This window comes from Corvus hawaiiensis, chromosome 3 (genome assembly GCF_020740725.1).
Source record: "Corvus hawaiiensis isolate bCorHaw1 chromosome 3, bCorHaw1.pri.cur, whole genome shotgun sequence".
NCBI classification, from domain to species: domain Eukaryota; kingdom Metazoa; phylum Chordata; class Aves; order Passeriformes; family Corvidae; genus Corvus; species Corvus hawaiiensis.
The window spans coordinates 72497531-72603410 of record NC_063215.1 but is presented as its reverse complement, the minus strand read 5'-3'; the positions used below and the strand labels follow the sequence as shown (position 1 = coordinate 72603410).

At 40.8% G+C, this 105880-nt stretch overlaps 1 protein-coding gene and 1 long non-coding RNA gene across 2 annotated transcripts; both read right to left on the bottom strand.

Annotated features, from left to right (window-relative positions):
- Positions 1–38509: 38509 nt before the first annotated feature.
- NID1 (nidogen 1) lies at positions 38510–82338 on the bottom strand. The gene is made up of 20 exons (XM_048297878.1): positions 82106–82338; positions 75390–75689; positions 74099–74328; positions 73016–73443; positions 71974–72123; positions 70472–70723; positions 69151–69351; positions 67090–67335; positions 66021–66164; positions 64801–64929; positions 61830–61973; positions 60967–61089; positions 52984–53208; positions 52187–52359; positions 50073–50199; positions 45541–45712; positions 44627–44784; positions 43191–43314; positions 41866–41978; positions 38510–40384 (listed from the first exon to the last, which is right to left on the bottom strand). The coding sequence occupies exons 1-20, from the start codon at positions 82310–82312 to the stop codon at positions 40263–40265; spliced, it is 3768 nt and encodes a 1255-aa protein (XP_048153835.1). The 5' UTR covers positions 82313–82338; the 3' UTR covers positions 38510–40262.
- Positions 82339–84401: 2063 nt separating this feature from the next.
- Positions 84402–99379, bottom strand: LOC125323923. Its single transcript, XR_007202707.1, has 4 exons — positions 99270–99379; positions 98461–98647; positions 95849–95902; positions 84402–84494 (listed from the first exon to the last, which is right to left on the bottom strand). It is a non-coding gene; the product is annotated as an uncharacterized LOC125323923 (long non-coding RNA).
- Between the last annotated feature and the right edge of the window lie 6501 nt (positions 99380–105880).

Sequence of the window (105880 nt, the reverse complement as noted above, 5' to 3'; positions counted from 1 at the left end):
AAAGATGCATAAGAAGAGACATGCAGAGTGAGAGAAAGCAGCAAGATATTTTCTGGGAAAAGCTAAGTCTGTTTCATGGGTACTCCTGCATCTGTAGACATAATCTGAATTTTACTCAGCCCTCTAATCAAAGGGCACTGCCAACTATGACCAGTGAGCTAACAAATGTTGGCTTGTTTGGAGGGAAGAGCTGCATCACTACAATTATTTCTAATGGCACTCTTTGCCTAGAAGGTACGTGCCTTAAAAAGACTCCTTGGCATGTACATGGAAATGAGGAAGAGCTTGACTCACGGCCCTTGTCTGGAGGACCCACCTCATCAAGAATCTGCATTCTGTCTTGCTTAAGGGTGTATTTGGGGAGACTGTTTTGAGAAAAAAACTGTGACAACTTCCTCTCTGAGGAGGAACACAACACATGCTTTCATATTTCATTATCATCCAGATGCATTTCCCAAGTCTTCAAAAAATGTTCTTCTCTATTGTCTGGCAATGTGAAAGACTCATGGACTAACCACCCAGGGAGGGGAAAAGTGAAACTTTGGGAGAAGCTACATGCCTTATGGCTTTGGCACTTGCTGATCTTAGAACCATCAAAAGGGCATGGTATCTTCTTCCTTTCCCCAGCCTTCTTCTCATTCCTCCTCTTCCAGCCCCACACTGCCATCAGGGCTGCCCCAGCTCCCTGACTGGTCACACAAGTAGCAGAGGGCAGAATGGAGAACTGGGGACTGGGCGGTGGGAGGGGCGTGGAGAGGAAGGAAGACCTTCTGCTGTTGTAAAAGCTCCGTCACCATATGCAGCTCTGGGTGCTGAGAAATGTGCAAACACTTTGGTAAACATTGGTATGAAACAAATTGTTGGGGTCACAGGGAAATCACTTCTCTCTCTAACTACCTTCAGTTGCCAAAGTAGCATACCAATTGTTGTGAAAGAACGTTGACTTTCAAGTTGCAGGCTATGTTTCAAGTCCGAGAAGATAAATCTCCATAAATGTACTTATAATTTGCCTTCAAGAGAGGAGGATGTTCTGCCACCAAGAGACTGGACCACATATGCTTCTTGACCCTGTCTCTCTCTCAGAGGGAAAGCAGGTGCCTTTTTCATACAGTATGTGTTCCTAGCCATAAAACAGATGAGGCATCTGTCATTCAGAAAAGAATAAAGAAGCTTAAAGGCAAAAAAAGAAAATCCAAGTCACAAAGATCTATTTTACATCTAGAAGATGCAGGCAATAAAGTTGTGAGTCACCCATAACAAATTTGTCTGCTATTTTGTGACTAATGCATTAAATTATATAATTCACAAATGTCCAGCCCTTTAGGATTTTACTAAAAGCTGTTTTCTGATTCAGAGATAGAGATAGCAAAATGAAGTGAAAAAGCAGGGCCTTTTGGAGAAAGGGAAGCAATCAGCATTAATGAATTTATTGTGCAAAAGCCCACGTGGCTGAAGAACTACGCACGTACACACACATCTGGCTGCTTCAGCTGTCAGTAGTCGTGAATGCAGCTTGCTGATGCCAAGCAGAAATCTGTATCAATACAATAAGTTATTTGTTCATTTCTATATTTGTTATAGCCACAACTGTAGCAACAGAAAACAAACAGCTATGTTTTCCAAGAGAAAGTTAAATTTGAACAAAGTTAATCAAAGTCCATGCTGAACAACTCAGCTAATAGGTTGGCAGAGCTCACCTACTGAGTCACAGAGGCACTGCTCCAATATTTGCAATGATGACAGCTGGGATATCACTGTCAGAAGAGAGAAAAAGCTCATTCCCTTTCTGATCCACATCTCTGGCCCCTGAATATAGGTCAGAAGCATGTGTACCTGTGTTATTGCATAGACTCAGCACATTGCAACGCCAACAGTGTATTTCCAGAAAACGTAACCTCAGAGTTAGAGACACATAAGAACTAAATCTTTATCTTAAAAAAACAATAAAAAGTAAAGTTGTGAGGAGGGCACACATGGTAAATAGGTAGAAATCATCAAATAGACTCACCTTAGGTAAATAAGCTAAATCTCTGCCCAGCCATATAGACAAGTGCATGTAAAAAACCCTTTGTCTGGTGCCTGCAAGGAAAAGGAACAATTAAGCTGAACTCTGGATGCAAGTCCCTGGCTGTTGGGATGCAATGCCAGGGCTCATAATTATTTATCTTCCCTTCACTCTGTTCATTAGCACCCAGTACTTTTCATGCTCTAGGGCTATTGTCTCAGCCATGTCAATTTGGATGGGTTTGCCCCTGGTTTCATAATATTTAATTATCTTTCATAAAAGCCCAGCTCTTGCATTTATGTGGTCAGTGAAGAAACTCCACTTCCTCTTTAAAAGCTACTCATATCCTCAGAGCTGGAGATCAAAACACAGAAAATAAAAGTGCTAAAGTCTCAGAAAACAGAAGCCTAAAAAATAAATTAATATTCAGTATTTTCAGAAACATCATGAATTTTTAAGCAAATATTATTTTTTATGGGAAGATTGATTTGTGGCTTTTGGGCCTCTGGTATGATACGCATAAGTTTACATAGCCTTCTTCCCATGGCAGTGAAGAGGAGCTAAATAACTCTCAGTATTTTAAGGTTGGTTAATATCACACGCAACACAGAAGAATTTTACACCAGAGAGATAGCTGATGACACATGTCTATTTTATAAAAAAAATTAGAGTTTACCATAAATATATTATTCCTTAAAAATTCCATACTGAAGATTTTAACCTTTGGTTACTGATTCTAAAATATAACACTCTATCTTTAAAAATCACACTCTTAAAAGAAAATGAAGTTCTGGGAAAGCTCTTCAAAAAAATCAGTATGTTTCAAAAGTTAATGTTAAGAAGGCATCCTGTTTAGCAGTTATTAAAAGTAGTGATTTCCAACTAATTTTTAAAATTCCTTGCAGATTGCATTGTTATTTCCTGCTTACGATCATACTATGAATAAACCAGGAAATGCTACAGAAAAAAAAAAGAGTAATACGTTTCAATTGTAATGGGGAAATTGTATTTTCATTGGATTATTTGCAAGGAATGGATTAAATAGATTAGAAACCTGTTTTGAAAGGACAAGTGAGATCATTTTACACATTTCGTTTTCTTCTAAGTAGAGGCACTCTGTGGAGGCATGTCTTGCAAGCGTGCAGCGTCTGGTTCTGATAACAACTCTGGGCACCCACAGAATCTGCCATTTTTAGATCAGTGTGGTACATTTAACACAACAGGACACATCAAATGAAGAGCAGGATATATTCATCTCAGCACAGAGTGGGTAGGTTGAGATGAGTTAAATGAAGCTCTGATTCTATACATGGTACATTTTAATTGCGTGTTGTACTTTGAATATAAAAGAAAACCTGGTTTACCCAACTTTTATGTAACATTTTTCCTCATTAAGAATTTATTAACAGTTTCATCAACACTGTAATCACAAGAAGGAGAGGCACAAAAACCACTGAAGTCCATTTAAAACCATTAATTAGCTGGGCAATCTAATTGTTCATTCACAACAGCTGTTGCCTCCGCGGGATTTCAGTGATCAGCTGTGGAAACAAACGCACACTGGAACATATTAAAATCAGAGAAAGTTGTGGGGGGGGTTTTTTGTTGTTTTTTGTTGGTTTGGTTTTTATTTTTGCTGAAGGAAACAATCCCAAACAATCCTCAAAGGTGGAAAAATTTCATGAAGGCATCAAGTACATAAACCTGCACAGTCAAAATTGCTTTTCGTTTTCCTGAGGCGCACTTAGAACACTGAAAATGTCTCCTGCTGCTACATGATTTACTTCCCTAACAAAGCACACTTTGCTTTTCTGAATCACAGCCATGTGGGGCTTTACTGTATACTGCAACTCTTTGTTTGATTCATAATTATCCGATAAGATTTGCAGCTTTGCACTCTGTTCTCCCTGAAAGCAATGGGAGCCATGTTATTGATTTCAAGGACACGCAAATGTCAGCAGCTTTTCCATCCACAGCAGCTACATACATGCAACCACCCCACTTCAGGCTCCAGTTACTTAGTTCAAAGTCAACTGTAGAAGAAAATAGTGCATCTTTATCTAGTCCTTACTTCCTGCTGCCAGTGAAGACAGGCAGTGACAATGCTGACTGCAATTTCCCTTTTTGTCTTAAGACACCGGGTCTTACACTGTTTCTACCTCTACAGAGAACCAGGTGCTGTTATAGGCCCTGTGCTACTGCCTAGGTTGAGAGGACTTTTGAACGAAGAAGGTTTCAAATATGAAGTCCTTTGAAGGATAATGACCTACATTTTCCTTTGAACAGAGGCTGACTCATTCAATTTTTTGCACACTGTGACTGAGGAATAGTGGTAATTTCAGCCAAAAAACACTAGCCAGCTAGTGTAAATCACACAATGTCAATGATGTATCTTGCTTTTAATGTAATTTTAAGAGTGGTCTGCTCATGCAATCCTAGCATTCTCGTCTTAGCTGGTGCAGGATGTATCGATGAGGATAGATTTTTTCATGTCTGTTCCAGAGGGAGCATGAATCACTACAATAAAATCCAAGACTTCCCTCCCTGCAGATGATCACAATTCCAGCAAATCCTTTTTGTGTCATGCCTTAGTAGTAACTGGAGATCAACCTCTGAAAACCTCTGAAATCTCATCTCTTCAGGCAAGACCATATAGCTGGCAAGTCACATTTTCTTCAAGTACCTCTAACGAGCAGGTTTAGAATACAGTCAACATATTTGAAAATAAAATACCTTCCAAAATCACAACCCTAACTCGCCTAACTTCCGTGACAACTTCCACAGGGAAAATGTGTTCACTTGCTCCTGCTTCACCATGGAGTAGACAGAAAGAACTGTTTCAGCCTTCAAAGGACCAATGTTTTGTCCCAAAGTTATGAGCTCCAGCTTCTACAAGCAAGCTTGTGAAAGAGTCTGATGTTTGCTGATATTGCCTAATTTGTTATATACTAACATCAGAGGCTTAGACAGCTTGTCAATCAGTGGCTTTCACGAACACTTAGTTTTAAATTTTCCATCATCCTACAGGCTGAAAAATTTTCAAGCAGCAATTTTTAATATAAAAAATGTTCCTAATTATTTTGGGAGTTAAAGTATTAGAGCTGAGTATACAATTTGCTTTCTTTGTAAACAGAGAACAGAAATACCCATGAGCATGATTATACATTCTGTTCCTGATCCCTGTCTAATAATGCAAATTTGGCTTTGATCTCTTCTAGCTTCTATAGGTAGCTCTGTAGGTGAGAATGTTGGGGTTTTTTAACAATGTATTTTTATTCTGTATGAATATATAGATATTCTGTATGAATATCATTCTGTATGAAATCTGTGAGCTTGCTTTTCCAAAACAGAAAGCAGCTAATATGATTTTGCTGCCTTTCATATTTGCTTGAGTTTTCAATTCTGAGATTTCAAATTTACTTGGAACCAAACACCTTGTGATACACCTATTCTGTGCAAGGAAAACCCACCACCTCCCTGTAGATCCCTGTCCTGATTCTGGGACTGTCTAGAAAAACTGCCTCATCTCTAGTCCCATTGTTTTTCAATATTATGAAAAGGAAGGAGACCTGCTTTTTACTCAAAAGGGAAATTAATCTCAAATGCATAATAAACTGTTGCTATTCTGTTGTGAAGAACTGGAGGTTATTACAGTTTTTTCACAGGCTCTGATAGAAGAGCTTACATTGCTACCATGATTCTGTTACACACTCAGCAGATTTTAGGGTTTGTTTTACAAATACATTTGCTTCCAGTTCCCAGCCTGATCCCTGAAATAGGATATTCTACAAGTGCAAGCTACAAAGAAAGCAAGGAAAGACAGCATTTTACTCTCAAGCAAACAAATAATGTTAGGCATTAAGTGGTGTGAGAAATTTTATCTTTGAGAAAACATTCAATTAAAAAAGTTAAAAGTAAAAAAGAATAACATCTATTCACAAGAGGGGCTAAAATTCTTTGGGATATTGAAGAGAAGGAACTAGACATATTTTTCCAAGAATATTGGCTCCTGTGTGCCCAGTAACTTCTTGCCAGTGAAGGTGGCTTAGGAGTGTTAAATGTACATGCACAGGCAGGTGCATTGACAAGTCATGCTGTGCCTTAATATTTGAACTTTCACTGTTTATCTGTTTAATAATATGCAAACCCTGCCTGGGTCATCTGAGGCAATGGTAGCCAATGAGACCACAGAAGTTGCTCAGGCAGGCATTTAATCTTGTTATCCTGTCAAAACCCCCAAAGGTTTGAATCCAGACCTGGCCAACAACAGTGGCTTGGAGTGAACTCCTAAACTGAGGTCTTTAGGAGGAAGAATAAAGCAGAACTGAAGACAAAGACCCTGCTAAGATACTGAGAGGAAACCTGGTCAGTAGAAGAGACAATGTGTGAACTTTTCTGTTCCTTAAACACTACAGTGAATATTTTAATATATCCCCTAGCAGGGATAAATACAACCCATAATATTTTAGTGGACAGGGGAAAAAAGACAACCACAGAACAGTTTTCAATGAATGAGGCAAAAAATAAACACCTACTCCAGGTATACAAGCCTGTAATGGTGCAATCTCCCACCAAGATTGCTGCTAACTGGATAGAGGGAAAAAGAAAACAAGGAGGAAAGAGTGAACACAAGATTTTATCAACCAGGTTTTCTAGAAAATTCTTGATGAGATAGGAAGATCTGACTGTGAAATGTGTCTTTAAGCCCAGCATGTGCATAATTCTGCTCTCCTGTACACCAGCTAAACAGAAAGTCACTCCATTTCACTTGACTGATTTCGACAGCCTCTGTAGAGAGCAGGAGTTGATCAAGTGTGAGTCAGTGTGTTTGCCTGCTGCCATCAGCCCCAGAGGAAAAGTCTCATAGCTGCTGAACTTCCTGAACCTTCTGAAGAGCCAAGGTTGGTAAAAAATGGTGATGAATGCAAGATGACTTATTCTGGGATTTCACAAAAGACAGTGGAAGAGAGGGAGTACAGTCCAGAGGGGCTAGTGGTAATCAGACATACAGATATGCTTGGAATGATCTTCTGACTGGTACAGGAACAGCCCAACAGCACAGAGTATAGCAGCTCATCTTGCAACTATCTATGAGTTCCCAGGCTTGACCTAGCAGGCAGTGGTCAAATACTACTCCATCATGAAAAGATCTAGGTGAAGCATTTTCCCGCACCCAGAGAGTCATCCTTTCCTCTCCTGTACAAGGTGATGCTGTCACCAGTACAGGTTCTCTCAGACACAGTTCAGAGTCCAGTCACACAGCCCATTGAATCAGCTGCAGCAGGGAGAGAGAGAGGAATATTTTAAGGCAGATTTGTCATCACATGTTTGTAACATGAGGGTACAAACTTAGCTACTCTGCAGTGCAAATCCTTGCAGCTCTGGAGACTTACTGTGTTGACACTCACACTTGACAAGCTAACCCAAGATGAGTTCTCTTGGATAGCTTTATTTGGATTAGTACTGCGATGGAAGCAAGCACTGCAGCGCTCTCACTGAACTGTCATTCTTGAGCATGAAGTACATTGTGGGGAGAACACCTGTTTTATTAAAGCATAAGATTTCTTCTTTCTCTTCCTATATTCAGTGAAAAGTATTTGCTTTATCCACTGGCTTTGGACTCCATTTTTATTTACTTCAGGTTTTACACACTGCACAACAGATGATCCTATTAAATGTGTTATGCCTAAGAGCCTGAGCACTGTTAAATGAAATTATGAAGGCCTCAGACAAAAAAATAATAGTTAAATACACATGGTAGGTAATGCTATTAAACTATTGGACATGAACTGATCACTACAAACGGAGTTACACAGAACATTTAAGCAAGCAGAATAATAACCTGATTCTGCTAATCAGTCAATTTCTGTAATGTATGAAGAGGCTGCAGCTTTATATACCTGCTTTATAAAAGAATCACTTTGCAAGATATACTGAAACTAAAAATGTCATACATATTGATGCAAAAGAGGAAAGTATAATGATATATGACCCATGGCACCATGTATAACCTGACATGCCTTAGGAAAATGTGGTCTGCATCTAAAATGAATAGCTTCTATGCATGACTCCTGCGAATAGCACTTGAAATCATGACACAGACTGACTCAATATACATGAAATTCACCACCAGATCCTAAGAGCTGCCTTCTGTCTCTTTTCAACCAGTCAAATGTTGGGCCATTAGGAATCAGTGGTTTTGTCTTCTGGTGGAAGCACACAGAGACTGTGGCTCACACGAAAGGGAAAGCTTCTTCAAGCTCTCAACCATACACTATAACATGGACAGAAAAAAAAATTCAAATGCTGAAAAAATATAAACAAAGCCTTGAAATGCTCAGAAGACTTTGCTTTCACAGGTGTGACAGGTTATACCTATAAACATAACCACCAGTACTTAGCCAGACTTCTGTGAGACGGTGCAGTGACACTGGAGAGGAAGTCTGATGGCTCTAGGCAGGTCACAGGGGCTAAAGAGACCATTATTTATCTGGTCTTAGGGGTGTCCAAACTGAGAAGTAGTAAGCTAGTTCTGTTTAATCCAATTATTGCATCTAAATTACTGCTTAGATGTTGAATCAATCCTTCCCAGCAAAGAAAATATTACTTTTTTGTGGTTTTTTTTCATATAGAGCAACAAGTTCGCTCCAGCTCAGTGGAGTTTACCGTATAATTTTCTTCTGGCCATGATGTTCCTGTGGTGTGCACAGCTGCATGCTGACCATGAACTCGTTTTGTGTCATTGAACAGCAAGAAGAGGGTAACAGCCCTCTCCTTTTTCACTTTTTATCTCTAGTAATGGGCACACAGAGTTGGACTATCTGTGAGCCAGCTTGTTTTCAGCCACAAGAGGAAGCAGAAGGAATGGACTAATAGTCTAAAGCAGGAACAGAGAACATATAGGCAGCCAACTTCTACCACCCACTATAGGCAATTTGTGCCTTGGATACAAGAGCATGTTGCTGAAGAAACCCCCAAGGCCACTTTTTTATTTAAAAACATGTGACTTCACAAATTGTAACTCTTCTCCCTCTGTTTGTTTGCCCCATAATTGTGTATACCACCACTGACTTCTCCTCACTATCTGCAAGTAGATTTGCATGAACCTTTTAAATTGAGGTTTCAGATTAATATAATAGGAAATGTAAAAATTTTTAGATCTGAAGAAATAAACCGGATTTGAGGCAATGTATGAAAAATCCTAAAACTTCAGCTACTGGGAAAACATGGTACTACTTAAGAAGGAAGTTTATCCGTAAGGTACTGAGCCAAATTTGTAGTGACACACATAGATGAAGGAAAGAACCCTATGATTCAAAACATCATTATTACCTGTATATCTGACAGCATATATGCAGACAGACAGGTTACATATATTGCTCAAAACCCATGTTTTCTATGCAATATCATTGTTTTCTCTAAGAAAAATGAACTCTAAAATATGTGATCCCTTTCACAAACTCAAATTACGAATAATTTTAGTTAGCAAAAGTCATCCAAAGCCAATAAAAACCATTAACAGTTTTCCTCCCTAAAGATAATAAGCATTCTATTAAGATTTGGGACAGTACAAGGTAAATGTTATCTGTTTTCTTTTAAATATTAGAAGGATATCCGAATCTCTGAAGATTTCTCTTTTAAAGACAGTGGTGACTTCGCTCCTGAACTTTTTTCATCACTTCTCAGAGTTCATTAGAGACAGGCATAGTTTCCACTCTCTTCTCATCAGCAGCAGACAGTGAGCAGCAACATGAACAATTCACACCCCTAGCTGCAGTGCAGCAGATTGTAAACAGAGGAAGCTGTTGGCAGTGGCTGACCTGACCTGAGGAAAAAACTTATGAGTCATGGAGCCTTTGTTGTTTTGAAGATTAAGTTTGTACTCTCCATGAGAAGGATTCTCCCCCATCCTTTCCCTCAGGAGGAAAATTGAAACATGAGCCTGTTGGAGCATGAGCAGTGAGAGAGGTCCTCGTGCAAATGGTTGCTTTAAGAAGAAAGGAAACCATGTGAAAGCAGTTGATTGCAACATTTTGTTCATCTAGGAATTGCTTTTTAGTGCTCAGTTTGACACCTCCATTCATTTTTTGAAACAGAGATTTAAATTTTCAGTCTTGCATTCTATGTCTTGATCAATAGCTGCTTGGCTATTCTGTACTGGAACTTCCCCAGTTTCATTCTCACTGAAAATTAAAAGCTCAATAAATTATCTAAACCACCACTGAAGTTCAGAAAGCAGAACAGAAGAGCTTTCTGATCCCTCCCAGCTTGCAGGAATTTTTTTCTTCCTGAGAATTTGCTATCATGTTGGCCTGGGGGATCACGCTCTGACAAAACCAGAACAAGGAAAATGCTCAATTACCCAGACTAAAAAGTGGTTAAATTTTTATGCTTTCCAGAATTTTACTGTGAAATAAAACACATTTAGAGTAAGACAGCAAAAAGGAAGTGATCATTCCAAGTCCCTTCAAAGATAGTCAGAGATTGTAGCCTGCCTAGAGATAGTCTTTACAGCATGTATCCTTCCCACAGGCTTCAGGAGTACAAGAGAGTGCTGTGTGATTTACCTTCTGTCAGCTCTTACGATGGGAACCTAGTAACAGGAGTGATTTTGTTTCTGTACAGACAGCAAATACCTGGTGATACTTCCACAACAGTTAAAGGTTTCCCAGTACCCCAAAGCATACATTTTTGGTTGCTTCCCTCTGTCACTGGATGATGTCAGAAAGGTTGTGTCATGGGTTAACAGATTTTTACCATACTACCTTTGAAGTCAATGTTAGCATTTCCATTTTTCTCTGTAAAAATGACAGATAGCAAATTTCTGGTAAAGCATTTCATCCCCTCTGAGTTGAATTTTGCAAAAATAAACACTAAAAGGTGAAAAGGTCAAAACCCACCCCCCATGTTTAGGGAACTAAGCCAGTCCCAGTTCCTAATTCCCAGTTCAAGAGAGAAGACTGTAATAGAAATGAGTTACCCACATCTATCTATTGTTGCTCCCCACTGTCAGGGATGGAACAATGGAAAAAAGGGGCAACAGGACTGCACTCAGTATGGCAATGCTTAGGAGAGGCTTTGCATGTGTGTGAATTATGTTTCACTAACAACTGATGTAAATCAGTGTCAGTGACATCATACAGCCCTAAACGATGTCCATCAGGCTGCCTGCTTTCCTGCAGACACACCATCTGTTTCAGCCGAGGGTGCTAGAGGCTCGAGTCAAAGCCTATTGAAGTTACTGGAAAGATTCCCATGAATCTTTGCCTCTGTGACTCATCTGGAGCTTATACAATGCACAAAATGTCAGGCTCACAAACTGCACTGTGCAAACACAACAGCTAAAGCCTAAACAAAACACAGAGCAGCAGTCAGCTCTCTCACACCAACGTATGCCAGGATTTGGTCTGCTAAAAACATGGCAGCTGCAGCTGTGTAGAGCAGGAGTACACAAGAGGAGGATAAAGCTCAGAGCTGCTGCCTTTTACTGAGAAGACTTTAGGGGGCAAGAGGACTCTCTTAGAGCCAGAGGAACCAGTTCTGCATCTTGAGTGATACTGCCATCAGCGGGGATGATGTGCCTAAAAGGAAAAACATGGGTCACAGTGCCTGAGTAAATCAAACACCACAGGAGAGGTGGGAGGAAAGAATCTCTGAAAGAGCAATAAGGCTAAGGAGAATTCAGTGGCAGTGAGTAAAATGGGAGGATGACACAAAAACAGTCAGCTGTATCTATAGATTTAACTTGTCTTCTCTAAGTAGAGATGACAGTGTTTTTCTTTCTCAAGATTATATAAAGGCACCCGGTTCCCTGCATGGAGCTTCCACTGAAGTCAGTGTGAGTCATTTGTGCAGACTGCTGGGAAATACATTCCCAGGAGACCTAATTATTGCATATATCATAACGAGCTTGCAGAAGAGGCTTTATAAACATCTGCCACTGTTTCATTATCTCCAGTTGAGGAAACAGAACAACTGTCAGCCTAAACGACACAGTTTGGTATTTTCCACAAATTCTAAAAATAAAGCAGTGAAGGGCAAGTCCTGATCCCACATTCAGTTTTCACGTTACTGTCAGGTAAAATGTGTATTTTAAAAAGCATGCTAATTTTATCTCCAGTCCCCCATTGGAACAGGCAGTTGTTAGGACCTCTTCTCTCACTTTAGGTACAAGAGACTACAAAAAGGCCTCCCAAGCCCTGATTTACTCTTGGGCTTGCATAAAACAGAACACTCGACCAGTGCTAATTGTTCAGCAGAACCCAATGAGGTGAGAAACATAAAATTTGAACGTATAAGTCCAGCAAAACAGAAATGAGGTTTTATTAAAGACAATGCTTATGTGCTGCTCTCCATAGATTAAAAAGTCTATTGGCCTAAAATTTATGGCCTAAAAATTTATGACTAGAACTTTTCCTGTGTGCAAAGACTTACCTATATTATATTTATAAATCTTTAGAGCATGAGTTGCTTGTGATTTAGTCAAGACCTTTAAGTGATCAAACTCTTTATTGATCAAGTACTGAACAAGAGCCTTATGTATGACAATGGAGATGTCTATCCCAGCACTAGCAGCAGCAGAGGCTCTATGGCAATCCTAATCATTTAGCTCATAGAATAGATACAAAGTTTGTTCTTACTTTCTCATTCCAGGAGGAAGAATGAGAGGCTACAGGCAGGAAAAAGGAAAAGGACTTCAGAAATCAGCAAGATGGAAAATGAGGGCAAAACCTCAAGCAGAACACCTAATCCTGAAACTAAAATCCGGGATTTGCATCAGAATATTTCTGGATTAGTGGTTCTTTATATGCCTCATACTCAAGAAATTGCTTCTCCTGAGGGACTTTTCTTGGTGGATGAGGAAAGCAGTTTCACACGACACTTTCTCCATATGATTTGCAACATACTGAGGGAATAACATCTCTCACTGGGTACAGCCTACTGAAAAATAGAGTTGTGATAAAAGCTTGCACTCATCTTTATTATCTTGCACCAGACAGTGAGGGTGAAATAAAAATTATAATTCATAATAAATATTTAGCAAAAAACAAGAAAGGGAATAGAGATTATGTGATTTTTCTCAGGCTGACAGTGCTTCTCTTAGTTGATCAGTTGTCCTATGAAGGCCTTCCTTGTACACACTTTCCCGATAATTTGTCAGAGGAAGACGCAGCTACACACCTGTCCTCTGTACAGCTTGCCTTTTAGGCAGTGTAGCCTCACACAAGCAAAGTAGTCCTTATTCATCAGAGCAAGGCAGCAGAACAGATTGACTGGCTCAATAGCTATTTAAAAAAAATAATCAAGCTGATCTATGTAGCTGTCATGAGCTTCAGCATCTGGACAGTTTTTTATCTTTTTAAAACTTCGTTGTCTTTTACACAGTAACAAGACAATGCAGCAAATCTGAAACATGTTACATAAATAGAACAGAAAATAGACTCAAGGACTAAAATGGCTCCAGATGCCATCTTTTACTGATGGTTGCTTTGGACTGAGCCACATTACCTTGGAAAAACATGGAACTGAACAAAATATACTATTTGGTTTTTGTTTTGTACAAATGCTCTCTGGAGTCCTTTCCATACCCGTGTATTCTGACCATGAACCAGTGTAAGTGAGAAGTTACTCCAAAGAAATTAACTGATATTAACTGGAATAGGAAAAATGATATTTAAGTTCAACAAAACAGTAGCTGTATCTACCTCTAGGGCATCTCTAACACAAGAACTTACGTTATCTTCTCAAACACTGTTCATGGGTGAGAACTCCACTCTACTTCCATTTTGTCGCAAACTGAGAATGCAGCAAATACAGAAAGGCATTTTCCCAGTTCCAGGAAGGTTGCTAGGTTAGAGCAGGTTTGGGCACAACTCAGATCTGGCTTTCTCCTTTAAATAACATTAGTAGGCCTAAAATATTCTAATTTTAAAAAATCTGTAACAAAAGTATCATTCTGCACTGTGTAGCAGGTATCTGGGACCCTTTGTTATATTTTTTTACTGATTACCAATCCACGTACCTCAAAATTACGTGGGAAAACACTGGCATCAGACATTATCTGGCCAAACTGGAGTATTACTGTCTCAGTCTGGCTCTGTGGCTCACACGCATGCACGCACAAACGCACGGCTAGCTTCAGTACAAAGTCGCTGGCAAAAGAGGCAGGAAGGGTCTTTGTTTATGTTCCAACAGGAGCATTTCTTGCTTCTGCACTGTTGAAGGTCACCGAGACAAAGAGGAGAACAATGCTGAACTCAGAGGTTTTATCCAGGGGCAGGGAAAAGGCGGGACTAGGGAACGGGGACCGATGGGGAACCCCTGGGGGAGTGGTGATGGGCAAGGGCCAACAGCCAACCACGAACACAGAACTGGGCTGTATTACGAAAACAGAACATGGCACTCTGGGAGAGGTTTCTTTCCCTCACCATGACAGCTAAGTCTCTGGCACCAGAGACTCTTACCAAGAGCTCTTTCTGTCCCTTGTGCCACGAGCTAGCCAGCCACCACACTGGAAGAACTCCAAGTTCTATCAAATATATAGCACAGGCTGCACCTAGTATTTTACCACTGTATTTATAGAACTGGGATATGGAAAGATTTAACCAGGGGAAAAAGCCACACTCTTATGTTGGGGTTTTAGTTTAGTCTTAGGTTTTCCTGTTAAAGGAATTTTCTCCCATATGCATGTTGCTAGGGGACAAATAGCTGTACTTAAGAAAGACAAAAAGGGGAGTGGGGCGGGCCTGGCTACTCTTTTGTCTACACCTGGGTGTGGGGACAGTTCGCTCTGAGCGTCCGGAGAGAGAAGCTGCAGAGAAAGGAGCTGCTGCTGCTTTCTTTTTGGCCGTTCTTTCTTCCTGCTGGAAGCAACGCCGGGACCCCAAAAGCCGCTTTCCCTGCCCTGCTGGAGACCGAGCTGTGGCTGCCCTGCTCCGCTGCTGCTTCGAGCTTTCGCTACGCTGTAGCCCTGCTCGCCCTGCCTGCCTGGGCCTCCGTTTTCCCATCTGGATACATCTCGCCTGCCACCCGGGATTTGCGTTCGTCCCTGCCATTCCAGCCTGCTGTTCCTGAGAGCCCGGGATCAGCTGCCCAGCGGTTTGTGAAGCCTTTGTTCCATCCCTTCCCGGGATCCCAGGGCACCAGAGCCGCGGGTTTCCCGAGCTCGCTCCGGAGCGCCCCCTGCAGCCGCGGGGGAACCATCGCACCTGCCCTGCTCACCGGGAGCCGCCAGCGCCCCTGCCGGCTGCGAGCGGAACTGCACCCGAGGGGAAAGGGCCTGACAGCCGAGAAGGCTGGGACTGGGTTTGTGATTGCTGTTACTGCCAGAGTTGTTGTTGTTTTGTTTGACTGGTTATATACATATATATATATATAGTAAAGAACTGTTATTCCTATTTCCCACATCCTTGCCTAAAGGCCCTTGATTTCAAAATATAATAACTTGGAGGGAAAAGGGGTTATATCTGCCACTTCAAGGGGGGCCTCTGCCTTCCTTAGCAGACACCTGTCTTTCAAAACCGAGACAGATCTTGGCGCCCAACGTGGGGCCTGAGGGCATTAAGAGATAGAGGTGAAAAAGGAATAACAGTTCCTCGATAACTTTATTTTGTGTGCTGGATATTGGAACCTTGTTAGGCAGCACTATGTGGTCTAGTTTACCCTGGTTTGGGTGGCATGTAGCCGTGGCTATATTCTTCCCCTTTGCAGCTCCTTACTTGAATATGGGTCCTCTGACTAAGGCTACTATTGCTGTTATCCAGCTTGCGTTATGGGTCGAGAAGGTGAGGAATTCATGGGTTTTTAACTTCCTCCGGAATGTGGGCACATGGATAAACAGCTATCACACACTGAGCACATGTTTTTGGGGTTATGTTAACAATGGTACCTTCTGTGAGGAAATGACACCAGGGGAAGTTTTCTCCCAACCCCTCAACCAGTTCTTTGGGCCCACCCCATCAATTTTCGAAGGGTTTAAATTCCCTCTGAATACTAACCATCTGCTGCTGATAGGCCTACTCTATTTAGCATTCAAGGATAAGTTGAGATTGGCTTGGATATCTACCCGGACACCAGCCCCAGAGACTAGAGATCCTGCCCCAGAACCTGACATGGCCCCAGAGAGTAGAGTTCCTACCCCAGAGCCTGATCCTGCCCCAGAGCCTGACACGGCCCCAGACACTAGAGATCCTACCCCAGAGCCAGAGCCTGCCACAGCCCCAGACACTAGAGATCCCGCCCCACAGACTGATACTGCCCAACAGTCCACCTCAGAAATGGACTACCCAAACTGGGTGGGGGTACTGGCAAAAGGGATGCAGGAGATGTGCCAAGAGATGGGTCAGGTGCGCCAGGGGATATGCCAGGAGATGGGTCAGGTGCGCCAGGAGATATGCCAGGAGATGGGCCAGGTGCGCAAGGAGATGTGCCAGGAGATGGGCCAGGTGCGCCAGGAGATATGCCAATTGCTAAGGGAATACACCTCCTCAGCTAGTGAAAAACCCTCTCCCTGCCCCAAAGAGGGTGAGTCCGATGGTGCAGCAGTGGAACCCACGGATGTTACAACCGTCCAGGCTTCAGCTGAACCACAAAGACAACCACAGCCAGCAGCAGTCGCCCCTGTGCAAAGGAGGAAGTATAAGACCAAATCAGTACGACCAGTTAATGATGATGGGCAACCAGGGCCCTCACAACCAGCAGGAGAGCCAGAGCCAGAAGTCATCACTGAGTCCCTGTCGCACGACAGTCTCCGTGCTATGCGAAACGACATTGTGCGAAGGGGGCGTGAGCCTTATACCACCTGGCTGCTTCGGGTTTGGGACCTTATGGGCACAAGTGTGCAACTGGATAGTGGTGAGGCAAGGTATCTGGGATCGTTGACCCAGGACCCAGGTGTGGACCAGATATTTGTGAGGGAGCCAGGGCCTCTCTCTCTCTGGGAGCGGCTCTTAATGAGTGTGAGAGAAAGGTTCATTCACAAAGAAAGAATGCAGGAGTATCATCATAGAATGCAGTGGAAGACACTCGAGCAAGGGATCCAACAGCTAAGAGAGGTGGCAATATTAGAGGTACTCTTTGGGAAGGATGGACAGCATGATAATGACCCCGATAAGGTCAGGTGCACAGGACAGATGATGTGGAACCTGGCAAGGCTAGGGCCATCGCAATACACCACCTTCATTGCAACGATTGATGCTGACAATACCCGAGAAACAGTGGGCTCTGTTGCCAACAGGCTCAGGCATTATGACAGCATGATCAATGGCCCGCTGAAAGCTCATGTCTCTGCTGTGGTCCAGGACCTCAAAGAGGACATGAAGGAGATGAGGAAGGAAATGAGGGAGGAGATGAGGGAGGAGATGAGGGAGGAGATGAGGAGGGTCAGTGTGGCACCAGTGCGAGTCACAGGCCCCCAAGTCAGAGCCCGTCGTCCCCCTGCTAGAGAGAGAGGGTACACCCCACGAGCTGAGCTGTGGTTTTTCCTGTGTGAGCATGGGGAAGACATGAGAAGGTGGGATGGGAAACCCACCTCTGCCCTGGCAGCGCGGGTGCGTGAACTCAAGGAGGGAGGCACTAACCGAGGGGGTTCCGCTAAGGTGAAGGTAGCCTCAGCCTCCCGTGACCGAGCTGCCAGGTATTACAGAAGGGAGGATGATATGTCGGATCCCCTTGAAGGTACCTCGAGCATGTACGCCCAGGGAAAGAATGATAACCAGGGCTAGAGGGGCCCTGCCTCTAGCCAGGAAGAGGCACGGGAGAACCGAGTTTTCTGGACGGTGTGGATCCGATGGCCTGGCACATCAGAGCCACAAAAATATGATGCATTGGTTGATACTGGGGCACAGTGTACTTTAATGCCATTGGGACATGTGGGGGCAGAACCTGTATCCATCGCTGGGGTGACCGGAGGATCACAGCAGTTGACCCTTTTGGAAGCTGAGGTGAGCCTGACTGGGAAGGAGTGGCAAAAGCATCCGATTGTGACCGGCCCAGAGGCCCCGTGTATTCTGGGCATAGACTTCCTCCGGAATGGCTACTACAAAGACCCAAAAGGACTCAGGTGGGCATTTGGGATTGCTGCTGTGGAGGCAGAGGGCATTAGGCAATTGAACACCCTGCCTGGACTATCTGAGAATCTTTCTGCAGTTGGGCTCCTGAAAGTGGAAGAGCAACGAGTGCCAATTGCCACCTCGACAGTGCACCGCCGGCAGTATCGGACAAATCGAGATGCTGTGATCCCCATCCACAAGATGATCCGCGAGCTGGAGAGTCAAGGGGTGGTCAGCAAGACCCACTCACCCTTCAACAGCCCCATCTGGCCTGTGCGCAAGTCTGACGGGGAATGGAGATTGACTGTGGACTATCGTGCCCTGAATGAAGTGACTCCACCATTGAGCGCTGCCGTGCCAGACATGTTGGAGCTCCAGTACGAGCTGGAGTCCAAAGCAGCAAAGTGGTACGCCACTATTGACATTGCCAATGCATTCTTCTCCATTCCTCTGGCAGCAGAGTGCAGGCCTCAGTTTGCCTTCACCTGGAGGGGCGTGCAGTACACCTGGAACCGACTGCCCCAGGGGTGGAAGCACAGTCCCACCATCTGTCATGGACTGATCCAGACTGCACTAGAAAAGAGTGAGGCTCTAGAACATCTGCAGTACATTGATGACATCATTGTGTGGGGGAACACTGCAACCGAAGTGTTTGAGAAAGGAGAGAGAATAATTCAAATTCTCCTGCAAGCTGGTTTTGCCATCAAGAAGAGCAAGGTCAAGGGACCTGCCCGAGAGATCCAGTTCCTGGGAGTAAAGTGGCAAGATGGACGACGTCAGATTCCCACTGAGGTCATCAATAAGATCACAGCAATGTCTCCGCCGACCAACAAGAAGGAAACACAAGCTTTCCTAGGTGCTATAGGTTTCTGGAGGATGCACATTCCCGAGTACAGCCAGATCGTGAGTCCTCTCTACCTGGTTACCCGCAAGAAGAATGATTTCCACTGGGGCCCTGAACAGCAGCAAGCCTTCGCCCAGATCAAACAGGAAATTGCTCACGCCGTAGCCCTTGGCCCAGTCAGGACAGGACCAGAGGTGAAGAACGTGCTCTACTCTGCAGCCGGGAACAATGGTCTGTCCTGGAGCCTCTGGCAGAAGGTGCCTGGTGAGACTCGGGGCCGACCACTGGGATTCTGGAGCCGAAGCTACAGAAGGTCTGAAGCCAACTACACTCCCACCGAGAAGGAAATCCTGGCAGCTTATGAAGGAGTCCAGGCTGCCTCAGAAGTAATCGGCACAGAGGCACAACTCCTCCTGGCACCCCGACTACCGGTGCTGGGGTGGATGTTCAAAGGAAAGGTTCCCTCCACACATCACGCCACCGACGCTACTTGGAGCAAATGGATTGCCCTCATCACGCAGCGCGCCCGAATTGGAAACCCAAGTCGCCCTGGGATCTTGGAAATAATTACAAACTGGCCAGAAGGTGAGACTTTTGGGTTCTCTTCTGAAGAAGAAGAGGAGCAGGTGACACGTGCCGAAGAAGCCCCACCATATAACGAGCTACCAGAGAGTGAAAGACAATACGCCCTCTTCACTGATGGTTCCTGCCGAATTGTAGGCGCTAGCCGGAAATGGAAAGCCGCTGTATGGAGCCCCACACGACAAGTTGCACAGGCCACTGAAGGAGAAGGTGGATCGAGCCAATTTGCTGAGCTCAAAGCTGTCCAATTAGCTCTGGACATAGCTGAAAGAGAGAAGTGGCCAAAGCTCTACCTCTACACTGATTCATGGATGGTAGCCAATGCTCTGTGGGGTTGGCTGGAAAGGTGGAAGAAGGCAAACTGGCAGCACAGAGGAAAACCAATCTGGGCTGCTGAAGAGTGGAAAGACATTGCCACTCGGGTAGAGAAGCTATCCGTGAAGGTCCGTCATGTAGATGCTCACATCCCCAAGAGCCGGGCTAATGAAGAACATCGTAACAACAAACAGGTAGATCAGGCTGCGAAAATAGAGGTGTCCCAGATAGACTTGGATTGGCAACATAAAGGAGAACTGTTCCTAGCTCGATGGGCCCATGATGCCTCAGGCCATCAGGGCAGAGATGCCACCTATAAGTGGGCACGAGACCGAGGGGTGGATCTAACCATGGACGGTATCTCCCAGGTTATCCATGACTGTGAGACATGCGCTGCGATCAAGCAGGCCAAGCGGGTGAAGCCTCTGTGGTATGGTGGGCGATGGTCCAAATACAAGTATGGGGAGGCCTGGCAGATTGATTACATCACACTGCCTCAAACCCGCCAAGGCAAGCGCTATGTGCTCACAATGGTAGAAGCCACCACTGGGTGGCTGGAGACCTACCCTGTGCCTCATGCTACTGCCCGGAACACCATCCTGGGCCTGGAAAAGCAAGTCCTTTGGAGGCATGGCACCCCTGAGAGAATCGAGTCTGACAATGGGACTCATTTCAAGAACAGCCTTATAAACACCTGGGCTAGAGAACATGGCATAGAGTGGGTGTACCACATCCCTTACCATGCACCAGCAGCTGGGAAGGTTGAGCGGTGTAATGGACTGCTTAAAACCACCTTGAAGGCACTGGGTGGGGGGACTTTCAAAAACTGGGAGGTGCATTTAGCAAGAGCCACCTGGTTAGTTAACACTCGAGGTTCCACCAGCCGAGCAGGCCCTGCCCAATCCGAACCCCTACAAACAACAGATGGAGATAAGGTTCCAGTGGTGCACATGAGAGGTATGCTTGGAAAAACTGTTTGGGTAAAGTCTGCCTTGAGCAAAGACAAACCCATCCGTGGGGTTGTTTTTGCTCAGGGACCAGGTTGCACCTGGTGGGTGATGCAAAAGGATGGAGAGACCCGATGCTTACCTCAAGAGGACCTTGTTTTAGGGTGAACTACCCATGGCTCTGTACTTGTATCAATATCAGCATGTATATTTGTATATAATTTGGGTAATGCATAGATTTATATGGTTAAAAAAAAAAAAAAAAGTTAAGTTTCATGTAACATGTTAGTATGGGAAAAATTCGGGGTGGATAATGTTGGGGTTTTAGTTTAGTCTTAGGTTTTCCTGTTAAAGGAATTTTCTCCCATATGCATGTTGCTAGGGGACAAATAGCTGTACTTAAGAAAGACAAAAAGGGGAGTGGGGCGGGCCTGGCTACTCTTTTGTCTACACCTGGGTGTGGGGACAGTTCGCTCTGAGCGTCCGGAGAGAGAAGCTGCAGAGAAAGGAGCTGCTGCTGCTTTCTTTTTGGCCGTTCTTTCTTCCTGCTGGAAGCAACGCCGGGACCCCAAAAGCCGCTTTCCCTGCCCTGCTGGAGACCGAGCTGTGGCTGCCCTGCTCCGCTGCTGCTTCGAGCTTTCGCTACGCTGTAGCCCTGCTCGCCCTGCCTGCCTGGGCCTCCGTTTTCCCATCTGGATACATCTCGCCTGCCACCCGGGATTTGCGTTCGTCCCTGCCATTCCAGCCTGCTGTTCCTGAGAGCCCGGGATCAGCTGCCCAGCGGTTTGTGAAGCCTTTGTTCCATCCCTTCCCGGGATCCCAGGGCACCAGAGCCGCGGGTTTCCCGAGCTCGCTCCGGAGCGCCCCCTGCAGCCGCGGGGGAACCATCGCACCTGCCCTGCTCACCGGGAGCCGCCAGCGCCCCTGCCGGCTGCGAGCGGAACTGCACCCGAGGGGAAAGGGCCTGACAGCCGAGAAGGCTGGCACTGGGTTTGTGATTGCTGTTACTGCCATAGTTGTTGTTGTTTTGTTTGACTGGTTATATACATATATATATATATAGTAAAGAACTGTTATTCCTATTTCCCACATCTTTGCCTAAAGGCCCTTGATTTCAAAATATAATAACTTGGAGGGAAAAGGGGTTATATCTGCCACTTCAAGGGGGGCCTCTGCCTTCCTTAGCAGACACCTGTCTTTCAAAACCGAGACATCTTATTATGGCTTGAACAATTCAGAAATTACAAAGTCTATACCCACACTGCTCAAAGGATTGTCTGATGTGTCCTGTTTAAGGGAAGATGCCTGAAGCTGAATTTCCCTTCTTGTCCCAGTTCTTTTAAATTTTTTAATTTTTTTTCCCCCTGCAGTTTGCTTTCTCAGCAGAAAGAATGTAAAGACATAGGAGACTCAGCTGAGCTGGGCATGCCTGTGATGATGGATGATGGGACTAGGTGCCAAAAGCTTGTACGCAGTGCTGCACTCTTACAGAAAGCCCTGTGTGTGAGTGCCATGCTGTGAGGCAGTGCCTGGACGAGGCTTTTTCAGGACAAAGCAGAGCATCGTGGGTCCCCGTGTTTGGAAAAAACCTAATTCATGTTGGAAGGAATGCAGAAAAGGATGCTGGGGATCTAAAACTAGCTTATAAGAGGAAACTAAAACAGCCAAGCTTGTTTCATTAAAAAAAGTCTGTGAGGGCATATGATAGCTTTTTGTAAAAGCACTGGAAAGGGACACAAAGACTGGGAAAGAAAGGCTTAAACAATGCCATAACATTGGCACAAGAACATGTGGTTGTGAACCAGCCACATACAAACTTAGGCTGGAGTTTGGGGATTATTTCTACACATCAATAAAGTGATGCCCTGGAGCAGACTTCCAGTCAGGAACAGTGACTTAAAAAGGCCTAATGAGTTTTAAGAGGAAGCTTGATAAATCCTTTAAAAGGATAATAGGACAAGGCTGTCTACAACAGATAACTGTATTCAGTTTTAGAAGATTTCTCCAAATACTAAGCTCCCAGAAAATTGCTAAATGCTGTATCAAATTTGCCAAACTTTCTGCAATATTTAGCCTAGAAATGTGTACTTAATTCAGTTCTTGGCTTAAAAATATCGCTATTTCAAAGTGTCATATAAAAAACCCATTTTGCGTAGAGAAGGAAATTTAATGGCACAATAGTGTTGACACAGAATTATTTGTATCATCCCTTATTTCCAAATACTTAGATGATCCTATTATTGTAGTTAAGCCTTCCATCATTATTTTGCAAGGTACTAGTAACTACCCTCATTATTTTGTGGCTATAAGACAAAACACCAAGCAGTCAATTAATTCATTCATTAATAAAGCATGCTGTAATGCCCAGAACTACTCCATGGGAAAGATCTTTTAAATCACTACATGCAGAATTTGAAACCTCCCCCTGAAACACTGGAGTGGAAAAACAGCTAGGCCAGCTACCTCAGACTTATTCAAATCCTGGCTCAAGGATCTGTGACAACCGTCCAGAAGAAGGAGATATTTTCAAATATTTTGGGTTTTTTTAACAACATTGCCATTCAGTTGGCTCAGCTACATCAGTACCCTTATGATCCCTGCTTGATAAAGGAAGGTGGATGAAAATCTTGGGATATTTGAAAGGTGAAGGTGCTCTAAAGGTGGGACAATGTTTATTACAACAGCTTCCTGATAAGCACAGTGGTCAGTCCTAAAAAGACACCACAATTCCTTTGCTAAGGAAGATTTTAGATTTTTTTTTTTTACCCCATGACTGGAACAAACAATAGGAGGATAAACATGTGAAAAATATGTTTTGCAAAGATTCAATATCAGATGAGTCACAGATCTAAAACTTCCCCCACAGTCCATTCCAATGGCTCCATTGTGGTCTGGCTGGCCAGTGGGCAGGTACTCCATGCTCTACCAAGGCTGTGGGACATGTTGGTAACCCAGGACACTGATGGCCTGACACGGCAGCTGGTCCCAGTGGGCTGCCAGGCAGATGGACTGGCTGACATGCAGGAGAGTGTGCTAGGAGAAAAATCAACATTTTGGGGTTTGTTGTGCATTTACTGGAATTAACATTTTCCCAACAGGTTGCTTTGTTGGAACTTTGTTTCCATAGGGAGCTAGTTAATGAGAGGATCACTAACTAGTCCCAATATTACTGCTGGCAGTTGCTGCTACAGAGCAGAACAAAGGTTTTTTCACAGGCTTGAGCTCCTCTCTGCCTGAGTCTCTCAGACTACCAATGTTAAGGTTCATTCATAATGTCTTCTTTTAAGAAAACTAACAGCAATTTCTGCAATATATATTACTGATAGAAATGAACTAAACTCTATTTGAGTTCAGCTTTTCAGGAGATTTGTTGTGAAGCACAGCCCTGTCCAGGGACCCATAAACTAAAGATTGCACAGAGCCTAGATGCCTTAATGCAGAGTCATATCAGTAGCATGATAGCTGCTGAGAGCTCTAAGACAGATTAATAAAATGATAGCAGCTTCCTCAGAACAGCTGTTTCTCAGTCATTCACAAAGTCTGTTTGGGACAGTGCCATCCACAGGGGGACCTCATCAGCATCTTTGGCCAGATTATGGCTCATCTCTGTTTGTTCTGCTGCTCTTTTATTGGTAATGGGAAGAAAAGGATTCTACTTCCAGAGATGGTTGTTCATCTTTTTTTTGTTCTGTATTCTACTAACATTTTACTTTCTGAACACTCTGTACTTCCTGATGTTACCGCTCAAATTCACAATCACCACAGGTCCTGCAGGGAACGTGCAAAGTTACATTCCTTTGTAGTCAAGGAATCACAGCAGAAATTCGGCGGGTCCAAACCCTGCCCAGCTTCTCCCTGCTCCCAGCTCACCCTGGCTGCCCCTGCCACAGGCTTGTCAAGCTCCCAGCTGTGGAAAAGGCATTCTGTGTCCATACGCTACCACCTAGTGGTACCTACTGCTCCGGCACAGGCTGCCGTGGGACAAATTCCCTACAGCTTGCTGGGTTCTCAGGCTCCCAAACTTTATCTCACGGTTTCTGGGTGAAGTCTGGAGAAATGGCATTGCTCGTGCTCTAGCCAGGCACGGCTTCTGCAGCACCTTCGGGCTGCTCCCTTCTTGCTGATAGTGGTGTTTCCCCACGCCGCTATGAACAGCAGCATCGATTCTCAGCATTGCTTTTTTTCCCAGATTGGCTGTCTGTCCCACGGAGAACTCTGCCCAAACCATCCTGCAGCAGACAGGACTAAATCTGAGTCTGAGCACCTTGAAGGACTGCCTCAGTAGAACGTGTTGCTGTCTGGAGCTCAGCTCCCCCTTCCCAGGGTTAAGTAGCCAGCTGGACTGTCGATCTGCAAGACAGATCCAACTTTTCAAAGTGACTCCGGTCCTTTTGGGCAAACTACAACTGTGGCCACCAGCTTCCTAGGCAGACACCCCGTGCCTGCCCTCAGGAGCAGGACCCTTCAGCCACTGGCTACAAAACCAACTCAACCCAAGTTGGAGAAAGGAAAGAAGAAGGAAAAAGCAGACTCTAGGGAACGCCTTCAGCTGAAGAAGGGCTCTTTATTTAACGCAGCACTGTCAGAGAAGTTCTACCTCTACTCTTATTTTCAGGCCCTGCACTAGAAGGTGTGGAAAACATATTAAGATAAAGACACTGCAACATTTTGACCATTACACATTTGTGAACATTTGAAAATGCTATGTTTTACTCTGAGGCTATGCTGGCCCTGAGAAACCAGACAACAGCAGGTACTTAAAAACACTCCCCAAAATACAGAGACGAAGACCATCCCACAAAAAACAAGTGTTGCAGTAGGACAAAATGTTAGATCAGATTCTGCTCCCTGATTTATCAGTGTGAATATGCCATTGCAGAGCACTCATATTTGATGCTGAGATAAGGCATGTGAGTACTGACCTTAGATATTTCCTCTCTGACTAAAATTCACCCTCTTTGCTTTTTGTTTGCTTGGTAGCAGATATTAGAGTTGAAAGTACAAAAGAAATGTTAATTATCACACCAGCTAAAATATGTGGTGCAAACATGCAATAGTGCAGAACTCTAACCTCAACATCCTTTGGAAGAAAAGTAGACAATTCTTTACAAAAGCTCTTGACATTTTGTTTCAGCTGATTTTGCAACTCAGCAGTTTTTCATCAACCAAGGATCACAGCCCACTAGTTGGGGATTGTAGTGAAGTATGGATGATTATTGTTTAGCAGTTCTTCATGTAATGTATTTCTAAAACTTCCTGTTGTCTCTACTATGTATTTCTTGTCCTTTCTTCAAAAACTTTCACAGACTAGTTCTATCCTAGCAAAAGGCTGATTTTCTACTTCTCTTCCTGTACTTTCACGCTGCCTCCCATGTTACCTCAGAAAAACCTTCCTCTTGCAAGTCGCTAAACCCACCACTGGTACACTTTAAAAGTGTGCTATTCCCTGGTGCATCCTGGTAACTCCAACCCAGTAACAGAGGTAAGCACTGAAGGCAATGGACACAATTTTTAGCTGGTTTCTGTTCATCTGGCCCAGCTCCTGCCTGCTGCTTAGGCTCATCTATCTATCACACATCTTGTTTAAGCCTGTAACCCTCCACAGATGGTGCTGTAATTTTTCTGATGTATTTATGTCACATGCATATACACATGGGTTAGAATTTAAATCAAACCACATCAGACAAAGCTCCTCATTGCCTTAAGTTTGATAACTTTTTTCTAGGCAGCAAAGGTATGCTGACAAAGCCTTTTCCCATTCATTAGTTTAGAGAAGGGTTGTGAAGAGTTCCATTTGTTTAAAATGCACAAGGGCCCAAAAATTTCCCATCACCTGCTCCTCCATCTTCATGAATCTGGACTTAGCCCCACAACCTGTGTGAGAGCATGTTCATTCAGGAGTCTCTTGTGTCTAAGTGAGGAACAGACAGACTTACTGAGCAGGCAGCAGAGCTATGGCTTGTGACTGTCATTGCCAGTGGAGCAGACATCGTGGGCAGACCTATGCAGCCTTTCTCCTCCTCCACCTCCTCACATTAGACCAAGGCTGCATCTGCCCTTGTTCTGACAAACAGCAATTCTGTAACCCTTCTCATACTCACGGTTTAAAGTTGATCCTGGCAGCAAACCCAGGGGGTGAGAAGCTATTATTTTCTCAACTTCAGAGCAAAATAAATGAGCAAGTCACACTGTCCAAAGAAAAGGTTTGAATGAGAGCTTTGTGTTCAAGCTTCAAACATGGAATGCTCAGCACTCTCTTCCACATTTGACTTGCATAAAAACTAAGACACATAATATTTCTGAAACTACCAATTATTTCTTCTCAGGCCTGCAGAAGTTTTACCATACACAGCTTGCAATTCTGCACAACTTTCAAGCAGAAAATGCATCCACAGGAGACCGCAGAGCAAAGCAGAGGAATCAGACAAATCCTTATCCAACCCACAACAAATGCTACAAAACTTTAACCCACGTGGTGACCCCCTGACCTCTCACTCTAACAGACACTAACCACCACACCTTTCCTCTCTCTAACACCTTCTGCTCAGTAGGTGCTAAATACTCTTAAATTCAAAGCGGCTACTTTTAATCCGTAATTGAAGTATCTTGTACTTCACACCTGTGCCTTAAAACTGTTTCCCCAGAGCTGTTTGCTCTAATAAATCACAGCTTCCCACAAATCCGAGTTCTTTCAGATAGCAGGGATTGCCAGCGATTTAATCTCTGTATCAGATCAGTCTGCTCATTGAGCTTCTCAGCCAAAAGCAACATCAAAGACAACTTGCTAGAGCGGCACAAACCCAGGCAGCTGCCAGCAAGATTTTGAAGGGAGGATGGGTTTGGGACAAGCTTCCTGATGTTGGGCTGCAAAGACAGAGAGATGGTGGTTGCTGGGTGTGTGAAAACTTGCAGCTGTGTAAGACTGCTGGTGTATTGATACTTCCTAAGAATGTAGAAAAGGTCATTCAAAGTGCTGGCAGCAAGTCTGGGTGCAGCGCTGATGTGGCCCCTGGGTGGTCCCGCAAGGACTGGCTGAGGGTGGGCTTTCACAGGTGCCTCTCAGGAAAAAGTGAGGGAGCAGAGTAGCAGCATTGGGATGTTTAATACTTGATGCTGCAGCTATTTTGTTGCGAGTGCTAATGGAACTGATCAAACCATTTGTGTTTCCTGTATAAAGGAATGCAGAAGATAAATTTTAAGGCTTGGGTTTTTAAAAATAAAGTTATGCTTGAGCTATACTAAATAAAGGTTTTAAATTTACTTGACTAGTTACATGGATCTCAACTTTACATATGGTTCATTAGAGACCCTGGATAAAGCAGGACTGCATCTACTGGGATTTCTCATATATGATTGTTCATTTCTTCTGCTTTTATGTGCATAACCTGCCTAAAACATTTACTTCAAGACAGAGGTTAATGTCTCAAGTTTTCTGTGCGTAGCCTAAAGCTCTGGTAAAAGATAAGGGTCTTTTCATAAAAGAGAATTAGATCCAGCTGTGAAGTTTCAAATTTCAGCCCCTCTTCAAACATGGAATTTTGACTGGAGTTCACAGTTCCTAAATTGCACTTCCCTGTTTGGATGCTGTAAATTAGCTGATCTGTTCTTTGGGACAGCTCTTTTTTGTTCTCAGCAGCTCCGCTATTAAATGCCAATTTATTTGGACTTCCAAGCAGTGACCTTGCCTTTCACTTAGGTCTTGAAGAGTAAAAGATTGTCATAAAATGAAGTAAAATAATTGAAATACATTGCTAATAGGTGACATCTATTTGTGTTGGGAGACAGGCCCAATGAGAAAGGCACAGACTTTGCATCAGCTCCCTGTGCTTGCAAGAAATATGTATTTTAGAGAGGAAAGGGATGAGTTTCAATTTTTCTATTCTTCAGTTTTACCATATTTTGACAAATATTCATCCCTGAGACCTTGCAGACCTCAAGAAAAGAAAATACCGAGTACTGCTCTCAGCTTTAGTAACTACTAGCAATACATAACAACTCTGAATAATGAAGGATGAGATTTGTTCTTTAGTTTTAAATTACACTTTATTATGCTAAGAGACCCAGACAAGGAATCTACACTATTAGCCAAGAACCTCTACAACTCCTCCATCATGCTGTACTAGCCAGCAGAAAATGAGTGACTCAATATCTTATTTGCAGTGTACAAGCAAATTAAAAAAAAAAAAAAGGAATATCTTGTTTATAAAAAATGGGCAAATGGCACTAAAGCCTTAACAAATGTTTGTCTGCATAAACCACATCCAAAGCAAACATTAAATTATCTTTTACTTGTTTAAGACCCTGCACTCTCCAATAACCTCAGAACAACTAATATACATATACTGTGTTACAAATACTAAGCAGTACTTTCCTTGCCAAGTTGTTCTAAATACTGCACTCAAATAGTTCATGCTTTTAAATCAGAGCAGACAAAAGAAAAAATGACAAAACCCCACACCAAAACCAAACCCCAACTCACAACCCAAACAAAAATCCCATGCACACTTAGGAGCCAACTGGTTTTAAATGCATTACTGAATTCTACACACTGGACTACTCCTAATCAAGATACTGATTGATCACATGCATTAGGAAATAATTTCAAATTGTAAATACAAATTACAAAGGCCTGCAAATTACTAATAGATTATTTGAAAAGAAGCTGACATTCCGTTTCCTGAGTTTGTGAGTCAGTACAACAAGTAAATTTTTTGTCTTCAGTTAAGAACCTGAGCACCGTGAGCATTTGAATAATCCCCAGAGAAGGGATCAACATGATTGTAATCAGGTTATTTTTGATCTTCTGCCACTAGATGGTGTCCGGTTACCTGAGCTGCGACCACAGCTGCATTAATCAAAAACCAACCTTCAGACTTGCTGAATTCTGTCTCTTAAAGATTTTGCTGATGTTTTGGGTAAGCTATTTTCAAGGGAGATTTGGCTTTTCAAGTCTTACTTTTGATCTCTGTATGGTCTTTTAAATGCGAAAAGATGAAGTCTTTGATGAGGATTCTTACATAAATAGAAACAACGAACTACAGAGCACCTTAACTGCAACCAAGGAAATGTGATCCAGGCTTGAAGCAATGCAAAATATATTTTCTAAAAGGAAGGGGGAGAACAAAAAGGAGAGTAATGCAAAGTCCAGAAGGCAAAACCCAGCACCACTGTCCAATTTAGCAAGCATCAAAGGATCATAAAAGTCAGTCTGAAGAAAAATGAAGCCCTTCCTGTGTGCGTTGTGCAGCTTGGTATTGTGGTTTTTACCCCTCATTTGAGAGCTACTGCAGAGCCATATCGTGGAAAGGAAAGCTGCAAGGAAAAGAAATGGTATGAGAGCGCTGAAGAAATGTGAGGTCCAGGCTTGAATGTGTAGTGGCAAAGAGCATTATCTCTTTTACCCGTATAATTAAACACAAGGACAAACGGAAAACTGCAATGCCTCGCTCTGTCCCCAGATCTGCTAATAAATGAGGCACCAGGGGGCCTCAGTCATTCATTAGCAAGAAAACCACGGCACATTAACTCTTTACTTGCTGAATTAATGCACTTCAAAGACTCCATTTAAGCAAGAGAGGCAAAAGAGAGAAGCAATAGAAAAGGAGCATTAAAATTCAGCTATGTAGAAAATTACTAGAAAATGCGACTCGAACTCAGTTGTACTGTTTGCATGGCAAGTCTCAAAGTATGGTTTCATGGTGGAAAAATAACAAATCCCCGTTACTACTGTCGAAATGGGGGATGGAATGATCTAAAGTTGATTTTCTAAAAAGAGCGTTTGAGACCCTCTGATCAGCTCTGGTGTTGAGAGGTGTTTAGAGCTACCTATGCTGTGTGTGAAGGAAGTCAAGTCAGAGATGAAACTCAAGAGTTTATGTTTAGCTGTAATTTAAGACAGCCCTCTTTGAGCTTTTCCTCAGTGATACTGCATGTACAAGCACAAAGCAGACTCTTATTCTGTAGGAGTATTACAAATCAGTGCACCCACCACAAGTTGTTTTCACTGATGTCAGTCAGGTTGCATGTAGTCTCTCCTACACATCTGGAGCTTGTAACTTAGCACACTTGAAACCATTCAACAGCTGCCTGGCAATAAGATTAGTTCGAAGGAACATTTTCCACAGTATAACTTCAATTTTACTTTCTTTTTCTTCTCTAAAACACTAGAATTACAGCCATTTGAGCGCTGTAAGGAGACTGCACAGCAAAGTAATAGAGTTGTGGGATCCAATTACAAGCATCCCAAAAAACCCCCAAATCCTCTCTGATGTCCAATCTATTTTTCATTTGAGGCAGCTGCAGCTGGATGCATCTTGGGAGTTCAAGGCAGCGCACACTGATCCAAGATACAAAGAATAAAACATTGTTCTCTTGCACAACTCTGGGAAGCTTCTCAAATCATGAAAACAAACAGAGAAAACTGTACTTGAAGACTCTCTCTTTGAAATTAGTAACTTGCCTAACCACCTGAAATGCTGAATCAGAAATTACTATAATTTAAGTGATACTGGGCAGTTTTGCATTAAGAAAATTATACCTGAGCCATGCACAATATTACGGCTAGCCTGAGGGTGATAAACTGCAGTTAGATGGCTGTTTAACTGATTACACTAATATAGTACTTAAAGTTTAAAATATTGTTTGTGTTTTGCGACTTGATGGTATAGATTGGCAGTAAGGAATAAATTCTGAGACTTGCCTGAAGGTATACTGTGCTCAGAAGTATTTTGCTGCTGAATGTTTTGGTATCTCATGGCTGGACTGACTGTCTTTTAAACATTCCATGAGACCAATGGCAACCCAGAGTAGAACAAATGCAGAATCCAAAATACAGAGAGATACAGAATATAAGAGATCTTATATCCACCATAGCCTTCTGTGATACAGCAGTAGTTCTTCATTTTCCAAACCCATGATTATATTTCAGAATGCTATATTCAAATCATTATTTTGTTCATATTATGCCTTGCTAGTAATTGAAATGACAGAATCTTTAATTTAAACATGTTTCATAAGGCTCCCTTTCCCGTGACAACATTAATCCTGACTTCACTTCAACATAGTATCAATCATTTGGATGAAGGTCCTTCTTGTCCTACTGATCTTTTGAGAAAACGCTTAGCCCCATGCTGCATTTTCAGCACACGTATCTCTCCAGCAAATTCTCAGGGATGTGCTCTTGAACTTCATGATTCAAGACTGCAGCCTGACAGGTGAGCTGCTGACCTGATACCTATGTTAATGGCCTTGCTTTTAACCACCTAAATCTTGGAAATTTTCACATCCCACTACTGAGTTTGAAGCTGCTGATGTCACTTTAAGCCAAATATTTGTAAGTAGACAGTAATTTGGCACAGAATGTCTCTTGACACTGACCAACACTGGCAGCCATCACTGCCCAGTGAATTGCATGAGAGGAATGAGGAGCACATCCAGAAAGGGTCTTACCCATCATAGATGTGGCATTTGAGAGCCTCACATCCCCTCCTGCACAGTCAGTCACTACAAATTTCACCTGGTGCATACCCAGCTCAATAGTTTGACCCTGTCTAGGGCTCAGCAGAACTTCAGAGGAAACATTTCTTTGTGTGTCTCACACTACCCTTCCCAGTGAAGCTCCCTCTAAGTACTCCTGCCTTCCTGTATCCAAAAGCCTTTCAGCTGCAGTTTGACAGTAGGAAGACTCCTGTGTTCATACCAGTCCTTCTAAAGTTGCAGTTTGGTGGATTAATTCCCCTCACACCTGGGGTGTGAATACAGCTCTCATTTTTCAGGGCTTCTCTCAGTCCCAGGGCTTTCAGGGAAGAGGGGTTGTAGTTCCAAGAATGCATTAGCTCTAAGAAATCGAACCAGGACCAGCAAATGTACAAATAGCTATTTTGTGTGTTGGAATAGGGCTCCTACAAAACAGAAATGCCAAAAGCCATGAAGAATAACACACTTTCAGAATGACCAGGAAAAGAATAGACACCAACTATCCCAGCTTCTGACACATATACTGCCTTAAAGGCAAGCTTAGTGTAAGTCTTCTACTACCTAAAGAAAGGGCCTCAAACCAAACCCTTTGCACAGATGCACAGGGAAATGACAAGAAGCAATGGCCACTAGTTGCATTAAAGGATATTCCCACTGGACCTGGACTTCAACACTGAAGTGGTTCAGTGCTGAGATGTTGCCCAGAGAGGCTGTTGCATCTCCATCTTTGGGGATTTCAGAAGCTGACTGGACAAGGTCCTGAGCAATCTGCTCTTACATGGAAGTTGTACCAGCTTTGAGGTGAGGACTTGATATGCTCCAGAGCTTCCTTACAATCCCAGTTTCTCTATGAATTTTCTAAGAAGGCATATAGTTACATAAACGTGAGAAATATTATTGTGTGTTGGTAATTTTATTTGCCTTTTGGAGCCAAGGTTACTGAAGGTCATGTATTTAAAAGCTGTGGTTCTAGAAGAAAAAATTATTCTGGATAAAAATCGGTGAAAGAAACTCTTACTGTGTGTTTCTTAACTGTTGCACATTTGTTGCTTATTAAAACAATGTGTGAAGGAGAGTTTTTTTATATAAGAACATACTTATTCTCCTTTTGTGATTCTTCATTAGAGTAAAAGTCAAGCTCAAAATGAAAGAAATAAGAATTGTGTAACTGCAGGAACATAAATTTGTCACAGCACCAGAGAATGAAAACGAAGCTAAATTTTCTTGCTCCACTAGTAATAAAATACCATTTCAGAAAAAAGTACAGTTTGCAGAGGTTTTCAGACCCTAATGTCATTTCTCACAGGCAGTCAATCTAGCAGACAAACTATGAAACAGACAAATATGAGTACTGCCAACTTATCCCTGAAAAATTTGAATTCCAAGGAACAGCCAGTAAGGACTGAGCTTTCACAGGGAGCATATAAATCCCACGAGAGAAACAATTTCCTCCTTTCTGTCTTAATCAATGGGTAACATTAAAAACATCTCTACTGGCAAAGTCCAGGCTCTCAGGTCCATAAAATCAATCACTAAAACCTAGCAGAGAGACGGGTGTCACAGCCAGCCAGGGTAAAGCCCATGCAGACCACAGACATCTGTCATTACTGAAAGTTTTCCTGCCATGACAGAGCACAGACATGTCTGGCTGGAGGAGATACATCATGCCAAAGGTTTTTGGCCCAGAACCAAATACACTTTATTTAATAGATACAAGAGGCCATATCAGACATCATACTCTGACTTATCGGTTGGGTGTAACAGTACAAAATCTAGCAGATGTGCCAGGATTTAGGCTGAAACACCTATAAAGCAAAGCCCATTGGTTCTTCAGGTTAAGGTCAGGTAAAAATGCCAGTCTGGCCTGTCAGCACAGAAATGTAGTAACAAGCCATGTAAGCACAGAAACTGATTGCAGTACATCAGCCTTTCACTATTTTGAAGGAATCAGTGCCATGGTTGTGCACTGTCCTTGGGAAGCAAAAGCCTAGAAGGATACTCTGCCTAGAAGAGGATGAAATGTGTGGTTTGCCATCTCCCATATGTGTATGTTTGAAATTACAACACACCACTAAAGAAAAATGATTAATTAGAGTGCAATCACTTAAAAATACATGAGGTATGTCTCCTCAAATGTTAATCACTAATAAGACAGCCTGTAATACAATGCAAGGGGAAAAATCTCATGTTTACAAATGCTTCAACAGGGACCTCTAGATTCAAGTTTCTGGATAGGTTTAGCAGCTTGTTAGCACACTAGTGCTTTGTTGCTGTTTAGTATTAAAGGAGATCCCTGTAACACACTTGCTGTACACAGTTAATGTGTACAAAAAGCCACAGCTAGAGGATCTAGTCCTGGAAAAGGTGGTGCAGGTGGGTATTAGTTGGGAATACCAACTTGAGGGAGCAGCTGCACCATGAAATGCCAGCAGTGGCTCACCAGGGTATCTGGGGCTGTGTCAGAAATGAGGGAAGTTATGCTCGGTAGCATGCTCTCCCTCTGCTTGGAAGCTGGATGGACTATTGCTGTCTTCTGGCTTATCTGGTTAGGTGTCTTATCCACATAAAGCAGAGAAGAGACATGGGAAAAACAAAACCTCCTGCTCTTGGGTTTTGCCCTCAAACAGAACAGGATCTGGAATCAACAGTGCCTGAAGTCCCCGGGATAGGATGGTTCTAGTGGGAAAGGAAGAGACTGGAAAGGTTTCTGAAATCCAGTCCAACACAGTTACTCTGCATCTTAGCCTCTCTCACCCAGCAGCACACTGCTGAACTGACTGAAGACCTCCAATACACAGTACAACCATCATCTTGCTAATTGCTTCCCCCACCTCCCAAACTTCACACACTTCTTCATCCACTGCTATAAAACCTTCAGTTGCCTTTCACAACATTTTCCCTTTCATTATAAACCTGGGAAGCTCCTGGGAAGATTTTTCCAGTGCTGCTGTGCAAGTTACTGGCTCAGATCCAGAGGCACCATGTGCCATGGCCCACTAACATCTGCACAGCAGACCATTTTCCTCACGTCGAAGGCCCTGCACTACACAGCTCCTCTGTGTGCTTCCTGTGTGTTCCAGACACTAATTGAGTAGGAAACACTGCCTGCTTGGAGCGAGCAACACCACCACAAACCAAATGAATTCTGGTGAATACTGAAGACTAAGAAGCCAAAAGCTGAAATACAGCATCCTGGTTATTTGTAGGAATGGCAGTTTGTCCCCATTCATCAGCTCCAGAATCCTTCTGGACAAAAACCCCATTAAGTTACTGCAGTCCCATCTGCTTTGCCACAAAGCAGCAGGGAAGGTCGTTCACTGCATTCCACTGCCAGCCAAGCCTTTTGTTTGTCAAGCAAAGCTCCAGACTCATCAATATGTACATTTGTAGGATGCAATATACTGACCTTTCACCTGTTTTATTGCCGTGCTGTCCTAAACTTATTTATAAGATAAAGGACAGACTTCAGTTAGAGTAGAATTTAAACAAGAAAGTGATTCAATCAGTTCATGAACAATCTCCTGCCAGATCCCCAGATGGTGACTCAGGTTCTGGAGGTAATATTTCATTCTTACAGACAGGCCAAGCAGGGGGCTTCTCACAACTGTATTCCCTATAGCCATACGTGTTTCACATCCTGGTTTGTTTTTTTTTTTATTCCCCAGCAAATTCTCCAAGGAATACATTGTGAAGTACTAGACAAAAACCCCCAGTTTGCATTTAACCATAGGTTAAACTGACGCATTGTGACACTGCCATGGAGTGGTCATTATCCTCTAGTAATCATCTGTCATTCTTAATCATATGCCAGCAAGTTAAAAATCTAATATGTTGTGACAAAACTGTGCAAGTGGATAACTGAAGAGTAAGCAGTTTGTCAGCCTGGAACAACACACTGGCCAGGATGCTGAGCTTCAGAAAGCCACATTGGATTTTCACTGTGAGGAAGGTTATTTGCAAGTTAAAAAGCGAGTAAAGTTGCGGTTTTCAAACACCCTTCAGGTGGAAAGGTAGCCAAACCATCCCATTAAGTCATGAAGAAGCCTCTACTACTTTCAGTAGTTTCACTTTTTTGCTACTTACAACAACATTGGTAAATATCATTAGTAATCTTATCATTAAGTATTTTTGTGTGTGCTGGAAGATCTGAATGGAAGCATTTAAGAAAAGTTTAAACTTACCTCTGGAATAGCTCAAAGAAGTACTTTGTCTTTTGTTTAAACACTAACGCAATTGTTCTTCTTTCCTGGAAAACCTGGGAATCTACAGATTTTTGTAGCAAGAAAACTATGCACTGCAATTACATAGAATCTTTTCTTCCACCAGAGACTGATATGACCACCAGTCCCAGCCTATTATAATAATAAAAAATTAATAGTAATAATTAAATAAAACACATAATAATTTTCATTATCTCTTTAACCTTAAACATAATGTAAAAGTATATCTGAAATTTACTTGCTCCTGAAGCAAGGCTAGAACAGTCAAACAAGCAACAGTCAGAAAAAGGACAGAGTAGGTGAATTAGACCCAGGTCAGCAGCAGAAAACCCTGTCTTAAAGAAAGATACCATTAACTCTCTTGGATTGGAAGAAGGAAACTGAAAATTCACATTTTCAGCATTTAAAATACTTGTGAACTTTGAACTGGAAAAACATGATAGACACAGGAAGAATATCCTCAAATGGCTAATGCTAAAATCTCATCAAAGGTTGAGATTCCCGGTCTGACTGTGATTAAAATAAGGAACTCAACACCTCTGATCATTTTAAAAGGCCAAAGATCTAGCAAGATCCAATGACAAAGCAAACATATATAGGAGTAAAGAACTCTGGAGTGCCAGCACCAAGAGACCACCCAAGCACTAGCAGCTTAGCTGGCTGTTCAAGGCCAGCCAGTTAACAGAAGGCATGAAGAAAACTTGAAGGCACTTCAGCAGAGGCTTATCCTCAAACAGGTCTGTTGCGGGTTCTCAGTGAAGGCAACCCTTTTTCTTTGCTGTTACAGGCTGATTTAAAGCTGGGGCTCTCACCCTGGTCCTTGCCTGAGCTGTGCCACAGCCAGGCATCCCATTGATTCAGGTCCTGGCCAACTTCCCAATGTGGCTGTAGGCCTGCCTCACCACTGTGCACTTGGCTGGCAATCACCGATCCTGGTCACTATGTCCAAACCTGATTATGATCTATGATCCTGACTCAGTTTCCCAGCTTGACTTCAAACCTACTCTTTTCACTACAGACTTGCTTGGTGGTCTGGTTCCTGGGCTGAACCCAGCTACCTCATGGCACTGTCTGCCTCATTTGGTCCATTGCTGGAAAAGCCATGGCTTCTGCTGGCCTCCCTTCCCTGAGGGAACAGCTTTGCTCTTGCTGCACATTGGCATTGAGCTACAACAGTTGAAGTTAGCAACAAGCATTAGAAGAAAAACAAAACATGATGCTAGAGCTTTTTAAAAGTTCCTCATTTTTAGGGACTGGAATGCTGAAGTTGTGCAAACTTTGAAGTGCAAACTGCCACATCTACACCACTGACATGGATTTGCTGAAGCTTCCCCTCGTTTAGTGCTACCTACTCCCAGATACGATACCTGAGTTACTCAGTCTAAAAACTCAGTCCACAGTAATATTGTTTCTCTCTTTCTGCTACAGACTGCTCAGAAGTTCACACATCAACACTAGAAGATCTGCTGAGGTGTACTTTCCTTGACATCTTTGTCATTGCTCATTGATTTGCATGCAATTAGCTGACTAGTGTTTAGTAAATTAATAACCATCATAACGCATGAAGAGGAACATTGTGTAGATCTGTGCATACAGTCCAGTTCCATGTGCAGTCCCCAGCACAGATCACCCTCAATCTCCTGCTGTAACTCCAAATGCCACCCTTTAGATCCCAGTAGTTCTCTCCTTGCAAAGCACCCTGTCACCCAGAAACCCAGTACCAGGGCATTTTTGAGCATAAGGATAAATTCTACCCCCTTTAAATTTTGTCCTTGTCCTACATTTTCACTAAGGTAGGAGTCTGAAGTATGGGATAACTGAATTATGCTTACTTGACAAAGCTAAACAAGAATTTACAACCAGCAAAAAGATTGCATCGAAACAGAGAAAGCTCTGTGTTCTTCAAGCACTCTCATGTATTTGTTTTGAAGGATCCTACTGTCTCCAGAATACAAAAGGCCCAACAGCAGTTTTTCCCCTATGATTCTGCATCGTTGAAGAGAAGTACCATCACTAGACATGAGAGTTAGCTAAAACCCAGAACTCAACAAAAACATATTTGAGACACCACATTTCACTTCCTTCTGCAGGCATGACATTCTTTTTTATAGAAAATAAAAACCAACCATTTTTATTGACTGTACTGTAGATATCTGTACAGAGTGTAAACTTTAATATTTCACCAGATATGTGAATACTTCTGGAGAAAGAGTTATCAAGCACCTTCCTTTCAACAAATTTTTGATATTTACAGTAAGACATACCTGATTAAGTGTATGAATAGAATGAATTAAAAGTTATAAAAAGTTATACAAAAAGATCTTTAAAATGTTTATATGTTTTGTTATTTTATGATAAATATACAATTAAAGAGGAGGATGTCACACAGTTAAGACTCAGAACTGGCTCTGTTTTAAACTGTCACTGTTGTGTCTGAAAAGGGAGTGAGGAAATGGGGATGTAGCTTACTGCTCTGATCATGACACAGTGAAATGTGCTTTGGCAGGAGCCTCACAAGCCCTGTTTTCTCTGCTACAGGTTGGTTTGCAGGCAAGCTTCTTTCCCAACACACAGTGGGGAAATCAAACTTCACTCCCAGATTTGTACTGCTAATTTGACACATGAGTATGCATTTAGATTTTCCCTCTCCAAACTTACTGGTGATGATGAAAATATCAACTTTGCTTTGATTTTCTGAACACCGGCACATAAATGGGGCATCACTATCTTTTATTCTTTTAAGCACCAAACCAGAGGTGAGCTTTCTGAAAATCAGATTTTTAACTGCCATGGTATCTTATGGTCTACAAAAAGGCATGGCATGTTTTGCTAAAGAAGAAGGGTTGCTAAGAGAGAGTTCAGTGACCACTTTGAGGCTTATAGAATCAAATGTAGAAATACTATTTTAAAACCTCTCAGAAAACAAATGTGACTGTCTATCTCTTTAAAACCACTTGTCTCCCAATGAATCAACATCCATTCCTTGATGAACTATCAGCAATTGTTCAAAATATCTAAATTTTTTTAGTGAATTTTAGGGAACTACTCAGGAATCCACCTCAAACAGAAGAGAAAAAAATCTCTTAAAACCTAACAAAAGCTTCAAATATAACCACTAAGTAGTGTTGATTATCTATAACAAATTATGTGCTGTAGGAAAGGATCACATGAGCCAGGGTGAGAATGATAATCCTTACAACACATGGATAAAGTACTTCCGTAATACAAAAGTCAAAAGCTGAGATTAAGTTTTTGAAGTGAAAGGACTGGTAGTGAGAAGGATGTGGCTGGGCATTAAATATGTGTTATTATTGGGTATTCCCCCTCATCTGTTCATCCTTTGGACCCCCTGATTTTTTCAGGGGGGCTAAGCACACCACTTCGGCAGATAACTGCAGAACTGCAGATAGCTGCATACTCCAAGGTACAACTCAGTATCAGGATTTGAGTAGTTCCACTCTCTTTACTCTGTTCTGTGTTTGTTACTACAGTTTTGCCAAGAGACACATCCTCCTTCGCCTGGGCAGATGCAACTAAGGCCTCCACATTTACCTTTAAAAGCAAAGAGATAATATTACAAGGAATAACATGAAGCTGGACCCAACCTGTCTTGCTTAACTGCTACAAAACAGCCTCTGCCTCTGTGTGTGTGTGTGTGTGTGTGTGTGTGTGTGTGTGTGTGTGTGTGTGTCTGCATATGTGCGTTGTGGCTTGCTGTCAGCAGCATGGAGCACTTATCTTTAGGGCCTGATTGCATTGATAGGAGTGAGTTGTTTACAGCACATTTCCAAAAGGTGTCTGCTGCTCTAAAGCTTATTTTAATGTTCAGTTTCTTTCTATACAATCTACTCCAACCGTGTTGTCAGGGCAGCGGCAAGTACGGCCTCCTGGGGTAGCCAAGCAGAGGTGAGTACAACCACCATTATTCACTGTACAGTAGTTATGTCCTGGAAAAAAACAGAGATGCAAAACCTTAGAGAAAAATAAATGCAAACCCACAATAAAATCTGAAACAGACACATACAAGAGATGTTAAGATTTATGGCTACACTAGGGAAACAAGCCATAATGAGATTAGGAGTAAAAGAAAACTATGCTTTGGGGAGATAAGAGTCACCATATCCCTTGTGTCAACTTGACATTCACATCAAAGAAAGATTAAGATATCAGGACAGAATGAAAGAGGCAACATGAATCAACTGGGCTGTTCCTGAAATACCCTTTGTAAACTGGCCACATGGTCACAGATATTAGAATGAAGAGACAGTGAGTGAGTAAATAGAGAAGTGCAACATGTGGGGACAAAGTCCGAAATGCTACAGAACATCATCCTCAGATACCAACCATACAAAAACAGAGGAATGATCCACGAAAACAAAAAAAAATAAATCAGGTGGTTGGAGAAATGTTAACATTAAAGAGTAAAATGAAAGAGAAGTCAGTGCCAAAAGCAGGGGTTCAGAGAGGAAAGGCATCCACCCAGAAAACCACTTGAAATAGACATATGACAAGAAAGAAATGACACCAAGGTTCTGAATATTATAGGTATAAGCATCTACTCAGAGCACACAATGTTGTTTAATTTTACACTGCCTACCAAAATGGATATGTGAATCAACTAGTAATAACAACATAACTGATTTCTTAATTATGACTTTTGTATGTATTTTCAAACTCTGAGACAAAACTTCCACTAAATTGGTTTTTATTACATATATTAAGTAATTTGAAGAGAAACTATCCTAAGGAGGTTTTTTAGTCCTAAAGTAAAAATAGCACAACTCCTATAATTCTAGCCATGTTGTAATAAAAAACAGAAAATGCTTCTCCTGTGATTTGCTAAGAACAACACAACTGCACAATGATACTGCTTCAAAAAACTGAATTGTATTTCAAGGGTATCAGCTTTCTCTCTCCTCTTTTCAATAGCGTATCTGAAAAACTTAACATTCAGCAGAGCAGAATGGCCAGCTCAGTCCAGCCACTCTACCACCTGCTGTTTTCTGAACATTCCATTTTGAAAAACACTGGATCTCATTAAGGACATCTGGAAGACCGTAGTATTTCTGTAGTTTAAACTTAATAAGTGAATAAGGCCCTAGCCATAAATACAGCATTCCATTTAGAAGACGATATATTAGCATTTTTGACAGGTCAGATGCTCGTCCTAATCATACACGTGTGCTTTCACAAAGGACAGAAACGGTCCCTTCTCCCCCTCCAATTCTGGTTTCATGTGGCAACTACAACTGCTTTCATGAAAAAGAATTTAGGCAGCTTTTAATTTCTTACTAAACAGAAATCTAAGCACTAACCAGTTCTTCACTATCTAAACCAGCTGGCAGCTTATAAATGGGAGGTGCTACAAAGTTCATTTGGACAGTAAGGTGTTACACAGTTGTAAAAACTTGAGAATCATCTGGATTACCTCCTGGGCACTGAGCAAAGGCTGTGGTGATTCCATAGAGTCGTGAGCGCTTGTGAGGCTGGAAGTTATCATTTTCTAACGAAATTGTGCGATCCACTGCTACAATAGCATCCCTGCCATATGCAGAAGAAAATATACAGAAGTGAGATGAAGGTGAAAGTACTGGAGAAAACGAAACAGCACAACAAAAAACTCCAAAAAAACCCAACAAAAAAACCAACCAACCAGTCAAAAAACCAAACAAAACCAAAAGCAGAGAAAATCTGAAGTTGCTTCTTTTTTACAATTAGGAAGAGATACCAGAAGTAAAATCCTCCAAGACATCACCTTTCCTGGGCAAACCTAGTATGTTACGACCTTCACTCTAGGAAGCTAAGAAATTTATCAGGGAGACACCTTAATAATTTTGAAGATACTTCCAGTGCAGGACAATGTCCCTGTACAGGAGGGATGCATGTGTTAGTAGTTTTGGCACATTTTTCACATTCAGCCCCTCTAACAAGTAATGTGGTATAGCTGACATTGCAGCTATTAAGCATAACAATTATGGACAATGATGTGTTTCAGGTGGAGCCTGATCTCCAGAAGGAATACAGCTAGTCATAAGCAATCCTTCCTTCCAAAGTATAAAAGGGCAGTCAAGTGACAGGCCTGTAGCACGCTGTTCCCCAACCCTGTTCTAGAATACCACTTCCCACTTGCTAGTTTCTAACTTGGAAATCCTCACACACAGTAATAGCTACTCCTGCTGCAATTGCTAGAGGCATTTGGGTAAGAGTTTGCTGACAGAGCCCACGCAACCACTTACATCAAGGAACAATACTTATTTTAAAATGCAGGGACTGGGTTTTTTCCCTGAAGTTAAAGTAAACCTCAAAGTCTTGTTCGTATGGCAAGGTTTTAGAGAATTTGCAGTAAAGAAAGTCTCATCAATATAGTGAACACTTTTTTTTCCCCCACTTTTGATTGAGCATTCATATAATATAGGACACAGAGAGCCAAGAATGATGAATGTCTGCTCTCTACAATACAGCAGCTGTAAGAGAAACAAGTTACTGCCCACTCCTTCCCCAAAAATGTTCAGTGCTAAAAGCATTTTCTTCAAGGACAAATCACTGTGCTAAAAAATGAAAACTCAGTTAACTGGCAGCACCAATAGGTCAACTCTACATATCCACTCCACCCTGCATCAGCTATTGCCAGGAAAGCAACAAAACAGGAATGTGTGAGAGGTCAGGCATGAGAAATGCAGTATATACTTTGGTTTCTACCAGGGGAAAAAAAAAGAGTGAAGTACTCCACAATTTCTTTAGCAGATAATATACCTTCTCCAGTCTGTATAGTATAAATTCTTCCCATAACTTGTAACACCAAAAGGATACTGAATCCCTTCAACAATCTTTCGTCGACCAAGCTGATTAGTGTTCATGCATTCCAGCCTCTTGGTACCTGGATGTAGTGAAACAATTAAGCCTTTGAATCAGAACAAGAGAGCTCTCATCAGGGATGAAAGACAAGCACAAGTATACAAGCATGAACAGGGTAGAAAGTTCTGGAAATCTTTCAGTGTGCTGTTTAATCAAAGCCTTCCTCCATGTCACATGTATGCATGTGCCAAAAATTGAATGGATAAGTACTCCGGTGCTAGTGCTACTCAGCACACCACTGAAGTTAAAGAAACACAGATGTCCCATGCAACCATGACCAGTGCTCACAAGCTGAGATTCCTGCTACGGATACCAGCATCCCCAGGTTGCTGCGGAAGCTGACAGAAGGCCTCCTCCATTCTGGAGGGACACTGCAGCCTTTAACTAGTTCCACCTCCCCTGGAGGGGATTTTTTCAAAGTTTGCTTGGTGAGCATGTTCCCAAAATGTTTGCTAGGTTGGGCCATGAAGGTGACGCTGCAGGAAGAACATCCAACTCATAAATGCAGATAGGGTGCAAAAAGGTCTGGCAAAACTACTGCAGGCTGGGAAGACTGCTAACAAATGTAAACACCTGTAGGTTTCTCCTAAGTAATGGGTTTCAGAATTAGACAAAAAAGGAGAAGATGCAAATGTGAGAACAAGAAAGGAAGAGAGTTAAAGTAACTAGGGATAGCAGAAGGAGATACATTTGAAAGCCGGAGAAATTGTTTTACAGTGAAAAAGGGAGCTTGACCATTTTAGTTTATCCAAAACTTGAAAGGTGACTTGAAGTGTAAAAGCACCTCCACAGGAAGACATCTCTGCGAGTCTATAGGGTGAAAGACAGCAAGATGCCAAAAAAGATAAAAGTTACGTGAGAATTAAAAGTACACTTCCCCCTCCACCCACTGGCAAGACACTGTCACAAAACTAACAATGGGCTTGTGGCAGAACTTTCATCTCTTTATCTTTTGGGTGCATTGCTTTTTCAAGACTTGCTTCAGTCAAATATAAGCCAGATTTTGCCTCAGGCCTTAGAACGATAGTGCCAGGATAGCATTCTGTAAGGCAGGTTAGATAAATCTGTGGTTTTCCCCTAGTCTTAAATGAACAACTTCTACAAAGCCCTAAGCACTACCTAAAAAATAGCCACATACAAGACATGCAGACATAGATCTGTTGCATTCCTCGAAAGTTTTGTGATCAGAACTGAAATCCTTCAGCTTGCACACAGTCACATGTGAATAGCAATGAATAAATCATCGAAGCCAAAAGCTATGGTTGTGCATAATTTCAGGACTGGACATGCTTACACTACTACTGTTATGAAGAAACATTTTAGCCCCTCTTTACCTGCATCTACCCAGCACAGCATTGAGGAATAAGGATCAAATGTCAGTCCATTTGGTAACCCAAGATCATCTTTAACAAGAATTCTTCTGTTTGTGCCATCCATGTATGAAGTTTCAATTTTAGGAGCTTCTCTGTTCCAGTCGGTCCAGTACAAATTTCTTAGGAAGAAGAAAAAGGCAAGAGTTAAGACAGGGACTAATCTCAAAAGATTGTTGTAATTAAGAAAATGCTAAGAACACAAAAGTAACACACAGCCACTAAGTCATTTAAATAAAAAAGAAGGGCCATATTACACTTCAATACAGAAGTCAAAAAAGTGTAGTAAAAATGTAACAAATATACTTCCATTTAAAACAATAGGAGCTAGCACAGACATGAGAAGAAATGCTTTCTCTGCATTGTTTAGCTTATGATCAGGATGCCAGCCAAAAAGACCTATATTGCAACAGTTCTGAGAGCCATTCAAAATGTACATCTACATTTTGAGTTCTGCATCTCCCCTCCCATCATGTCTGCTCAAGCTAAAGCAAGAGCATTTGGCATACATTTGAGATCCATTCAAAACAATATTTTTCTGTTTGGTGTACCAAATAAGCAACACACAATGGAATCAGAGTAGTTTATCCTCAGGGGAGATCCCCAGAGAGAGCCATTAACTCTCTGATGTTTTACTATTAATAGCCATTTTTTAGTGGTGGGTTTTTTTTTCCTTGGATGTACATTCTGTGCCTGAGAATTTGCATGGCCCCTCAATGGCACCTTTGTTGTTTACTCCTTAACATGCACACGATTTACTGTAAGATGGAAGTCCCTCAGAGGGGTTCTGCATGGAGCACAGGTCTCTCCTCAGTCTGTTAAATAATCAAATAAATAAAATCGAGCTTTGCACATATCTCTTGCCAACAAATCCATACCCTCTCACAGGATCCACGACAATTGCTCTGGGGTTCACCAAACCAGTGTCAAAAAGGATGCGACGCTGGCGCCCATCCAGCCTGGCCACTTCTATTCTATCCAGCTGCGAGTCAGTCCAGAAGATGTTGCGACCTAGGTGATCTACAGCTATCCCTTCAGGGCTTCCCAAGTCTGCAGGAGAACAGAGAAAAACATTCCTAGGCACTATATTTATTCCCAATACACTGTATCAACCTCATAAGGGTAACCTTTAACTAAGATAAGTTTTCTTCACTATTCTGGCTGAGGTTCAACAAAAGCTACTTTATACCACTTGGAAGAGGAACATGCATTTTACCTCAAAGTTTAAATACACAAAACTCTCACAAAGACATAGAATGAAAAGTTCCATACGGAACAAACTTGCCACACACAGAAACTCTACTCGAAGGGGCAGACATAGAAAGAGCTGATAACAGAGAAATGAACAGCAGATAGTGTCAGAATCTTACTCTACCCTCCTTAGAAGGCCATAAAATGGATTTTATAACCCTTAATATTTCTCCCTCTTTAGTACTGGCATACATGGCACCCCTCTGAAAACTGAATTTATGCTAAGTTTACCTGATGCAGCAATTAAACAAAATCAAACTCTAAACACTAGAGACAATGACATTAACTGATGACAATCTAGATCTAGTTCTTTGTTTTTGCAGAGCAATTCTTCTTGGAACACATTTTAGTACTGTATGCTCACAGTTTTTCTTGGACAGTTAGTTGTTCCAAAAGCAACAGGAAATAGCAGATAATGACCTTAGTGTTTCAGCATTAGTAATTTCTAACTTGGATGCAGGATGCAGAAAAAATTTATAAAGTCTAATTCAGCCACTATGAGAATCTGCTCTGTTTTTTTCAAGGTTCCATTGAAAAAGAGCAGGCAGGCCATGGAATGTAAGGAAGCCAAAGACAAGTAAAAAAAAAAAAAAAATCAAATTCTGCTCAATTTCAGCTCCAAAAGAAAAGGAAAGAATTGTACATGGTCACTCCATGAAAGAGGTGAAGTGACCCTTTATACCAGCCAGCTGTTGAAAAAAAGCACCTTTCAAATGCTGATCCACACACTGATGGAATGTGGCCTGTCAGCCTTCTTTTAATTCTTAAGTTTATTCACTGACAGCCATTAAACAAACAGTATGTGACACAAGCAACCTTTCTGGAGAAAAGGCATTTGGCCCAGAACATTGGGTAGGACTCTCTAGAATTTGCTACTGTGATGTTGCTGTGAATAAGAGTTGCACAATAGTGTAAGCATCCTCTGCTCTTCCACTCAAGTGGATTACATTTACCAGTTAATCTCCACACATGACATTTTAGATTTATATTAATTGCTGAAGAGGTGGAAAGGAACAAACAAGATGTATCTCATTGTTTCTGACTCACAGCTCATGCCCAGAGGGGAGGGGCGCTGGCCAAGAAAGTAAATGTTAATCAGGCATTTCTTTACTCCTCCTGAGGGCTCTTGGGCCCACTTTGACTCAGTTATACTGACTTCACATTACCAGCTTTATTTCTCTAAGTGCCTCTGTAGAGCTAAACCTGTTGTCTGCAAGAAACCACCTCACATATAGTTGAGATCTTCAAGTGTTTCTACTCTTGCTGATGGCAGAGTCTGCTGAGGGTGGCCTCATTTTGAGATGGTGGTGGCAACAGTCCCCAGTCTCTGGCATCAGAAGATTACTGACTAAATGGTAATGGAGGAGCTCCCAGACTCTTTTAGGAAACAGAAGACAGTAGCAGGCAAAAGATTGGCTGACACTGATTCCCAGGAGCCCCTGCTCCCTGACCAGTTTCCTTGTTTCAATTACCTTATGTCTGCTATGTTAGGAGATTTATAGAAGTCTAAAGCAAATGTCCCTTCTGTGTGGTTGATAATGAGCCAGAAAACACTGTTCCACATGAAGGGAGGGGTAAGGGAATGTTTAAAGGCTTCATTAATCACCCATCTTTCCAGAGGCACAAATATGTTTCTGCTGTATTGTCATCAGGCCCGATACAGTCACAGGCTCTGTCCCTGAGGGCAGATTTGTACAGCCATGCACAGCTGATAGGACTTTAAGCAAGTACAACAGAGGAAAGCTCTCCTTCCTAACCTGCTGCCACAGCTGCAGAGCCAAGAAAGCCTCCACAGCCTATACAGCTGCAGGGATAAAGGAGAACTGGATGGGACTCCATAACTAAACAACGTTTCTGCAATGCAGCACAACTTGGATCACAAGAGCTTTAAAAAAACTCAACCAAAAATGCAGTACATTCCACAAAAATACACATGAACTGAAGAAAGCAGCTGGAGCTCACAGGAAGAAGAAGGCAAAGATCAAAACAAAACATGAGTCTTCTGACGGGGAGATATTTTCTTATTTCATGAAATTTTAAAGTTTCAATTTTGGCATGCCTAGCAGATATCCATTTGAATGCTGAATATTCAATATTATTTTGGTCTGAATCCTTATTGAAATGCTCATTAACCTACAAAAAATGAAGTGCAACATCTCTCCCAGTCTCTTCAGGAAAAGCATTCACATCCTATGCAAACAACAGAACAGAATTAATGAGATATCTTCATATATACAATGTTTTTCATAGCAGATAAAACCCATAAGGCTTCCATGTGGCATTGAAGCATCTTGAATTATCTTAAATAATCAAAGTTAGCTGAAAGCCTTCACAAAAAATTTTCCAACATTTGATACGTTGCAAGAATTTTAATGCCTACACACTCTCATTAGACAGATTTATATCCATATAAAGTTTTTAGCAATAGTAATTTCCCCCATTTTTAAAAGTGCAGATTCTGAAAAAATTCACTAATAGTGCAAAGCAAAAATCTTTTCCCTGCAGAGTTTCTAAGTTGCACAGGCACGTGCTTGCACTACAGGTTAGAGTCCCTTTCACATTAAATATTTTGGGATGAAAAAAGAAGCCTTAAAAAATACCTCAGCCATCAAGTGGTACAGAAATATGAAGCTCCATAATTGCTGGAATGGTTAGGGATGGCCTTAAGCTGTCCCTTTTTCCTTCCTAGGACAATGGTAGGATCTAAGTCACCCCCATCTATCTGCTGTCCCTAAGAGCCTGAATGGAATATCCACAAACTGACTATTCCTAACCACAAAATCCAGGCAGTGATTCTCTACACACCCAAAGAAAACTAAACCAAAGTTATTGTAGAGTTTTATAACTGGCTGATCATTTTTCTAAAGTAATTTAATAAGTTTTTTAACAATGGATGCAAAGGATTCAAGGCAAAGGTGATCTCTTCCAGTATCTTGACTTCAACGGTGTTCTAGGATCCTGAGGGCACAAGCAACTTGTGCCTCCAGCTATTTTTGCTGTTGTTTTTTTTTAATGACACCTCCCCCAACCATTCACTTTGTTCTCTAAACTTGTCTTCCCCTTAGCCCTTTCCACTCAATAAAAGGTTTTAATATCCAAGATGCATGGGCTTGCACTTAACCCTTCTAATGAAAATGAACATGGACTGCAGTGATCAGCAGTCTTGAAGGAAAGAGTGTAAGAACAAGATATAAATGGTATAAGCACTAACTCCACAATACACTCTAGTCTAATTCTCAAATCCTTGAACAACTACAAAGGGTAAAAACCAAACAAGGTGGCTTTACTTTCCATGTTACAACTTGAGTGGAAGTCATGGAAAAGTCACAGCTGAAATGGTTTCTAACAACTTCTCAGCTGTTTGATCCCCAAGCCAAGGAAGAGAGAGCAGGAGTTCTCTCCAACCTCCATGCTCACCAGTCCTTTCTCAGTAAAGCAGGCAGCTGACAGGCAGAGATTAGGAGAAAAAAATACTGCATATAACTGTGGAATACTCACAGCTTTTTACCGGCTAGGCTTGTAGTTCAATGCCTTAGAAAGCCTCGGGCAGCCTAGAGAGGTAGCACGGGCAATCTGGCATTTCAGTAGCTCTGAAAGTGGCAAATGGTAGCTGCAAAGCTGATACCACCAGCAGAAGCAAAGAGGGAGAAATATAGCCTTCGGTTTGCCTAATTCCTGCAATTAGAAGCTTTCAAACAGAGACAGACTTACAGACGTTCACAGGAGGATTGCAAAGCCAAAGAGGGCAGGTCCCCTCTTGGGTCCTTCTTTTATTTGGAGAAGGGTAAAGGGGCGGACTGGGGGCGGACCCGGGGTGACCGGCCAATCAGACACTGCTAAAGAGTTTGAGTTACATTTGGTTTTGCCCGCGCTTGGAACAAAGGCGTTCAGAGCATATGGCAGAGGCAAGTCCTGGCTTGTCTTGGGGAGGGGGAAGGGAAGCTCGGAACAGGCAGCAACATATAACAAATTCTCAGCTATCCAGCACCTACCTTACTTGCCAGAACAAAAATCAAAGACACCCTCTGATGGTATTCCATGTTAATATATAAACACAACTCTTAGTCAGCTCAGGCAACACCTAGGAAGTACATATTACTAAATTCAAGTCTAATACCAATCCTAGGGAGTAGCAAGAGAAAGAATTTTGTGCTGTTACCTGTTTTGATTATGGTTGTTGGCTCCCCGCCATGCAGGCTGGCCCTGCTGATCGAAGGGCCACTGATGTCTGTCCAATAAACCATCTTGTCCACACAGTCATAAGCAACTCCAATAACGACTTTGTCCTGTTGGACAACAAGCAAGTTAGATCAGCTTGGGATAAAGAACAATTATTCATCAGCAGCACTAATTTATGGTTTTAAGTCTCAAGCCTGAAAAAAACAAAATTCTTGAGGAAAGGTGGGAAATGGGGAAGAGAGGCTGAGGAGATCATTGAGTGACAGTCATTGTCAAATATCTTAGAAAAATACTTTTAGTTAAAAGTCCCTTTTAACTAGCAGACATCATTCACCATTATTTCAAAGAAGCATTGGAGGTACTAGTACTGAATAGTTTGTCTGACTTCTACGACTTCATCTTACTGTGTTACCCCTTCATGTGCTTTTTTCCTGTCATTCTTTCCCTTTAAGGGGGAATAATGACTTCTATCAAATCTGACTTGCACTGACATCCAAGTCATGCATTATGGCTGCACTTCCTATGTAGCACCATTTGACTCAAGTTCCAGCAAAGTAAGGTTTTAAAAGAAAAGTTAGCTTAAACAAGTGCTACATAAATCACTCTGGTGGAAAGAATATTCTCAGCAACAAGAAACATTTATATGCAATTTTTCAGGCAGAAAGAAGATAGGACTGGAGTTTGAGTTTAGAGTTCAAACTCCCTCCTCCAGGCAAATCAACAAGATTTTCAGGGTAAAGCAATTGGTGTACATGGATTCCCAAGTTTATCACTGTTGCTGCTTTTGCAACACAACTTCTTAGAAAGGTGTTCCAAACCTGTGAATTAAAACAGATGGACTTATTCATCAGTGTACATTAGTTCTGTAGGTTGCAAAACAATTTAAACACCTCTAGTGTCACTTTGCAAATATACAACACAGACAACACAAAGCTAACACTGTTAGCAGAGACTGAAAGTTTCATTTTAATTGAAAGTTTCAAGGAAAAATTGCACCTTATCTCTTGGAAGTTCTTTCCTGAAGATACTTTTAATTAATTAATTGAAGCTAGATCAAGTAAATAATGAGACTAGGTGACAAGTATTCAGAATAATGTCTCTTTCAGTCTTATTACACCATTTTTTACACCGCATTTTACTTTTTTTACATTATTGCAGCAGCACTTTACATAAGGGACAAAACCTTGATTTTGCCCTTACATCACAGCAATTTATGGTACTATTTACTGAAGTGAATCTGTGTAATTTAGCCAGTATTTGATTTACTAAATACTCAGTATAATACATATTAAAAAAAAAAGAGGTCAGCACGCTACTTGATATTGCCATCTATTATAAATACAGTAACACTGGAATGAAAACAGAAACCCTAGGCCTCAGGCAAAACAAATGAATGTGATGAAACTGCCAGTGAAAAGGGCTGGCATGTAACACAGGTGGTGGAAAAGAGAGGTTCTCAGCACCAGAGATTCATTTTCTAGGGAAAAAGATCCTCAAGACGGTAGTAAGAAGCATGGGAAAAAGATCTACCACCCACCGGGCCTACACACGGGGAAGGAAGCAAAAAAAAAAAGAAAGAAAAATATATGTGTAGCCAAGAAATGCAGACAACTGACTGAAAAAAAACAGGAATAGATTAAGATCTAGGAAAAAACTTTGAGGGACCAGGAATGGAAAAAATGGCCTCTCGGAATACTGCTATTGTAGATCTCTGTAGATCTCTATAAAATCTCTGTAGATTTTATATTGTAGATATAAAATTTTATACCAGAGTCAGAAAGTCAGTAGAAGTGTGAATAGAGACGAGTTTATATTAAGAGCTGCTGGAGGCATGTGAGATTAGATTTTGTGTTGCGAGCTATTGTGAGCCATTCTCTAAAGGGAAATAATTATTTTTTCTACAGGTTAGGTTTAAGATTTTTGACTAGTCAGGTCAGGAATTTCCAGTGACAAACTGATGGCATACTGACATTTTAATGAAGAGTAAAAATTGAGTTTTCAACTTAAATTATCAATGTGTGTAGACAAAGAGTGGCATTCACTTTTGTCAGGAATCTTCTAAAAAATAAGGACTGAGTATACTAAGTTACTTACTGGGATATGCAAGAGCGCTTTTGCACCGTTTTTCTTCATATTGTTTCCTTCTAGTGGAACATGTTCGATTTTACCACTTTGGGCAAAGAGCAAGTGCGTTCCTGGCGGCAGAGGTACCGTATCTGGTCGAACAGAGGGCCCAATAACAACAGGAGGAGCAGCTGTGCTCAGACCTGGTTAACGGAGAAGGAAACAGATGGGGAAAAAATTAGCTAGTACAGCACAACAAGGCTCTTTATTATTTGCAGAGACAATTACAGTCAGACTTCTTAGAAGGAAACAGCCCTATAAGCAGACACTAATAACTATAATCAGATGCAGAAAGCTTCTGAAATTTTCCCCTTGTCTGACAGAGAAGGAGCAACTGACATAATAGGTCTTTTCATGTTTGGCTCTGTAATTGCTCTCTCCTTCAAATGTTTAGAAAAATCTGTCTTATTTTGCAGCTGAAGTGAGGAAGATGTAGGAAGGAACATCCTTCATTTCCTGAGGCAAGTCAGCTATTACAGCTCCCAGAGGGAGAGACTATCTGGGCTTCTCACTGTTTCAAGGCAAGGAAGAAACTAGAAGACATTCTCCTTATTCAGAAGCTTACCACAGCTGTCCAGATGCCCTGGCTGAAGGAAAAGTGTGTGTTGGAGTCACTGAAGGGCGTGAGACATACTGCCACTGGGACAGCAGAAATCTTCACTGCTCCAAGTCAGTGCTGTATCTCAGGGAAGGACTAAGCCCCATATTTGGGAGACAGTGCACTCGGGTAGAGATACCCACAAGAAATATCTGCTTCAGCCACTTACATGGTGGTTGAACTCCTAGACCGCTTCTGGTGCCATCAATCTCATTTCCATCCCTATCCACACACCAACAATGTCCATTGGTAGAATGGCACTGAGTGGGTAGGTAATTCCCATGCTCATCACACTGGGGAATGAAGTGACCAACTCGCACATCCCTTGGGAAGAAAGCACCTCCACTGCCAAGAGCTACTTCTCGTTCATGCTGGCATTTGGTCTTTTCTACTTCTGGGGAAAAAAACCAAGAGAACAAAACAAACCCCAGTGAATATTTCTGTCTTAGCTAATAACTACAGTCCATTAACAGTTAACATATGCTGACCACCTACACACAAGAATTCTTACCTCTAGTGGAACATGACACTGTTACAAACCTTGAAGGCATATGACTTCAGAACAGCTGCAATGAGTCTGCCCTATGTAAGTGTGATGCATTTGCCTTAAACTTATTTTATCTTTCACTGTCTAGTTTAAAAGAGAACAAACAGGTTCTCTGCATCTTCCTTCATTGAAGGGTCATAAACAGAAGCTGGAAAACACAGTTGTTCTCCTTGAGGCAGATGAACAAGAACATTCTGTCTGACTTTTGAACCTGATGTCTACTGATTGGCAATTATCCATGGGCCTTAAAATGTGACAAATTAGACAGACCCTACAGTGGCTGAAGGTTTTTTTGTAATGCTAAAAAGTCGAGATTCCCTTCAAAGCCACAAGAGAATACCACAACATGAGGCAGAGGCCAAATTTTCTACAGATCTTAGGAAGTGAAGCAGCTCATTGCTATGATGTATATTAGGTTTTTAAAGTTCAGTTATGAAGTTTGAGCACTCATTTGATTCTTGTGTATCTAAGAAAGGAATTGCAGACACAAGTTGTCTACTCCCTGGTGAAGCACAGAGAAACACAACATGCACATTGGCTACACCACATGCATATATACTACTGTAGGAACAGTAATATATATATATTCTTTCCTACAGAGGAAAGAAACTTTTCAGATTATCAGGATATTCAGGGATCTGTCTCTTTATGTTTCAATTTTACAAAATAGTCTGAACTAAAATATACACCTTCTTATTATATTATCTATTATGCAGTAGGGAAAGTCATCTGGATCAATATATCTTCTAGAAGCCAAACAACATTATGAAATTGAAAGAATACAATAAAAATAATGTATTTCCTTCTCCAGACAAAGAAATCTGGCTTGGTTTTACCATACGCTTGAGATCCCTGGGAGAGAAAGCTGTAATTATAGGAGAGTATGTTTTCCCTGTCAATGATTTCCACAGACATTTAGAAATATTTAGCACAAACTGTCTGCTGAAGAGTCTTTAACATTACACTTCCATTTAGTCCTTTCCTTGTTTTTACATTGCCTGGTGGACAGCATTAGTTTTGTGTGGCTCAGACTAGACCAACCCCAGCCAAGCAAAAAGATAATCCCATGCATCTACAGACTGTTGTGGTGTAAATCACACAAAATCAAAAAATAAATAATTTTATTATTATCTAAACTAGTTATGCAAGCAAAAGCTTTGGACAAGTTTCCTGCACCTGGACATAATTAGAGGAATATAAATGACTGGAGAACAGCTCTATGAACAACTGGAATACTTGGCATCAGTTTTAATGTGGGTGGTGGAGAGCCTTGAATCAACCTACAAAATCAGGCCCTGTGGGAAAGCTTCCATTATCTGTGTCAAATTTTGTTTTCATGTATTCAGTGGATTGTGCAGTATGCAGGTAAAAGAAATGTTGCTTCCAGGAAACAGATGGTTTCGCCACAGTTTTTTTTTAATTCTAAACTCTCATTGTGTGCACTGCTCACGGGAGAAAGCAGGGGGAACACAGAGTATTGGTAAACTACCCCCGCCCCCCCATTTTTGTCCAGTGTAGAAAAAAATTCATAATTGTATTCCTATCAGCTTTGAGAGACACTATTAACTCCTCAGTACGATATAAAAAACAAAGCTAGAAGCTGATCCTTTTCTTCTTCCCAACTCATAAAATTAGGGTATATACCAACAGGTTACAATTTTTCAATCAATATTCTATATGAATTATGGAAAAGAGGGTGTATACACTCCCAGATAGGACCCAGTGATTACACATAAAATATATTAGTGTTATCGGTAACTTGAAATAACAGTATCTGTTCTAATTTCAAGACAATATTCACATTAATATCTTCAGATTTTATACAGGAATTCTGATTGTATTTTTGAAGAGAACTTATCTCGCAATGATCAAGACCAATCTCACAAATGGTCTGCTTATGCAGTCAGAAACACTAAAGTCAAGAGACTTGTCAAACAAAATTTTCAAAATTAGTATAATTTCTAGAAGGCAGAGCATATGATTGGTTCTTTATAAAAACCCATCAATGCTGAAATTTTACCTGCATAAAAGTATTTGCAAATACCCTATTGTCACTCATTTTTAGGAATAATTGTGTATTTTACTACTTCTTTGCTCATGAAAATCCCTTATATTACTGATCACTTTATTAACAGTATCAAGTACAATAAGTAATCTATGTTAAACAGACATTCTGAAAAGAAATAAATCCAGTGTTGCCATGTTCATCTGTGCTGACTCAATCACTTCAACCTGTCTTTCAATATTTTGTTTTGACTCCCTAATATGAATTTAACCAATATTAAAGCTTATAAACCAAACAAGTCACTAAACTAAAGGACAGTTCAACCAAGCACTTGGAATCCATTCTCCATTTTTTTCTCCTTATCTCTGAATCATGACCAGGATTACTATGCTTACAGTTTAGAGGCATCTGAAGAACCGTGAGCTGAAACCCAGTACAGTGTTGCAGCCTATGCAACAATGAAGGCACAATAATCCTGGATACAGATGACAGTGGGTTGGGATAAATAGTCTGCTTACACTGCTTATACTGCCATACCTTTTACTCACTGAGATTAAGAGAAGATGCTCTGATTTTGCAAGTTTTAAATTGCATTAATTAACTCTCTGAAATTAGTCTAGCTATGACAATGAGATTGAAAGATGAGATTGACACAACAAATAAAGCACATTTCTTGCCTTGATGAGCTAACAGCACAATTTAGATGAAAAGGGTAACAAGAAATGGCACATATTTAGGTAGTACAAGGGCTACTTTGTAAGCCAGCATCCAGACACAAACCTAAGAGCCAGTAAATTTTCTTCATTACAGCAGCCTAAATGTGGTTTCTTAGTGATCCTGCCTTCAGCATAAATACTGTAATATTTCATCCAGTCAGGACTCTTCAAAGATACAGAACAATTAACATTATGAGAGTCCTCTGATCTCATGATTGGCACGAAGCAAAAGTCCATTAAATACAACTGGTAGTGCCAAGAGCAAATAACACCTACCTGCTGTAACAGTGCCATTACATCTACTACTGCACCTGATTGTATCAAATGGAAAACAAGCCGTGCCTATTTCAAGTCTCCATATCCAGGGATAACTAGCCCTGATTTTCAGGAGGTTCTTACCATTCTTGAAAACCACATTTGAAAGCCAAGGTAAATGATCATGTCAATGACGATAAAAATTATATACACCAGGATTAGTTCATTCTGCCAGAGATGAAACAACCAGTAAAGCAGGACCTAGGTAATCTTTGGTGGTGAAAGAAAGCAGGGGTGACATCAGCCTTTAACAGCAGGATCAAGTCACAGTATTTTTCAGTGTATGCATTTAAACGTTACTGACCAGCACTTGCCGTAAAATTAAGTAAAACCCCTCCTCACTGGGTTTTGGTGCAGTTGATGCTTAACTGCTGAAGGTAATACTCTGACCTAATAGCTTTGTGTTTTCCTAGGGTGCTCTACTTATGCCCACAGGGCAGTATCATTTTTGAAACTAAGCACTTAATTTGGCAAACGATTAAAAACTGAAAGAAATAATCTGAGTCAGTAGTCAAATGTCATGAAGTAGTGGTATCTTTAGTAAATTCCCATATTACCTTAGTCTTGATTTTAAATTTCCTTATTAAGAAATTTAATTCTGTCATTTGGATTCCAGAGGAAGATACACAACTATAGGTTGCATCATTTGTGGAAGTGAAACAGACCACAAAACACGAGAAGGACAGGATGTAAATGTAAAGCTACACTTCTTCGAATACCCTGTGTAGACAAGCCTCTAAAGATAAGTCTATCTTTGAAACTACAACCCAAAAAAGCTATCAGCAGATCACAGCTCAGTTCTGTAGGGGTTGTGAGAGGATGTAAATAAGAATTCAGCATATACACAGGGAATATACAGGCATTGAGAAGAATATGAGGCTGGGCAGATGATTCAAGAAGTACTGTGTCCAGCTCTGGCAACCACAGTTCAAAAAACAGTGAAAAATTGAATGAGTTTACAGAAAAATGCTCCTAAGATAGAAGCTGTAGAGCAGAACAGAGATCAAAAGTGCGATGAAGAATTTGTGTCCTGTGGAACAGAGTACAAGTCAGACTAGATACACAGAATGGTGCATCCTGAACTTCAGCGAAATATATGTCCTCCTTCAGAAGAATCAATTAATATTTGATGTGTTTTAAACTTTTTTTTTTTTTCCCCAGTTGATTCATGAATTACCAGTAGCAATCTGGAATTTAAAAGTCACTGAAATATATTATGGAATTTGTAAAAATGAAAATGGAAGTAGCATGAATATAGAAATATGAGATGAAAACCATACATGTACACGTTTATCACATATGTGAAGAAAGAAACAGAATGGAGAAAAAACCAAACTAAAGCCATATACAAATATTCAAGGTATTTTTAGTCATGGAGGAATGCTCTCGTAGCAACACTGCAGAAAATGATTTATGGACTTCTCTTAAAAATGATGGAAGCCGAGTAAAAGGATGAGAAGCTGAGATGTACGGACTTCTCTTCTTCAAAGACTTATACTGACATTTTTAATTTCTGTCCTCAGATGCTGGAGAAAAAAAAAATTAAAAACCCAAATGAAAACGCTTCCCTTTTTTCCTTCATTTTCCTTTGTAACTCCTCACTTACAGTTTAGTCCTAGTAAGTGTGTTTCCCATGTGAAACCAGTTGCACACAGATGACCAGAGAATAGCTCTTAAGAGTTCCTAGCTCCAAGAATCTAGGCTTGTTTCTGTTTAGTAAACAGTGTCTGGGGTCTGTAGGGGTAGAAACACTCAGACATCTGGTTTTTTTGAAATGGAAAAATGAAGCGTGAGGAAATAATGAAGTACAGACTTTCTTAATAGCTGGGAGCAGCAGGACATTCCAACATCATTAACTCTTTCATTATCCTGCTGGCCCACTCCTACAGACATTCCCTGTATGTGACTCAAATCCATTTTTCTTGTGAGTCTACTTGTTTCAAGAGTTGCCTTTGAGATTTAACAGTAGGTTTCACATAATAATAAAGACACCAAACAAGCAAGTAATTTAACACATGGGTTGGAACAGAGAACAGGAAAAAGAACTGAGTATTTGGGTGAATGAAACTTTCCATGCTGTTAACAACCAGGAAAAACTTCAGTTACTACACTGAAGCTTACTAGATCAAAACCTCAGTGGGTAAAAAGGGGAAGAAAGGGTCTCTAATTACAGCTGAATACAATACAGACTCCTCTGCAATCTCCATTCCAAAGCAACTCACTTTACAAATCGGGTGCTAGAGTAAACTAAATTACTTTTGGGAGGTTTCAGAAAGTATAGTGTATTTCTGTCTCCTGGCAATGATTAACTGATGGATCTATCCATTCTAGAGGCACTAAAGCTGTAGCAACAGATGACACCCCAAGGGCAGTTATTGTTCTATTAACTCTAAGAAGGGAGCAGTCGCTAAATTGTAAACATTGCCATTGCTGCAGACTGGCTGAGCAACAGATACTTTGCATTTCAGTCACAATTCAGCAAAAGTGAGACTTCTTATCTATACAGATTGTTTTTCTGCTCAGAACATTTAATGAGCAGAGATAATTGGTACAAGTGTTTCTAAAAGCCTGTCTTTTACTGCTAATACAAAACAGTATTAAAAAAAATCAGTGAGGCATATATGAAGACTAACAAAACCTGGCAGATCTCTACCCACTAAAACAGTAGATACAAAACTCTTAAAAATATCTTAAAAATATTTTGTTACTACTGTTAATATTGTGACACGGAAAAATCCCTGTTCAAGACAAAATTGTGTTGAGTACAGAAAGTGAAGAAGTGTACAGGATAAGTAGGAAATAAAGTTACTACCAAATAATACCGTCTGCTTATCAGTTTAGGAGACACACTAACCACTGCATAAGAAAAGGTGTTAAGAATAACACAAAAAAACCCCCAATTAAGTAAATCATCACATATACTCAGAAGAAATTGTGTCCTTGTAATAAAGCTAATTGGTTGATTTCAAATATCAGTCTACCAAACCACCCGTTTCATCTACAAAGGGCATGTGGAAAACATGAAAGCAATGTTTATGCCTCTATAATTCTGCCTGAGGAACTGGAAACTTTAAGGTTTGATTTGCTTCAAATTATTCACATCAATTTTCTCCTCTAGGAAAAATAATTCTGTTTTTAGCAGCTGGATAGTTAGCTAAATATTTTGACAGAAGTCATAAACACCAGGTAGTTCTTCATTCTTCTGGCACTAAAATGAAAATACACATGGGTGATCATGCATGAAATGTTAGTTAAAAATTATATTAAAAGACTGACAAAGAGGCAAAAGCTAGGCCTCAGAATTAAACACTTCAAAACCTCCTACAATTTCCCTATGATATAAAAATCTACAAGCACTGGGTGATTTCACATGACATGTTACTGTGCACATGGTGAAGTGCCATGTAAATATGATCTAAAAACAGAAACAACTTTGTGATTTTTTTTCTTTCCTCTGTACAATCCTTTGCCTTTTGGTTTTAAAAACCGAGCATCCAATTGTGGGGGGGAAAAAAAGTTAGAAATTCAGAATTAGGAAATATAGAGGCAAGATAAAAATATTTAAGTTTCAGGTAGTAATATCATGCCACACAGACGAGCACTTTTATGCAAGTACGTCCATTATTAAAAAAACCAAAAACAACCCAACCAAAACCTCCAAACCCTTTCTTTCCTTTTGGCCCTAGAATATTCTTGTTACTCTTGTCTGCACAGTTTAAGTTTCAGTCTGTTGAGAAATGCCCAACAGCAAGAATCCTAGGGGGAAGAAGAATTGGGTTTGAATAGACTGAGAAGGTAGGCTTTATTTCCTGGATGAAAGCATTCACCATTCTACAAAACCTGAGTGCTGACCCATAGGTTTGCCATGCCGTGGAATTAAAGTAAAACAAAAACGCTACTTTGTGCTCCAATGTTCCTTTCTGTCTTTTTTTTTTTTTAAGCATATCTTCAAGATGAGTTTTATACTTCAAGCCTCAAAGTACAATAGAGAAACAGAAGTGTGAGGGTAAAGAACTTTCTCCTGAATAGAGAATAACAGGATAAATACAGAAACAAGTAAGTGCCAGCTAGAAACTGTAGTCTTTCTAGACCACAGGCTGTATGTGGCATGTAGGCATCTAGATCACACTGCAGACAACAGCCTCATGACTTGGGTCTCATTTTTCACTTTTCTCCTGTAAGTATTGCGTTCATTTGAATTGCCAACAATTCCTGATGTTTTATGGTATGTAATTACCAGGTATGCAAACCAAATCACCCCCACGGTCAAACCTTTACACAAGGCAACTTCAAAAGATAGTATCAGCTTGGGACTGAAAACTGCTGAGGATAGAACAACCAAAACGTAAAATGGGACATTGAACAGGATATCATGAAAATGTGATAGCAGTCAAGATACAAGTTTTGACAAAAGCTTGGTAAAGTCCTAAACTTGAAAGACTCAAGAAGAATAGAGACACCAGTGTGTCAGTAGACACTTTGTTTCAGAAGGGAACCAAATTAAGATATATATCCTCCAAATCCCAAATTATATTTCTGGTCCAACTTTCAAGAACTATAGAATTTTACCTCCTAACACACATCGGAAACCATCCCCACGATAACCTGCCTTACAGTGGCAGCTGAAGGACCCAGGAGTGTTGTAGCAGAAAGCATCTGGATGACAGTGGCCCTGTTGACATTCATCTACATCTGTAAAAGAAAAGATCAATCTCAGGTGACTGATGGACAAATCAGAGTGATGAAATAAAGTACAAACCTGCCGCATTTTCAGGCTCCTATTTCAGGGTATCTGATTAGACACACAGACAGCTCTTTGGAAGTATGTCTAATACAGAAATGCAAAGGAGGAAAAAAAAGGGGCGGGGGGGGGAGAAGCATGCCTGTATTTTAGGTTCTGTATCTCAGCATTCTCCTATTCCAAAGGGTAATAGACATTATTAACTCGCACAGTATTTTAGACATATATGTCCATATTTCCCAAAGAAAGTGCTTAACATAGCGAGAGAAGTAGAATTTGGCTAGCCCTGTTTACAACATGTAGTTAGGTAAAGCTGCTCTCCCACTGCACTCAGACTGACATGAAACAGAATGTAAATTTTTTTACGTAGTCTGAGCATTTTGTGTCACCACCTTAGTAATCTAAATCAATACAGTGCAGAGAGTTGCAGCAGACAAAGGTCTGCAGCTGCAACTACTGCAATTTGTGCATTTATCTCATCTTGGACCTTCTACAGACCAAATATTAAAGCGTGAATTCAAAAGTGAGGGGAGGAAAAGAGGAATGCTTAATTAAAAATCCTGCCTGAGGGATTTAAACTATGAAATTTCCTACTTGAAATGACAACTAAGTCATGACAAGGAGACGGCAAAGACCAGCCCAGCTGTGCAGTGAAGAGTATAAAAGCCCCACAATAAATGTTGCTACCCACCCTTGCAGGCATGCCCATCTCCAGAGAAGCCAGGGAGGCAGGTGCAGATGTAGGCAGACCCTCCGGTGTACACACACTGAGCACGCTGAGGAATGTCACAGTTGTGTGTGCCCGTCTGGCAGTGGTTTACCACATACTCGACAGCTGCAGGTTAAATGTGCAAGAGAGGAGATGAAAATCTGAACTTTCCTTGACAAAGTCTAAGCCTCAGAGTAAGTTCATGAGAGAACAACATCTGTGAAAGATTACAGAAGAGAAAGGAAACAAGGAACTGAGGGTTTTTGCTCTGGGGGTTGGGATTTTTTTTTCCCTGAAATCTCTCCTCTCACTGGTGTTAGATCTTATTAGTGTTTTACAATGAATTGATTGTCCTCAGCACCTCACAGGTGCTTGTTAATATAGAATGGGGCAGAAAGGCTACCATAGTGACAGATCCTAATATCCATACCAGCTTTGTTTATGAAAAGGAGTCCTGAATGAAGAAATGTAAGGCATCTCACAGAGCTACCTCACATGTTAGCTAAGTGGCTAGTTCACTGCACTGGGAATTATTTAGATGACCTGCTACACTAACCTAGCACTGACCCAGGGCTGCTGTCACTTGGCAATAAATAGGAGCTGTGACTCACTCAGTGGGAGATAAACACATTTGTCAACTACTGGAGAGATCTGGAACCAGACCCTGCAGCTTTTCATAACTCTCTCATGCTGACAGCAGTGACTCTGAAGGCACTGCACTACTTTGCACACAAATTGTTTCAGGAAGCTGCTGGAGCTCTGCCTATGCTTACCTGTTATGTCAGAGAACAGGAAAGGAAGCCATGGTACTTGAAATAGGAAGTGGTAAAATATTACAAAAATTTTGGGCCACAAAAATAGGGTGTCCAATGTGTACATCTAGGAACAGACTTCCAGCTGCTGTAACAGAGGCTGCTGTAACACTGAGGCTCTCTTTACACAATTTTTATAAGGAGTTGACAGAGGGCCAAGACAAGACTCTACAACCTTCCTTTCATCACAGTACACAGACAGAAACTACCACAGTGTCAGCAGGGAAATAACAAAAATCTTCTATCAGAGCCATATCTGAAAACACTCATTTTTTCTGTTTCTCTGGAGGAAATGACATCATTGTTAGAATCATTAATACTTTTGTTTGATGGAGTAAGTTTTAGATGAAAAAATAATTCATTAAGAACAGCATTATAAATGCGTAAGGTAAGAGTTGGAGCTCAAAGAAAGTCCCCAAGTCCTCTGGTTTCTCATCCAACAAATAGGAGAACAGGATTTATTTACAACCCTCTACTAAAGCTACCCAGTGAATCACACAGCTGGTATGAAAAAAAAAGGCAGTTCCATAAAAGCTGAGTCAGAGCTGTTATCCCTGAGCAACTTGCAAAAGCACAGAGAGTTGCTATTGCCCCTTCTGGGGTTCAAATTGTCTGTAGGTTATAAAACCTTCTACTGTGAAAAGATTACCATGATATTTATTTTCAATCTGTTGGGAAACTAGAGTCTATCTTCCCTCTCTTCAGCCTTAAAAATGCAATTTGGTTTTGGTTGAAGGAAGGGATCAAACTGAAACCCTTCAAGCTGGGCAAGGAATTACTTAGCACTTGCTAAAAGGAGAACATCAGCTTCATGGGAAAGTGGTAGAGTGAAGCTGGTGAGGTCATGGCTGGAGGGAAGAATGTTCTCTTTCAGGTCCAAGTCACAGAAGTGCAGTGTTGGACACAACAGAAGGAACATAAAGCTGCTCTTCCACATCTCACCCTATCCCTTCCAGTGACCTGGGTAGAAGAAGCTGCTTTTTCTGCCTGTTCTGCAACAAAAGGAGACTTAGGGTTCACTGTGACTTAGGGAACAGACATGAATTGTAATTCCTACTGGAGCAGACAAATTTGCCTTGTGATGGAGTGTAATACACAGCATGCAAAGCCACAAATTCAGAGAAAGTAATGCAACTCTGCTGTAAGATGAAGGCTCCTCAGTCTTAGCTGAAGAACAGTCTTGGCTATAATGAGCAACAACCTGGATGCATTAGCTGATCAAAGCATAACCAAGCTTCCACCACAACAACAGTTGTAGTAACAACAGAAGCAAAAAGTCCTCAACTGTTATCGCTTATTTCCGAAAAAAAGAGGAACTTCCAGCCATACTGCAAGTGTATGGCTTCCAGCCATACTGGAAGAGTGTGTATACGTTTTGTTGGTACAGAATTACTGTCAGGTTGCAAAGATAAAAATTCTAACAAAAAAAATCCAATCTCTATCCTATCCTGACAGCTGCAGCTCTAGAAGTAGAGTCATTACTCCTCTTATCTGTTATTTGTCATTATCCCTCTTCTATCTACCATTTGTGGATTCCTTTTTCCAAAAAGAATTTCTACAACTTGAGTGAAAAACGGGGCAAACAGGAAAAAGATAGTCCTTGTTAGGACAACCGTAGTCTAGCAAATATAGATTAACTCAGGCTTCCTCCAGAAAAAAGTTTTTAAATTACAGAAAAATAAACTAGTTCAGTGACAATTTCTGAATTTGATATGTAATGGTTCATTTAAAATCAACTAAAGAGCCAAATCGCAAAGATTTTAACAGTCAAATGATCTGCAGCTACAATTCCTTTTCATCATGATAAATTATCACTTCAGAATAAGTCTGCAGTGGCCAAGACACACTGATTTAGAACTGTGCACTATCTTGTCCAAGGGATGAATCTGTAACTAAAATCTCATCTGTTAAGTTGAACTCTAGATTAGACATAAGAAACAAAACACAAACCCTCAAAAAGCCAAAAGCACAGCACTTAGAAAACACAGAAAAAAACAGTAATCACAAGCTGCAGCACGAACTCCTGAATTCCACTCACAATAGAAGTCAGCACAGATTGGGAAGCACTGATTTCTGTCTCTGCTAGACACATCAGACCCCAAAGGCTGGTGGGCAATGCTTTTAAGAAACATGAAACTCACCAACACAAGTCCGCCCATCTGCCGCAAACTGGTATCCCTCGACACACTCGCAGCGGTAGGTTCCCGGCTGGTTGTTGCAGTCTGCATTGGTGCCACACAGCCCTGGCTGCTCTGAGCACTCATCAATATCTAGGATATTAAAAGGATTTTGGTTATTACAAAGATGCATTTGATATGCATGCCAGAAAACCAGAAACTGGGGAACTCCTGACTAATAGCAGTCTTCTGCACTTAGGCCACAGCTTGGACAGACCATACCTCCTAAGAGATATTAATAACCTGAAAATAAGTTTTGAGGTAACTGTGCCCTCAGCTAATCCACACCAAAAAGAAGAAAACAAACCAGAAGAAGCTCTATCATGGAATAATAACGGGAAGGCACAGAAAATTGGAGAAGAAAGAGGAGCCAAAAAAATTGCCGCCTTAAGTGATCAGAAGCAATGATAACTACTGGGGGAGAGCATGAACTCCAGGAAAGGCTTCCCATTTCATTATCCATATACATCTCTAATCCACTGCTGCACAACTCACAGCACTAGAGGACTGGAAGGGACAGTGTGATCCTGTTGTTTTCATTTGCAAGTTGATTAAAGGGTTGGAGTGGAAAAAGAGTTGTGCTTTGGGTTTAAAAAAACCGCAAAACTTGGTTAGGTAATAGGGATGACATATTTCATTAACACCCACTTTCACTGCTTTAAAACAAGTATTAGACCTGTGATTTGATTACAAGGCAAAACCCAAATACACTAAGAATACAGAGCTAGACAGAACGGGGAAATACAAGTCTTCTTGAACAGAAAAGGGTTTTCAAAGCAGATCATGAAAAAGATTATTTCAATGACTTGCACAATGACTCTGTCCGCATGTGCATTTCCTATTTCTCATCTCCCCTGAGAACCTTTAAACTAGTTGACTCATTTTAACCAGAACTTGCATTATAGTAGGTTTCTCACAACTAAGTTCCCACATGTTTTATAAAAAGACAAACTGGGTGGGAAAGATATTTTGCAAGCTAGGAAAACATACTCTTCCAGACAGTCAAACTTGCTTACTTTGATTATTGAGATACATCAGGTAGCCCAGCAACCCTCTAACCTTAAAACCAGCCTCTCAGGGCAGTTCATTTTGCTGGAATGGCTAATCCTGAAGGTCAATATACCACAAGGAAAATAAGTTCTACATGAGCTTTCGTTTCACAACAAATGGAAGCCTTCTGATACCATAGCAAACGTTTCCATCTCCACGGAAGCCAATCGAACATTCACAGAGGAAACGATTTCCAGTTCCTGGACGGCACACGGCGTTGGTGTCACAGTTATGAGTACCAGTGTAGCAAGGATTCTGGTTAATATCTGCAGAACCATCTGGCAAGAGAGACCACATTTAGCCTTGATGACTCTGTCCAAGTAATAGCCCCCAGTTAAGGCCCAGAAGGAGGTTGCTTGTAATGCACATTAAACAAGGAAACATACTTTTGCATCAGGAAGAAAGGGACTTGCAGGTGGATAAGCAGGACACCAATCTTAGATATGTATTTAATAGCACCAGTATTCCTTGTTACTTGTACAAAGGACTACTGAGTTCAAAAAGAACCCCAAAAACCTCTCTGAAGAGCAAGACAGAAAGAAAATTCATCTTCCAGTCACTGACACTAGACTCAAAACATGATTCTTAACAGCTTGGTTTATTCATTTTAATTAGCAGAACTTTATTTTGTAACAAACAAAAGTGAGCACAGTCTGTTTTTATACTCATCTGGTGTGCATTTTCAAATTGTCTCTTTGCTTTCTTTCTGATGTTAGTGCAAGCTTGGATAGCTCATCCAAAAAAACACCTTTCATAAGCAGCCTACAATTCAAAGATAAAATGCCATGTTTCAAGATAAATTATAGAAACTCATCCATAGTAAATCGTATTCCACTCTTTTGCTCTCTTCTCTGACGATGCCAAAAAAAAAATTAATAGAGGAACTACAAATTAGGTAAACACCATACTCCACGCATACAAGTGGGAATAGATTCAAGGTGGTATATTGAGAGTATTTCAAGGAATTAGACAAAAACCCCAGTGAATTTCAAGAACAGAGCATCACTTGAATACTCTTTCTCAAGTAAAAATACAAATTCTCAACAGTTCCATTTCTCTTCTTCACTGGTGGATCTGGACTGCTGCTACCTAATGAAATTAATTAATCTTCTTAACAACCAGCTAGGACAGGCTATAAAAAATGGCTGACTGTTCTTAATTACTCACAAAAGAGAAAAAGCAAAATTTGCAATGGATACATACCACTGATGGGGCCGATGGAATTGCTCATGGCGTATCGCAGGATCTGCTCGTCTCTGTTGTACAGGACAAACACACTGTCCACTGAGAGCTGTTGAGTGGCAGGAATAGAATAGTGGGAGTCATCATGGATGCACTCATCAAAGGAGATGGTCTGGCGCCACTGATAGGCACCCGTGTACGTGGAAGCAACTCCATCCCTTTCAGGTTCTGTCACTGTGTACTCCCTCGAGGAGGATGAAGTGATCACTGCAACATGACAGCAAACAGACTGATTAGAGCAGAGATCAAAAGCTCTCTGTCAAATGCTATCTGTAGACTTGGGATGCAGTCTGTGTAGTGCAAATAGGAATGTCAAAGGCAAGATGCTATAAAAATGGATGTATTTCCATGCAAAGGAATAAGCACTTGAGCACACTTACTCTGTTCTCAGGTATCACAGCTTTGAGAAATGAGTAATTTCATTTATTTTGACATGTTTTAAAAATTTAACTTTGTGGGTTTCCAAGTAATGAAAGGAAAATTCAACTCAGCAAACTCAGAGGTTCTTTAGGTGGATTTATATAACACATCTCCAAGATAAGGACAAGAGCCACCTCACCAGCCTAAACTACACCCACTTTTAGTTCATTGTAGGCTATTAGCCTTGGATTTTAACAGAGCCCTGAAGAAGCTGCATGTCTGAGAGCTCCTGTATGCTCCACAACAGTTTTCTATATTGGGAAAAATTGTGAACAAAACTCTCCAAGAAAAATATCTGGGCTTGTGGATCCTCCCACCAACAGAGAGGTCCTCAGAACACCACTATTCTTTGTTTGGATACCAGAACACACCTGTATCACTCCACTTGCAACAGCTGGCAAAATCTGGATTTCTGCTAAGTAGGAATCCATTAGATACGCCATGGGGCAGTAGAATAGCAGCTGTTTGAGTCCTGGTAAATCAAATCGGGCCTGAACGACACCTCCCTCCAGCCTGACTTTACCTCCATGGGAACAGCATTTCTGCCACGTAGGCAACTGTTCTATAGAGCAGATGCTGCCCAAACTCTGAAGTTGTTCAGCACAAAGCAGAAGCTTCCTGCTGCTTCCACTTCCTCCTCCTCCCAGTCCTTAACAACAGGCAAAGCACGAGGGGGTTCATCACTGGCTACCAAACCCAGACATTAGTGAATACAAGGCCATGATGATGCCACTACACCATTTTCAGCTATCTCTAGCAACCAAAAGTGCACCCTTGGAGCAAAGCGCAGTCTCTCCAGTATTCATGTGCACCAAAGGCTGCTTCCTCTGTACTGCTCTTTGGCACCTGGGCTGGCTGGCCAGCAGCAACACTCCAACCTCACTTCTTTCTGTTTTGAAACACCCATAATTTCATCCAGGAAGAGGAAAGCAAAATAAGTAAGCAAAACAAGATTGCCCTGTAAATAGTGAGTGAAGAATGGTTCTCTCAGGAAACCTAGGATCTGTGATAAAGGAATTGAGAGAGAGGAGAGAGAAGTATTGAAGAGACAATGTAGGAAACTGATAAGGGAATTAAGAGGTTCCTAATTTTCCAGTCAGTTGTTCAAATCCAGCTCAAATAATACTGATAAATGCTTGCAGAGTCATTGTAATGCAGTTTACATGAGACATAGTGGTAAATAATTGGTTTAGTCTGAGACAAGATCAAAGCTCACTTAATGACATTACCACAAAATTATATACACAGTACAGCTCCTACTAAAGGGCTGTGGACCTACAGAAAAAAACGTAGCAACTTGAACACTGCCATCAACAGCATAAAAACAAGGCCAACAAAAAGGGGAATCGAGAGTGTTTTTCAAACATCAGTTCAGAGAAAGTTAAACTTGTATTTTTTCAATGAAAAGATTAGAAATACTTTCATTGTCCCACTCAAAATCCGCCTTCTTTTGAAATCTTTTCCTAAGAGGCAAAAAGCAACTTTCTATAAGTCAAAGGGTCTAAATACACTTGCTAAAAAAGGAATAAAATAATGTTTTTCTTATTGTCTTAGTCTCTGCTTTGTGCACTTTCTTATAATTTAATTCTTATGAAACCTTACCAGAACTGGACGTGTGGTAGAGTTCGGTGTATGGCTCTATATGGACTGAGGAACCAGATGTGATCTCAGGTATTCTGCCCTCCATTTCTGTGCTGATAGTAAGGTGACCATGCTCATCAATGCCACTAAATTTCTGCTTTACAACCAGCTTCTCATTGTTGCGGAGAAAAGTTACTTCTGTTTGCCGTGTAAACTCACCACCTAAAGAAAAAGAATTAGTTAAACACTAAACTAAATAGAGGTTTCTGATTCCTTCTATTCCAAATATTGTTTCTAGTAGATAAAATATAAATTACCATTGTTGGCAAGTTTTGATATAGTGCAATTGCTAATGTCTTGTGTTTCTAATGAAATAATTTTCAGAGATATACTGATAATATACTTGGATATTGCAAGAAAATTTTTTTAAGCAGCGAATATGATAAATAACAAATAAACCAGAGGGAGCAGGGTTAAATTAAATTTAAAAAGAAGTTCTGGCTAAGCTAATAGTAGTAGGCCTTATCCTACCATTTAAAAGGACAATTTAGAGAAAATTTCCATTAGGAGTACAGGGAGTTAAAAAAGAATTCAAAATCCAGTACCTCTGTTTCCAAATCAAAAACAAGTGAAATGTGTGTTGTAAATTCCAGAACAAACTTCAAACATACCAAATCCAAGAAAATCCCAAACCAAAAAGTAGTCTTCAACTAAATTCATATTACATGTCCATAAAGGATCAAATTTTAAAAAGAAACACATGAACAGAACAGATTGAATCTACAGCTTGACTTCATTTGCACAACCAACCAGATTTGGCCTCAATCTCTTATGAAAAGCTCGGATTGTGAACAGGGGTTTCCCTCAAACAAGCTAACGGAGTCATTTGCATGTCATGCAGCAGCTGTTTCTGTAAAAGGTTTCAGACCCTCGTGAGGTCAGATTCTCATTTCTCTTTTGCTCTGTTGGTACAATCAGGCAATTAACATGTTAGACCTCTTGAAGATGTAGGAAAAGACTTTTTTAACAACTATGTACACTCTAGTAACAACTCCCCCCCCAAAACAGATCTTTTTAATAATCTCTTTCTTGAACAGAAACTGGCCAAGCCAATCTTCTCTCTAACACACTTAGCTCTTGTACACTGACAGTAAATTAAAAGGTCCATTGCCTATATATTGTAAACAAGAAAAACGGTGAGAAATTTGATTACAAAAAACCAATTTGCAGCTCAGAATAGATGTGTGCTTTTACCCTATATTGCTTCTAAATACGCATCTATTTTCTATCAAGACAGAGGAAAGCATAGCAATTTTGAACATTATTTTAATTTAGAAGTTACCAGTAATGCTGAATCCATTTTTATATCCTTGCTGTTCCACAGCAAACATCCATCCTATGATACCTCCAATAGAGGCAAGAGGCAGTAGAGAATACCCCACAGTCTCCGGGATTGTGCTGATAGCAGTGTAGGCACGCCCTTGGTTCATCACAACATATGAGTGGAGATCAGTGTTCTCAAATACAACCGGAACAGGGTTATTTCCTACAAAGATTCTTCCTCTGACCTTCCCGTTGACTCTCTGAGGAGAACCTGGCAAATCAATACAATGCATCAGAACAAAATAACAGTTCTCTCATACTCTCCAGGGAACATGTTCAGAGTGTTCACAATGCTCAGTGTTTAAATAAATGGCAAACAAATACTCAGAATTCAACCAAGAAACTGCCATGTGTTCACTTGCTTATGTAGGTGCATGCATGTATGTTGTCTTATGTGGATGGTTAAATGGCCAAATTTGCCTGAAGAGATGCCCTTTATCCTCATTAAAAGTTCTGTCTGAAAGGATAACTCCATAACACTGTTACAAGTATACCTGACAGTAAGTGGCAGACAGAAACTTCTTTTTAAGATCACACTTCATATCGATACACACTGAATGCAAATTTGCTCATTCCCTATTAGAAGACTAACACCATTAGTCATTAGAATAATTGACCTGTTATTCTAACCTATTACATTTCTTGGCTCTGAACTATTGGCCATGTTGAAGACCATCAGTGTTACACAGAAGTAGCTATTTTGGATTGCTAGTTTTCTGTATACAATTTCCTACATGGAAGTTTAAATTTGATTATCATCAGATCCTTCTTTCCTTTCTATGGAAAATCCAATTTTATGAACTGAAAACTAAGTATTAGGTTTTGCTTTCCTGGTTTACAAAAGCATAGTCTTGCAGTAAACTATTTGAGTTGTTGAAATGCATCTGTACTCTGAGGCAAATCACTATGAGGATTACAAGTGTATACATAAGAAATTCCTTTATGGATTTTACATGGGAACAAAGTTTAAATGGGTATTTAACAAAAATCTGGCAGATCAGCCCATTAGAAAAGCAGCTTAAGAGTCAGACAAAGAGGAGCCATGCTCTTTGGTTCGACGATCAAAGTTAATTTGTTCATCACTTTGAACTGTCCATTTCTAGAGTGAGGACCATATCAGATTATAACACGTTGGAACTTCATGACTAATTCTAGGAAATACCACTGGATGTTATGCTTTCTTTTAAATGATGTCAGTTACAGAAGAGTTTATTTTTTCTAGAAAGTAACATTGAAATGAATAAAGCATGTAATTAACCACTCAAAAAAATTTGCTTCACTCAAAAAACCACAGCATTTTAAAAAACAGAGCTCACTGATTAAAATACCTTTCACTATATCTTAGTGATAAGTCTTTCAAAAAGTCTTTAGCAGGACTTTTTTGGAGTTGAATGCAGGTCACCTCATTCAAGAATGCTGTACATAATTGTTGTTTATGTATCTAAATTTCAAACCACTTACCTTCTGCTACACATTGTCTGCCATTTCCTTTGTAACCAGCAATACAACTGCAACAAAATCCGTTGGGATAATCCTTGCAAATAGCATGAACAGAGCACTGGTGACGGTTGTTAGCACAGGTCTGTTGGACATCTGTGTGGTAGCGAAACACTGCGGAAAACAAGACCAGACATTTATACTTCATGTCATTACTGTGGTATTCACATATCCCTGGACTAGTTTAAAAGTGTCTCTGGACTCACTTGATCAGATTTTCATTTTCTCTTCACAGGAAACAAACTATTGCAATTGATATTGGCTAACCTTGCAATATACAACTGTCTACTATTTCACAGAAAATATCAGGGCTCCTGCTGTTTAATTATTTAGTTAGAAAATCGTTTAGTTCTATTGACTTCAGCAGATCTATATTAATACAGATCAGTTGAAATTCTTGTCAAAACTAAACACACAGTAATTTTATCTTGTCCTTGTTTCCAAATCAAAACAAACAGGACACTTTCCAACTTTAGAAACAAAACAATCAGCACAGTACCCAGCACCATGCAGCAACTGATGCACCCTGCAATCCTAATTGTTTTATCCTGTTACTTAATGGAATAGCAATTCTCACACCTGCTTCAAGAAACAATTAACATCTGGGCAGTCAGTCACACTACTCCGAAATTTCTAGAAATGCTTTATCAGAACTTAGAATTGCTAATTCCACCCTTCTAAGACCTGAGGCCATGAAATCCTAGCCAAAAAAATTTATGACAGCTTCTATTCCCAACCTTTATTAAATCACCTGTATTCAGAAACGCATCTGAGAAAGGCCTGTGAGCTTGACTAGGGTAGTTTACTAGACTGACAAGATCTGAATCTGAGGTGACATCCAAGTTAACTACCTCAATGAATAACACAAACTTATAACGTGTCCAGATTTTCAGATATGAAACTAATGAGAAGGAAACATTATTTCTTTTGTAATTCAATTCCTTTCACACGTCTTTTTTGCAGCATATCCATGTTGGAAGCAGCTAAACTGTACAAAAGACCTTACCTATTCCAGTTTCATCAAATTCTTCCACATCTATGACTTGGGGTGGCTGTGGGGGGAACTGCTGGATCCGAAACTGGCGAGGTGGAGCTTTTGCTGTTGGGAAATTTTGAGGACTGTAAAAAGACTCAGTTGAAGGTGTTCCTGTTACATCTTGGTATGGAGTCAGAAAGTCTTCTGCAGCTAGCCGAGGAACACCGTACGTGACAAGGTGCTGATCCTCTTCAGTGCTGTCCGTACTACTTGTGACATACTGCTGAGTTATTTCAGTGGAGCCGTAGTCGGACATAAGGGGCTTAGAAGTCATCTCCTGGTCCTCTTCATTGGACTCTAGGCTCTCCAAAACATTGCTGATCTTGGCAGGCACAATACTGTCAGATGAGCTACCAATCTCAAACACCCAGACACCCTGCTTCTCAGCATTGCTGCTTCTGTCAAAGAGAAGCACATGCCAAATAAAGCAAGTTGTGTGGTATTTCCAGCCTACACACAATGTTACTCTTCACTGAGAAGCACCAGGACAAAACTGCCTAATTGTCTTATCTACATTACACACTTACCTACAGATACAGTTTATTCAGCTGTAAAACACCCTTGACAGTTTGGGTAACATTTTTTTTCTCCTCACCCACAGCTCCGTTGAGAATTTCTAGCTTTCTTGTCTCCAAAGCAGTAGGAACAGAGGGAGATTTTAGGGCCACAAAGATCTTGCTACCACTTACTAAAACTTTCTAACTCATTCCCTTTCCTGCTTGTTCACCCTTTCTTTCAAAACCACAAACAAACACACAGAAACAACCTGCCTAGGACAGACTATGAAGAATTGAAGACTAAATGGTGCTGTTTATAGAAGAACTAAATAAAAAGGAGTTCCTACCAGTGACAATGGAACTAAGGACTTTTGTCAAATTACAATAAAGTCCTCAAAGTCCTCAAAAGAGTGGATATTTATCAGTACTCGATCTTGTGATTTCTCGCGCGATGGCTAATGGGATCTTATTAGTTCTCATTGATTCATGAAAAAATTAAGAAAATCATGGAACTCTGATGTTTTCTTGAGGTGTTTAAACAAAGAAAAAAGCATACTTGTATAGGTTTCTAATGGTGTCTTCATCATCAGCAATGACATTGTAGGATCCTGGTTTTTCCCAAAAGTAGTAGTTTGTAGAGGCTTGACTAAAGCCAACCACAGCAGGAATATTTTCATCACCATTCTTGGAGTATGTGCTATAGAACTGCAAGCTATCTTCTGGATAAAGGAAAATAGCATACGAACTGGAATCAGAAGAGGCTAAGACAGCCTGGAAAGTGTTTCTCTGTGGGAAAAAATTATTACATATTTACTCACATAAAAATAGTCAAGAAAGAGTAATTATTTTCTTTTCAAACACAAAATGAAAATCAGAATTCTCATTGAGAAGAAAAACATTATCAAAAGTAAATTAAATCTGTAGGAAATAGAGAGGTTGCCCAAAATATAACAATTTTAAGTTCTGTAATGCTGTAGGATGCTATTTCATTTCCTTAAAATAACTGAAGTGATGTGCTAGACTAAATAAAAAATTCTGTAAACAGAATGTTTAAAGTAAAGTTCAAGTTTCATGTTGCTCAAGTCTTTTCCCATAGGAACACTTCTGCCTACTGTAGGAACCACTGGGACAGCACCTCAGACATCAGCTGTTCATTGCTACCAGAGTGCAGAGGTGTTACTATGAACACAATGCTTTTGTCGAGTTCAGCAAAATAAATTAGTTGTTGACATAAAAAGATTTGCTAAGTAGTGGTAATGTTCTCATCAGCTTTGATAATTATGGCGTACTAAGTTACATATCCTTGCAGGATAGTACCTGAATGGTTTAAAAGGGGAAAATGATTTGTGAATAATAAAAAAATAACCTCTAATTTCTTAATTCAATACTAGCTACAAAACATTAGTTTTTGTGAATGCAATATCATCTGTTCAAAATGGTCTTAAGATCCTACTAGTCCATAGAGTTATCTGATTTTACATAGTTTGATGTCAAAATTACTTTAGTCTGTTGAAAAATGCAAGCCAGCAGGATTATATTGAATGGAGGGAGGTCAGGATATTCTAGTTCAGTTATTATCACAATACATTTAACATTCAAAGTAAGAGCCATTAGGAAACACAAAGAAATCAGCTACGTAGTTTCAAGCATTATCTTTTGAATTAATAAAGTATTATTAAAATAAAACTTGTAAAAATTCTGGAAACTCCTATTTTGCTACAGCCTTTTCAACAATAATATACATTCTTAGCTCTGCAGAATTCATTTAAACACAAAACACAGGTTGCAGTGCTACACTTTAGCTGAGTGTGTGTCCAACACGACTCAAAGCTCTGATTAACATTCACCTTTTCTTCCAAAGTGTGATCTTCCCCTGGTGCCTGGAAAGGAGCCACAAGCTTCCAGGTAACAATAACAACACTGCTGGGATCAAAAGCACTCTCAGGAAAACCTCTTTTGACATAGTCTGATGCAAGTTGCAAGACATCAGAGGATGAATCTTCTCTGAAATACACATTTCCACGTCCATCTGTTGTGTCCAGGTCAGACATAAAAGGAGCAATAGCCCCAAAACTCACTGGGAATTGACCAAGATATTTTTCTTCATTTGAGGGTTCATTCACTGCAATAATCCCATTAGTGGTAACCTAATAAAAAGATGAAAATTGTAACACAAATACTGTTCATACAACTGTGTCCCACACATATGCTCCAGATCACAATATTTTAATTTCAAATCCAAAAGAAATGCAATAAAAAGTCAGGTTTGTATCTGAAAAGTAACCGTGGTTTTTTAAGCTTTTGTTTAGAATCCCATGTCAGGAGTCCTGAGATTTCAGTTGCCCAAAACTAAAGGTTGACCTCATGGATAGAACAGCCTTTTTTTCCTAGATCATGATTTTAGCTATTTAAATTTCAGACACCTATTGTCTCTTCTGACAAGGATATACATAACCTTCCCACCACTGCTTCAGAAGCTGATAGAACTTCTGAACAAAGAACTAATTTACACATAGACACCAACCCCAAAAAACTGCTCCATGCTTAAATATGGTAATAGCCTGGGTGAAAGTCTTTTGGGAAGTCATACAGATTTCTCTTTGCCTTCAGTTTTCACTTCACTACAGCCACCCTCCTAGGAAGTCCTCTGCTACTGTGCAAGGCTAACAACAACAAGCTGCTGCTCATTCTTAAGACATGCTGTGAGCACAGCTCTTACACCAGAGGCTATAGAGGCTAGGAAACAGAATTTCCATAGCAAATATAGGCTACCCTATAAATTCCTTTACAGCTGAGTGCCCAGACTGATAGAAAAATGGCTCTAATACTTGAAGGGGGGTGGGAGAAGGTATTTGCATAAATAAGTGAAACTCTTGATCTGAAAATGCATTGTACTGGCTCAGGGAGATTTAACCCATCAGCGAGATGGTGATTCACTGTCAGCCACCTCTGACTAAAACTGAGATAAATACATACATACAGGTAGGTGCTAGGGCACACCCAAGTGCGACAGCCAATCTCCGCTGCCAAACCAGAGCTGGCTCTCATGCACACAAGCAGTGAGCAAGACTGCAGGTGTCAGGCCTTGAAGCAGTGCTTGAAGTGCTCAAAGTGCTCACACACAGCTTTTTGTCCTGGGCCCTTCCGCCAGCTGTGTTTGGCACTGTGTGAGTCAGCCACATACAAATCCACCTCCAAGTCTTGGACTACCTGATACCAGGACACATCTGACTACCTGCAGGCAGCCAGGCACTCACTCTAGAGCTGCTGCCACATACACAGGAGACTCAAAATGGGACAGAGGTCCCAGAACTGTCACTATAAACTATGAAACTGAAACTGCAATCTCCCACAGATTTATCTCACTCACAGGGATTCTTGTGAGTCCAAGAAGAACAAACTGCTGCTGTATCTTTTTACACAGTCAAGATATTATCAACGTGATAAAATCTTTACAAATGCCTAGAAGTGGGTCAGAATGGCCACTGACACAGACTGCAAGGCCATCTAGCCCAATGGCCTGTCCCCAGCTGTACCTGCTAGCTTAGAGAGTCAGCAAAACAAGAGGACATGCACCTACTTCTCCAACGAGCCTCCAGCTGCATCCACCTCAAGGGGTTCCCTGTGCTTTGACTGTTTTTCATCCTCAGTGGATCTCTTTTGCATATTTTTTAAGTCTTCCCTTAGCACATATAAACTCTCTGCATCCACAAAATCCCTTAAAAAGGAACTCCATGGATTTGTGACTCATACCCTCAGGTCTCTCCTACTTTTGTTTGCTTTCAGTCTGGCTTCCAGCTTCATTTGATGGCCCTAATTTTTGTATTCTGTCCCAATAAAATATTTTGTATTGGGACCTACAAAAATCCTACCCAGTCTCTCCCACTATATAATTTCTCCTTCAGAATTAAGAGCCCCAGCCTACCCATGCACTGCCTAAGAGCTGTTCTCTGTCTTTGATCACTCTCATTGTCTTTGAATATTTCTTTACCCTTTTCCACTATATAAATTTGTAATAAAGGAGGCCAGTAGGAGGCCACACATATTCTTCACAGAGAAACTGTGGTCTGTGCAAGCCCATCAAGGATGCTGGCTACACGTGCCTTGGCAACATCTTTAAAATCTGGACCACCACTGCTGCTACATACAGTAAATCAGAAAAAGTGTAGTATGAGAACTCATGACACAATTCACTCCTCCATATAGAAGAAACACCTACACCTTGAATTCTCCTATGGCAGAGGGTCAGAGCATGTTCCCTGCCACAGGCCAGTGGCCTGTCAGCTTGGTGTATAACTGGATAATGCTTAGCATGAACAATTAGCTAAACTTAGCAAATAGTTCCTAGATCAGAATTTATTTTAAAAGTGGCTTGACATACGCTGATTGTATTGTCTGCAGTTGTATAATTTCATTAGCAGCTAGCGTGTAAAATACTAAAAAAATTAAGGTTGTGTTAAAAAAAAGGCAAGTTGGCTTTATGCACAAATAGTATATCTAAGACAAATAAGCAGTAAATAACCTGTGCAAACATGATGGGAAAGCAGGTCATGTTAGAAAGGGGGAGAAGAAGCTGAATGTTGTGATGATTTTTACTCTAATCATTCATGACTTAACAGTGGCCACAGATCCTAAGGTGAACTATGAATCTGAGGAGTAAGAACTAAAAAGACAGCAGGGGTTACCTCAGTACAGACCCTACAACTGGAGTCAGACATGCAAGAGAAATCTAGTCCAGAAAGGTTCCCAGAACTCCTACAACATCGGAACACTAGAAAATGCCTCATATCCCTGTAAAGCAAAGCTAAAGCATGACCTGAAAATTAAAACCCACCAATTATACTATACCACTGGAAGACTGGATGGAGGATGGTGGACATTACAGTGTGTTTGCTAAGGCCTTTTAGTAAAGAGAGGCACTCCCTATTTAAAGTAATAAATTTAGAGCATATTAAAATTTTTCTCTTCCTTCTGCTTTCTTAAACTTTTTGCACATAAGCAGCCCTACTCCCACCTAAATCCTCTTGTGAGCGATGAGTGGTGTTTGAAGTATTTTAAACAAATTCCATGCTCTTCATCAGATTTGGTGTGTGTAGACTTTGTGGCTTCGTGATCCCCTATTTATGGCAGAGACTAAACATTAAGAGAAAATACAATCAGGACTAGCTTTTACTGCAGAATAAAGCAGAAGCCAGAAGAAATAGCCCTCCTCTTTTCACCTCTTAGTGACATGCATCTGGCTATTCCTTTCCTCTTTGTTAAAAACTTTTATGTAAGAAGTAATTTTATTAAGGAGATACAAAATGCCAACCCCATTTTTTAAAATAGTTTTTAAGTGAGACGGTTCTGTTTTAAATGTTAAGGGAATGTTTCTAGAACCCAGAAAACATTTGCAAGCCATTACATGAAAATAAATAAATAAGCTGCTCACTTTGTGCAGTGATTTTTAGGGCAAGAGGAGAAACTCACCAATAATGAAAATACGTTTTTAGCTTTGAGATTTAACAATGCATTTATATTGGCAAGGACAGTGAATACTCATTTAACTTCACCTTGTTTCTTTCAAGGTCATAGACACAGGTTAAGTGTGAATCCCAAAATAAAGAGAAGTAATTCAGGGTAAGTACTGGGTTTCATCAAAGCATCATTCCTGTCAAAAGGGAAAGGGGGTAAAAGAGGCCTCAGGTGGGCGTTGTCTGAAGACCAGCTTTACAGTATATCTTTCCTTTTAGGGTATAACACTATTTAAATTGACAGGAACTAACATAGATGTATTTTTAGCATGTTAAACTTCTGGATTACACACATAGTTAACATACATTTGTGGTTTGTAGCAGAACAAATTACACACACAGACACAATTATAGGTCCACCTTGAAAACCATGTGAGAAGAGGAATGCAAAGTAAGGAAGTACTTCTATTAAAAGAAAAAGTGTATCTCTTGTGTACAACAAAAAATGAAAGTTTCTAACAAATGTGGTACTTTTTCCCTGTTCAATGATTAGGCATTTTACAGGCTTGAATATTTCTGCGTAAAAGAGTTTAGAAAATTTGAATTTACCTTTATAATGAAGTGACGGTTGTCTTAAAGCAGCAAAGCTTTCCAATACAAACATGACCAACCATTAATTTAAGAACTTAAAAAAAGTAAGGATTAAAAAAATTGAACCAAGCTTGCATTAAAGGATTCTCACTTCTTTCCTAAATGGAGGTAACCCCTAATCCTTCCATTTTTCCACACCAGTGAGCGTTAGTGTAAACAAAAAAGCTTTAATAAAACTGTGCTATTAAAACGAATAGAATAGTATGGGTTAGTGATAGAGTTCAATGTTATAAATCTTACATACTAAAGTACCATATTGAAGATTACAATATGTGAAAGTCTGTTTCCACTTATATGAAATAAAATGCTCTCTTCTGTCTATGAAAACAGGTTTTGTTGCCAGGGATTTTATGACAAGTTGATACTAAACAATCACATCACAGAACTCCTCGCCTTTCTATTCATGTGTACAGCTAACTCAAACAAATCAGCTTCTCAGCTGTTAAAAAAGATAGAAAGAGAACCCACATAAAATTGCTACATAAAATTATAATGTGTACTAAATGTTAATTGTATCAGCTTGATAATATTTACTACCAACTAGCAATACTTTGGTAACTCCAGCTTGCCAAGCAAGATCGTAGAGCTTCATAAATACTCACTGCAAATATACAATAAAAATGTGTAATGTGAAGGTGCATTTAAAACTGCTCAGTACCTTTCCTTAACAGGTATACTTCTCCTTTCCCTACCCCCATGCAGTTTGTACTGTGCTTCTGTTCTGCAATACTTGCACCAGATTCAGTGCAAGAAAAAGCCTCTGCACAGACTGATACTGAAATGCCATTCATTAAAACTGCTCATCCTTAGTACTGAGTAATGCTGGCAGAGCCCTGGATGTGATTCAGAAATAGACTCTATATGGGTATTCGTTCAGGCAAAAACTAATCAGAACTGTTCCTGATTGAGAGCGTGGGCAAGTAACAGGATCATTAAACTAAAGAAACCCAGACTGGTTAATCAATTTACTGCTCTTTGAAAACTCTGTCCCATCTCTGTCACTTACCTGACATGCTACTTGTTATCTTTGCTTCTCAGTGGCTACAGCCCACTATCTTTCAAGAATATGTTTGTGCTTTAAAAAGTGTATTTTTTACTTGGGTTGACTAATCAGTGACCAAATTAGAGTACAGAAGGCAAGACAATGAACTAAGGGCCAAACTGAAGTCTGAATTCTACTTAATACTTCATCTCCATCAGCCTCAGTGAACAACGTCCATTTTCCACACAAGCATAACCTGAATCCCCCAAAATTTTGGATTTCAGATATGATTTCAGGATTTGCCTAGGTAGTGGCAGTATGGACAATGAAAAGGAGTGTAACTTAAGTGTCAGCACTAATACAACTCAGTATAGCACAAGCAAGTTATGTCTTCAGTAAATACCCATAAAACAGACTCAAGTGCATGGGAACTACGTGAAATTTTGAATCACTGCGGTCACATGGAGCTCTAGTTTCCCAAGCGTCTCCAGGTAGGTTAATCCACTGAGTTGCATCTTAGATCCACGATACCAAACCACACTGCTTTATCTGGACAGGGAGGTGAGATTTAGTCTACCAGATTAATGCCCTAAACACACTGTGCCTTCCCTACCAAGAGCTTTCTAAACGTGCTACTCAGCATTTTCAATTGCCAGCCTGGACGGGGCTTCAGGGGAAAAGAGGCAGTGGTAAAGCGTGCAGTACTCTTGCAGTGATCTGAAGACAAGCTGCCATTTTAAACAGTTTTTCTTATGGATGCTTTTGAGCAGCTCTGCTCCAGTCAGTCTGTTTTCAATCCCACCTTCAAACACTAAACACCCTCCATCAGCCATAAAAATGCACGCACAACTCTCAGCAGATTCAGCTGAGACATGCACAGATGGCTGAGATGTGCCTGCAGCCCAAAGCCTGCAATTCCTATGGATATGGACTTCCTCTGCCCAAGGGACTCTTAAAGCAATGAACACCTGGAAGTGCCCAAGACATCAAGAAACAGAAAGCTCTCCCAGCGCTCAGAGGTGCAAGCCTTAGACATGTCAGGCTGCTGGTTAGACACCCCGTTTCAGTTTTGTGACTCTGGCATGCCGAAACACACAAAACAGATCGCAACGAGGATGTTTCTGAGCTGAACACATTCTGTGTATGAATGCAGAAAACGCCTGGAGATGGCATTCACTCTGGCTAATTGACTGCATTTTCTCTACGCTCCTACTGTCTGTTGCATTGTCTTCCAGCAGAGGCTGAGCACTTCGAAGAATCTGCACCGGTCACAGTGTGAGAAGGGAATTAACACGGCCCCGATACCTGACCTGAACAGGACTGGAACAATTAAGATCTTTGGACCGACCTCTGACCTCGGCGCTCACACAACCCACACGGAACCCACAAGCACCAGCACGCACCCACCCAAAGCTCCCCGGGGAGTTCCCAGGATTAGTTCCGACCCTCCGGCAGCCAAAAGGGGCCCCACACTCACATAGAGGGAGCGCACGGCCTCGCCGTAGAAGCGCAGCGCTGTGCTCAGCTCCAGCGCCGCCGAGTGCACGTCGTCCCCGGGCTCCAGCGCGGCATCGCCGCGGTCCTCGCCGTGCGGCAGCAGCGCCAGCCGCTCTGCGGGCAGCGCCAGGACGGGCAGCGCCAGGATCAGCAGCGCCCAGCGCGGACAGCTCGGCGGGGCGCGCATCCCGACGGCTCCCGGCGCCAGCGGCAGCGCCGTCCCGCCGCTATAAGCGCGGGCAGCGGGGCCGGCGGGCGGGGGGGCCGCGGCCAATGGCTGCGCGGGGCGGGCGGGAACAGCGGCCCCGGGACCCCCTGCGGCCGCTCCCACAGCCCCGAGCGGGGCTCAGCCAGCGGGGCTCAGCCAGCGGGGTCGCTCCCGGGCCGGGGCTTCGCCCGCGGGGGCAAAGCGGCGTCCGCGCAGCGCCGGGGCATCGACTCTCGGCAGCGCTCCGGCAGCGCTGGGACGGGGACGCTCAGCCGCTTGTGGGACGCGAAACTCGCGAAGATAAATCGGTGCGGGGTCGTAGGCATCCGGCAAATACTTTCAAAACACCACGGCTCTCTGCCAGGGCCAGTGGGGTTTCTGCGTTAGTTTGGAAAAATGTGTGCTCAAAGTCACTCCAGCAGCTGCTACCTCCCAACAGACAGCACACCAAGACCAAATACCAAAATCAACATGAAACAAAAATATGAATCCCTAAGCTGTCTTCTGAAATAATTTTGATACCAGGTGCTTATTGTCGGGGGAAATGGATAAATACATTGGAATGTGTTCCATAAGTTAACACCATCCACATCACAATTGCACTAAAAAATAAATAAATTTGCAAATGAAAGATTACTGATGATATGAAATACAGAGAAAAGAAATACAGAACATATAAATATATTACTTCTGACTGTGTCTTCTTGTTTTGTAGTGTAGTCTTGCTCTCTCAGAACACTCAGAAACAACTGAAGTATGGTTATATTTCATATATTTTTCCTAAAGCCTCCAAGCGAGGACAGCAGTGTTTAAGGATTAAATCTTGGCCAGTAAAGTGTATGCTGTGATATTTCCACAGAATGTTTACAGCAGAAAATCACCCAAGGAAAGGCAGCTGAAATGCTACCCACATACTTTTTGCATGGCTTTTTACTTTTCTTTAAATGCCTGTTCTGGGGGGTTTTTTCCCTTGCAAGAAAACATAATTTTGCATTTGTCAAATTGCAAGAGCACAAGACATTCCTGGGTAGAGCTATAACCATGCCAGCCTAAAAGAGAAACACATCTAATCACCATTAGCACTAGCAACTATTTACTGTTGGGTTCTATATGTCAGTGAAAAGAGCCACTGAGACAAAGCAGCGTGGAGGTCTGGGAGGAAGACAAGTCTGCTCTCCTTGAGTTCTTGCTGTCCTTTCACCTGCAACTTCCCTCCATATTTTCAGACCTATAAGACAGTAACTGGTGGATTTGTAGAATCTGTGGCTTTATATATATCCAGGAACATGTGGCTAACAACTGCTAGAAGAGCAGCCTCTTGGCTGGATCACCACCATATCTGAGCACAGATATACCAACAAAGATGACTCAATATCCAGCCAAGGTATCTTTCTCCTCTTTTGACAAACCAGTACTTAACCACAAGCCAACTGTAACTTCTTACCCACGTTAAATGTGCACACTGGCATACCACCAGCTGCGTTCATCACAAAATCATCCTGTTACAAACCTGCCCCCTGCCCCAGCATAAGCCCATTTCCAAATGTGCAGACCCTAAAGCTTCTTGTGCTTGTGCAATGCAGCTCCATAGCAAAGAGAAAGCCTAAATTCATATACCTCAAGAACCTCATAGACACATTCACAACAAGAGCATAATTTCTGTTAGGCTTGATGTTTTCCACAGCCACATTTACTACAACAGACAGGCTCAACAAAATGAAGATATGAGCAAAACAAGAAGAAAACTTTGAGGGGGTAAATTTTTCCTGTAGATTCACATGATTTCCTAGTATTATGTCCAGAATTTGGAGGACAAGGACCACTGGGAAGCTAGAAACATAGTGTAGTAAATTTGAAATAGATCTGACGGCTCAAGAGTTAAATATCTTCGTCAGCATGCTTAAAACACGGGGTAGTAGTCATGTTGTCCATTAGTCAGCATGCTTAAAACACGGGGTAGTAGCCATGTTGTCCATTAGTCAGGATATTGAGATTGTTATTGTTTAGTCTGTATCTACCTTAAGAGGATTGCAATGTTTCTGTTGTAGCTAAACAAGTTTACCTTGTATGTAGCTCCCACTGTGAGGAGTATTAAGAATTTTCAGTTCTAAGACAAGAAAATAAGTTTCCCGTTGCTCTTTCTAGCATCTTCAATAACGACCTAAAAAGGGGATGGAAAAGCATGTTTACTTATGTTGTAATTAACTGGGAGATATTAATTGCAAACTCCAACCAGAATGGAGAATGAAAAATACTTCAGCAAGATTTAAGAAGGGAAGGAAAGTGTTTAGATGCAAACTCGAATGTCACAATTGAGAAAGACCTTCCAGAAGTTCTTTCATAGCTAGTAAATATCAAGAACTCCACATTTTCATTGGATATTAAATCAGATAGGACAGCAGTTTACAAAGCAATAGTATCCCCTGAGCAGCCACTGAGAACCTGTACAACAAATGAGCGGGGTTTATTTTGTTACAAGGAAGTAACATTTTCTAAAGGCATGTAATGACGCTGCTTTTCCAGAAACTGCTTGCGAGATCACGGGAGGTGTCACAGAAAATTCACCACTGCAGAGAATTCAGACTGAAACCATAAAAAAGGTCAGGGGACAAAAGGAAGTGACGTACAAGAAATTGCTAAAGAACTGAACATGCCTACTTGATTAAATGATAATGGGGAGATTTGATTAAGATCTTGCATCAAAGATATGGAGCATCTTCAACACAAGTATCTGAAGACTGCTACCAAACAGATGGAGGAATTAAATGGGTGAGTTTGAGGATTACAGATAATTAGGACATTGAAATAACTAAAGAAGTAAGTCATATGTCAGAAAATGCTTCCTTACTGTGGGGTCTATTTTCAGATAAATCATGGATTAGGCATAGTGGAAGCAGAATTATAGAAAGCTTTGAGAAGTCAACAATGGGTTGATCAGATTACTAAACAATAGACCTTAATGAATAATTCTGCATTTAACAATGAATTGAGACAGTCCAACATATTTGACTTGAGTTTCTATGCTCATAGAGTACTAAAATAGCTCACACACACATATATTTGAAAATTTCACTGCCTAAATGTGAGGAGATTTGGAAAAGGGGGTACAGATATGGAGAAGCCTGACCTTCTCAAGCCCCTCCCCAGGTTTCATTAACAGAGAAAACGGAGCTACTGTTCCCTTTGCTGGCATGACTGGAGTAAGGAAAGTAAAGCACTCAGCCTCTCATGATGATGTTGTGCTGTCCAATGACAAAAAAAGCATTTTAGTGGGTGGATCAAAGGACGGAGTAACCATGTGGTAATAAACTGAAGTATTTGGGATACTGGCAGGAAAGAATAGGACTGAGGTCTGCTGAGAAGGGGCATTTTTTAGAGAGGCAAGGTCATGGGAATCAGGCAGTCACAAGCAAAGGCAAGGCTCACAGGAGGATCATGGAGTGCACATCATAAATTTAAATCACTCTCTCCTAGAATTGAATGTTCATTGTTCACTAGAGTGGGACAGGATGAGATCCCTTCTGTAACTCTACATGAGCTAGTATCACTATGGAGGACACATAACTCTGGAGCAACTTCAAACAAAATACGTATTTTGCAGCAGAGCTCTCTACAGAAAAGAACTAATTCTGAGGAATTCTTAGATTCTTTTGAGAAGAGATGCACATGAATGGTGATATTCTATGTTGGCCTCTGCGTTAGTGCAGAGTATAGAAGATTGTAGAATCCTTTCTTTTTCTCTCATGCAGAGATATTGCAGGGCAACAACAGGACAGCAATATTGCAGGACGACCTCCTTAGAAACTCATATCCCATTCTGGAGAACAGCTGAGCAAGAAAGAGGATGTGTCAACGCTTGGCCAACGACCTGGTCAGTACAGGACAGATTGCTGCTGTGATATAATGGTACACAGCAGCAGCAGATTACTGCCCTGGAGCAGGGCAAGAAGCATGAGAAAAACAGAAGCTCTCAGACCCTTCCTAGGTCTGGTGCTAGGAGACACTTTATATTTCTGGGGTTGTCTTAATTTATTGCTATCTCTCATTATTAGAGCTGGTAACTATATTAACAGGGGACCAAAAAAAACCTCACAGAGAAAGTTATGCTTATACAGAGTCATGAACATTTCTTTTCATCCCAGTTTAAAATTTAGGAAAAATTAGATGGAGAACAGAAGAATATAAGCATCATGTAAAATGGCTAGATTAAAAATAATCCTTCCATCTGCCATGTAGCCACATGAAAAATATTACACTTTATATATATATATATTCAAAATATCCTTCTTACATCCTAATGCTTGTTCTCTTTTAAGAACAGATTCTCTAATTCAGTAAGAATTCTAGAACTTCTCTGTAGTAAGAGAGAGCTGTAACAGGGCAAGAGGATATATAATTAGTCTTCTATTTAAATATTCATTTCAGCACCACCTACTGCATCTACGCCAAGTCTTGCTGTTTTGTTATTATCTAAAAGTTTTAGCTTTGTGCCATAAAAGTCTCCAAACAGACAATAAAAAATTATTTCAGAGTTTTAAAAAACACAGTGAAGACAGAGAGACAAAATGTATAATCATTTTCTCATACACACAAAAACCAGTTACAATATGAAGGAGCATTGTTTTTTAAACAATGGGAATGGGATGTGGAAAACCAATTTGAATGGGACAGGAAGACAGCTATGGAAAAGGTATCATTTACCTCTTATCTTCTCCAAGACTAAAGAAATAATTACTGTGACCCACTGATAATTGTGTCAGATTTCAGAACAAAGATATTACACAATGGAAAAATACATATCCTAGTAGTCTGGTGAAGAGATGGTATTTAATGCATCTCAAGTTAAACCATCACTTCAGATTGAATGTGCACCCAAACCAAAAGCAATGATAAACGTTGTATTCTCTTTTATGTGGCATCCAGATTTTGACTGTGAATTTCAGGTGTAGATGTAAGACACACAAAAAAGATGTCACATTGAGTCTCAACAGCAAAGCTTCTAGATGACAATCAGAAAGAAAAGAGAGGCCAAGCACTGATCTGATGCTTGTGGTGGCTAGAAATTCGCTAACAAATGGTTATATCCTCAACTTCTCTACAAACATTCAAAAGGGCTAACAAAGTCTGAAACGCTGACACAGTCTTTCCTGTGACAGCCAAGCTACTCTCTCACATCAGCCCCTTGTGTCTGCAGAGCACCCAGCCACCCTCACAGAGGCTGGCTCTGCCGGGATTCTCTGCCTGCTAGAATAATATATCTTGCAACAATTGTCATTTAGAAAGAGTATATGGTTTCTCAGATAAGTCTAAATGATCACAACAATTCAGAGAAGACACTTAACCCATTTCCCCCCATGATTATTGAATGATATCTTTTACAAGGAAAAAGTCTTATGCATGATACTGATTTTCCTGGAGTGGAATCCATTGCCTAAATTAGTGAAATTCACTCAGGAGAATCTATCATTACCTTGAGTGACTGTGAGTAAAACAGAGAAAAGGATTTTCACTTGGGATAGGGCATGCAGTGGTGCAGCGAAGACCAACAATTTCAATTACTATTTTTACAAAAGGACCAGATAAGGGAAGAAATATTTAATAAATATAACATCTATTCTTATAAACTGTATGGTCTCAAAATTAGGTTGTGCTTTATCTTTACATGTATATATATTTGTGAAAGCCCTGCAGAGAGGAAGGATAAACTTCCCTGTAAGTCCATGCTTGGCTAGATTGAACAATAGGTATTAATATCTCCTTTAATGGGGTTACTTGTAAATATTTTCATTTTTGGACAAGGTCTACTAGGAAAGAAAATTTCTCCATCCAAAAAAAAGGATGCAAACATTTCCTGATGTCTCCTGTTCAAAGTTGGCTACACCAAATGATTTTTGCCTTCAGGAATCTACTCAGCACACCCCAAAGTTTCTGAGAGGGGGTGGATATGTGTGCTTAAAGGCAAAATTTGCCTGAGGATGGCTGAATCATAACTTTAGATTCCAAGAACATTGTCAACAGGCAAAATTTTGGAGTGACAATTCTGCTGATCACACAAAATGGTAGTAAAACCTGGTGGATATCAATTCAGTGGTTTCATGGTTAATTTTTTAATTTATTTTTCTTTTTTTTCTTCTTCATAAGTTTTCCAGTATCTTGGATTGAAACTTTAGCTATGAGGTGCTATAAATGTAATAATTTATTCTTAGATTAGACAGATGTAAGTTCAAGAACTGATGTACATTTTCAATCTGAGGACCTAATTTGTGTGCTTGAGGCAAGTTATGTTTAAAATGTTGGACATAATGTGTGTAGCTGGCTGTAACACACCATATATTTTAATGCTGAAAGAAGATTTTTTGCTCCTTTTTTTTTAACTGAGTAAAAACAGTGAACTTTACCCTGACTTGAAACAGTCCAGATTCAAAAAAACCCCAGGAGTAATTCCATGAATTACAGCTATTTATTCTTTCTGACCCAAGGACTTACATTGCTGTTCACTTCACTTGGAATCTGCAGACTAATAAAAACAATGCCCTATTACCGCAGGCCTGGTTCCTACAGTATATCACCGTATCCCGCAGTCATAGGGAGGAGGAGGAGAGAAGGTCCAGCAGGCAGGAATTCTGCAGCAAGATTGATTTATTTAATTATTTTACAAACCTTTTATAGACTTTTTTCTTCATAGTCCAATTGGACAAAGGATCAGCCACCCCGTGGGGGTGATTGGCCAAACTCCTAAAACATCCATTATCAAAAATATTTTTCTACTATACCATAAACAAGACTTTTCAAGGTTGTAGGTGGCTTGGTTGTTTACATTCCCTACTACCTCTTCTGTGAGAGAGAAAAGTCTCTCACGGACTTAGAAAATAACAAAAAATCCTCACTAACAGCATTTTTGTACCTACAATGCCCCACTCATTTCTTCCCAAATTTAAACTTTAAACAAGTTTAGTGTTTTACCCTAGGATGTAACACTAGTTTTGTCACAGAGCAACAATAAAACACAGGGATCTGCACTGAAATGACTCGGCACAGAAACAAACACATTGCCCCTGAGAAAAAAGAGGCAGGATTTGCAAACACTAGGATTGAGGCAATAACTTACTCGCTGGATAAGTGACAGGGTAAGAGCAAGAGAAGTCTCTTCTACAAGAGGTTGCTGGAAACAAACGCCTTGTGTAGTCTACACTTGCAGTTGAGAGAGGGACAGAGGGTGATCCCTGAAGCCAAGTAGCAAGGACTGGATTGTGTCCAAACTACTGACCCTAGACCTCACCAGAGTGTCCACACTGCAAAGCATTTAACCCACAATCTCTGCTTGGCTACTGTAGCCCTAGGACACTTTTTTTCATTCTTCCCCCTCTTTCCCCATCCCTGTTCAGAGTGTCTGAAATAAAATGAGCCATTACAGAGACCAGCAGTGGTTTAGTTAAAGCACGAAGCTAAGGGTACATGTCACATACCAAAGCCTGTGACATGAGGGTATGTGCAGGTATTTGAAGTCGCAAAGCCTTTAAGCCAGCTCTGGAAGATCAGAAAGGGCTAGAACAAAGTCTGGTCGTGGCTTGTGACTGCTTTTTGAGCGTGGTCCTTGGAGCAAACTGTCACCAGACCGCTCCTGTGTTTTGTCATGGAAAGAGCCTTTTGGAGCAGACAAGAGATCAGCTAACACTCGGGCAGCTTGGATATTCAGGCGTTCCGTGCATGAGGGACATCCTTGGCCCTCTCTCATTTAGGAATACGAATGTACCTGCGTACCTGAAGCCAGAGGCAGGTTTCTAAGCTTGTCAAGGGGGAGAGGCAACAAGTTTTACAACTTTAAAAGCTACACTTGCAAATGAAAGGTTACCAAAGCCTTTCCAGGTAATTACTTGTTCTTATTCTCCAATCACTATTGGACCTCTAACTAAATGACCTCACTTGTCCTGCCTTCTCTCCCTTGAGCTCTCTGAACCCACTGTAAACATCCTTCTCCTTTACCTTTTCCCCCACAAGCGCCTTTAACACCATACTGGTTATCTGCATCCTAGTTTCCTTCTTTATCTTTTTTCAAAAGAGTCTTTTTATTAACCTTTTGGGATCTTAGGGCTGACCTTCTTTATGGCTCATTGACCAGTTCTCATTCCTTGAGTTCTTTCCCAGAGAAACTCACGTCTGTTTCCCTTTAATTGCAAATCTTTTATTATTCCCTCAAACTTCCTGCATGAAAAACGTTTGAATGTTTTCCAGCAGCACAGATCTTTCAAAGTTACACAGTTGCACAGTTCTGCCAGCATGGGTTATACTTATTTACAAGTGAGGCCTCTAAACTTGAAGAAATAACTTAGGAAAGAAAAGGTATTATCCCAAACAAAACTATCTATATCTGGTCCTTAATTCTCTATTTTTTCTTGAAATATATAATAATTGTTATTTATGGATTTTATGTATTTAATGCATTTGACCCTCAAAACACTTATCCTATCCAGCTACACATCCATCTTTAGAGCCATTAAATACAACATGAAATTGTCATTTAGACACCCCTATTTACCATGTGTACACAGCTTGTACAGTCTGAAAAAAAATTGGAGATTAAATTATTGAAAACAAATAATGGGGGAAAAATATGTATTATGTTGGACCCAAGTTTTAACAAAATTATTGATTTTTTGGTGGATATTAGCCTTTTTATCATCTGAGGAGAGAGTCTAACTCCTGAAGAATGATCCGTAGCACTTGAACAAACAAGAGGATTGTGTTCTTCCTGAGGGAAGTCTGCTGTCCTTTGCTTCTTCCATTTTAGTAAATAAAATTCAGTTATTTAAGTACTCAGAACAGGACTTCGTCTTACCTAAAATGTATTTTTTTCTGTGGCTTATTCCCTGCAACAGTGCTAAAACATAAAGCAGCTTTTCATATAGCAATCATGGTACAATATTAGGAAAAATCATGATGTGTTAGTTTCAACAGCACTTTCCATTTGTCAGATTTCTGCTCTGGTAGTTTCAACAGCACTTTCCATTTGTCAGATTTCTGCTCTGTCAAATTTCAAAACCTTTCCTGATGATTTAAGAAACATGTATTGTTATTCCACTTCCCAAAGAGAAAAGTTAAGGCACTAAAGAAATACAGCTTGTCCACCTGCAAATCAGAAGACCCATAGAAACTCAGTGGAGATTTCCTAGCAACCAGAAGCAGCTTTCTAAAGTGGAGCAGATCATGTTTCTTCTCAAAAAAATCCAATTTCAACTAATTACCGTCTCTATGGGTGAAGAGTGTGAAATTGTGTAGTTATTCCTAAAGCTCAAAAGCCTCAGGAAAAGCTCACCAACTTGAGATACTCTGGAGGCTACCACATGGCAGAAATTAAGTAAAAAAACATCCCAAAGAAAAATTAGGAGTTAGATTTTGAGAGCGAATATGTAACAAAGGATTCTGCTGCTGGCTGCCAAATTCAGCCCCATTGGGGAGGATATGACTGACAATTACAGCTCAGTAAGCAGAAAAAGATACAAACACTTATGCAACAACTTTCATTCTGTGTGGTGAAGGAATTAAAAGGTTGGTCTTAAGTATCTGCAAGCTGTTTCTGTTCTCCATAAATTGTGCCATTACTTTGAAAACAGGATGTATGCTTCAGAGTAAAGTAAAACAAACAGATTGGCCTAACACAACAGCATAAAATCACCCCTGACAGTGCAGTATTGTTCAAAAACCCTCTTATGCAAAGACGGCAAAATACAAAGGTAGGACAAGTAGAGAGGAAATTCTATTTGGTATGATTCTTGCCTGAATAAAACCTTACCTTTAAAGTTTCCAGAGCATTGTGTCCATTTTACATGGCAAACTATGACCAGGGCTAACTTAATTTTCTTCCTTGCTGATGCTCCTTTCCAGATATTCATCAGCATGCCCTGCATGTTTCATGCATCTAAGTGTTCTCTGAAACTTGGGAACATTTCTGCCTGAGTATTTGCAATCTTGGGACTTATATTCAATAGCATATATGTTATATATACAGAAGAACTTAGAAGTACATTAGCCTTATTATTTCACTGGCACTAATGGTAATAATTTTTCTAGTTTCTATGATTTCTGAACATTCCCTACAGTGTACTATAGTTTTCAGACTGACTTAAACAGAAATCCCCCCCAGACTGCTCAGCCTTGCCTAGGGTCAAGACATTGGTAATTTCCAAATAGCCTATCTTCTCTGAACATGTTTTTCCCCTCTTGGTACCAGACATAAATATTTGTTGCATGTGCTGCTTCAGCAGAGTAACAACTCAGTTACTGTTCCAGTATCTGAACCAGCTGCTCTCAGCTGCTCCTGCTGTGGCAGAGCCAGACCCAGGACTAAGAGGAAGCCCATTGGACTTCCACTGGCCTCAGTAATCCATATTTTCAGGGTGTCTTTTTTCAGTTGAGAAGGAATAACCAGGGGGAGAAAACCCTGAATTTCAAAAAGGAGTCAGATGAGAGAAGGATGGTGGGAAAGCAAAAGAGAACTCGAGTCTTTTGAGTGAGAGGATACAAATATGAGCCCTGTCACAATCAGCATCTGCTTGTACAACTTTCCCTGATGACTTCAAGAAGGGAGCTGGTAACGAAGAAGAGCACAACTTGGGCTATCCAGTCCTGCAGGCAAAGAAGCAAGAGGTGAACAGCTGCCTAACCATGTGTGCACTCCCAGCCATACCAAATGAATCCCAGGGTCTGCTGATTCTGCCGGCCTTGGCACCCTGCAGGATAAAATGGATCTCCTTTTTGACAGAAGACTTCTCTTATCTCCAGCAGTGCTCAGCTAAGACAAGTCAGTTCTCTCAATGAGCATCTGCTAGTTTTGAATAAAAGAGAAATGCTGCCACTCAGTAATAAGGAAGGATGCTTGAAGAAAGGAAATGAATGGGCAGGCCTGTCTTGCTAAGCACAAGAAGGGCACTGGTACTGGTGCAAGGAGCAAAAACTGGATGAAGTTAGTTCCAACCAAAAAGACACCAGCACACAAGAGACACTAAGAGGATTAAACACTGTATTTAGAAGTTATCCCTTGTTGAGCTTGACTCCTGCTTCCTATGTCTAACAGTTTATTTCTGTCTTCAGACTCTATTCAGTGAGTGTTAAAGACTTCTTGGTATTGCAGGCTGTCACTTTAGGACAGTTGGCAAACTGCAGCTATAGCAAAGCAGACACTGAGGGCTCCAGCAGGTTTTTCCCTGGCAGAGGTCTCTTACCTGTGAAGCCAACCAGTAAAGATTCAAGCATAAGCTATTCAACATGAATGGAATACCGTACAGGACACTTTTAATACTGCATACTTTGCAGCCTCTAAAAGGTGACTTTTCAAAGTTGGCATCAGGATAGCTTGTGAACAGCCAAGAATCTACAATATCACAGGGGAAGTGAAAGTTCACCACAAAGGATGCACTATGCAGCCAAAATCTGGAGGAGACTGAGTGGAAATCTCATTGTGATTTCCATCAACATCCTCACGAGGGAAAGCAGAGGAGCAGGTACCAATCTCTTCACTCTGGTGATCAGTGACAGCATGCAAGGAAACAGGATGAAGCTGAGTCAGGGAAGGTTGAAGTTGCATATCAGGAAAAACTTTTTCACCCGGAGGGTGGTTGGGCGCTGGAACAAGCTCCCCACGGGAGTGGTCACAGCACCAAGCCTGACAGAGTCAAAGAAGTGTTTGAACAATGCCCTCAAGCACATGATGTGATTAGTGGGATTTCCTGTGCAAGGCCAGGAATTGGACTCGATGATCCTGATGGGTCCCTTTAAACTCAGCACATTCTATGACTCTATGCTAAAGGAGGTAAACCTCTGTTGTGCAGTTCCACAAAGGTATTTCAAAATAGAAACCGACAAACTGAACCCCCTGCCATGACGGACTGAGTCCAGCGGCTGTGTCTACCAATGTGTCAAGCCTCACACTTTGAAAGTGAGACGAACCACAGTCTCCTACCACTCAGCTGTTTGGAGTGCTCTGCGGCAGGCTCCCTCTCAAAGGAGGCTGTTCCCCTCACACTCCCCCACCTCCGTCCGTCGGAGACGGTGCTCACTATCAATCATTATTAACCATTTCACAGATTCTCGAGGCTGTGAGCGGTGGGAGCTCGCACAGGCCGTGCTGGGAGGGGAGCCGCAGGACCCCACGCTGGCACACGGCACTCCCAGCACAGTGTTGCTCTCGGCTAGTTGGTTTTTTTTTTTCCCCCACGGTGCTCGGGCGCAGAACAGTAACACCAGCACCCTCCGCTGGCCCCTGCCGTGAAGACACCTGCAGAGAAGGGGCTGATCGGAGCTGCAGATAGACCTGTTATGTTAAATCTAGAGAAACACACCTTTTTACTAAAGCTATTAATAGGTCATGCCCTCTGTAAGCGGCCCCCAGCTGCCTCCAGCCACTACACACACGGCATAAAAGCAATAGCGGGGACTTCAAAGCTTATGCACAGAAAGAGCACTTAATTTTAGTGTTAATTACAAGACTCATAAACAATGTTGTAATATATGAGCATATGTATTCTCCAAACAGACTAATCTTAATTAGAACTTCAGTTAAATTACCAATCTTATTTTGGAGCTTGTAATTAAAAGTTAAACTATTTAATTTTTATTTGTTTTGTTTAATTATTTAAATTATCATAAATTATCGCCATGTTTTTTTCCTCCAAGATTTCTGGACGGCAGGTATGTGCACAATTGAAACAAAAAACCAAAAAAAAGGGCACAACCTAAGCCAGTGCACCTGAGAGAGTGTCTGAGTGCATGGTAGCTTGCAAAAAAAAGTCTTTTAGAAGTAGTGACTGATTAAGCATATTCAACGTATTTTAACTTGTTTTTTTTTCTTTGAAGATCACCTGTACATTAATGATTTAAAAACTATTATTCTGTGTAGTTACAGAAACTCTTTCTTTTTATTGAGGTGTCCAATAGTAGTAAAACCATAAAGGTCCATGTTGAAAATAATGGTCTACCTAAGTCAGTTCATAAACTGGTGACATATTTATTTGGGGGTGTGGGAGGGATATTTGCTTTCTGTTTAGCATTCATGCAGAGTAGCAGTAATTCCAAGAGCTGGCTGATATGGATATTTGATTCTGCTTACTCTTACCAGTTGCATAACCAAAACCACCTAGACTGAAACTGGGAAAGGTCATTCATAATATCTTACTGTAACTACATGGATTTGGATATTTATACAGAATTTAAATGGATAGACAGCATTTGAAATATCCTCTCCAAGTTCATGTGAGTAGCTAGACACTGAATACATATGCAGTGACTAGAGTAATTCAAATTCCTGGACACACTAACCATGTGTAAGGATTCTCATTGGATTAGATCTTTGGCCAATATATCATAGAAACATGAGTGAAATCAGTATATAAAGTGACTTCAACAAAGAAAGGAATCATATTTAATAGACAGAAATATGTCCCTAAGTGAGGGGATAAAATCAACATTATGTGTCTCTGCTGGAAAAAAACAAGTGGTGGCACTGTTAGTAAAGTTACTTACTCCACTTCTGGTAGTGCTCAACTTCTTTCTAACAATTTGGCAGTGTGTGGGTTCCTAGGAGTTAAAAAATGCACTGATTTAGTATTAGCAAGGCAAATTTTTTAACAAATCCTCATAAATTTCTTGAATGTAAAAAAGATTAAAAACAAGGTTGACACTAATAAAAGCAAAGAATGTATAATGAAAGCTAGCACACTCACTCAGACTGCTAAGTTTGTATCAGTGAAATCCCCCTGAAAAGATAGAATTTGTTACTACTAAGTGTTCAGGATTTTCACCTGCTTTGCATATCTAGCTATCTATCTCAAAATTTGATAGAAACATTTATATCTCCTCAGTAATCTCAGTGTTTTATGGTGAATTTAAAATGGCTGATAATTTTCCATGGGCTCTGTCTTGCAGGAGAAAGCACAGAAAGCACATTTTGGTTTTTTTTCCAAAATATATCTCATTCTTTCTAACATTAAATTAATTTTTTATATACTGCTGTAAGGCTTTCTTAAAAAGCCTTTATGAAAAGGCTCTGTGCAAAATAACTAGCTTCATGTTTTCATTTTTTTTTTTAAATAGAAATCACTTCCTTTTACAAAGTTCTTTAAACTTAAAAAATAAAAATAATTTAGATTTAATGTGTATTCTGAAAATACTTGGAAGACAGAATTTTTCTTGTGTTATTCACAGAGCTCCATGGGGGAAACTGATCATGCCTCCTCCCTACTGTCTTTTGACTACCAAATTACACTCTTTTTTTAATGCAAACATTCTCTGACATTACTATTTTGCTTCCCCTTCTTAAAAATTATTGATACACACAATAAAATAGGTAGGTAGATAGAACAGATTTTATACAGCTGTAACCAAATTTCTTTTTCTTTCTTTCTTTCTTTCTTTCTTTCTTTCTTTCTTTCTTTCTTTCTTTCTTTCTTTCTCTTTCTTTTCTTTCTTTCTTTTCTTTCTTTCTTTTCTTTCTTTCTTTTCTTTCTCTCTCTCTCTTTCTTTCTTTCTTTCTCTCTCTCTTTTCCTTCCTTGCTTCCTTCCTTGCTTCCTTCCTTGCTTCCTTCCTTCATCTCCTTCATGTCTTTAAACTTTTCGAACACAGGACACACAGCACTGTGCAATAAATGATCAAGTGCGATATAGTTTGTAGGACTACAATTTTATACTTGTGCTTCTCAAAAGCCCCAATACTTAGCAGGATATATGTTGGGACAAGCAGTCCCAAGAAGGACTGCCAATTGCTTAAAATCACTTTTGATTTTACCTGTCATTGGTTCTGTTGACTGAGGCCTCTTTAGTACATCTCTTGCATTTAAAACTATAAATTAGGTTATGCAAATCTGAAAACATTTCATACCAATTAATAAGACTTAAATTCAGCTGCTCAGTTTCTTTCATTAAGGTAGTTTGAAATTCTGTATATTTTTTCTATTCATTATTCAAGCGGCTGTACCAGCTTTGCCTAGCTGAGATTGTCATTACTTCTTAAAAAAAATGGGATAACAAAATGTGAAAAATAGCCCAGAACCCAGCAGTTTCTGATGAAACATTCTCTGCAATGACATAGTTAAGATGGAGCAAATACAGCTGCACACAGGAATACACCTCTTAAAACATTTTAATAGCAAAAACGATTGAAGTAGTTTTACTGCAAAGTTATCCATTCTTTAAGAGGATTGGAAACCTGCCATTGTACTATACTGGATTTTACTCCAAAATAAACTACAGTCAGCACAGTTGGAGGTGATAGAAGTATGTCCAGGGTAAATTCTTACTCCCTGCCCTCCATCCCAGCTGTTAAATCTTTCTATTCCTTTTCCTTTCACAGCATGTACCACTGGATAGTTTCTAACCTCTCCTCTCTGCAGAGTTCCTCAGCTCTCCTCACCCTGTATTTAAAAAGAGCTGATATAATTTGATGCAAACCCTTATTTTACCAAACCTCAGCTCACATATATGTTAAACCTTACAACCAACCATACGTTTTAGCAACTCTGGTTCCTCCTGCAACACTTGTTGCATTACTATTTTGTCCTCTGAAGTAAGGATCCTGGAGGAAAAACAATCACTGGAGGTAAAACTACCAAGCACTTGCAAAGGTGTCCAAATAAAACTTGCAGTGACAATCTTAATTCCATCATGTCCTAATATTTAAATAGTTAATACCTTGTTACTTGGTGCTTAGACATTATAAATTATTACTTAATTATAACTTAAATTATATTTAGCAACATATTAAGGGACAATATTGATATAGCTATATAATGTGTTTTTCTTTTATAATTATGATTTATTATAAATTTATTGTCAAATATTATTAAGAAATTATAATTGTAATTTTTCTGGTTTTGGCTGGGATAGAGTAAATTTTCTTCTTAGCTGATACAGTGCTGTGTTTTGGATTTAGTATAATAATGTTGATTATTTGCTTGCTGGGGTTAAGCCACAACAGTGGCTAAGATGCTTATTTAATATAATAAACTTACATAGACACGGGTTTATGGAAAAAAATGAAAAAAACCCAGAGTTTTTGCTATCCATATGATGGTATCATCAAACAACTTGCTTGTGAGAATTTTACAAAAATCCTCCAAAGGTTACAAAATGGCACTTACTGTCTCCAAGCAGATTTTCTCTTTAATGTCATTCCTGTAAAAACATCTGCAACTCTGTTTCTTCGAACTTTCTCTTTTGCTTTTTTTTTCCTTTTCATTATTTTATTTTTTTACACTTTTACAGTTCTCTGCTCCACTAGGACAATTTATTCAGCTGGGCCATTTGAAGACTAATGCACTTAATGTTCTGCACGATAAAACAAACATAAACAGCTGGCATGATTATTGCATTAGTGAAAAGACCATCTTTTATTTTACTGTGTTAAAAGCAGAAGCAGTTCCATTTATGAACATACAATATAACCTTGGCACTTTCCCCCCAATAAAACCAACATTTTGTTAAGCCAGATACTATTATTTTTCACATAAATGTATTTTAATGACGTTAAGGAGGAGGAGATAAAGCTCAATCGGTTTCTGCCACTGAGGCACAGTTCACAAACAAGTAAAACCCTGCAGAATAAATCAGGACAATGCTGGTTACTGCTTTGCAACAGGGATAATAAATACGGAAAAGCTGCTGGTCGGGACAGGAAACCTCCTGGCTAAATGCAGCTGGCTGAGGGACATGAATCTATGCAACAGCCTCTGTTTCTCTTCCAGGGGAGCTTTATAGAGAAAACAGGCATCTTCACAGGCAGGCACTGCGGAAAAGCAGATACCCTCAGGATACACAGAGCTGGAGGGAAAAGCAAGCAGCCGCAATCTCTGTGTCCATCTCAGGTGAGCAGAAGAAAGAGAAGCAAAAAGAGAAAGAGAAATAAAAAAAATCCCAAACAAAACCCCAAAGCCAAACCAAAAAACCCCACCCTAAAAAAGCCGGAATTCAAACCCATCAACGAGCAGCTGATAAAGCCATTCCCGTTTCTCATTTCCCACGAGGGGTCGCGGTGGCGCCGCAGGGACAGCCCGCGGTGGCGGTGGCTCTGCCCGCCCCGCTGTGAGGGAAGGGCCGCGCAGGGCCCGCCCCGCCGCTCCCCGCAGTCCCTGTCCCGCTCCTGGCGCCGGGACTGCCCTCGGGCCGCCACCCCCGCCCGTGTCCCCGCGCCCACGGGCCACATGGGCCGGCTCCCGGAGCGGGGGGGCTCTGAGCCAGCCCTCCCTGTCCCTTCCTATTGGCAGACGGTGGCTTGAGGCGGGGAGTTCCGTGCTGCCTTCAGCTCCTCTCTGCTGACAGAGAGGCGCCCCGGAGCGGGTGGGGACGCAGCACGGTCTGGGGGGCAGCAGATGGCACCCTGCTGGCAGATAAGGTGCCAGCTCTGTCCCGTTCCTTTCACTGAACCTGGAGGTGCCACCGGAGTGCTCTGCCCTCAGGTGTGGACTGACAGCTTGAACAAGACCCCTGGCAGCGGGAAGGTACCAGCACAAACATACGTGTGTGAACATGGGATACGACATCCAAAGGATGCATGTGTAGGGCAAGGAAGGGCACTTGTTGGCTCAATCTGACTTGTCAAATGTTGAATGCAAATTTGCTAGAAAGGTTTGTTTACTACTTGATTTTAGCCCAGGAAATACAAATGTATCTCAGGGCTTTTTAGATGTGCTTAAGTACAGATTCACTAATGATCAAAGAAAGCTCATCTTGTAGGAATGCATTGCTGAGCTGTGAAATTGACACGTATCTCAGGAATTCTGTTCCTCTGCCCAGTTATATCACCTTGCAGTACAAGACAAGATCCTTTGCTTCCAGCTACAGTGGCTGTCCCTCTTCACCCTGTTTTATATCCCAGAAAGGCTAGACCGGAGTCCCTCACCAACAAAACTGTCTTCATCAATACTCCAAGGACAGCCCTGCAGCCAACAAGTTTCTGCAGTGGCCACATTCGGAGGACAGCTGTGGCAACACAGTTTCAGAAACTGAGGGAGCACCAAGCTGCTTAGGCCTGTCTGTGAGCCCACTTCCTAACATAAACTCTCCTCTTCATCTGAGCTAGCCTGTCGGCACTAACTGGCATAGATTTAGGACACTGGTGTTAAAAACCCTCTCAAGACATCAACCTGAGAAGGTTTAAGCAAGATTCTGGACTTTTTGCTTCCACAGCTGTATTCTCAGCTGCTTGAATGAGCAGATAATTAGAGCTGAATCAGGTGATTTCTAACATGGAAAGGGTTTTTTAGCTGTGAGCCAGAGGCTTCATATTGTCTAAGTATCAGAAGCCAAGGGAAGAAAATTAATTAACTCGCTTTCCTGGATGTGGCTAAAATAATCCTTTTACAAATGGACTTTTGTTATTTACCCGTCAAGATTCTTGTGAAGAGAAGACATGTTCCCTGCCCGGAAGTGTCACAGATAATATGAAATACCCAGACACTGGGCCAAGTAACCTTCAGCACTCAAATCCACCTCCCTCTGTTATCAGTACACATCTAATCCACCTCTCTTTTCCAGTCAGCTCATACACAGCTGACCAATCTATCTAAGGGAATCACCGCTGAAGGGAAATGCCCAACTGCTTTAGTTCCCTTTTGATGGGTTTTTCCAGTGGGGGTTGGGGATGGATGTAAAGAAGGTGGTAAACCCTAAGGCAAAGAAAGCAGAGAAGGCTGGCAAAGGAGAGGATATATTCTGCTTGAGCTATCAAGGATTCAAAGTGTCTTTCTGGGTTATGGAGGCATCCAGGAAAGTGAAAGCTGCAAAGAATCAATTAAACAGTGAAAAGCAACAAATTGTTTTCAATTCTTTTTAATCTTAGATCTCAGTTTGTTGAGTCTTATTTTAAACCCCAAGGAACGTGCAACACAGACAGAAAATTCAGGGTGTCCAAGACTTTCTTACCAGTCTGGAATCCAAACTGCAACTCCAAGCTTCAGACTACTCCTATTGCAGTTTGTGCAATGGAAAAATCTGCAGGAGAGCCTGAAATCTACGTTCAACCACCCTGACAGACACGTTTGAAAGTGAAACAAAGGCACTCATGTTCAGATGCTTCTGTTTCCAGACTTTGTCTCTTTTAATCTTCCATACACTGAGTAATGTATTTTGGAAAATTTTCCTCTGGTCAAATATGGGCTGAAATTATGAAACCACACTTTTCTTGCTTTAAAGGTATTTGCATTGCTCTGGTTAGTTTGTGTGGTGAGCTCCTGACCTCGAAGCATAGGCATTACTTTATGTGAAGCCAATGGAAGCTTTGGCTTCCTTAAGGATTATGGGTTAAGGCCCTACATTTGTACTGTTTTACGCCACTGTATGACCTAAATGAGATTAGAATAATAAATCCTGATTTATTATGAGGGTTTTATTTAGACATGTTTTGAGTATGAGGTCTGTGTCAGGATTAATAGTGAAATCTAACATGCCCAGGCACAGAGAAAGCCCAACAATGAAAGGACATTTTTTTCCCTTGAGAAAACTGGTTCCCAGCCCTCTGTTTGGCTTTTAACAGAGTTGCTAAATGTTGAATGGCAGAGAGATGCTGGATCCCAGAGATCATGACGTAGACCACAACTTGGAAATGAGCCCATTCCGAATCAAGGACAGAAGTATGCCATCAGCAGTATTTTCCAAGGCTAAGTACTTATGCTCTGCAATGAAGTAACATTAAAAAAAAAAAAAAAAATCTTCAAACAAGGTTCTCAGAATCCATAGACAAACGAGAAATTATAGGCTCAGGGTTTATTGGCTAATTCATCTGTCATATTGAGAAGGCACTAGTTTAGGTGCTTGCCCTGTAGTTAAATCAGATTGCTGCATCTGTTCAAAGGAAATATCCATTTTTTTCAGCATCCTGGCCACCATGTCTCATCAAGCAATGTGACATCTTGTCATGTAATGTACCAAATTGCATTGGCCTAAGTATTAAATGCAAAGGTGTGTGCTCACACCACATAGTTAAATTTCTCTATTCTAATAGTCACATTACAAAAGGATTCAGAGGAATTTGTCTTTTCAAAAGATTGTTTAAATTGAAATGAGCAGAGTGCACAGAATTGAGCTCATACTTTTGTGGGACACAAAATGAAATAGGATGAGGTGTAAGTGTTGTGACAAACCTGGGTGAATTAAATAATGATGAATTCCATGGTATCTCTACCTTTTGCCTAATTCAGAGTATTAATACTCCCACTCTCTACCAGATACTTGGCAGATCTTGTTCAACATGAGATTTCTGTCCCACTTGTTTTTTTGAGTAGAAATAGGAAGAACTATTTACTTCAAAATGTTGTTGAGTTTTGTAATCATAGGCCTCATGGGGTGCAGAGCAGAAGAAAATGTTGAACCAGAATACCAGTTTATTTTTGTTTGTTTTGGCAAGAGGCCTGTCTATGTGACAGCCTCTCCTGGTATGTCTCAGCTGGGTTGGAACTGGATGGAATGGCCTCACAATTTTGCAGATAACTTTAGGGGAAAGCAACTTTTGAAGAAGGACAGACTTTAAAGTCCAACTATGATATTTTATTTAGCACTTCAGGTGTAAACCATGACAGCCTGGTAGTTATAAGAAACACAATCCAAGAAGTCATGAAGCCTCCAAAGAATGAAAAACCTGCCCATGCAACTGAGGACAAATTTTTTGGACTGCCATAGTATAAAATCAAATATGAAGATGGTTCAGTATCTAACAAAATCTTAAGTTACTTTATTATCTTCCCTACCCGGAAGTGCATTTTTCTGCAAAGCCCTTTCTAAAAGACTTTTAGAACTACACACTGGTAAGAGTCCTGAGTTGCTGAGTGCTAACAGTCTTGCCGGCAAATTCATTAACTGCAAGTGTCATCAAAAAATGAGAACTCAGACCTCATTGCACAGGAGCAGGGGCAGCAGTTCAACTTGCAGAGTCCGGACACTTTATGTTATCTACTTTTGTTCATTTCAAGTCAAATAGCAGTGGGACAGCCTAGATAAGCAACTTTTTGAACACTGGAGGTTCAGTGAAGTTTCTTTCTTTGACCAATGACCCTTAGAAAGAAAACAGAAACAGATCGTTTGGAATTGCCCAACATCCATAGACAGCAGCAGGACTGTGCTGAAGACCAAGAAGTGGCTGAACTTCCTAAGCACTGGAAATTTGGTCTATTAAGAAGTTTCTTATAATGCTGCAATGCAGAATTTCACAACTAAGCTTTGCTCACCTATGTCAAGGACACTTGTCTGGGGCACAGTCTGTGCGACCACTGTTTTTGCTGTTCCATGGCAACACCTGACCGAGGCAGCAGCAGTTTTCCTTAGCTGTTTACACGTTCCTGCAAAGCATGGGTGGGCAATCACATCCACAAGGGCACAAAACCAACAGTTTGTTGAGTGGAAATGAATTCCTGCTCCCCTGTACATTTTACAGAATACTTCAGGCATGTGGCAGTGTTAAAATCCTGGTGCCCCTTGCTGAAGGAATGCAGTGGACGCCTTTACCCCATGTAGCAGGTTAAAGTCTGATAGCACAAGCTGTGAAGAGTTGTTATAGGTCACTGATAAAATGCAATAGAGTGCTTATGGCCACTGTGGGTTAATGATAGCCACAAGCATAATCAGAAAGTTTGTGCTGAGAGCAGAGTGGTGGTGTGTAACCCAGTGAATTTATTAATGCTCTCCTTTGCCCTCTAGATAGTGTATGTGTGCACTGGGGTTGTGGAGACTGACAGATGCACAAGGCTGGCCTACTGGTGGAACTGAGGAAGGCTAGGAAGATGTTTTCCTTGTCTGCTAGAAGGAAGTATGTATCAATATAGGGAAAATGTTTTCCTGATCTGGGAGATGGAGCCTTCTGTAGTATGTATTGAAATATAATTTATTATATCCTATTTGTTGTATATATTTTCTAAACTCCTGTTCAGGCCATGTTTCCCATCCTTACCTAATGAACATTACAGCCTGAGTACAGACAGCTTCTCTGAAAAACTTGCTTTAGCAACTGCTTAGCTTTTCATGTCCTACCCTGGTATCAAGCAAATTCTTTTCTTTTCTTTTCTTTTTTCTTTTTTCTCTTTTCTTCTTTTCTTTTCTTTTCTTTTCTTTTCTTTTCTTTTCTTTTCTTTTCTTTTCTTTTCTTTTCTTTTCTTTTCTTTTCTTTTCTTTTCTTTTCTTTTCTTTTCTTTTCTTTTCTTTTCTTTTCTTTTCTTTTCTTTTCTTTTTTCCAGGAATGAAGCAGGATCTAGGATCACGTGCTCATTCAAAACTAAGTCCAAGTTTATTTGTGCTGAAGCCATAGAATTCTTTTTCTGCAAGCTATAACATATCTCTGCACATGTACGTGATTTTTAGTGCTTAGATATTTCTTATCCTCTCTCATCTTTGCCATATTCATTCTGTGTTCTGTACATTTCTATACATAGTCAAATTGACTGTCACCCAGTGCTGTGTATCACCCTGCTTCTGTAAGCTGTTTATCTGGGATTTCCAAGGCTGACTGCTCCTGGTAAGAGCCTTAAAATCATATCTAGAAACCTTAACCAATGGCCAGATTTACAGAAACACTGAAAACCCACAAATCCTTTTGCAGTCAATGGGACCTGAGTTTACTTAGCACCTTGAAAATCAAACTGCTTTAGTTTTGGTACCTAACCTTGACTTTGGAACACAGCTATAAGGGTTCAGTGTGGGTGTTTTTAGGGCAGAATGGGGTTCGCTTTGAGATATTTTTAAGTAGATATCCAAATGTATATATATTGTATTTATATTATTAAGCACAATTATAATAATTGTCTTTTTCATCAAAACAGTAGTTTTGAACTCCTCTTAGTGCAAGGCATTAACAATGGAAATCGTTTTTTTGATACTGTCAGTTTCTGCATACCATGTACACTGTGCTAGTTCATTACATGGACTCTTCCACCACAGGAATCTTTTTTCACTGTTCACCAGACATGTGGGGTCCTCCCTGGGGATTGGTCTGGGTAATAAGCACTTCTTGTAATCAGCTTACTATAAATGACAGAGAAAAACATGGCAGTGCTTCAGCCATAACCAAGGGATCTATTAAAAACCTTGTTGTTTTATGGTACATGATGCTATACATGACGTAGAGATATATGAAGAATTTCGACCACACTACAAATGTCTAAACCACTCAGTTTCAGTTCCCACTTCTCACCCCCGTGAGTCAAACCCATCAGCCTGCCATAGCACCTATTAATTTATAAATTTCATCCCAAGGGCACATCTGCACACTTGTGAGAAGGCGTGTCTGGTCAGCTGTTTCCACAGTGATGGCACAAAAGCAACCAAGAAGAAAAGAACCTGTAGCTGCATGTATGCTTTGGTGAATTTAGATCTCTAGGAGGTTTTATTTTGTTCCTCTATATGCTAGGTTTGGAAGTCCTGATGTGCCTTTTCTCCCATGCTAATGAAGCATCTTATAAGAAAAAGAAGAAACTGAATGTATTAGATTTGCTGTGCAAGTTCTGTATTTCTTTGTAAACACAAAGGTCTATGCAATGCCAAGCTGAGCTGTTACAGCTTACAGCAGTTTGCATTTCATGA

Coding starts and splice junctions, on each gene's coding strand:
- NID1 (XM_048297878.1), bottom strand. CDS start 82,312: ATGCGCGCCCCGCCGAGCTGTCCGCGCTGGGCGCTGCTGATCCTGGCG. Junction 74,329..75,389: donor ATCACACTTTGGAAGAAAAG/GTGAATGTTAAT, acceptor TTTTTCCCACAG/AGAAACACTTTCCAGGCTGT. Junction 50,200..52,186: donor AAGCGCTCTTGCATATCCCA/GTAAGTAACTTA, acceptor GTTGTCCAACAG/GACAAAGTCGTTATTGGAGT.